Consider the following 134,666-nt stretch of genomic DNA (forward strand, 5'->3'; position numbering starts at 1 on the left):
GGCTAAGGCTAGTGGTACATGGGAAGAGCAAAGGGACCTTGCTGCTCGGTCTTCTTCAGTCCATCGGTCTAGATTAGACTTGGGTCACTTCCTCTATTCATTTCCCCAGCTGATTATCTTTCTTTCTTTCTTTCTTTCTTTCTTTTTTTTTAAAGGCTCTTTCAAAGAAGCGCTCGAGCTCAGTACAATGTTCTTGATTGCAACCAGAACTGGTTGGAAAATGCTGAACTAATTGGAAGACATTTTCTTGTTCATTCTTTCTTCAAAACATTTCCAGGGGGTTCGGTCAGTACTTGGAACTGTGAAAAAAAAAACCACCCAACACTCTGGGCTACACTGTACACCAGCAAAAGCTTTTTCCACAGTGTCAGCAGCATTTTGAAAGCCTGCAGGCTGATCTTACGGCTGCAAAATGACTTCTCTGTCTATCAAAGGCAGAGGGATGTCATGATGCCTCTTTGTGTTTTCGCCAAGACATCCCTCACACCGACATCCAGGTCATGGAGAACAGCTGCCCCCACCATCAGCACACGCTCTGAGCAGGTCCCAAAGCACTCTAAGAGCAGTTAGTATCACTCATCCTATCTGCCACGTGGGGAAACTGAGGCACGGGGTGGCAGTGGAGACCTGCCACCTCCTCAGATCCCCCACGGGGCCCTGCACACTAAAGTGCGGTGAGGTGACCTGTCTCCACGCCCACCTCTAAGCATCTGCTGGCCAGCCACGAGACCCTGACAAGCTTGGCAAGGACAGCTGCCCCTCCACCCCATCAGCTCCTCTCGAGGCTTTTACCATCCCCTTCCTCCTCACCAGCATTTTCCTCTGCAGCTCCCAGAACAATGACATGCTTCACCTCCAACAAGCAGCAGAAGGACGACTCACCTATGACACCTGGTTGCTCGGGTTTCCACGTGGCTCATTTTCATCCTTGTTGATCTAACACAAGCTAAACAGTCTCCTTCCTTCCCCGTGCATTTCTCCTCCAGGCAACCCCCCCCTTTCCTTCCCTCCCATCTCAGCCACCTTGAGCAGAAGGCCCTCTGAGGCACTAACGACTTCAAAGACACTAGGTCCAATGTGCGGCAAGTGATAAAAACCTACACAGCATGTGTTGGGCAAATTAATATCCCCTCCAGAGCCACCAGCTCCTCAGTCCCAGCAGTACTATAATGAGATGTTATGCTGAAAGGGGGGGGGAACTCCACGCAGAAGGGGAGATGTATTTAATGTATGCAAATTGACTAGCATGCAAATTGCTGCTAAGTTAAAAATAACACATTGCATGAGGAGTCCGTCTTTTAAAGCATTTGTTTATTCATTAGGGTAATATCTATTATCAGACTCCTTCCAGGGGAAGTGCTCACTTTTGGGGAAGTTTTGGGGGGGTGAGGGGCAACTGCGATTTCCCACCTATCTCAGCCACCCCACAGCAACATCAGTTTTCTTCCCCTTTGCTTCCCTTCCTTCCTTCTCACAGGCTGCAGGGATTAAAGTCACCTTTCCTCACAGGGGAGATGCTCAGAGTGAAGTCACTGATGAGCTTCAAGGACAGAAGCTGTTCCAGCCACCCAGACCAGCTCCTGCTAGCCGGAGCCTTCCCCCGGGCTGGACCAGACCTGTGCAGCATCTGTCCCAGGCTGGGCTCAGCTCAAGGTGGCCAAATTCCAACGAAGGCACAATGCCAGCCTTGGCTTCTGAGAAACCACGATGTAAGCTCCTCCTCCTCCCAGCCTGAGCTCTGCAAGGCAGCCTTTCCTCCCCATGGCCTGGCACAATTAATTAATTGGAGAGTCCTACCTTTGATGGTCCTGGTTACATCAGACAGGTCCTGGCTGGCTGGTCTCATGGGAAATCCACTGCTGATCACATCTGGCATTGCAGAGGAGCAACAGGGGGTTGAAGGGTGTCAGCGATAAGTGCAGTAAGGATGGTTGCTGGCTGTTCCACAGTGATGACTGAGGATTCAGTCCTACTGCCCAGGGAGGCACTCAGGCACTAAAAGCATTCGCTTTGTCCAGCATCCTGATGCTGGACTTTTTCTGCTGTGGGTTTAGAGAGGATCTCAGGTGGGTTCTACATCTGAAACAGTTCATCCGGCCTCATTGTAGCATGTTAACACCTTTCACCTTCAGACCTGTGATGGGGGTACAGCCATCGGGCTGAAGCATGGAGGCAGAGGGAGCCCTGGCAAGATGCAGAGCTCTTTCACACAGCTGATGGCGCAGAAGAGGACCGACAACCAGCCAGAAGCTCCAGCCATCCCCAAGCAAGAGACCCATCCAGAAACAGCTCTGCTTTAGCTGTAACAAATGGGCTGGGGGCAGAGCTGCTGCGGCTGGACCATTTCCCAGTCCCAGGAGAGCACATTCTGGGGATCCTCTTTTTGATTATTTATTATTACTAAACCAAAGACTGATGAAGCTGAAGTGTTAGTACAACCCTCCGGCACCTGCCAATAATCAGGAGATTTATTACTTCACTAGCTAGCCCTGCTCCTCTCAGAAACCTTGTTCTTCTGTCCCCTGCACAGCACGAGCTGTAAAAGTCACGTGGAGACTAAAAGGAGTCCAACCACACAATTAGCATTCCTCATTGTATTGCAGCTAGGACCCTAAATCAGCATACAAAGGGATGCTCACGCTGCTGAGAGCCGGGCTAACCCTTCAGAGAGGGAGGTTGTGCTGAGATGCTGGAGCGTCGGGGCCGGGTCCCCCCCTCCAAGCACCGTGTGCTGGGGGCAGGCTGCTGCTCCTCAGCGACTGACCTGTGCGGGGGTGGTGATGGAAATCCATCCTCTTAGCAGCCAGGGTGGATTTAAAGTGATGGGGTTAAACTGCATTAACCTCCGTGTGGACATGGTCACTCCAGATTCAAGTGGGCATCGCTCAGTTTAATGTGCACCACTTGAGTCTGACCTAATCCGCTGCCTGGGTAAATAAGCTGAGCCAAATAAAGGTTAATGACTGCGGACAAGTGTCTCCCCAGAGGAGAGCGATCCACTCAGAGCTTAGCTATCAAGTCAACAGAGATTAACAGCAGCCCACCGGCACCCTCTCTCACCCCTCTGCCTGGATGAGCTACAGTATCAGAAGAGCCCACTGAGTCCTGGGTGGGAGCAAGACACAGAGGCTCTGGGGCTGACCTGAAATTAAGGCAGGAGCAAAGATCACAAGTCAGGTCAGCAGGAACACTCAGCCCAGCCGCACAGCACTCTGCTTCCAGGAGCTCTTACCTAACCCAAGACGCTGAAGTGTGCCAGGAGCCAGGGATGGAACAGGACACAGAGAAGACGTTCCCCACATGCAGCACCATGGCAGAGCACCACGCAGGGCTGCTTCCTCCAGCTGCCAGGCTGTGGCATATCTAGCTTCAAGCGAAGGCAGCTGAAGATCAAGACTTGCCATGAAGAGGCAGGTCATGCTGCAACACCAATCTCCTTCGCCAGGCAAGGCTGAAGGAGACAGGCTCTTCAACCCTCATACAGACCTGGTGGTACAAATAGAACCATATGTCAGCTGGGATGTGGGTGATGGTAAGGCAGCATCACAGCACAGGGCCACTGGGCAGCAAAATGGGATTAAACAGATTCGTGGACTGTAGATGCAAAGAAATAAGCACCCACAAAACAGAGACTACAGGGGTGTGGCTGAGAGATACCTCTTCATACCCCTCCTCCGCTGCCTGTGCATGCCAGGCACAAGGGCGGTGGGTGGCAGGAGGGGCCAGACCCCTGAGCTCTCCACAGGGCACCTGCTGCTGATGGTGATGGAAGCTGGAGCTCAGTTAGATGAACCACTGGTCTAGCTCAGGGAGGCATTTTGGTCCCAGATGGTCCATCTTGTGGGCTGCTCCTCCCCATGCCACACCATCTCCAAGTCTCCTGGTCCCCTGGCAGGGCAGCCACAGAGTCTCTCACTTGCTGACCCAGACAATGACGGAGAACGGTGCTTACACAACAGTAGCTACTCTTTCACCTTTCCCTGAGCTTACCCAAGCAAGATGTTTCTTTCCTGTGCTCCCTGAGCCATGTCCCTCTCCTTATTCCACACCCCTTCCCACAGTTTGTGTGTCCAGCAGCGTGCCCACAGCGGTGGCTGAGAGCAGTGGCTATCACTGTCTGCGGCCGAGGGTTGAGGTACATGCATCTGCCAGGCAGTGTGTTTTTTGGAGGACAAACAGTGCCTGAACCCTGAATCCCAATGAGCTGCTGCCCTACTGCAGGGGTCATTAATGTTTTCCCAGTCCCATGTTAATAGATTATCCTTCCCAGCATGTGGGCCACCTCCCTTTCCTATTCATGATGGCCCAGCAGCTTCTGGTGAGAAAATGCAGGAGGAGGAGCACGCTGGGACATTGCATGGTGGTACACTACACCTTTGAGTTGGAGGGACCTTCCTGAGCCTAGGAGCTTCTCCGGGAGCTCCAGGAAACAGCCTAAATCCATTATGGAGCTCATCTAATCACAAAGGGAATTTAATGCAAAAAACTATTTTGCTTGCCCAACAGCTACCAGCAAGAGCTGCTGTTGACCTGTTGTGTGAAGACAGCTCGGAGCTGCCAAGCAATTTGTTTCCCTCAGTGTCCTCTATTAGCTAAGCCCTACTCTGACTCCTCGACCTAATGAGTGGCCAGCCGGCTGTCCCAGGCCAAGGACAGAGCAACCTCCCCTCTCTTAGATGGATATTCTTTCTTATTTTATTTTATTTTCCCACTCACTCTTGCCAATGATGGCAGTAGGGGCTGCAATCTTGAGACTTAAAGGTTAGAGCATGTTGGCTGGTGAATTTGAGCTGATCCCAAATTAGGTAGTGGCATCAGGAATCCCTGCTTTCTCTGCAAGGTCTGTTCTCTACTAGCATCGCTGAACAGCCTGGATACGCTCCCCACCAAACGGCACAAACTGGAATGCTTCCTAATTAACTTCACGGGAGAAGATCACAATTCCCCCCTCTCCCCAGTCCCGCGGAAGTGAGCGATGCGAAGGAAGCCGCCGTGCCAGCCTGACACTGGGGCAGGGGAGACGGGGCAGCCGTGGTGAAACACGTACTCACCAGCGTGATGATTTCGGCCTAATCACCTAGGGCAAATTAGGTGGACGTTTTCATGAGGTGGAGCATGCCCCCAGGGCCAAATAGCAGGGCCGGAAAATTAGAAGCGTCACAGCTCGAAGGACAGGGATGTGCTCTGCCAAACTCTAATTGAGGGATGCTGGGCAGCAGGCAGGATGGTCCAACAGCTGGCGGAGCAAACCCGCTCACCTCCAGGCCTGCTGTTACCTGACCCAGGTGTTTCAACAACAGCATCCTTTTCCAGACCAATTAATTCATGCCAAACACAGCAACTCTGAAGAATGGTCAAGAGGAAAGAGCCTGGCTTGTTAATGCCCATCACATAGCGCAGCCCGAAGCCTGCGCCGAGCTCTCTGCTGGCCCCACGCTGCTAGATTCAGAGAGGACGTTATTTCTGAAAGGATCTGGTACAGCCTGTGACACAAAGGTCACAGCTAAAGGAGACGCAGGGCTCCTCACAGCCGTCATTTCTCCAGCTCCTTGCTGAAGCCGTTTCATCACAGCCACTCTGGTTGCAGAAGTTGTTGCTCAGTTCATCCCCCAGCTCTCCTTCCTGCCGTCCAGACGTGGCACGCCTGCTATGATGGGGAAATCAAGGTACCACAGCAGTAATGAATTATTGCTCACAAAAAGAAGTGAATCGCGCCCCGAAGATCCAGGGTGAAGTGACCTCCATGAATATCTTCACACATGCTTCCTTTGAGGGTTCAGCCTCTAAACACCAAGGCTGCACCGTAAACCAGAGATTGATGCAGAGTGGAGCGGAGTATTCCTAGGTGACAATACAGAGGAGAACAAAGGCTACCTTGTCATGTCATCTGTTCCTTCCCCATACCTTTGTTTTATTTATCTTAGGGAAAACTTCCCGTGCCCAACTCCCAGCTTTCGACCCTGCCTTCACAAGATGCAGGAGTGCTGTAGCAGCGTCCCTCCTCTGCAGGACAACAAAGCTTCTGCAGAGCCAAGATCCCATTGGGCTTTCTGGGGCCAACACACCTTCCCTTAAACTGCTTCCAGAGGGTCTAGCCAGGCAGAGTCACTGAGGAAATCTACCCCTTAATGCCGGTCATCTGCACCCAGGGAGTCACGCCAAGGTTTGAAGACCCCCAGCACTGGCCGCTCAGCAAACCCTATCAACTCCTCTGACCCTTCGCATGGCGACAGGGAAGGTGTTTTGGGATTGATGCTGCACCCAGCTTCAAAATGCATCCAGAGGAGCAGAGCCAAGAGCAAGTGAGGAAGCAGAGCTGCGTGGTGGGGTCTCACACTGCGTCTCAGCAGGAGGCGATTTATGTAAGTCCTTCTTGGCACATCCTCTGCACCTTGCGTATGAAACACTCTGAAGGCCAGCTGAAAGCCGTTGCTATAGAATATTGTTTTCCTTTCTGAAAAACATTTTCAAGGTCTTTCCCCCCCATGCCCACAGCGCAGAGCGATCTCCCAGAAGCTGCTGGTAGATGTTCACACGCACTGCGGCGAGTGAGCCACTGCAGAGAGCCACCGCCTCACTGCAGGGGCTGCGCGAAGAGCCCACGCTAACCGTGCCTGACCGGGCAGGTCAATCAATGGGCAAGTATGTGCTGCCCAACAACTTCTTACCCGGCTTCTCATCCACGTTTCACAATCAAGCACACTGCAGAGTATCTGTTATCTAAGGTACTACAGATCTAAGGTCAAGGGAGGTGATTCTGCCCCTCTGCTCTCGTGAGACCCCACCTGCAGTGCTGCATCCAGCTCTGGGGTCCCCAGTACAGGAAAGACGTAGAGAGGCTGGAGCGAGTCCAGAGGAGGCCACGGAGATAACCGAGGGGCTGGAGCACCTCTCCTGTGAAGACAGGCTGAGAGAGTTGGGTTGGTTCAGCACCAGGAAAAGGCAAACTGCAGACAGGCTTTGGGGCAGCAGCTGGTGAGACAATACACCAAGAGCAAAGAAACACAAACAGCCCCTGTGCCCGTTCTTAAAAAATACCAAGTGCTCTGGTGGCTTTGGGTGACAGAGGAGCTCGCATGCCAATGCAGCGGGCGGTTTTGACCTGGTGACATTTCTGCAGGCCCACAACTCAATGCAGGGGCTGTCACTTTAAATTTGAATTGCCTGCTTTTTCTATCACAACAGCCTGATTTTTTTTTTCCCTCTTTTGCTTGCGAAGAATAAATATTTACAAACTTTAACTCTCGCCAACAAAGGCGTTCTGTTCCAGAATTTTCTTGGTTTGTGGGGTTTTTTTTGTTCTGTTTTTAAACAATTCCAGAAAGCGTTGCCCAACACTTTGATTTCTGTTATTAAAACAAGCGACTCAGTAAAAAGATACAGGAGCGAGGGGACAGACCACAGAAGCTCACTGTCAACGTTCAAGGGTTTTCAGCAGCGCGTTGGACAATGGCTGGGAAACGTAAAGGATAATTGCACAGTAACTCCAGACAAGGACAGGTCACCGATCTGCGGGAAACACGGTCTCTTGGGAAGCTAATGGGGGCTCGACGATTTCACACGCGCAAACGTGAGGTTGTAAAGAGATTTAAAAAAAAATAATAATAATAAAGGATTCAAGACAAACAGCCACTCGATGCAGCAGTGCTTCTCCTCCAGCCAGACGAGCTGACCCCACGCTACTCAAACATGTAGAGAGCCGCAAACAAAACCCGAGCCCAGGGAAGAAGCGAAACCAGCTCACCGTTTAACATGCATTTGTCATCCCGAAGTACTTGACAACCCACACGCATGCAACATCATCTCCAAGTGCAGTGCACTTCACCAGGATGTAGAGGAAGGTTTAGCAAGCCCCGTTCGGGGCAGTGAGCAAAGGTCAGGGTAGACATCTGACTAAACACAAGCTTCTAGCATCAGGCTGAAGCTAACCACGCTTCCTCTGCCCAGCAGAGGATAAAGGGAGCTGTATTTCACATTGCTACTGGGTGCTGGCAAGAATGTCGTGTCCAGTTTTCGTATTCACACTTACCAAAAAAAGAAGTGTCAGATATTGAGAGTTTGGATAATAGCTACAGTAATAATTTAGGGTGTGAAAAACCAGCCTTAAGGTGAGAACCTTAAGGAGCTCAGTCGATTTAGTTTCCAAAGGAGGTTAAAAAGCGACTTGACTCTGGTCCATGTGCTCCCAAACAAAACAATTTCTGATTTTTGTGGCTCGTTAACCTTGCTACCTGAAACCCAAGAGCTGGAGGCTGGACCTTGAAACATCCAAGACCAGAGCCTGGGTGGAAATTGTCACGGGTTCGTAAGGTCCGGGTGTGTTTCCAGAAGAGGTGTTCTCAACTCAATTACAAGTGGTTGTCCATGCAACCAAAATTCAGGGGTTCCATCCTGCTGCTGGAGTTACACTGAAGCCAAAGCATCTCTCCTTGACTTCCCCAAAGCCACATCTCTCATCCCAGCTCCAGAAGTGATGGTGGGCACCAGTTCAGACCCTACAACAGGTTGCACAACACAGGGTGAGAAGGTCACCCAGCCCGCAGAGCTGTGGGAGTCTCTGCTTCCCGGATGTTCATTGCAGCAACGCAAGGACATGGGCCTGGTTGAGCTGCTGTGGGACAGCAAAACGAAAGCCAGAAGGGGAGGTGATCTCCAGCACGTTTGCATTACGGTCCCTGCCAGAATGGAGCAGCCAGAGTGGGCAACCTGGCAGCTCCTGCGGACAGCGAGATGGAGAGCCCAGGCTGGGAGCAATGAGATAAAATACCGGAGATAGATGATGCATTGCATACCCAGCACACAATATATAGCTGCTTGACTCTATTAAGTAGATGGATGGCAGGGAATTTAAGAAGAGAAATAGATTTTTTTTTTTTTTTTTTTTTTTACTCAGCTAATTAGGTAAAAAGCCTTGTCTGGAAACACAGGCCCCATTGTGTCTGAAGTCTGCTGACACACAGCTCAGAGCAACATTTTTCTTCCCTGTTATTGCTCTACCTCCCAGAGCATCCCTCGCGGGCGCGGTGAGGGGGATGGTGAGCCCTGCAGCAAACCACTGGTACCCAACGAGGTGCTTAAGCAACCTGCCCAATAATGTGTGTGCACAGCGATGCGCTCATCTCCGTACGCACCCAAACATACATTACAAACACGTGACACATGTGTGCATGTGAGTATATGCAAAGCCAAGAGCCAAGCTTGTGATCGAAACCAGCTTGCTGCCTCACGTTAGCCAGCCCCTCAAATCCAAAGCAGAACAAGGGGTACCCGATGGAACAGCAAAGGTGCAGATTTGAGAGAAATAAAAGAAGAAAAATATATGGCTTGACCTGTCGGAGTCACTTCTGGAATCCACTACCCCAGGAAGTCGTGGAGACGCACACCAGTGGAACAGACATTTTAAGGGACTGGCTAATTTTATGAGCATTAATAACATTTGCAGCTATGCAAGCTAATAAAATGTTACAAGGGTAGTCAAACTTAATGCTTCGATGTGTAAGTTGATCACCTGTGAGCGCCGGGAAGGAATTTCCTCTCTGGTGCTGCTGCGCTGAGCAAGTAGCCAGCTGTGCCACGGGGACGCTTTTTTAAATAGAAATTTTTAAAAAAGTTTAAAAATCAATACTGCTGCTGCTGAAGTTTGGTTTGGTTTTTCTCCTTCTGCGGTAGCTTGCACTCACCAAAGACCCACCAAAGGTGGCTTTGTTGTCAGTTTCCCAAGATTCAATTTTGGGACAAAGTATCTGCTATAATCCAACAAAAATAAAAATAGCATCACTCCACTCTTGAAGGGCTGTTCCTACATCCTGGCAGCAGCCTTACACCACACTTAACCCATCGTTGCAGGACCATAAATCCCACCTTTACTCCTTAGAGCTGCGTTGGCCAACAAAGGGTTGGCTCTGCCACTCGCATTGCTCTTCCCCCCCCTATTTCAGAAGAACTTCAGGTCTTACCACATAAACTTGGCAGCTTTTAAGCCATCTCTACCGATTTGGAACCACACAATATGTTGTTTATGACATCGGAGAAACTACCTTGGTGTTTCCAGTGTTTGCTAGTCTTGGGAGTTAATGATCCCACGATTAATGAACTGATGGAAAACACTGTAATCTGCTGCCACGGGCTTTGCAAAAAAAAACATGACAGACTTTGGTCCTGCACCTTCCCTTCTGTTCAAGGGAACCCAGGTACAGTTCAGTCAGCTGGGGAGGAGGCTGAAGGGAGGATGGGACACAGCAGAAATGTCACAATAGTCCTTCCACTTCAAAATAACTGGTACAGGCATTTACAGATAGAGGTCCAAAGGGTTGGAGAGGAAGCATTGGGTATTTGGTGAGAAGACACAGAAGGTATGGTGATGTTAGCAAACAAGTAAGGACCTGTTCCAGGAGCCTTCCCTTTCCAAAACAAAAGGAGCTACTTATTATGGGGCGGGGGTTGGACTATGTGACCTTTAAAGGTTTCTTCCAACCTAGCACATTCTATGATTCTATGATACTGGCCAAACATCTGCATTGGGCTCTCCCCCATCTTATCATTCTCAGGCCACAGCAGGGTCTGATGTGCTCTCCTGGGAAGTACAGTCCTTGGGAACACAGGATTACAGCCCCTTGCTGTACTCCTGTCCATACATCCATGTGAAAACCCACATTTATCACCACAGTAGCCAAATACCAAGCTGTATCTTTCACTAATCCCAGAAGCCAACATCCTTTCCTCATCCTTTGTTGGAAGAGGCTACACACACTTCCCTCAGGACAGGCAAAAAAAAATGTCTCATTAGAGCTAAGAGATACCTTGCTTATCACCTGGGGTCGTCTTTATTCACAGGTTCCTCATGCGAGCAGAAGGCACCTTCCAGCCAGAACCATAAAGATCCAACAACCAACATGGCCATACGTAAGTCTTGGCCCATATTTCCTCTCCTTCCCATTTGTCCTTAGAGAACATCAGTTCAATATTCCCATGGGACAGAGGAGGCAGAGGACTCAAGGATTACATGCATCAGTCACCCTTTCATCCCCCAGCCATCATTCTCACTCTGACGATGACCTCCAGGCCACAAAACCCCGTATTTTTCTCAGTACCCAGCATCTGAGCACTACACTCGTTGCCCTCCAGAGACCCTTCCAAATTACATTCCCTCCTCAGCACCGCTTGGCCCAGAACACAATATGCCCCAAGAAAGCTGTAACTTCCCCCAGCAGGACAGCAAAGCACTTTAAATCACAACTAGAAGAGCGCTGCCATCAGAGACCAGAGCTGACACCGCATGTGATGTCACATGTGTGAACTTCAGCGTGGTGGCAACAGACATGGGCCCAGAGAGATTTTTTTAAATTATAGGCAATAAAGTATGACATCATAATGACATCATGGAAGGAGAAATTTAATCCCCTGCTCAGGGGCTATCAGTTACTGTTTTACTCCGGAGCCTGTCGTTATCTGCATGAGCAATGAGCGGAATCAATCATTTCCATGGGTCTTTATGGCCACCGTAAATTCTGAACACTTATGTCTCAGGCACCTTCCCGTACACACACAAGCCCATCTGTCGACTCCTGACACATTCCCTCTCCATCCTGGGGCTACAAAACCCACAAGCACGTTTCAGGAGTAATCACAGCAAATTAAAAATAATAATAATAATCATAATCATCATCATCATCATCACACACACACATTTGGCTTCGGGAGGTGCAGATACCTGTGAGCTCCACGTCTGCCAGCGCTGATGGGTACGCCGTGGGCTAACCCTCTGACACCTGCATGACCTTGAAAAGTCATTTCTGTTTTGACAAGCACTCCCCACACCCCTCCCCACCACAGCACATAATATATGTTAATCAAGTATTATTTCCACAGCCGTGCAAAGCGTGGGGCACAGCAGGTTGCATCAGAGGCAGAGGTGAGCGCGCGCTCTGCCAGCAAAGTTGGAATGTGCTGGGATGTTTTTAATGAGTAAAAGATCCTAATCTGGCTACTCTCACAAATGCAACCTGCCTCATGCGGTCCTACAGAGAGTTAACTCAGTCTTCATAAGGTGCCCAGCAGTGATAAGGGGTGGATCTTTCATAAGAGGACTGATATGGAAGAGGTTTCCTTGTCTCTGCCTCCTCTATTTTTAATTTATTTTACCCATTTTACCCATTGCTGTGAAAAACAAAGCAGCAACACAACCTGACAGGCATCTCCCAGAGTATCAAAGTACATCAGAGACCTCTTGACCGCCTTATTTCCAGTCATAAGCTAGGAAACTTCTCCATCGCCATGAACTGCTATTTCCAATTTCCTGACCTCTGCAGCATTAGATGAGTCCAGCCTGATCCCTACCAGACACCTTGGAAATACAGATATACCCTTTGGTTCGCTCCCGCCCAGTTGCAAGACACAACTCCCTGTACACGTTCCAACAGCAGGACTGACTCTTTTTTCATCAATCCCAACTGCACTTGTCCTGCCAAGGGCTTACAGATCCCATGCTGAAAACTCATCACATACAAACACGATCACCTTATGCAATGGGGATGATGGGGAAATGATAGCCAGCTGTGGTGGGGCCTTCTAGATATCCTTGATTTATCCTCAAAATCCCTGGCTTGGATGCTTAGTGGTGGTTCAGTTGATAGGCAGAAAACATGATATCAAGTTGTGACACACTTCTAGCTGTTTGTTCCTGTATGGAACAAACTTGCTGATGCACAATCCTTGGGGAAGGGGCAGGGGGTGGGAATAATAAATCACAGAGATAGTTGGGCACAAAATATTCAACATCTGCTGAGGGAAACCTCTATAGCAGCATTGGCTGGATCACAACTCACTTCATTTTCAAGGTGCTCCATAAGATAGTCTTTACACAATCTCGATTCATTACTTCTGCAGAAAGATCAAAGACAAACCCGGGTTTTGGAGATGAAAGAACTTTGAGAGTCACCCTCTCTCGCGGGCAATGAATAAACCCAAGAACAAAGCCACCTCGTTTGGGAAGGGCTGTTGGACCAGTCACTTTTGAGGGAATTTGGGTGAGGCTGTTGGTACCCAGGGAGGGCAAAGAGCTGCTAAAATCCATGAGAGCCCACTGCCATTCTCAGGTCTGGCAGCCATGAAAGAAGAAAGAAAAGAATAAAAAAATAAATCCCTGTAACCTTTGCGATCCGCACCTCTGATTACTTGTAGGCTTTCTGGAAGTGTGACTTCACACCAATATCCAGCTTTGAGAACGATTTTAAGAAGCCAGAGAGTTTTTTCTTAACCCATTTTCCACGCTCCTCATCAGTCACCCGCGATGAACAGATCATTTTAGGCGACGTCTGACACCACGGCCCACGTGCGACACGCACCACGCTCAATGCGGCTGACGCTGCGCAGCGTAACGCCAACTCAACTAGGAGGTATGAAAATGGGCAAGGGATGGACTCCACCACCAAAAAGCTGCTGCTGTAGTAGCAGCTCAGAGTTAAACATTCAGAGCTTACGCGACCGCGGGGCTGGCAATTACTGAATTTGTTACTGCTTCAACTATCATGACAGGCATTGAAATCAATCTCGTTTATGTGACATGCAGTCATCTAAAAATGCTTTTCTTTTTTTTCTCTTATTTTTTTCCTTTCTTCTTTTTTTTATTTTTTTTTAGAAACTCTTCTGGGATGTCAATGCACTGCACATGGCTCCATTTTAAGACCCCTCCAGACTGGAGATCAGGCAAGATATACAAGCCTTTCAGCTCGCCAAGTTTCATACTCGTTAAGATTAAGCCTGGATTCCGAACGTTTTCGATACAGCACCTCCACCAACGAGATGAAGGAAGGGCTCTTGCCATGAAAGGTTGGCTGAGCGCAGGCATCACGTGCCCGCTCAGGTGCTGCTGAAACGTTCGGCTGCGGGGCGAGCAGCTCCCTGCCCGCTGCAGTAACCACTGTGAGCGGAACATGTTGCTGTAAGACAAACCAAATTTCCTTCTCCGGCTGCAGGGATTCAAAACCACCTCTTGCATCATCCCTCAAAGGCTCAGTCCATCTCTGCTGTGCTCCAGGCACTAATTCTGCATTTCACCCTACTGCTCAGGTTCAGGATCTTTTTTTGGAGTTTCCTCACTCTTCAGGCATCCCCTCCTACCCAGCGGTACCGGCATCCCCATCCTCTCAGCACACTGACACAGCCATGCTGAACAAGGACACAGGGCAGGCTGAAGCATCTCTTAAATATTCTGGTCCAGGGATGCCAGCCCTCCCAGATGCAGCATCTGAACAATGGGCTACAGACATGAAAACGCACGAGCATCTCCCACCTCCAAGTTCAGGGCGGCTGAATTCCTTAAAGACATGGTCCTAAGGCAACGGGCTTCACCGCACCCCTTAAGGAAGGGGGAATTGCGGCAGATGCTGTAACTGGGACTCATCACATCCACCCACTGAGCAGAGAGGAAAACCACCTGTTACATTCCTCCATTTAAGTATCACGCTACGACAAATTACAGCTCAATTAGTCTCTCCTGGAATCCATCATACATCTCCATAAGAACACGGTCCCAGCTATCCACGCAAGCTGAGACAGTAAATAGAAAAGTCTAATTGGGGAAAAGAAGGGGGGGGGGGCAGGGGAGGGGGGGATTTGCTATTTCCTGATGTTAAAAATATCTGACACTTCCAGGAAATAATGGTATAAATAGAAAATGAAACCATTCCTCCTCCAAAAATATTTCATAATTACATGTCATAAAAATAATTAGGTTATGGTGAATTAGTACAAATGTTTACAACAAAATTGCCATGCAAAACATTATGGGTAATAACATGCTAATTGCTGTAGAAGCAAAAGCTGATTATGTTTCAGCAATATTAAAAGTTGCCAACTCGGCGCTTCTATCCAAGCGTCAATATCTCTCGGCGGTATCTAGGGACACAAGGAGAACTGGTGACAAGGAGAGGAGGTGGCAGGTAGGCAAGGCACCCTGCTCCACCAGGCACTTTCCTCACAGAGTGGGAAGCCCAGGGAAGCTTGCGCTGGACAATACTCACGCAGCAGGAGTGGAGGATGCCCACATCAGCCCTTGCTCGCTGGATATGGTGTGGTGAACAACAGGACAATGGGAGCACCCGGCATCGACTGTGGCATGATCACCTCTCCACCTGCTGTGGGGAGATTAACCCCCAGGCTGAGGGGCTGCCCGAGCAGGTCAGAAGTAGCTGAGGTAGCTGCTGCAGAGCTGGCTCTGATCCAGACCAGCACAGTCACTCCTGCGGTTTGTTAGCTTTGAGCCGGTAGATGCCATCTGAGCATCTGCTCTGCTCCATGCAGACATCTCTGCCCACAGGCAGGCAGCCAGCCTGTCGGTAGCATGGCAGCAGAGCCAGCTTCCTAAAACCCTGCAAGCCTGGGCAGCACCATGCCATGGTTGACTTGTCACGGCACGGTGCTGGTCCTGAGGTACAGGGTGCATTAGTCTCTACACCACCTTCTCCAGCATGTCACGCTTTGCCAAGTACGTGTTCAAACTGTCCAACGCGTCCCAGCTCTCCCCATCGTGTCAGGCTTGCTCCCAACAGCCACCACAGGCAGAAGCCAAGAGGTTGACTGCTCCTTCTCTTCCAGCACTCATGCAATGGCTACATCAGAGCGCTGCACAGATGTTCTCCTGGACGGTCTGGAGCCCACACCTCCAACCATCTTCTCAGCTTCCTGAGGCTTTTTGGGGTGGATTCCCAAGAAGTCCTGAAAGAATCAGGGTCTATCTAGAGCAGGCACGATGCTTTCTCACCAGACATGGCTGACTGCCACTGACAAGGAGGACAAGGTAAAGCTTGGACATGTTAGCTCAAGGTGTGAATTTAAAGTGGATTGTTTCAAAGTTCACAGTTCCCTGCAGGATGCCCTCATTTAGAGCTGAAGTGACATTAAGTGGGTTTACAGAACTCATTTCCAAAGCAAATCACAATAAACATTTGAATGGGGGTGTTCAGAATCGAAATTTGACACAGTTTAACTAATCCTCTTTAAGAACAAATGTGGTTTAAACCCTCTAAGTGCCCTAATTCCTGCAGGGCAAGTGCCCAGTTTCACCTCTGAAAACTTCATCACCTTTGTCCCTTTGGGGTTTTTTTTTGCTTAGGTTGGAAATAAAAGGCTTTCCAAAAGGCAGAAAATCCCCATCTCCCTCTTACCAAGGCAATTCTTAGACCCTTACAGATGACTTGAGTCAATCATCCCAAGAGCAGGCAAAGCCCATCCCTTCCCAGGGGCTGCGGACCAGCCTGACACCTGCCCCAAACCCTCCACATCCCCTCAGACTGCAGCGATGCTCCTTGCACTGAGGCTGCTCGAGCACCTCCTCGTCCCAGCCTCCTGAGTTTGCAAATACTGAAAGAAAGCCGCCGTGGAAATCGTTATTTCTTTTTCCTCCTTTTCTTTTTTCTTTCCTATAAACAAAGCATCGTTTGAGATGTTAATTCCCGCGCTGGCTAATGAGAGGCTTTGCTGTGAATAGATGCCACAAACGCCTCAAAGCCCGGCCTCTCCCTCCTGCTCGGCTCCGCGGTGTTGGAAGCGGCGTTTCGCGGCGCTGGAGCCCTACCATCTGCCGTACCCCCCTTCATTATGCACCGAGTCACACCGGGCAGCTCCCGGCAGAAAGCAAAGACGGAGGTAAACCAGTATTTGAAAACAAAGGAGGGCTCTCTCCATCCTAATTAGCGGCAGGTTGCAGAGTGCAGCGGCGGAAGGCGAAGGTCACTTCCCACAAGGCTCCGCTCAGGATGCCAAAACACCCACTTAATTCAAGCGGCTCAGCGGGCAGAGTCAGACCGGAGCAATTACGCTCCCTGGATTTCCCTAAGGAAGGTTTTAACAATGCAACTCTCAGGGAAAGGGGAAAAAAAAATAAAGAGAAAGGAAAGAAAAAGAAGGGGGAAAAAAAAAAAGAAGAAGAGATGACTGCGGGAGCTCTTTCTTCTGCCACCTCGGCGCTGGGGGAAGCGCAGTCTACCCTGCCACTGACTCCGGGAACGGCGCTCTCTTTGTGCCTCTGCACTGGGAGGGGTCCTTCTTTTTGTTGGTGGTGTTGGTTTTAAGTCCCTTAAGAAATGAATGAGAGCAAGTTTTAACATTAAAAACAAAATAACCAACCCAAAAAAAAACCCCAACCAATTAAAACAAGGATCAAAAAAGCCCACAGACGTGAAGACCCTTTGGGTCGAGTGCCCTCTAAGCACTCCAGGTTGCCTTCCAGATGCCTCCAGTGGGAATTAACCTTTAAAGGTTTTTCTGGGAGCCTTTCTGGGAGACACAGCTCCTCCACCAGCATCCTCTGCCCAGCTCAGCCCCAGATATCAGCTGTTCTGGTAAATGATTCACTGCACCCTGGCCACCTCTTCCAAAAGGTCAAATCATCACTTTTAACCTTGGCTGATAATTCCTCCTTGCACACGCCATGGGTGATGGATGGTCACCCACACCTGCCCTCCTCCTCCTGCCTCTCACAGGTCCATGATGCAGCCACTCTCCTTTCAGAATGGCTTTTGGGAGGGATGGGGGAAGACTCCTTCAGGTTCCTATGGAGCACACCTGGAAAACATCCCTGCCCCAGAACAGGGAAGTCATGGTAATTTTCAGTGGAAAGGAAGCCAGAGATCTTTTATCGTTACCCCCAATAGCCAAGAGATGCTGACTCTGTCTAGATCCCTCCTCAAAGGTCTCAGATACAAAATGTTGCCTGGACCTCTCCTCCCTGGTTTTCCTAACAGCAGCTGATCACCACCACAGACTGTCCAGGACCCAGTCCAACCCCTTCCTGGATAGGAAACCAGTTCAGGTAGCAGCTCTGCAGGACACAGAGCAGCCATTGGCTTAGCATGCTTTTCTTTACATCATTCACAAAACACTTCTCAGAAGACAACCTGCAGCTCTCTCCCTCAGACACGCTGCTCAGCAAACCATCTCCCAGCACCAAGGAGCCCAACAGACCTGCTGCTTTCCAAGCCCAAGTCCAGCTTTTGTGTGTCATGGCTTTGCCCACTGTTTCCAGCAGACACAGCTGCACGTTTGCCTTGGTACAGAGCGGGTGGCAGTTCGCCACCATCAAGCAATCGACATTCATGACTACCAAAACCACAGCAAGACCACCCAGTGCTTAGCTGTTTGCCTCTGCTCAGGCTTGATGGGGCTCTGAGCGACCTGATGTCCCTGCTCACTACCAGGGGGTTGGACTAGATGGCCTCTAAAGGTCCCTTCCAACTTAATGCATCCTGTGAATCTGTGAAAAATCACACAAACGCAGCGATTCCCCAGCAATTCAATCAAGTTTCTCCTGACCTTGTTGCTTGCCGAGCCAGAGCAAAGAGCTGTTTACCTTTCCTCTCCTCCTACTCTGCATCTCCAAAGCCTCTGTTCGATGTTTCAGCTGCTCCTTTTTCCTGAGCAGGGTGATTCTTCGCATGTTTTGTTCACAGTCCCACGCACTGGTGGGAGATGGATCACTCATGAGACAAGGAGCTTCTCTGCTCACCAAACTGAAGCATCTGCCAAGCTCAATGGCCAGTCCCAGCTCCACTCATGCTGCTCTTTACACCTACCAGGCTTCAGGAGAGCGTGACAATGGAGCAGCGCAGTCCAGCTCCCCACCTCTGCACACAACCGGAGCCAGGGAAGGTCCCCACTGAACGTCTTCTGAGGGCAGAGGGTACTGGCAGGGTGCAAGACAAGAGCCAGAGCATCCCCGTGCTGTGACGCTGAGCCAGCACCACAGCTCCCACGCTCCTGCTCCACAGGCGATGCAAACAACCATAACAACAGAGAGGAGGCTGGAGAGAAATGGGGGTTGGTCTCTTTGCCCAAGTGACGGGTGATAGGACAAGGGGAAATGGCCTCAAGCTGCACCAGGGCAGGGTCAGATCAGATGTGAGAGAAAAGTTCTTCCCTGAAAGAGTTGTCAGGGCCTGGCACAGGCTGCCCAGGGAGGGGGCTGAGTCCCCACCCCTGGGTGTGTTTAACAGACGGGGAGATGAGGTGCTCAGGGATCTGGGTCAGCACAGGACAGGAACAGTTGAACTCAATGATCTCAAAGGTCTTTTCCAACTTGGTGATTCTGTGAACCAGGAACAGCAACCTGCACTCCCTATGGAAAACACTCTACCTGCCATTTCCAGACCCCTGGGTTCGATACCCACTGACCAATGGGACACTCCACCCTTCCCCTCTGCCCAATCCCCCTTTCCCCCCGCAGCAATTAAACCTTCGCCACCTTGGCTGGGCAAGATAAACGGTGTTTATTGGGCTTGCTTTCCTGCATGCCAAACATAAAGCAGAGGGCCAATCGATACGGCTGCCTCACCTGATGGTTTTATTTCTCTTATTCCCCCGCCCCCGCTTTTAATTTTGCTGTGTACCAGGGTCTCAGTGGGCCTTGCACCGTGGTGATAAACCAGCAGATCCTCATTAACCCGTGGCCCGTGGGCAAGAGCAAGAATTCGCCTTTTCTCTCTCACTCTCTCTCTCTCTCTTTTTATATAAAAACTCTCCCTCTATCAATATTTGATGAGGGCAATTTCAAAGACTTGTTTAGTATGATCTCCGCATAAGGAGTCCTTCGGAGTGTTTATCACGTTCGAGGTATAATTACATTCAAATCCTGAGACACAGTTGCCAGGGTTACAGCTGCTGGTGGTTCCTCCAGCTTTTGTGTATCTGGAGGTTCTCACCGCCCCCCACACACACCCCACGCTCTCTGCTCCTTTTGCTGCTGGGCTAGGAGAGGAGGATGATGGGCGGGTGATGGACCAGCAGTGGCCAACGTGGGTCACACTGGGAATCTGCCAGCCTGAAGGAGAAATCAGGACCACCATGCAGGACATGTGGAGTACGGGACATTGAGGCCGTCCTAGGCTGGTCAGGGATGGGATGGAGGCAGAGCTGGGTAGAGGGTTGAACATTGTTGACAACAGCTTTTAGTAAGAATCTCACCGGCTGTAGGAGCTCCATGGAAGGAGACATGGCAACATCTTTCCTTCATCCCTTGAATCCCAAGTCAAAGTGAAACCTAAAGAGTGAAGATGAACTGCCAGGGATAGAGGGCTGCGTAATCCCAAGGAAGAGGTCCAGGAGAAGCAGGCACTGCTGCCACATCAATGTGGGACCTCCTCACACTCTCTGCCTTCCCCCCATGAGGAACAGGACAACCACATAGCCCTGCCACCAGCTCCTCCGCTCTCCCCAGGCCAGGAGAAGCCTCCCGAGAGGCCCCCGATGCCCAAGGACACCAGCTCTGGGTGCACCAAGAGGAGGATGCAAACTCCATCAGACATGTTCTCGCAGGCGTTCCTGGCATTAGGAATGGGAGCAGCCAGAAGTCGGGGCAGGGAGCAGTCCTGGCACTGCTCTTCTCTGACAGTGTGGACCTATGGAGATGTCCCCACAACCCAACTGTGCCAGAGGGTTTTAGCAAGCCAGAAAGATAAATTGAGACCTGAGCATTTCCATCACAACACCACATCCTCATCCTACCGTGCCAGCTACTTGGAGATCTGTAGGTCAACAGCAGCGCTTAAGAAGGCGTTAACAGTCATCATGAAATGGGCAACCCAAGGAAGAGCTGTCCATCTGTCTGTTCTGCCCCGAGCTGCGTGGCTGAAGAGGCTTCCCAGCCATTCTTACCTCCCTGTGCAGGTCTCAAGGGAGGCAGAGACGCAGCCAGTACCTTGCATTTCCTGGACAGCGTCAGAAAACACTGTTGTGCCTGTACAGTGAGGAACTGGAATTGAATCGCCTTTGTTCTAGTTCCAATTTTAAATACTATGAACCTGCGTACAATAGGCAGCGTTATCGCTAATCCCCACAGCTGAGCCCGAAATAAGCTTACAAACCGTGTGGCAGGCACCGTGGGAAGGACAATTACTCTAACAAAGGGTGGAGAAGGAGGAAGAAGGGGGGTGGAGAACAGCCATGAGCTCCTTGGGTTATATGGAGGCTGAATGCGATTGTTGTGGATTCACAATAAGGAAGTAAATAAATAATTAAAACCCCCTCCACCCAACCCCAACCCAACAACCCCAAACAACCCGACAACCGCAGCAGGGCAGCCTGCTAAAATATTTACAAATATTTCAAGAACAGAAAAGAGCTGGCTGCCAGAGTTAATAGGCTGCAAACCAAATTCAGGAGGAAGCTGTTGCTTGGCTCTGGTCAGTCCTGAGGCACCAGCAAAGGTGATGGTCAGCATCCTGCAGGCCAAGACACCACCAGCACTCCTTGCTGGTCTGCTTGGCCCAGGCTCCTTCAGCCACCACTGTAATTATTAAAATAGCATCCTATGATCCTGCACCAGGTGTGCAGCAAGCTCCCCAGCTCTGGGCACTAGCACACAGTATTTGCTTTAATATATGATGTGTATTTTATGTGTTATTTTACTGTGTTGATGCCAGGGTGCAAAGGAGAAACCCCCCCTGAAAGGCACTCTCCGGAATATAGCTGAGTGCTCTATGTCACCTGTGAGCTCAGAGTCGGCACGGTCTTTGTTCCTCACTGAAAGCTTTCACATCAAGGACAAGCAGGCGGGAAGCTGCCAGCCATGGTGGCTGTCATCCCTGCCAGGCATGGAGAAGGGACCAGCACGAGGGTCTGCACCGAGGGGAAAGCAAAATGGGAACGCCTTGTTATCTCCCTGAAGGCACAAACTGGACCACTGCTGGGTGATGGTAGCCAAAACCAACAGCAACCACAGAGAACAGATAGAAGATGGATGTGCCCTCACAGCCCAGAAGGCCCATGGCATCCTGGGCTGCATCACCAGGAGTGTGGCCGGCAGATTCTGTGATTCTGCCCGCCCTGCTCTGCTCTTGTGAAACCCCACCTGAAGTGCTGGGTCCAGCTCTGGAGCCCTCAGCACAAGGACACGGACCTGTTGGAGTGGGTCCAGAGAAGGCCACAAGGATGATCCGAGGGCTAGAGCACCTCTCCTTCAAAGACAGGCTGGGAGAGCTGGGCTGGTTCAGCCTGGAAAAGAGAAGGCTCCGAGGAGACCGCAGAGCCCCTTTCAGTACCCGAAGGGACCTACAGGAAAGCTGGGAAGGGCTGTCTGTAAGGGAATGGAGCAGTAGGATGAGGGGTGATGGTTTTAAACTAGAGCAGAACAGGTTTAGATGAGACATGAGGAAGAAGTTCTTCACTCTGAGGGTGGTGGATCCCTGGCACAGCTTGCCCAGAGAGGTGGTAGAGGCCCCATCCCTGGAGACATTCAAGGTCAGGATTAATGGGGCTCTGAGTGACCTGGTCTAGTGAAGATGTCCCTGCTCACTGGAGAGGTTGGGACTAGATGATCTCTGAAGGTCTCTTCCCATCTAACAAATCCTATGAGTCTGTGATTCTATGAAAAACAGAGAGGAAGAGGAGCTGCAAGATAGTTTGCACATGAGATGTGAGAAGTGGATGCAGCACCCCTACCTGGGCCCATCTGAGAGGAAAGCAAGGGTAAAAAAACAGATCAGAAAGCCTGGAGCACAGTGCCTAGGCTGGAGGCTGCACAGGAGACCAGCTCTCACAGGGCCGCAGCAGCAAGGGATGGTGTGGGTGTGGGTATGGGGGGCACCTTGCCCAAAATGCACATTACCACCCCCAAAGAAGAGGACTGGCTGGAGATCTGACCCTCAGTGTCATCAAATATCAGGGAGGGAGGATGAGGACGTTGGCATGAAGGTCCAGAGTGGGGTGAAGTGCCCTGCTCTGTGGCCTCACCTCAGAGCGCAGCGGTGCGAGGGATGCTGCTTATCAGGGGCAGGAGACGGGAATGAGATGACCACCGAGCATGTCTGAGCGCTCAGATTACACACAGGGCTTGTAAGGGACAGGATCTGACATTTAATGCCTCTGTTCACGAGGCGCTCGACATTCGCAAGGCTGTGCTCGACATTCCCCGCCTGTGCTCCCGGGAAGGTGAAAACAGCCTGGCTTCACCCGCGCGCTTCCTGGGGCCCTGGGAAGCATGTGTCTCCCATGAGCACCCACTGCATCCCTAAAACAGGCTGTCCCGGATCCTGGGAACAGGGCACCTTCTCCCCTCATGCCTTAGCCTTCCTCCCTGGGTGATGGATCGGCTGCCCTGCTTGTAGGCTGCGCGGGACATCCTGCACTCGTGGAGCACACTCCTCAGGACACCCCGCGTTTGTGGAGCACACTCCTCAGGACACCCTGTGCTCGTGGAGCACACTCCTCAGGACACCCCACACTCATGGAGCACACTCCTCAGGACACCCCACACTCGTGGAGCACACTCCTCAGGACACCCCGCGCTTGTGGAGCACACTCCTCAGGACACCCACACTCGTGGAGCACACTCCTCAGGACACCCCGCGCTTGTGGAGCACGCTCCTCAGGACACCCTGTGCTCGTGGAGCACACTCCTCAGGACACCCTGTGCTCGTGGAGCACACTCCTCCGGACACCCCATGCTCGTGAAGCACACTCCTTAGGACACACCCCCCACTTGTGGAGGACACTCCTCAGGACACCCCGCACTCGTGGAGCACACTCCTCAGGACACCCCGCACTCGTGGAGCACACTCCTCAGGACACCCCGCGCTTGTGGAGCACGCTCCGCAGGACACACCCCACACAGCCCGTGAGGAGCCAGGTTTGATCTTACCGGGGGGCTCTGAGGAGCCTCTGTGAGGAAGATGAAGCTCAGCGCTCGTGCCTCTCCCATGAAGCCACCTGGTGCAACGGACTGGTTGAAAAACCTTTTTAAAAGGCACCTCACCCAGCAGCAGCTCCCAAAGGGAAGTGGCAGTGGGAGATGGAAGCAATTCATAGTTAGTGTCTCAGGTAAGCCTGTGCACCGGAGAAGCTGGAGCTCTGGAGCAAGGTGTAACGCAGGACTCACCTTGGAGTGGTGCAGTGGCCACCACTGGTGCAAGCCCCTTGGTCCCCAGCAAAGGAGATCTGGATGCTGGGGGTGCTCAGCCTGTCTGATCCCCAGCTGGAAAGCCAAGATGAGCATGGTGAGCCAAACAACCCCTGAGCTGGAAGAAAGAAGGTGGAGAGAGGCCACCTGCCAGGTAGGTTTGGTGTGACCATTGCCAACGCTCAGCCTCCCCATCCATCTGATCCCACGTGTTCCTATGGGATTTCCATCCCCAGCAGCCCCTGCCCCACGAGCCAGCTCATCCTTCCCTATCCCTTCCTCCCACTGCAGCCCCAAGTCCCACCTTGGTCTCCAGAGGTTCTGCTGACACAGTGTGCCCAACAGTCGCAGGCTATACCGGGCAGGTCCTGGCAAGGCTGGGCTCATCAAGGCTGACAACAAGTCTAATTAGCGTTGGCACATCATATTATCCACGCCACAAGTGAACAAAAACATAATGTTACCGCTCTGGTCAGCAAGGGGGGTGTGGGGGGAACACAGCAGAGGAGAGAAAAGATCCCAGGGTCTCTGGAGCACAGCAGACATCCCCGCTCTCTAGCCCATCCATCCAGCTCTATATCTTCTCTTAATTACATTAAAATAACACCCTTCCACCTCAGGGTTTGGGGTTTTTTTTATTATTATTATTATTAGAAATGAACAGATTTAAAGCTTTTCCCCTCAAATTATGGTTCACCTGAGTAGATAATTAAGAGACTATAAAGGAGATACATTTTTATGTGTAATTACGCCCACTTCTGCCGCTCTATCGGGGTTTCAAAAAATATTTGCAAAACAGCTCCCAAGTTTTATTGTGTCAGCGCAGTAATTGCTGCTTGTCACGGCCATCCGGGCGGGCGCCGGGGCTCTGCCAGAGCAGCAGCTCCCAGGCAGCTCTGCTGGGAGAGGGAGGGTGGGTGCTGGAGCTACAGAGCATCGTGGGCGCGCTGCTGGCACAACCACCGTGCACGGTGTGACACTGAGACAGCGTGGCTGGGGTATGGCCCAGAGATCCCCTGCATCCCGGGCTGCCTGGAGCTCCTTCACAAAGGAGGAGAGTTGGGAATGGAGGGAAGGGTGCTCAGACCTTCTCTCCCTGAGTAATGTGAGGTCTCTTCTCCTTCCCTCCCTCCTTCCCTCCCTCCCCACAAAGAGGTCACCTCTCCTCCATGCACTGCTGGCTGGGTGCTCCTGCTTTCATTTAACTGACTGAAGGCCCAGCACAGAATTACAGGACGGGTTTGGGTGGGAAGGGACCTCCAAAAGCCATCTAAATCCAACCCCCCACCATGAGCAGAGACATCTCCAACCAGACCAAGTTGCCCAAAGCTCCGTTCAACCTGACCTTGAACGTCTCCAGGGTTGAGGCATCTACCACCTCTCAGGACAACCTGTGCCAGGCTCTCACCACCCTCAGCATTAAATTTTCTTCCTTATATCAAGGCTGAATCTCCCTTCTTTTAGTTTAAGGCTGCAACCCTTTGACCTATCACAATGGGCCCTTCCAAAGTCTCAGCCATAGCAGTGTGGGACCCAGCTGCCACCTCCCTGGGGGGCTCATACCCCTCCAAGCACATGGGCAAAAGGGACAAGCTGCCTGCCACGTGCAGGAGGCTCCTGTGGAGAAGCTGAACCTGTCCCCACACGCAGCCACAGAGGTGCTTTCACAATCCCAATGAAACCAGGCTGGACACCGGCACTCACTGCTCCTTGGGATGCTTCCTCCACATCAGGAATGCAGCGCTACCCACCTCTTGCAGAGAAGAAGGGTCACAGCTTCTGGCACCTTGGTCCAGAGGCCACAACTTCCTCCTGGCATCATCCAGCACCCTGCAGCACTAATTAGTTTGGGCTCAGAGGTGACCTTGCCCCTTGCTTTGGCTTATTAGTGCTGCTCCAAGGGGAATTCAGCACTCTCAGCCCTGAGCAGCAGTCACATAGACACGGAATGCAGGAGCAAAAGAGGGTCCCCTGGGAGGATGGATGAGGAGGAACCATCAAGGGTCTCCTGGGAGGACAGATGAAGAGGGACCATCAGCACAGGGTCCCAGCCCCAGGATGGGCATCATCCTGCTGAGCATTCACAGCCAGTGCAGGGTGAGCTCAATGCGCCAGGTGCCAAATGCAGTGGGTTCATGGCAAACATGCCTATGTGGCTTTGAAGTCCCCGAATCTGTGCTCGAACTTGCTGTGTATAAAGAAGATATAATACCCCTTCTCCCTCGTAAGGGCACTGGGAAATAAATTCATTAGTGTTTATAAAGAACCAAGAAACTCTGATTAGAGCACCATGGAAAAAGCCCACAAGGGAAATGAATAATTCGGAGCGTTGGGCTGGGAAGGCAGCTGGTAAATAATGCATGGGCTGCACATGGCACCTGAAGATAAAAGGCTGGGGAGAGCTCCAGGGATGGCAAAGCACCCTCTTGGCTGGGGGACTGAACACCCAACTCTCAGTACTGGGATCTGAGGGGTCTTGAGCCCGGCAGCACGGATATTTTGGGCGTTTGGAGAGCTTCAGTGTGGTCAGATGGATGGGTAGAGGGCAACAGGCTGTGCCTGATGCACCTCAGAGCAGAAAGCATCCCCTGCACTCCAGCAGGGTGCGGGAGGCTGGTCCCCCAAGGAAGCACCCCATGTCCTCTCCATCGCTGGTGGAGGGATGGAGGACCCCAGTTCACAGCAGGGGAGCCACTCAAGGCTGCTTTCCCTCCCGCCCGCACCGTGAGGTGCGACCTCTGCCCAGTTAGCTCTGAGAGTACGTTACCAGGAGTAAAAAGCCTGGAGACATCACCTTTCAGGTGTTGCAGGTCACAAGAGTCGCTATGGATTTGCTCATTCCTTGCTCATTGCACCCTGAGGATGCGGCAGGCGATGCGGTGGAGACGCAGACGTGTCCTCACACCAGAGGGTGAGCAGAAGCCATTGAGTCAAGGGGGCTCCTCAACCAGCTCGGAAAGAGTTTCGATGCCCAGGGCTGGTGGTGGCTTTGGGGGCAGCCCCATCAGCTTAATTGAGGTGGTAACCAGCTAAAAGCCATTAAGCAGGGTAAATCCTGCCCCGTCCTGAGCAGCTTGGGGTGCAGGGAGGATACAAGCTGTGTGTGTGCGCTGTGGTGGGGTGACCTGATACACAACATGCCTGGGGACAGGAGGTGGCTTTCGTGAGACCACCCTGCTAAAACTCCCACAGGGGCCCGGAGCAGATTTCAGCACAGCAGCAGCCTCCGCCCCGCTCCATCCCAGCCCTCCTGGCCCCATCCCAGCCCCTCCAGCACCACTGTGGCCTGCCTGGCTCATCCTCCAGGAAAATCCCAGCACTTTTAATAGGAGACGAGGCATCTCCAATAATTCCAGCAGATGCTGCCATTTAACGGGGCTTGGCACGTAACTTTATAATCGGACCATATTGCTCCAATTACAATTTAGCCTGGAGTCCTCTCGGGCTCCTCTTGCCTTTGTCTTTGATTGCCAAGTGTGGGAGGGAAGGAGAGAGGGATGGGAGCAGCGTGTCTCCCACCTCCCTCCCCTCCACTTGCCACATCCCTTCACGCAGCCAACCCTTTCCCAGCCTTCCCTGGGGGCCGTGTTTGCCAGGAGCATCCTACCCCCCCCCCACCAAGACCCCACGGGTGACCCCCAACCCCACAAAGAATCGTACCTCCTGGGGAGACGGCCTGCTGTGCTCCTCCTCCCGGCTCCTGGATCCACAGTGGAGTAAAGCCATAGATAGTTACTCTGCAGGCAGCGACCGCGTTAGGCTGGCATCAGGCTGGTGTGCCAGGGTATCAGGGTACCAAGATTCTCCATGTTTCCTGCTCTGAGGTACTCTCCATCCCGGCTGTGGCAGCCACCTGTACCTGCGTTCAAAGCTCAGGAAAAGTCTTCCAGATGCTGGGTGGCCTTGGAAAAGGACACCTCGTTCCAGTGGGGATGCTGGCTGAGGGTCACCCCCAATAAAGACCCAATGCTGGGGCCACAGCCTGTGGCCATACTAACCCACGCCAGTGAGGTGAGCTTCCATTGGGAACAGGGGGCTGCCCAACGAGGGTAGTATGCGCCCCAAGCCCTGCTGAGTGGGTTGGGGCTCGACCTGTGTAAGGGATACCCCCTCTCCACACAGCCCCAACCCCAGGGGGGTCCAGGAACCTGAACACCCATGTAAACCACCCCAGTAGCCCATTAAATCAAGCACCTACTAGCTTAGGTGAGCACAAACAACTTCAGCATGACTTCCCTGAGCGATCGCACACCAGGACTTCCAAACCTACTTCACAGCAGGGTGGGGAGGTGGAAATCCACACAACCCCAGCAATCACACCAAGAGAAGTCCTTTCTCCTGGCTTTTTGCAGCAGGCGACCTCCAACGGGGATCACTGAGGATTAAGCTGCTTCGTTCCCAAACTGGAGAGCCAAATTGGACAGACACAGAAAGCCGAGGTAAATCAAGGCACGCTGGAGCCAGCTCCCCAGATGAATATTCACCTCAAATATCCACCCTGAGGAGGAAGCAGTGGCTGAAAGGCGGCCCGGGAAGGGGATGGAGAGGGAGCAGGCTTATTTCATCGCTTTTATTGAGTGCAATTTCCTCTTTAGTACAATATTCTCTGAAAGTTACTGTTACAAACTCCAACAATTTCAACACAATCAACAAATTGGGGAAGGGGCGGCTGGGGGTGGAGGGGAGGGGCGGTGGGGAGGGAAGGGAAAAAAAAATTACAAGGGGTGAAAATCTTTTACAGACATCTCACTGGTTATGTACAGGACAGGGTACGGCCGGCACGGGGCTCGGGGCAAGGGGACGGACACGGGGCTCCCGGGGTGCTGCAGAGACCTCCTGGCTCATCATCTTGTGGGCGGCGGGGGGAGCGGTCCCTGGGGACCAGTGTCAAGCCCCTCTCTGGCTGCGACGCTGGATGCAACGCCCCTGCAAGGGAAAGGAGAAGGGGGTGAGAAGCAGCATGTTTCACGTTGGGAGGTGCTGCACCCTCCCCAGAAAAAAGCAGGGTGCTCCTTATACTGAGACACCCCCCCCACATCCCTGCAGGAGGAGAAGGGAGATAAAAAAAGAAAAAAAGAGGGGAACCCCCCCAGCCCCCCAGCGATTAATTAACCCGCTGTCAGTAAAATGCTGCTTTCACTGAATGCTCTCAATCTTTCCTCAGGGAAAAGAAGAAGGGGGGAAGTAACACATTTCTTTGCAAGGTCGAGACGCTGCGCCCAGCGGAGGCCACGACTTGATTCTGGGGACAGGAGGGTTACCATGTGTCCCTCCCCCAGCAGTGAAGATGCTTCCCTCCCGCCCCCATCCCACCGCAACACAAACACCCTCAGGCTGAAAGCAGGAGCAACCCCCCCATGGCACCATCGAATCCTTTTCCCACCCTAACAGAAAAGCTGCTTCTGGGTGGGGGGAATCCCAAAGGTCCCCGGACCCAAGGAGCAGCCCCGTGGGCACCTCCTTTCCACCCTGCGACCACGAGCCCCGTTATGTAGCAGCTTTGGAGAGGCAAAGGTGCTTCAAATTGGAGCCTCAGAAACATGGACACAGTAAATAACAAAGCAGTTGACCACTGTGTCCCTTTGCTGGGCCACCAGCACTCGCCGGTGTAATTACTGCCAGGCATCTCCATGCCTCTCCAAACATAGCAATCCTTTCAAAAACCAGCTCCAGCTGCTCCTGACATTTCACTCCTATTAAAATTCATCTATATAAAGATATAAAAAACATTTTTTCTTTTTCTTTTCAGCAAGCCCAGGTAGCAATGGAACTTTTATCTGGTAATTTGGAGTTTGGCAGGAAAAAGGAACATGGGAGGGGAAGAGAAATTGAGATGATCTCAAAAAAACCCTCAACAACCCCAGAACAACCCAACCCCAAAGCAGAAGTCACGCTGTGGGTTTCCTCCTCACCAGGGTCTGTTTTCGGTGGTGATTCGGTCCCAGGGCTCCCATTCCCATTAATGGGAGAGGAACAGCTGAACAGCTGGTAAAAACATGACCTTGGGAATACAAACAAAAGGTGGCAGACACCAGGTGCAGCAGATGATGCCCAACAGGCTGCTGAGCTGGGTGGGCCCCCAGGGACAGGTGTAGATCAGGGCGGTTGCACCCAAGTCAGTGGATGCAGACTCGGAACGACGAAAGCTGAAGCTGAGAGCCATGAATCCAGCCCCAGGCGCTGCTCTTGGCTCCACCACTGCCTCCTCCCTGTGGCCTTTCCCACCTCATTTAGCTGCAGCTACCCAGCCTGCTCAGCCTCCATCCCAGCAAAAGTGATGCAGAAGCAGCCAGGGATGATAGGACCAATCCTAAAGGATCGGATCCCAAAGGACCTGAGGTCATGAACCGCTGGCAGAGGACAAGGAGTGGGCAGCATGGTTGAGCATCCACCCCATACTGAATCACCCTCCTCCCTGTAGTACATCCTCCTCCCCGTGCCCCAGTGTGGCAGCCCTGGCAGAGTGGCACAGAGAGCATTCCTCTCAGCTGGCGAGGGTCAGTGTGACGCACATGACACTGGAACGGGCTCATCTGGGAGATGAGAAGGGGGAAGGTGGTATCAGCATCAGTGTGGCCAGCACGACTGGTACACGGACAGCGTGCTGGGTGATCTCCCATTCGGTGAGCATGGGAACGATACAGCTGGGGCAGCATGGAAAATACTCTGAACCACCAAAGGATGGATCCAGAACCAGCTGCTATTCCTGATCAGAAGTGGAGAAGGGATGGAGGGATGCACAGAGCTGCCCCCAGCAATGGGAGCACCCCAAAGCCATCGCTGGATTACTAACACACACACCCCATGCCGCCCCCTGGCAAGAACCAGCCCTTCAAACAAATCTTTGGCAAAGGGGAGCTGAAGCCAAGCAATGGATCCAGCCCAAGGTGCTGCTCCTGGCTCTACCACCGCCTTTTCCCCCACAGCCTTTCCCACCTCATTTAGCTGCAGCCACCCAGCTCGCTTGGCAGCAGTCGGGGAAGGCTGCAGGGTTTCTTCCCTCTGTCCTGGCAAAAATGACACGGGAGCAGCTGGGGATGATTCAGAGCCCAAGAACCAGCCCTTCACCCAACCCTTTGGCAGAGGGGAGCCTCACCTCACCGCCATTTCCCCACAACATTGGGGCAGGAGCCTCCCTGCACCTCTCCATCCCCATCCAGGGTCCATGCACAACACCACTAACCCCAGCCAAAAAACCGCTCCCAGACCGCCGGCAGTCTCGGGCTGCAGACACCTCCCCAGAGTAATTCTGCTGAGGGAATCTGAAAAGAGTTCAGCCAGGGCATGGAGGGGAAAAGTGAGCCAATGAAAGGACAGGCACACGTTTCACCCTGCCTGGTCCTGGAAACTCCTGTAAGGCTTCATCCTGTGTTCCCAGTGCAAGGCTCCAGCCCGTGTTCCCAACGCAAGGCTCACCAGGCTCCTTAGGCACCACCTGGCATGGTCTGCACCTCCTGCTGTCAGTCCTGCTCAGTGCTAATTAGAATTGATAATTGCACTGACGGTGACCATAATTTCCCTGCCCTCTCTCCCCACCTCCACGCAAGGGTCCAATTGCCTAATGAGACTCCTGAGGATAACAGAGAGAGGGGAACGGGTTCTCCTCCCGCACCACGTCAGCTCCTGGGCAACGTGCGGCGATGGGCGAGTGGAGAAGGGAAAGCCACAGCCCAGGCTGACAGACAGGGAAAGCCACATAGCTGTGTTTACTCCAGGACACAGAGAAAAGTTCATTCCAATTAATTTTTTTAAGTGGATAGGCGTTAATCCCCCGAATTCTCATCTAGAATTAACACAGTCTTAAAAGAGATTTTTGCCTAATCCCCTTCCAGGCTGCCCCGAAAGGGTGCATCTGTTTTGGGAATGAGGGGAGTTCAGCTAATCTGCTTAAAATTCGGGCGGCTGGTTTGTTTGGGTTAACCTCCTCTGATGTTTCCCTTCAGAGGAAGGCCAGGAGGCCCCAACACCATCCCGCCTCTGCCACTGCTGGGGCCGCTCCATCCATGGTCACCTCACCTAGCCACAGCACAGGTTTCTCCTCCGCTTGGTTGGACCCAGCAAAGTCCCTAAAACAGCCCCTGCAGCAGAGCCCCATGGTGGGGGACAGACAGTCAGGGGCTTCTCAGCCTTTTGAAATGCCAATGGCCAGAGAGGGAAGAGGAGCAGAAGCGGTGGAGATGCTCAGGCACAGATGGGGAGGGGGCAGGCAGTGTGGCCCAGGCTGGAGGAATGTGCAGATGCTGCTGCACAGAGGACAGCCAAAGCCCTACAGCCCTGGCACACCATCCCCAAAGTGCCAGCAGCTCTGACAACCCAGAAAGACCCACGAGGTGAAGGTCAGGCGCACTCCCCTCCCCAGCACCCACGCGCATCTCCGATGTGAACCAAGAGACAGACTTAACGCTAAGGATGCTTACGTGCCTGGTCCTGTCCCACATCTTCTCCCACCCCAGGCAGCAGAGGAGGTTCTCTCCTGACCACAGCAGCCATGGCTGCTCTTCTTTCCACATCAAGCTCTGGGACGGCATCAAAACTGGGAGAGTGAAACTTGACAGCATCTCTTATACTGCCAGGAGCCAGGGTCCCATCCAAATCTTTACAGATCCCTTCCAACTCAACCAATCCTATGAAGAACAGGTACAGTGCAGAAACCACTGACCGGGTGAAACACCTCGCCACAGGAGTGCGTTGGCATGGACTTCACCTCTCCTCTGTCACTGCTCAGGAAGTCTCTGGCTCTTCCGAAATTGAGAGGAACCTCATGGGGAACTGCCAGCAAAGGTCTCCTTTCAGCCCTTGGACACTAATTCAGACAGCACCCAAGCAGTAAGTAGACCAGCATCTATCCCAGCAGGACCTTATGCACAGGAGAGACTGCAGCAGCGTTAGCTACCCCCCCTGCCATGGCTCCTGGAGCAGCAGGGATGTTTCGGGAGCCAGAGAAACACAGTGCCTGGATGGGTACACAGGGTGGACATGAAGTCCTGTCCCCAGCTGCTCACCTTTCCACCTGCTGTTTAACAAGGACGGGTAGCTTTGGAGCTACAGCATGGCTCAGAGCTTGGAATCTGCCGCGGATGGTCTGTAAATCCATTCCTCATCTCTGAAACCCATCGATCCTTTGTTTTTTTACGTCAAATTCAGTGTTTAAAGAGTAATGACTTCCAAGCGAACACAGAGCAGCTCAAACACAGCAGCAGGTTTTATGGATCAGAGGCAAAAGCCTTAATTCAGCCCCTAATGAAGGCAGACACAGCCCTCCCTATCACAAAACCACGGCGTGCTTGTGGTGCCACAAAACAAACCCCACCCAACAAACCCTTCAGAGGTGATGGCCAACGATTTAGGCCAGGCCATAGGGATGCTCCCCTGGGGATATCCTCAGGATGCAGGCAACTCGATTGACAAGACCTCTGCAACCCAACCCTGAAATAACCCTTTCCCTCCCTCTAAAATCAAACACCCTAGCAGAGCAGCATCCTCCAGATGGGCCAGTTGGGATGATGCCATCACCCCGCGGAGAAGCAGAGAGAAGAAGGGACGCTGGGACCCACGCATGGGGAGCTTCCGGGGCAGAGGTGATGGGAAGGGGGCCGAGGGACCTGGTTTTCCCCCCAAGGAGAGGAGCTTTACCAGCACCAAACGCTGACAGGCTCAGAAATAACGGCCCGAGCTCGCTCTTAGTTAAGAGCCGGCTGCCTGCTGTTTCCCATCGCAAGTCCCGCTCCGACACGCAGCAACAGTTAAAATTAAATATACATAAGTGCTTTCAAAGAACTGTTAATTTGAAGGTCATTAAATGGCATAAAATACATCCCTCCTCCTTTTCCCCCTCTCTCTAGAAAGCGGCACGCGGCGATGCTATTAATACGCGCTCCTCTCCCGCGCTGAAACGCTCGCTCACGCCTGGGATGCGCGAGCGGCTGAGCTCACCTTGGCTCGCAGCAGCACGGCACCTCGGTGTAATTACTGCTATTGAGAAGCCCGCCGCCTCCTCCATCACGCACCAGGGAAGGGGAAACGATGTGGCTGATATTGCTGGCACAGGAATTATATTGGGGGTTTTTTTGGGGGGTGGGAGAGAAACATGCTGGGGCTGGCACCAGAGGATGGAGAGGGCACCGCGCTGGCATAGCCTGATGCGGATGGGAGCATTTGGACCAGCGATTCTCAGGCTGAACCCTTGGGCCAAGCGCTGAGCAAGGCTTTTTGGAGCTAAAAGAAATACAGTACCGCTACACGTGGAGACAAAACCAATGAGAACACACCAACCCCCCCCTAAAAACAGGCGCAAAAAGGGCTGCAGCTTCTGCAGTTGCCATAGAAATGTTGGGAAAGAGCTGAGACCTGCAAAGCGCCTCTGTGAAGGGACAGGATCGGGCCCAAAGCAGCCCCGACAGGCACTGCTGTGGTCATACATCATCTCTTGAGGGGACTTACCACCACGACCTTCTGCTGGTCTCCCTGCAGATGAGCTTAGGATGGCACATGAAGGTTCTCTGGGGCTGAGACCAGTCTGGAAGGCATCATGTCTGGGGATGCTGCTGTCAGCATCCTCACCCAGCCCACGAAGCACTGGGGCAGCCCTCAACTCCCAGCACAGCTCTGTTTTCCTTGTTTTCCAGCAAAAGGAAGAACAGGAGAGTGCCAGGCGGAGTGCAATGGGTGCAATGAAGGTTTGGAAGACATCCCACAAACGTTGAGAGGCCTGCAGTTCCCCTGTGTGGGGAAAGCACTGATACTCAGTCCGCGGGTGTTCGGCAGCACAGGCAAGTCAAGGGCTGGGGAAGGTGATGAGCACCATCCACGCCGGGAGATATTCCAGACCTGTCTGGATGCCTCCCTGCGAGACCTGTCCTAGGAACTCTGCTTTGGCAGGGGGTTTGGACTCGATGAGCTCTGAAGGTCCCTTCTAACCCCTACGATTCTGTGAAACCAAACTGAGATGTAAAGCAGGAATCAGCACCCCCAAAAGCACCCAGTTTATCCACCCCAGGGGTGCTTAGCCTGCTGGGTTAGATGGGCAGGACCGGGTGCTTTGTATTAAGGTTTAATATCAAACATGGGCTGCGGTGCTGGTGCATCATCCCTCCAGCCCCAGGCACCGAGCGGGGCGGATGCTGAGTGGGGATGCAGGACCAGCTGCCTCGCAGGTGCTCACACGGCCGGGCGACACGCGGCAGGGGAGTCATCAAGGTGGAGTTTTGATATTTAGCCTATGTCGCTGTCATTCGCTTCTTTAAATGCCTTTAGCTTCCTTCTAATAAAAGAGAAATCATAAAAAAAAAAGAGCCCCACAAAGGATCCTTCACCGTCAGTGAATATCAATGCGGCGAGGCGGCGTATTAGTATGCGCGGTGCCCGCTCCATCTGCATGTTGTATTCTGTGTGACAACATCCCGGAATACAGATTTGGGCCGCGAGGATCCCGAGAGGTATTAGTGATCGCCTGGCAGACAGGGCGAGGAGCAGTCCCTGCTGTTGTAAACAAGGGGTGTTTTTCTCTGCCTCTTTCTCCGGGGGGGAGTTGAGAGATTTGAAACAAGCTCATCCCTGAATCGCATTAGCTCCTCTTCTTCCACAGAGCAGTGGGGTCATCTTCCTCAGATGATTCCAGAAAGAATTGGAGGTGTAAAGAGCAACCCACCACCAGGATCCCTTCATCAGCTGGCAGTGCTAGCCCCCATCCTCCCAAAATGAACATGGGACACACGAACTTTCCCCCTCAGCCAGGGAGCACCCCGATAGCCCCAGCACAAGGGAGAAAACCCACATCCAGGATGGACATGGGCAGCGGAGGATGAGCTTGTCCCCTCCTACTTGGTGGCACATGAATCCAGGGAGGCATCTCCACAATGCAGATGGATGTGGGACAGCCCCACAGGCATGGATGGGACACCTGACATCCCCGTGGGGGCTGGATGGGATGCCCAACAGCCACCCAGGGGCCGGATGGAGCACCCAATGGCCCTGCAGATGCAGGATGGGACTCCCGACAGCTCTGTATGGATGCCCAACAGCCCCGCAGGCACAGAAAGCCCAAGCAACCTGGAAGGTTTCTCATACACCACCACCAGCCACCACATAACATCAGGAACCATCAAGCCCTGGAGGCCTGGCTGGGCAGCCCGCCCGCATGGGTGCTCCCCCTGCCACCCGGCGCAGGCAAGAGCACCGTGATGGATCGTTACGACTCGCACGCAGTCACCTAAGTAAAAGCCTTATTAAGAGTTCATTCGTTTTATAAACTCCGGGCGCGATCCGCAGAGGCAAGTCAGATTGCCCAGTCTTACAATATCCTGGGTAAACACTGACACACGTCTTGTAATTTTAACGAGATCAATTGGCAAAGGAGACAAACGGTGGAACAAAAAAGAAATAATCAAATTAAGCCCGGGGAAACGTTCACCAGGAGAGGCTTTAAAAGGGAGTGAGTAGAGATGTACAGAGAAGGATGGATGGATGGACAGGAGAAGCACGCGAGACAGACCTACCTTTGAACCCATGAAACCTAAGTCTGTAATTCAATATCAAAATCCTTAGGTCCACATGATGAGGGGCAGGGGAAAAAGTCCTCCACTTTTCCGTGCGTTGCCAAGGGTCTGGAGGTCTCAGCAGTCTGTTTCCCAGAGCATCTCCCCTCTTTCTCCAGCAGTCTCCAACCCAGTCACAACCAGGCAACAGCTCCTCTGGTCCCCATCCTGTCCCACCCCCGCCGCACCGGCTGGCCCGTGGCATCCTCCTCCCCGCTTGCTGAGTGCTTGCTTCACTGTCCTGCTACCTCCCACTACCAGGGGGGCTGCGGAACAATCCCCAGGCCCCCTTGGCGCCGGGAACCAGCCGGTTGCTGGTTGCAGGGCTGGCGGTGGTTTGCGGTTACGGACAAGCAGTGAGTCCACGGTAGGTTGACGACATACACAGGCGCACGAGCGCGCACACACACACACATGGGAACACCTCTTTTCCTTCCATTTTCCAGGATGGAATTATTATTAATTTTTTTTTTAAAATCCTTTTTTTTTTTTTCCTTTTTGCAAAAAAAATGCAAGCAAGAGAGAAAAAAAAAACAACCCAAGGTTTTCTATTGAAGGTACATCTCTTCTTCAATATGAAGACATTAACTGGATTGAGTCGGATCCCCCAGCGAAGTCCTTTGGTAGTTGCCGGAGCGGCATCCGGGTAGGACGGCAGGGAGCTACGGAGACGTCTGAGGACACTTCCACCTGGTCCATGAGCAGAGAGGGGTGAGCAGGAAGGGCTAGGATGGACAGGGAGGGTGAAAAGAAGAAAAGAAAGGCAAGGTGGTTTCTCCAGAGGGGATGCTCCATCCATCTCGAGCCTCTCCCTCCTCCCCGCAACAGCCCTGTCCTCCTCCTCAGTTTCAACCACTGCTCACTGGTGGTGGGATTGGAGCCTGGTCTCTCGGGTTTGGGTTTGCTTCCCCAATGCACATTGGTTTTGTCTTCATCGGGTTTTGTGTTTGCCTCTTCTTTTTTTTTTTTTTCTTTTTTCCATTTTGTTGTTTAACTATAGGCTTTGTACATATTTATAGGTATTTATACACCGTTCCCCATGACATCGGTAAGTGTGCTTCTGGTGGCGAGGAACGCAAGTCACCGGGTCGAGAATGTCCTTCGTCTGCGGTCGCAGTCCCCAGGCAGCAGCGGCACCTCTCCCAACGCTGCCCTGCGGCGCCCGTCAGTTCCTCCCCTCCCACCATGCCCTCCCCATCCCTTCCCCGTTGAACAAGGGACGTCATGCCATCGAGGTCGGAGACTGACTCATCTGTACTCGCATGGACTGGACGCTGTTCAGGATCTTCTTCTGGTGCCCAGCCAACGTCACCCCTATTCTCAGGAGGTCTCTGGAAGACAGACAGACAGATGGAGGAGTATCAATAGGGAGCCTAGGGCTGGTGGCTTTGGTTAGCTGTCCCTATGCAAGCCCAGGGATGGAAGCTCAGCTGCTCTGTGGCAGAACAACACATACGGCCCGAGTGCAGCCCTGCGAGCATCGCTGGGGCTCGAGGTGGCACCAAGAGCAGGGGGGTACCCACACACCAACCCCAACCTTCCCACCTCCCCATGATACCGAGCCTTTCATGGGAAGCAGCCAACTCACTCGGACGTCATCTGGGCAACGAGCTGCAGGGAGGTGAAGCCAGCGGTCAGGAAGCTGTCCCGGTACTGGCTCATCTTCACGGCGCTCAGCCAGTCATCTACTGAGGTAAAGGCAGTGAAGTCGGGGATGGAGCGGTCGAGGAGGGGCTGAGAAGGCCTGCAACAGGACACAGCGATGGGGACGAGCCCAGCTGATGCACAAGCCCAGCCGATGTGCGGCAGCATTTCCCAATGCATCCCCCTTGCCATGCCCTCGTGCTCCCGCCGGCACTACCCAGCTGCCGGCACATGCCTGAGACAAGGAAAGTCCATACAATGGGAATACTGCTCTGACTAGCAGCACTCCGCAGCCCACGCGCTGCAATCCAGCTGCAGGAGCCACAGGGACGTGAGAGCCGCAGCAGACTCCGTGCCCGTATGGTCGCGGGCCATAAAGAATCAATAACAAAGAATTATTACTGCTGCTCGACTGAAAACTACGTGTTCTGTGTCTGACTGCCAGGCAGAGCAGAGACAGACACCCCTTTTTCCCCAACCCCTCCACCTCGCCTGGTGAACAACTGATGAATTCTCATCCTTCCCCCTGGCAGCAGGAGCCGCTCGGGAAGCCGTGTGCCGCAGCGGGGCACGAGACGCGTCCCGCGCCGCGGCCAGGGGACTCACACAGCGGTGATGGTAGCCACAGTTTTGAGGCTTGCCGGGTTGCGGATCATTTTATCGAGGGTGTTGACGATCTCGGTGAAGCGCGGGCGGGTGTTGCGGTCCTTCTGCCAGCAATCCAGCATCAGCTGGTGCAGGGCGGCGGGACAGTCCATGGGCGGCGGGAGCCGGTAATCCTGCTCGATGGCGTTGATGACCTGCAGGACAGCGAGGGAGAAAGCGCCGTGTGAGGATGATGGACTCGGGAGGTCTCACAGAGGCCCCCACTGCTCCTTTTCCTTTCTCTTCTCTCCTCTCCCAGAGCCGAGCTGCCTGTGCGGGCAGAGGTGCTGGAGGCAGCGCTTGCCGCAGGCAGGGAAGGCGGCTGCCAGCCCCTTTGATCATCAGCAAAGGGAGCAGGAGGAGACGCTCCTGGCTCCGACGGAGCCGGGGCTCTCGAAGGTTAATCTCCGCTCTGATGCTCCGCGCGCCGCAGTTCCTCCCGGCAGAGTGCTGCCACTCATTATCTCGGCAGATCGCATCGGAGTGCAGCAGTCCAACTACCGACGCTCTTTCCCTGCTCGTAAACCTTCTGAACATTTTCAAAGGCCCTGCAGCTTCCTGAAGTCCAATTACCAGCCCACCGGCTTTTCTTCCCAATTTTCCCTCCTTGCATCCTCTCGCTCAACAACCCGTTTCATCTCAAACCCAGCGCAGCCGTGGCTCCAGAAAGAAGCAGATAGCTGTTCAGGCAGGGCTTTCCTTTGGGAACGAGCCCCCACACACACTCACCCCAAGCAGGGCATGTGATCCCCAGTACTTACATCTTGGTTGGACATGTCCCAGTAGGGCCTCTCCCCAAACGACATCACCTCCCACATGACAATGCCGTAGCTCCAGACGTCGCTGGCCGAGGTGAACTTGCGGTAGGCAATGGCCTCCGGTGCCGTCCACCGGACAGGGATCTTCCCCCCCTGTGGAAAAAGGGAGAGCAGCTGAGGAACAGCTCCCCTGGCAAAGCCCGGGCACCCACGAGCCAGGCTCGGAGCCATCCCCACACACTCCCAGTTGTCGGTCCCCGGGGTGAGCAGGTGGGCAGTACACGATGGGATGAGGAGGCAGGAGCCGAAAACACCTCTGTGAAGTTATCATGTACCTACACAAAAAGGTTTGGCTAAACTAACCCAAAGGGTTTATCCCGCTCAGGTGTCACCCCTGAGTAACATCTCCCCTTCTCTGGCTGCTCTGCAGGACCTGGCACAGTGGTGGCCCATTCCTGGGGAGACTGACAAGGAACCGCAGGTATCCTGGTCCCTTGGTTTGACAAGGAAACTAGGTCTGACCTCAGAGCATCCTCTACAGCATCACCTGGGCTCCCACAGCCGCAGGAACATCCTTCCAGCCTTACCTTTGGGGCAGGGAGCAAAAAGGAAAGCCCACTGAAGCCCCGAAGAAGGCTGGGAAAGATCTGAAGTGGGGAAGCACCTTGGGCAGAGCACCCTAATTTTCCCTCAAAAGCTCAAACCCCCTCTGCACCTCAAGCCCCACCATCACGCGGGACAGCCCTGCCGCTACCCATGCGGGAAGGACTGGAGGGGTCAGGGATCCTGTGCAGGGGCAGCACACGCAGAGGGATCCCTCCGGGAAAAGCACCACTGAATTAACAGCCAGAAAAATTCCCAGGAGCTGAGGGATGAAGGCAAGCCAGGGAAAGGTATGGAATTTTCTCAGAGCACTGGAAACCATTTAGGACACTTGTTTTCCATAGTTGTCTTGAGGAAGCATCAGCTGCTCTCGAAGGATGAATGGGGAGGGGAGGAAATAACCCCATGAAATAAATTTGATTGGAATAACTATGAAGGGAGGAATTAAGTGCTAGATTGTTTTTCCTGCCTTTTCCCCAGAGCTACAAACCTGCTGTGGGAGGCTGAGTGATGCCATGGCAGGCACAGCATCACTTCCCAGCTGCTGGGGAGATCCATTATGGCCTAAATTAAATCACAACACAGATGAGCTAATCTCTTTTCTCTCTAAAGGTGGGGAAAGGCTACTTTGTGCCTCATCCCAGGAGCTCCTGCCAGGGTCTTTGAATGAAATAAAATAAACGAGGGGCCTCTGTTTCTGAGGCTGCTGCCTCAGAGGAGGTCACCATACTGCTCACCCCCTTCTCCTCAGTCCATCCTTACCACCCCTACACACCTCGCGAGCGTGCCAGCAGAAGGATGGCCATGGTGGGGAGCTGGGGGGTCCCCCAGGGCAGCACAGAGCAAAGGGAGAGCAGGGCTGCTATCACCTACGAGTGAGTTAATTCAGGCTGAGAAGGGTGGCTGGGGAACAGCAGAGCTCCCATCAGGCTCGTGTCTCTAATTAATACCGGGAACATGTTTCCACCAGAGAAAGACAAACCAGCCCCGGAGTGCTGGGGAGTTAAAAATGCCGTCAGGAGATGCCGTAGTCTCCCTGCCTCCTCTTCCTGGCCCCTTCAGGGACTCATCCACATACCTTCTCTCCACAGAGGAGAGGGCAGGGGCTTATCTGGCAACTGCTGAGGGTAGAAAAGTGCTTGGGGAATGAGTGAGGCAGAATCTTCACACAGGAGCAGAAGAGAGAGGAGAGAAAAAGAGGATGATGGGTAAGGAATCACAGCCAGGGTCTCCGGGCCACAAGCCTCCATGGTGTGAACCCTCCTGAGATGCTCCCACCCACTGCAGAAGCTCCAGGCATACGTTCAGCACCCTTCTCCCAGGATGCCAGGCAGGCCTGGGGGATGCTGAGCGAGGCAAAGCATTGGGAGGGGTACGTACCAAGGAGCTGGTGTAGGTGGGGTCAGATGTATCGTCCTGCAAGTAGCGCGAGAGGCCAAAGTCTGACACTTTGCACACCAAGTTGCTGTTGACCAGGATGTTCCTGGCAGCCAGATCTCGGTGCACGTAATTCATCTCTGCGAGGTACTTCATCCCAGCAGCGATTCCTCTGAGCATCCCCACCAGCTGGATCACCGTGAACTGCCCATCGTTTTGCTGCGATCAGAAAGAGCAGACCATGCTGTGGGACCGGAGCTGCTCACCCCCAGCCTTGGGAGGATGCTGCACCTCCCCAGAAAGACTCTCCAGCTGCCATGCCCCGCCTGATAAAAGCTGAGGTACACCAGCACCAGCACACATGCTGTTTGGGGGGTCTATAGCACGCTGCAACCGGTTCCCCAGCTAAGGAAACAGACTGGGATGCCACCACCTATTCCTGAGTCCCACACAGCCTGGCCTTACCCTCAAAAAGGAGTCCAGGGCCCCGTTCTCCATGAACTCGGTGATGATCATGACCGGTCGGCTTTTGGTCACTACCCCTTCCAGCCGAATGATGTTGGGGTGGTCAAACTGCCCCATGATGCTGGCCTCGCTCAGGAAATCCCGGCGCTGCTTCTCGGAGTAGCCAGCTTTGAGTGTTTTGATGGCCACGTAGATCTCCCGCTTGCCAGGCAGCTTCAGCCGTCCTTTATACACTTCTCCAAACTCCCCTGCAAGTGCAGAAGCATCCACTACCACCTCCTCCTCCACACAAGCCAGCACAAAGATCATCAATACCTTGGGCTGCTTGGTCTACAAACCAACCGGCTGAGAAACGTCGGCCAGTTACCCCTTTGCCGGTGCTCCCCTCTATGAACCTGCTCACCTATCCTCTCTAAAAAGGGGCAACGTCTGCTGCTGAGGATGTGTTTGGGGTTATAACCTTCCCCAGGCTGATGGGGCAGAGGTTGGGGCCACTCTTGCACACCCCTGTAAGGATTTGCAGAGCAAGAGCAGGGACATTTAAAGGCTGCCTCAAAGACAAGGCGTCGGCATCGATAATCTTGGTTCCCTACTTGCACATCGCTCATCTTGGAATGGAAAATAATTGGGCTTTTTTCCTTGCTGCCCTCTGGTTTGACATGGAGAGAGAGCATCCTCTCCTCTCCAGCAGGAGAGCTTTTCCTTCTCCACAGCACAGCTTTGCCAGCGGAGGGATCCCATTTAAGCCAGGCTCACAGCTGCTTCACCTTGATGAGCAGCAAAGGGCAGCAGATACATCGCTGAACATGACCCCGACGGAACCAGCCCACCGCTTCCGTGCGGCTTCCCCCTCCCTAGTTTCCCACTTTCCCTGCTACAACTGTGAAATGGAGAGTTTAAAACGGCAATTAAAGCAGTGCAGATGACACACAGACACATGCACGTGTGTGTACATATACATATGGATGGGAATATGGCACGGACCGGAGCAGGCTCGGGCTTTTTCTTGCCAACTCATGGAAAAGCCAACTAGGAAATACCAAGAGGCCCCCCCAGCCACCCAGAAAATATGTTCATGGAGCCTTTCCCACCTCAGAGGAGCTTTCAGAGCGGAAACCGGCCTCATGCCCTCCCTAACCCATCAGAACCCCAGGAAAGCATGATGTCTTGAGTATTCCTTGAGGGTGAGGGACCACATTAGCACCCCAGCAAACTGGTCCTGATGGGCATGTGGCCGAGAGGGAAGGGAGGGATGGGTAGCAGGGGATGCCAAGACCTACCTGCTCCAATGACCTCTTCGATCTTCACGAAGGATACATCAATCTCCTTGGCGAACTCTCGGACCGCCTCATTGGGGTCCTCATAAGTGAAGGGGTCAATGTAGATCTTCATCCCTGGAGACCCTGGTTGTGGGAAATATGGGAGCAGCAGCAGGAGGGAGAGAAAACCAAGAGCAGTTGTGTCATGGCCAAGAACTGGAGATCTCCACGTCCTCACGCTCTCCAGACATTTGTTAAGAGAGCAGCTATCACCGTGCTTACCCATGCTACCTCCCCACAGACCCTCATCATCCTCTTTGGTCCCCCTTGCTTCACCAACCCTCCTCTGCATTCTCTCCCTCCCTGCCCTCTGCTCCTCCTCCATTACCCTTCCTCATCCTCGCTCAGCAAACAAGGAACAGTTACAGACCTGCCCTTCAACTGGGGCTTTACAAGGCTCCGTGTGTTAACGAAGAAATCTTTATTTACCCAAAAAGCCCTTGGATAGTTTTGTAGCCACTATTAAAAGGACAGAGCAGGGCAATTATAATCAAACCACCTGCCTGGAGCCACAGAATCCAGTTCTGCTGGCCTCCACGGCGAGCGTGCTGACCCTTGCACGGGGGCAATGCACTGCACAGGGTCTGGCCACGCCACAGCCTGAACCACAAGCAGGGTCTTGCCCTTTTTAAATGGGGAAAAGCCAAAACAGGCCTCCAAACTCCCCAAATGGGGCTTGTAGACATTCCTCACCCAACATGGGGACTGGAGATAGAGCAGCAGCCCCCTCAAGGTCATCTCTGGAGGAGACCAGGATGGACATTGCTGCCTGGTCATCCTCCTCCCTGAGGTACCGTGGCATCACAGTGATTAACAGCCTTTGATTACGCTTATTAAGGCCCTTGCTAAAGGCCATGATGCTGTTGCACCCCAAAAGGCTTTGTAGAGCTGATGTGCAGACGGATGCACGGACTGCAGCATCGCCTCTGCTCAGCTTCGCGCTGGGAATCTCAATCGGCTCCCGACTGCGTTGCGAGTTTGCCAGTGGTAATTCGGGAGGAGGCCGGGAAGCCTCACACCGCAGGGCACCACTGGTGCACAACAGCCACCAAGGGAGGAGACAAAACCAGGCACTGGTGCAAGAGAGCCACTCGCTGGGTCCCTGGGACTCAGGAGGGACCAGGAAGGAGCATCCCCATATCCCCAAAAAGGGCTTTTGGGGCAAAAGCTCTGCGCCTCAGAGGAGGGCGGAGAAGGCTGCGATGAAGCCATCTGTGCATCTCCCAGTTCATAAATCCCTTTACGGCTCTGTCTCATACACTTTAACTGCCCCATAAATTTCTTTACAAGAGCAGCTGATGCTCCAGCCAGGATTACAAAGGGATTTACAGGATCGTAACCGAGACCGACTCACTGATCAAAATATTGAAGAAATAAAGGAGACAATAATGCCCAAGTTTCCTGCCCACCATCAATACAGGCGGGTTGTCAAACACCCTGATGTGCCCCCTGGGGTCTGCCTCCAGCTTGGCAAAAACCAGGTTCAGCTCCTGTGCTTCCCACCCCACCCAAAAGAGTGGGATTAGGGCACCTAAACCCATCCCTCACCTCTGCAAACCTCAGCTGCTGGGTCATCACCGTGTAGCCAAAAACTGGGTGAAACACCCGGTACTGGTGAGCAGCATCAGAGGGAACCCCTGCTGAGCCCACCTGCCAGGAGAGCTTTGTGCTGGGGCCGTTTACCACTACTGCAGAGGCTGGCAAATGATTTATCACACTTAGAAAGTCAACGTGCTCTGCGCTGCGACCCCAACTTCACTGTCATGTCCCTCCTGACATCGTTTCTCCCTCAGGAATAAACATCCTCAGGACAGACTAAAAGCCCTCGCCTGCAGAAGCGGTGCTGATTCAACAGGGCTTTCCCTATTTCCCCCAGCGAAGCAGCAGCAGAGAGATGGCATCAAGAAATGACAACGCGACAGATCCCCCATCTCACCCCAAAAGCCACCCAGGGAAATCCCTGCCAGCAGCTGGCAATCCCAGGAGGGCCGGTGGAGCCGCTCCGGGGAGGCTGTAATGGCCGTGCCGCTAAAGACGCGGGTGATTCGTTCCGGCCGACGCGCTCGTTACTCCATTAGTCGCTCGCCACAAATTTCCAACCGGTTTTGCTCCAGCATCTGCAACATCCAAGCGCCTGGGGGTTCACTAACCTTGAAAGGGCTTTGCTGTGCGTTGGGGAGCGCTGGCACCCCGGGATTTGGGCACCCACCCTCCTCTTTGCCCAGCTTAGAAAACTAGAGACACCCCGTTTCTTTGCTTTTCTCACCCCAGTTTGAGCAATGGGGGTTTTGGGGTGCTGGGGATGCGCATGGGGTGGGAAATGTTTCAGAATGGGGAAAACAGAGAGGGTGTGGGGGTGTGGGAAGAGCCCACCTGCAGCCAGACGCAGGTTTAGCCATCAGGCATCCAAATAAATCTTCCCTCAGCACCCGCAGTGCGGGAACACCAAGAGAAGAGGGAGGAGAAGCAGAGGTCTGTCATGTCTAAACATCACCTGGTGATGTTTGGAGAACAGCACATCAGTTGCTGGGAGGTTTACGGCCCCCCACAGCCCCCACCACAGTATCAGGAGGGATTGGAGGGAAGCTGAGAGGACATGAGAGGTCTAGAGTGCTGCTGCTGGCTCTCTCCCGGCTCCCTTGAAACTCTTTCCGTCCCCACCAGCCCTCCTGTTGCTCCCTGCCACGCAGGCTGCTCCATCTCCATCCCTCTGCTCAGCCATCTTTCACCCAGCCCTGCATCCCACCACCACCCCTTGTCCCCAGGCAGCCTGCCCAGGACCCAGGGATGGTTTCTTCCTGCAAAGCAGCAACTCCCACTCTGGACTTGTCTCTATGAGAGTGTAAATGGGGTTTAGGCCTCAGGGGAACGGGGCACAGCCCATGTGGCCACCAAACAGCAACTCCTCACCCCCCAAAACTGTTGCTTTCCTGCTTCAGCATCATTTCCAGTGATCACAACAGCCTGCTGGCTGCTTTACTGGGAGCTGTGGGGGCACCTGAGCACACGTGAGACACAGCAGATATCTCCAGTTTATTCTGGTGTGCAACCCCACCAACTGCGAAGGTCTCTTAGGAAGAGATCCTTCAAGTTCAGGCTTTCCTAGCTATTTGCCAAGGGGATCAGCAGCCCAATGCCAGCTCACATCCCTCCCGCAGCAGGATGCAGGGCAAGCATCAGCCAGATGGCCACAATGACAGCCACGCTCCCAAAATCCAGTGCCCCGTTAGTGGTAAGAGCAGCCTAGCACCAGTCCTGGCCCAGGCTGAGCCTGTGGCAGAAGATCAGGAGCACATCCCCCCTCCACACACTGTCCCTCTCCTCCCCCTCCTCCTCTGGGAGTCTTCACATCAACCCTATCCCCATCCCCCCTGCCCCTTACATCCCCCCAGATCCATCCCACCCCAACGGGTTGTTCTTCTTTTGCCACCCACATTGCTGCACCACTGCAAAACCCCCCAGACACCCCAACACATGGCTGGGACATCTCCACTCCCACCCTATGGTCCTTTCCACCTGCCCCATGGGGCTTTCCCCACCCGTCCCCACACATCCAAAGGTGTGCATGCTCCAGGTTTAGGAGGGTTCCCCGCCCGCTCACCTCGCCCGGTGCTGTAGTGCTGTAACTTATCGCTGTACACGGCCTCCTTGCTGTAGGCACGCTTCCTGGGAGAAGAGGGAGAAAACAGCCAGGCTTGAGGAACTGGTGGCTGGAAATGGCCCCAAACCGCTTCCCTGCCAGCAACAACTTCCCTCCTACCCCAAATCTCTCCCAGCTTCATCTTACCGCCTCTACCTCCCAGGGATGCAGCACTGACAGGGACCCACCTGCTGCACACGATGGAAATGGCCACCAGTGAGACGATGAAGACCACCCCGGCCGCTGCCGACCCCGCTATCAAAGGCAGCTGCTCTCTCAGCTCTGACTTGTAGTCATCTGCAAGAGAAGAGGGAGAGGGTGACTCCTCCCTTGCACGCTGACAGAGCAAGAGCAGCTTCCTGGGAAGGGGTCCCTGGGAAGGCATCCTCTCTGGTTCCAAAGATACCGCTCCCATGGGAGGGTGGTGGGACAAGGGGGATCCAGGAGGGAATGCTGGTGGAGGCAGGTGATGGCCCAGCTTCCTGAAGAGATGAAGCTCACCAGGCAGCTCTGGCTCTGCCTCTGGAGTTTCCCTTCCACAATAAATGGAAGCGGGATGGCTGGTTTGACTGAGTTTACCACAGGGTCTCACAGACACAACATTACTCCAAGCTGCAGGAAAGGCAGAGGAGAAAAGACCCCCATAACAGCCAAGCTGGCTGGGGAAGGCTGCACACCAGGGGTTCATCCGTATTAGACACCGGAGAGTCCCCTCCATGCAACGATTAACCTTGAGAGGTCCAGGAGAACTGGAGCACCTCCATGCAGGTCTGCTTGGAGGTTCTGACATCTCAACAGATGGCGGGAGACAAGGCCTTTTGCAGACCCCCAAACCCCCCCAGCCCCTCAGCCACTGCATCCTCTGATGGCAGGCTGGGGTGAAAGCCAAGGTGGCACAGGGAAGAGCTGACATGCCCAGAGCAACCCCAAGAAAGCCACCTCCATGTGTCTCCCCTTCTGTTTTCCCTTCCCCTGCCCTGTCCCATCGCCAGGATGGGAGCCCACGGCCGTGTGGGTGGATGGTACTGGGCAGACCCCACACTCCCAGGAGCTCCAGCCCTCCAGAAACACATCCCTCTCTAGTCATCCCCAGCACGCCATGCCTGACTGTGCCAGCAGCCACAAAAGCAAGGGAGAAATCCAAAATTCACTCCAAAAGAAGGCACTGAGCAGCCTTTCATCAGCACTGTTCCACCCCATGGTTAATTGGTGGCAATTAATCGCTTGCACGATGCTTCGATCCCGAGAAATTCTCATCTAACGATCAATTATTATTTCATACTCCACACTGGCCATTCTGACTACATTTTAATTATTTGCTTATTGGAGGCAGGATTTTTGTTCTTGCTTCTCTAATCCTGAATATTCAAGGCACTGGGCTGGGGGGTGGTCATCAGCTCCTTCCCTTTGATCACCCTGTGTGATTTCCCCTTCCTGCCACAGCTGGTGCTCAACATGAGTGCAACCTGGTTTTAGGGAAGATGGAAAGTTTTAGGGAAGACACCCTTCCCCCCTGCTAAGCAGAGGAACCGTGCTGGCAAAGGCAAGGAAGGGGCTTCTTGCAGGGACCTCATCTCCTCCAGTGTCTGCAGGGGTAGGAGGATGGTGAAAGGAGCCCTGCATCATTCACCGACTTCTTGATCTGCCCCAAAGCTGGAATTAATGGAAAACCCTCCCACAAGTTCTCAGTCTCTAAAGGGATCTAGTGTTTGTGGGTACAGGGAAGGGCTGAGGCCAGAAGAATGACAGCACAGCTCCGCTGAGGAGGCCAGAAGCAGCCATGAAGATCATGAGCTGGCCCTTTCCCTTCGACACACCACCTTGGGGCAGAGAACCCAAGCTCAGAGGTGGGTCTGACACCTCCAGCTTTGCCCTGACACCTCAGATGTGGCTGTGTGTGCACCCTCTGCATGCCATGACGGACCCACAGCCGGTGGCAGGGGGGCTCTGCCACCATGGTTGGAGGCAGGAAAGATGAAACCACAGCTAAATAGCAGGGGAGAAGGCAGAGCTGTGAGATTTAAAGCAGATTACTCCTCCACCTGGCGATTAATAAGACATTGCTGTAAATCACCTGGCTTTCGCCACGCTGCCCGCTGGGAGAGAGCTTTACAGAGACAAGTTCCTTTAATCCAATTAGAGCCCAAAGTTGTGGCTGAAAAGACAACCATCCGCTCCATCTCCCTGTGTGTCCCCCCCCTGCACTCACCGTCCGTCAGCGTCTGGAAGCACATCTTCCCGCTGTACTTGCCGTAGCCGGCCACGGTGCGGGCTCGCACCTGCACCACGTACACCATGCCGGGCCGCAGCCCCTCGATCCTGGCCGTGTTGGTCTGGCTGCGGGCCATGGAGGAGTTGTACTCGTTGTGGTCCTGCAGGCACAGCCATCAGAAGACAATCAGTGGAAAGAGGGGACGGCAGCGGGGACAACGTGCTCTGCACACTACCCATCCCTGTTGATCGCAGAATCCCAGACTGTCAGGAGTTGGAAGGGACCTCAAAAGCTCATCTAGTCCAACCCCCTGCCAGAGCAGCATCACTCAGACTAAATCCCACAGGAACACGTCCAGGCAGGTTTGGATGTCTCCAGAGAAGGAGACTCCCCAGCCTCTCTGGGCAGCCTGGCCCAGGGCTCCAGCACTCTCACAGGGAAAAAGTTCCCCCTGACATTCCCACGGAACTTCCTCTGCTCCAGATTCACCCACTGCCCCTTGTCCTGTCACTGCCATCACTGAGCAGAGCCTGGCTCCATCCTCCTGACTCTCACCCTTTACATATCTATAAACATTAATGAGGCCACCCCTTTGTTTCCTCCAAGCTAAAGAGGCCCAGCTCCCTCAGCCTCTCCTCATAAGGAAGGTGTTCCACTCCCTTCATCACCTTGGTGTCCCTGCAATGCGCTCTTTCAAGGAGCCCTATGTCCTTCTTGAGCTGAGGGGCCCAGAACTGGACACAATATTCCAGGTGTGGTCTCACCAGGGCAGAGCAGATAGGGAGAAGGACCTCTCTTGACCTATTAACCACCCCCTTTCTAATACACCCCAGGATGCTGTTGGCCTTCTTAGTCATGAGGACACATTGCTGGTCATGGTCATGCTGCTATCCCCCAGCACCCCCAGGTCCCCCTCACCTATGCTGCTCTCCAACATGCCAGTCCCCAACCTATACTAGTACCTGGGGTAAACTGCTGGCAGGGATGGGGTTTATTTGTAGGGGGATAAAGCAGTGGCCACAGTTCTGCTCCAGGAGAACAAGCACTGGAGCCTGGGCAAGGCAGTTCTGCCCCACCTGGTTGCCCCAAGTATCCTACCAAAACCAGACCCACGAGCTCTGCCAGGCCTCCGAGGAGCTAGGGAGGTCCCTGCAGCACGTGCCTCTAGGGCAGCCCACCACGGTCCCACCGGAGCGGAGAACATGGACTAGTGGGGGGAAACAATAAGAGCAGCCAGACCAAAACCACTCCTGAGCTGAACCCGTTCCTCCTCTGTGAAGCACGACATCTCTGCCATTTCCAAAATGCCATGCAGCAAGAGAAACACCACAACATGCCCCACAAGACCCTGCTCGAGCTGGTCCAAGGACAAGTTGCCTCTGCTAAGAGCCCCAGCCCAGCAGTCCCTACTCTTCTGGCCGCAGAGCTTCGGGCTAACCCCCGTGGAAGCCCCATCTGTCTCAAATCTCAGTTTCTGCAAGGGCCCCTGGTGATTTGCTGTAAAGGGGCCACTGGTGAGATCATCTAATGATTCGCAAATTAGAGGAATTCATTAAGGCTGGCAAGGCACAGGAGGGATGGAACAGCTTGGGCTCAGCACGGTTCACTGCAGGGGTCAAGAGCGTGTCCCCTGCGGGGAAGGACGGCTGCCAGTGAAAGGATGGCAGGAGGCAGTGACCCAGGACAGGGACAACCCTAGGAACCTTCACTGGGCCTCACTGTGCCCCCTGCTGACCCTTACAGACACCAGAGCCAAGGCAGCACTGGGGACAGACATGCTGGAGGAAATTCTGGTGAAGAACTGCCATCTGCAGCCACAACATCTCCCCCCTTCCTCTGATACACATCATTCCCACTCTTTGGAACCAGCATGGGCGACCTGGTACCCACCCCACCACTCGAACCCTTCCCAGCAAAGAGCCTGAGAGCTCATCAATGTTTCCCTCCCCCGCAGCTTCCAGCAAGCTCAGGACCTCAGAAACCCCCCTGGCAGCTCAGTATGAAGCTCCACGTGTCCCCAAGCCCACCCTCCATCCCAAGGTTTCCACTCAAACTTACGGCTGCTGGCCTGGAGCCCACGGTGCTGCTGACGTCGGGCGTGCAGATGCGGCTCAGCTTCTCATAGTACCGGATCTCGTAGTCCAGGATGATGCCGTTGGGCTGCTCGGGCTGAGGCCAGGAGAGCGTGATGCTCCTCATCGTGGCACTTACCTGGTGCATGATGGGGACAGTGGAGGGTGCTGCCAAGGAAACAGGAGGGAGGGAAAATTAATGGAGACAGGTAGGAGAGACAGCCCTGGGGAACAGGAAAGCCCCCTAGGCATATAGAGCATCCCGAGTTCCCCATGCCTGCAGCTCTTCAGCCCGCTCTGAGACAAGCTCAGGCATTAGCAGTGGGAAGAGCGGCATCTCAGCAGCTTCTGTGGAAGCTGAGCAGTGAGCTGGCAAGGGAATTTTGGTATTTAAACCAACTACAGTTTTTAATTGGGAGCTTGGAAATCCTCGGTGTTCCTTCTCCCTGGGACTGTTTGCTCCAAGGATGGCTCCCACAGCAGGGTGAAGAGACAGCAAAGTTCTCCCCAGTGGGGACAAACCAAGACTCAGACATGGTCTCCAACTTTGCTCAGCATCTTTTGCTGTAACAGCCTCTCCGCAGGAGCCAGTGCCACAACTACAACCCCATGTGCTGTCAGTAACAGGGTGTAGAAGCAAAAATCTGCCCACCCTGAGGACAGCAATGGGAAGGCAGGGCAGGGACAGCCCAACAAGGGGACTGCAGGGTGCTGAGCCTCTAGCATGGTTTCAGCTCAGACCTGGTCTGGAGGAGCTGCTGGATCCGCTCTTTGGGCTCCCTGGGGATGCTCATCCTCAGCACCCAGAAGTGCTTCTCCCAGGAGTTTTATTCCTGAAGCTCAAACTCTTGTAAAACAGCCTCAAAGCACCCTGTAGCAACAAGGGAGCCACAGGAGCCCTGAGGATCCAGTCACAGCATCCCCAGAAAAAGCAGTATCACAGACTCACCAGGTTGGAAAAGACCTTTAAGATCATTGAGTCCAACCATCCCTGTCCTGTGCTGACCCAGATCCCTGAGCACCTCATCTCCCCGTCTGTTAAACACACCCAGGGGTGGGGACTCAGCCCCCTCCCTGGGCAGCCTGTGCCAGGCCCTGACAACTCCTGCAGGGAAGAACTTTTCCCTCACATCTGAGCTGACCCTGCCCTGGCACAGCTTGAGGCCATTTCCCCTTGTTCCATCTCCTGTCCCCTGGCTGAAGAGACCATCGCCCACCTCTCTGCACCCTCCTGTCAGATCAGTGGAGGCGGTGATAAGATGCAAAGCCAAAGGGACTTCAGAGGGGCAGCACCAATCCTGAGGCATTCCTTCAGAGCATTTCCAGGTTCTAATGCAGCCTTTTGGAGGCAAACAGGGAGCACTGGGGTATGGACAGACAGACCTAGGGGTCTTGGCTGCTCAGCTCCCACCCTGGGGCTACCTGGGAGCAAAAAAACACCCCAAAACAACCGCAAAAGGAATGGAGACCAGAGGCTCAGGAGAAAGCAAGGCCAGCCAGGCACAAGCCTGTATACCCCAGAGCTGGGAGACTAAAATATTTACACCAGGTCTCTGTCTCCTGCTCTTCTGTGGGAGCAGGTCAGCAAAGGCTGCCTGTGTTACACTCTGGCACAAACCCCTCTCTCTGCCCAAAGCAGTTGGGTTTCCACCCCTTCTGCTTCCAGAGTCCTCCCTCTCCCACCACATACCCCATCCTGCCGGCATCCTGGCTTGGCCCAGAGCTGCTTGTTCAGCTCCAGATGCCTGACGGGGAAGGGGGAGGGAAAGGGGCAGGGGTGCCTGGTGAAGGGGCTGGGAGGAAGATGATGGGAGAGGGATGTGCCAGAGGAGACAGTCTGAACTCAGTCTTGGGATGTTGCTTCCCTTGCATCCCAGTTTCAAGGCTGAGGTCACCCCATCTCCCTGGGAAAAGGAGGAAGGGTGATGCCATTTCATCCCCACACGATAGAAAGCAGTACCCCTCCTCAGCCCCATCCCTCCCGTAACCCAGCTCTCACTTCACCTGGGACACAGGCACCTCTTCCCCATCCCAGAAGCAGCCCAGAGCTTCTTCCTTAACTCCGAGCTTGCAGCTCATAGTGCAGGGCTTCCAACCCCAGAATCAACAATGCCATCCCAGCACTCACCAGCCTGGTTGGTGGTGATGTTGACGGAGACGTGCTGCGGCGGGAAGGGGCTCTTGTTGGACACGCCGTTGACAGCCTGGATCTCGAAGGTGTACGGTGTGTGTGCCCACAGGCTGCTGATGAAGACCCGGGTCTCCGTCAGCCCCAGCTGCCTGGGGACAAAGTCCACGTTGTCGTCGCAGCGGGAGCAGGTGCGTCGGTCCGGCTGGCACTTCTTGCAGACGATGTTATAGGTGACATCGTCCCGACCGCCCGTCTCGCGCGGCGGGTGCCACTCCAGGATGATGGACGTCTCGTTGACAATGGAGATGACGTTGCGGGGGCCGGATGGGACACCTGCAAGAAAGGGGAGCCCTTGAGATGGGTCCTTGCCCAAAAGGTTACATTCAGCCCTAACCAGGGGTCAGTGGGAGCCTCAGGAGGCTCCAGCATGGAGGAGGACACCCCATGGCTCCATCTGTCCATCTACCTCCTGACTCAGAAGTGACTTGGTCTCTGTGGCTTTGCCCTATTCATGGTCAGGCTTTCCCCACCGGCAATACTGGCCAGAGAGAGGGGTTTCAGGGTTGGGGATGAGGATTCTCGTGCCACAAACCCACTTGGTCCCCAGAAATCGGCCCCACACAGAGCGCATGTAGATCCATCTGCCACCAGGGATCCGTTTTAACCATTGGGAGATGCTGGAATAGCTCTGGTGCTCACGTGGAGAAGTGCCTCAGATTATCACAGCAAGAGAAAGGCCACTTTGCTGGCACAGCAGAGAAACGGATGAAGAGGCAGATACAGAACACGGCTGTTAACGGCTCGATACCATCTCAAGTCGGGTATTTAACAGCACAGAGAGAGCTGTCCTCTCCGCTCTCCTCCGCGCCCGGCACCACTTGCTGCCTCACAAGCTGCTGGGATGTTGGCTGAGAGATGAAAACCACATTGATCAAACCCACTGGGAGCCATCACAGCTGCTTCAGAGGGCAGGAATTGAGCAGGGCTCCCACTGCACACAGTGCCGGAACAGGGCCAGAGTCGTCAAGGAGTGATTCAGGGAGAATCCAGGTGGGAGAGCATCTTCGAGGCACAACCACAGGGGAAAGGTTTAGGGCTAAGCCAGGGTGGTTTCACAGCCAGAACCACAATATCCGCCTGCTGGGTTCCTTGAAATTAAGAGAGCCATTAATTCCTCATACTGGCAGGGCTCAGCACTGCGCTCCCAAGAGAGAAAAAGGACTTTGCCACGATGAGGGGAAGCAATAAAAATGATGGAGGACTTGACCTGAGAGGAAAGGTTAAAACACACTCTGTCTTGGGAAAAAACATCCTGGGGGAGCCCTCCACGGGAGTGTGCTGGGGAACACCAGCAGCAGCTGCAGATCAGTTAGCACCGGGAACGGCCGAGGATGGGATGGGATAGGATGGGCAGAGGTGGCTTCATCAGCCAAGGGGTGACATGGCTTGTGGGATGGAGATGTCATTCTGCATGAAGGACCTCTGCATTTTGCTAAAATGCCTAGAAAAATGACAGCCTTTAAAAAGGACAATTAAAGGAAAAGGGATTCTGCTCCCTTTAATTCTTTTCCCCTTTAGCAGAGTGAATGCACCTGGTGGGGAGTGGTGGCCAGAGTGGCATCCTCACTGGAAAGGGCTTGCATGGACTCGAGGCACCATAAAGGTCCCGTGTGGGTTCCCCCAAAATCCCATTCACACCTAGGGTAGGTGTCAAAGGGGGGTTTCCTGGAGGGGCAGTAGGGAACCTGGCAGGAGCAGAGGGGGAAAAACAAATTCCACAGGTGAACTCGCCCAGGGGATACCCAAAAACCTGCCCAAAATCCTGCAACTTGGGGACCTCAATCCACCCCCTTCCTCCCACCTTAAACAGAAAATAACTTTTCAAGCTTTTTTTCTCCTCTAAAAACAGGGAGAAAAACACCTTTCTTCCCCAGCCCTGAGGCAAACCACCTTTCCCAAAAATTCCAGCTCTAACTGTAGCTCCTCCCCTGCCCTGCCAGGGGTATGGGGCAGGAGCCACACTGGCGGGCATCACCCTGGGGATGGGCTCTGGTCCTGGGCAGTGCCTGCAGCTCCACACTGTTATTTACCCCTCTGCCATGAAGAATCTTCATCAGTGAACAGCTGGCACCTCGAATTAGAGCCTTGTAAAATTAAGTGTTGACAAGGAGAAATAAAAATCATCAAAGGGCTTTTTTATATACTGTATTCCTCTAGCACAGCAATACTGTACATCAGCTGCATAACGAGATGTAATAAGGACATATAGATTTATCTGCTCGTGCTACCTGCTATTTCCGCTCTGACAGCTCAAGAGATCCAGCAAAACCTCCAAATCCTTCCCTCCTTTCCCACACGTGCTTTGGGCACTGCTGGGCCCAAAAGTCCAGAGCATCCTTGCACTAAAGCTCCACGATGGGCTGATTCGAAGGGCAGGGGTGGATTTTTAGGGGGGGGAAGCTGAAGCTGAGACTCATGTTAACGGTGGGATGAAGTGGGCAGCAGCTCTTGCTTTCTCCCTGGGCTCTTTTGTGCTGCCATCCCAGGAGGCTCGTGCAGAGAGCCGAGCAGCAGTGCATCACACGTGGCACCACGCAAGGCTTAATGCCCTGTTTTCCCCTCTAAAAATCCATTCCAGCTGCAAAGGAGACAGCAACAGTGGGCAACTTTAAATTCTGATTTATCCTGGGGACTGTCTCCCTGTCACTGCCGCCACTGCCAGGGTGAAGTATAAATCCAACTGGCTGCTGGAGAGGTGGGTCATGGGGCCATCCTACTGCTCATCGATTGGTGAGTGCCACAGGGGTGTCCCAGGAAACCAGAGCAAAGGGTGATGAGACATCACCTGCCTACATCAATGTGGCAGCAAAGAAATGCCTGCAGGTGCTGGGAGCATTTCCACAGCACATGGAGGAGGCGTAGTGCCATTTGGAGAGGGACGGGTGTCCAATGTGGGTACCCCCAGCCCTCCCCAAAGCTAAACCCTTGTGGTAGGTTCACCCCAGCTGGCTGTCAGACACCCACCTGGATGCTCTTCTCATCTCCTCAGCAGTGGGACAGGGGGAGAAAATAAGATTCAAAAGCCAGTGGGGTGAGACTGTGTTCCTGCTGCTTCCCCCACAGCAGAGGGGAGTGAGAAGCACAGACTCACCAGATTGGAAAAGACCTTTAAGACCACTGAGTCCAACCATTCCTGTCCTGTGTTGGCCCAGATCCCTGAGCACCTCATCTTCCCACCTGTTAAACACACCCAGGGGTGGGGACTCAGCCCCCTCCCTGGGCAGCCTGTGCCAGCTCTTGCAGGGAAGAACTTTTCCCTCATATCTGACCTGACCCTGCCCTGACACAGCTTGAGGCCATTTCCCCTTGTCCCATCTCCTGTCCCCTGGCTGAAGAGACCATCGCCCACCTCTCTGCACCCTCCTGTCAGGTCAGTGGAGGTGGGGAGAAGGTCTCCTCTCAGCCTCCTCTTCTCCAGGCTGAACACACCCAGCTCCCTCAGCTGCTCCTCAGAGGATTTGCCCTCCAGCCCCTTCCCCAGCCTGGTTGCCCTTCTCTGGACTCACTCCAGGACCTCGATGTCCTTCTTATGGTGAGGAGCCCAGAACTGGACCCAGCACTCGAGGTGCAGCCTCACCAGTGCCCAGTACAGGGGCACAATCACCTCTCCAGACCTACTGTCCACGCTGGGTCTGACACAAGCCAGGATGCTGTTTGCCTTCCTGGCCACCCGGGCACACTGCTGGCCTGTGTTCAGTTGGCAAAACCTGCAGCCTGCCCCCCCCAATCCCCAACACTGGTACTCACTGGTGCAGGCAGCTGCCGGTGGGTCGAAATCCGCCCGGTAGTAGCCGTTGCGGCACGTGCAGACCGGTGAGGCCTCGGCGGTGGAGCGGCTGTTGGAGGGGCACGGTGTGCAGACCCCTGCCCCCTGGCTGGCCTTGAACGTCCCCGCTGGGCAGGCTGCAAGAGACAGGAGAGGGAAACAGTTGGATGCTGAACCATCCTGGAGTGAAAGGGTCCTGTCCTGAAATAGGGCAGGGAAAAGAGGGAAGAGGGGGAGGAAGGAAAGGAGAAAGAGAAGTGGGGGAGGAAGGGAAGGAGAAGTGAAGGAGGAAGGGAAGAGGAGCTTCACACCTCTACTAGAGCTAAGCAGGTTGGCACCTCCCTGTGAAGCCATGGTAGCTGTAATTTACCATGCTGGCCAAGAATTATTTCTGGAGCCACCAGGAACAGGCTGAAATCACCCAGCAGTGATCCAGCACCTGGGCAGGCAGCATAAGGGGTCACAGTGCTGCTTTGGTCCCCACTGTTTATACTCAGGCAGGGGGACAAGGGCTGCAGGAACTCCTTCCCCAGCAGGACCCCTGGGGACACAGACACGCAGGGGCAGGACTCATTCCCCTTCTAATCTGGAACACCCCTTCCTGCCACCCCAAAGCATGGCTCTTGCATCTCTTTTTTCCATGCAAAACTTAAATATTTAATTACAAACTTGACGTGATGCCCAGGACAGTGTTTTAAGGGGTCCAACCTCCTGGGGCTGGGTCTAAAAACCCTTCTGGCCCTCAGCCTCCAAGTTCATTCAGGCAGGCCACAGCAACTAGTTCCTAAAGATGATGACGCTCCAGTTATCGTCATGTGAAGGCTTTGATCCGTGATGGACGCTGCCTTCATTAATCAAGCATCTCAGTGCTCTGCAGTTAGTGGGTGAGGATGGAATGATGGGGACGTGGTCCCTCCTCCATGGCCCGCCCCACCCCACCCATCCTCACCAGCCCATGAATGGACACTCATCCACCCTTGATGTCCTACACAATCCTCAGGCGAGCACTTGGCTCCTACCAAAAGCCAAGGCTGTGGAAAGGAGCACCGATGTTTTGGCTCGTGTACCTGAGGACCAGACCTCCTCACCATGCAGCTGGGGAGTGGGGCGATGGGGACAGTCCCTGGCCCCACACATAGAGTGGTCCCAGCTCTGCCCCCACGATGCTGCCCCCCCCCTGAGGCACAGCCCTGGGGAGAAACACCCCCAGCGTCTCATAAACACGGCGCTGATTGAGATAATGGAAAGTGCCTCTTAGCCCCTGCCTGCTGCATCAGGATATGAGGCATCTCTGAGCAGCCACGAAGAGGAAATTAATAGGAGCAAGCAGGAGTAACCACTTTGATGCAATTTCCTTGGGAGATAGTGGACCATCTAATCTTTATTGGAGCCCTTTAACCTGTCATTCAAAACTCATGAAGGCCTCTTGCTCACGGTGTCTTTCCAGATATTAAAAGATGATAAAAAAGGATAAATCAAAACAATATTTTACAATTTCATTATGCAGGGGATTTCCACACACCCTCCCTCCCCCCGTGCACAACAATGAGCCATCTCCTTCCAACGGCACCGACAGCCAAGTGGGGACACGGCCTCCCCGAGGGAACAGTTACCACCTCTCACTGCCCTTCCTCCTCCCCACCTCAGGAGGACCTCAGGGTCCTCCGCACCCCACATGTACAGCCTCAGGTAACCCACCCCCTCATGCAGACAGACAGCTAGACACATGGGGTTACCACATCTTCAGGACATCGGGTAGGCCCACCAGGGCTTGAGGGAGAACTTCAGGATGCCAGAGCAGAAGGCAAGCAGACACAACCCCTTCCCTGAGCCACACATGCAGCCCCGCACCCTGTGGCAACACAAGGAAGCACCGAGTTACACTGGACCCACCTGCAGACAACCAAAGCATTGAGGTGGATCTCCATTTCTCCCCATCTCCCTTCCCACCAGCATCTTCCCACAGCCTCCCAAGCAGCATCATGCTCCCACCACCAAGTGTAGGCATCAATGGGACCAACAATGGGTGACTGGTGGGCTCCGGAGCTGGAGGACAGGTTCAGAAACATGCTGGACTCTTTGGAGGAGCAGGAAGGAGAGGACAGGGCACTAGGAACAGCTGCCCAGATCCTGCTAGAAGGGGATGGGAGAGGGAGAGAGAGGGGGAGGGAGGGAAGGAAGGAGGAGGACGATGCACAGAGCTATGCACACGCCTGCTTTAAGCGTCGGGGCAAGTTGGTGGGTCAGCTGAAGGGGTTTGTTAATGTTTAATTACGATTAATCCAAGTGATGCTTTGTCAAAACACCTGAACAAAGTGTGCTCTGCAACCCTGTGTCCTCGGGTTCCTTTTATCACTTATCCGTAAATTCCTGTAATCCGCAGGCATGCGGCTCTTAATTGTTACCACCACCAATTAGCTTTGCTCTCCCGTAATTACACTGCGCTTGCCTAAAGCCTCCTGCAGTTTCAGGGGATGCTGATGCCTTTCTCCACCCTCCCTCCCCACCACCAAGCTGCTGCTGTCTTTATCTCTCCTCTTCTAAGGGGAAACGAGCCTCCCATGAAAGATGACATCCCCCACCAAGTCCCTACAATGTCATGGGGGGGAGTTTGGAGAGATCCACAACCCTTCAGAGGGTCAACACACATGGAAGGCTGGGATAGAGGACTCAAGCCTGGAAGGGACCGAGGAATCGCCCTACCCAAGCCAAGTGCAATCTTCACTGTGATTTTAGGGTACCCACAAGAGTCTCCCAGGGCTGGCAAGGTCCAGGTCCACACCAGCACCTCATCCAGGCATGGGACGAGGCTCTGCCTCAGCTCTCCCTGCAGAAACGGGCTCCTTCTGCATCTCTTCAGCCCAAAGAATTAATTGATCGTTGACTACGTGGGCTGGGTAAGATTAATGATGTGCTTAATTATCCATTTCCTCATGCTTAAGCACTAGGGGTGCATTTGTTTGTAAACGATGAGGCACAAAACCCAGCTCAAAGCCTTCAGCACTTGCAGGGGGCTGCATAGCACAGCGCTGAACCCCCCCCCAGGACCCAAAACATCATTCCACCTGCATGCTGGGGATGCTGTGCACCCTGGGCAGTAAGAGCAAGTCCCCCTTCTCTGGGCTGGCATTTGGGGTAGGGGGGAGCAGCGCTGTGCAGCTCCTTAATTCCCATCTTCTTGCAGCACAATGTCACTGCTAGAGGTTTGGGGAGAGTAGGTGTTGGGGAGGAAGGCTTCCGCATGTGTCCATATCCCTGATGGGACAAAACACTCATCGAGAGCACCCCGGCATCCCTGTCACCCTCCTCACTCCACAGCTCAGCTCACACAGGATGGGATCACAAATCACAGGGGTTGGAAGGGACCTCCAGAGCCCATCGGGTCCAACCCCCTGCCAAAGCAGCTCCCCAGCTCATATTGCACAGGTTGGTGTCCAGACAGGGCTGGAATATCTCCAGAAAAGGAGACTCCACACCCCCTGGGCAGCCTGTCCCAGGACTCCCTCACCCTCACTAGGTAAAACTTCTTCCACATGTTGGTGTGGAACTTCCTATGCTCCAACTTGCAGCCATTGCCCCTTGTCCTGTCCCCACAGAGCACTGAAAAGGGGCTGCCCATTTCCCCCTGCATACCACCCTTCAGATATTGATAAACATTAATAAGGTCCCCTCTTAGTCTTCTTTTCTCCAGGCAGAACAGCCCCAGCTCACTCAGCCTTTCCTCACAGGGGAGATGCTCCAGGCCCTTCATCATCTCTGTAGCCTCCTCTGGACTCTCTCCAGGAGATCCCTGAGCTTTTTATCCCAGGGAGCCCAGAACTGGACACAACACTCCAGGTGGGGCCTGACCAGGAGGATCACCTCTTTCGACCTGCTGGCCACACTCCTCCTGATGCCCCCCAGGATCCCATTGTCTCAGCCCTAGGGCACACTGCTGGCTCATGGCCACCCTGTCATCAACCAGGACCCCCAGGTCCTTCTCCACAGAGCTCTTCTCCAGCAGGTCACCCCCAGCCTGTGCCAATTCAAGCGGTGAATGCATTAGCGCATCTAATTAGAGGGCTGGAGCAGCTCCCCTACGGAGAGAGGCTGAGGGAGCTGGGCTTGTTCAGCCTGGAGAAGAGAAGGCTGCAGGGGGACCTCATTGCAGCCTTCCAGTCCCTGAAGGGAGCAGAGAAACAGGAGGGGAGTCAGCTTGTTAAAGGGTAGATAATGGCAGGACAAGGGGGATGGAGTGAAGCTGAAGGAGGGGGGGTTTTGAAGTAGATATTAGGGGGAAGTTTTTTTACAGCGACAGTGGTGAGGGGCTGGAACAGGCTGCCCAGAGAGGGAGTGGATGCCCCGTCCCTGGAGCTGTTCAAGGCCAGGTTGGATGGGGCCCTGGGCAACCTCCAGGCCTGGAGGTTGGTGGCCCTGCCTGTGGCAGGGTGGTTGGAACTCTGTGATCCTTGGGGTCCCTTCCAATCCAGACCAGTCTGTGATTCTATGATCAGGAACAGGATGCAGTAGCATCACGAGGTGCTGGAAACCCACCAGTCCCAACAGCGTGAATCCCACGCCCTCATGGGGAAAGAGCTGGAGGTCAGCAGGATCTCTGCTCATCCAGCTCCACTCCAGGCCAAAGCAAACTGCCGTCACCAGAGGAGATGCTCTGCGGACAGGGTGCGTGCGCAGGGGCATCCCAGCCTTCCATGTTTCAAACGGAATCCTCTTGGTTAGAGCCTGGAACTTGCACTTTTTAATTACTCTCTCAGGGAAGCTTTAGTCAAAAAAACCCTTGGAATAGAGAAAGAAAAAGAAAGGCAGGAGACACCTCCTCTACATTAGCGTGCTTGAAAGCTCCCCCGGGACACGCGGCAGCATTTTTCCTGAGTGGGTTTTAAAATAGGAGCTTCTGCAAAGCATGGCAGGCTCCAGCCTGCAGCTCCCCCCAGCAGAACCCTGCTGCAGCTCCTGTCACTGAGACTGCACTGTCCCATGGGTCCCCTGCCCCTAATCATAGAATGGTCTGAGTTGGAAGGGACCCCAAGGATCATTCTGGATGAATCCCTGTACTGCAGCCTCTGTGTGCAGGCTGGGAAGCCCTCCTAGATGCCCTGTGCTGAGACACACCACCCAGGGAAACAGACAGTGCCATGCTGCCCTCCATGAGGCATCTGCAAATTAATTCAGAGATGCTCCTGCACTCGGAGTACCACCGTGTACCCACAGCACACATCCCACCTGCCCACCCTGAAGGGAGGCAGGGATCAGAGACAACCCTGGAACACCCCAGCAGTCACTAAATCTCCTCCTCTACACCTGGTCCCTTGGGGCAGGACAATGGGGAAACACCAAAGTCCAAGCATCCCCAGTCCTGAAGCATCCTCAGACAGACTGACAGACATTTGCTCCTCCAGGGATGGAACTCAGCACAAGTCCCCAGTACCATCAGCATCTCCAGCACTCCACAGACAGGTCACCTTGGCAGAGCCTTGAAACATGTGAGTGATAAAACCTCATTTTGGTGCAAAAGCCATCATTTTTGCAGCCAAACACACCAGTTCTCACCCGTTTCACATCACCCAGAGCCGCGCTTGCCCAACCTAATTACAAAGCAGCACCTTCCTCGTCGCATCGCGCCTCCCTGTTCCAGCACGGGGTGGGCAGAACCTCATGAGATAAACATGAGCTTCCCAGCATCTGGGCTTGTATCCCGCGGGCGACGGGCTCCATCCCTCCCCGATGCACAGAGGGAAGAGGCGCCGGCTCCTCGTGACGCAGGCGGTTAATTAAACCAGCCCTTCACCTCCAGAGGAATAGGCTTAGATCCGCCTTGGGACACATGTAAATTAAAGTCAGCGGCTTCCGAGCCCAGCCCGCCATGGTTTATTCATGGAGGAAGAGTAAAATTCAAGGGGATTTTGTTTTTTCCTTCTTTTCTTTGGCTCTTCTCATTTTTTTGGGGCTCTTTTTCTCATGGAGGAATCGAAGCAGGAAGGCACAGGGCAGGACTTCAAAAGGCTTGCGGGGTAGGTACCCACAGCGTAGCAAATTAGAGGCAACAGGGTATGGGTGCATCCCAAAAATTCCACCCCGCATCACCCAAGGCTTTGCTCCTCCACGGGGCAGAGCGGTGGGACCATGATTCACACCCCAGAAACACCAGCCCCAGAAGATGCTTAGCTCCCTGCGTTCACCCCTCAGTGCTCACGTGAGCCATTGAGTAGCCGGACGGGTGGCTCAAGCTGCCACAAGAGCTCAGAGCAGTTCTTCCCCCCAGTCAGAGGCTGTAGTTAGAAATCCCCTTCCCACACCCTGAAAACGATGTAGAGCCTTCACAGGGCTTTCAGGAACCCCCAAATATCACTCCAGCCCCTCTTCCAACCAGGAAACTGAGGCAGCATCACTGCCGGGCTCCCCAAAGCAACAACCCCTCTTGGCTGGGAAGCAAACACCTCCCAGGCCTAATACGAGCTAATTAAGCACCTTTTCCTCCTTTGCCAGCTCACACCACACAGTATCCCTCTATCTAGAGAGCATCAAGTGCTTATTAATTACGTCTGAAGTGGTTCCTCGTTAGTGCTGACGCCGCCAAGGATGAGTCACCCTGGGATGGGGTTGGGGGAGAGCTTCAGCTGCAGGGCCAGGCTTGGGCTGCTGCCATGGGGATGCCAGCATGGGCAAGGATGTGCAGAGTCATGGTTTCCAGGGGGACATCATGGTTTGGGTTGCACTGGGGAAGTGGGATGCCCCATTGTGGAGGGGGACACACCTCCCACCCCCCCCCATCTTGGCAGAGATGAGCCTCAGGCATGGTGGTTTGGTGTGGACTTCTGGAGGACCATGCCCAGGGATGGATTTGGCAAGGGGGAGGGAAGACATCCCGACCAAGACGCAACTGCTCTCCCACATCACCCACCCCAAGAGCCCCATGCATGGAATTAATTAGAAAAGTAATTACAGAGCCTCCCCTATGAATATTTATAGCAGAACAAGCCATAATTACTATTCCTCAGAGGAAAGGCGCCTTCCTACCCAGCCACGGAGCAGAGGGGGGAAGCGTGGCACTGAGCAGGGGACCAGAGGCAGCGCCTGCTCCTGCCCACATGCGGCTCTGACACCCAGGAAACCACCTCCATCACCCCACACAGCCCTTCTCCTCCCTGGGGTGGGGTTTTCAGCAGCCAGCCCTGTTCCTGCAGTTGAGTGGGATTTGTTAGTTCTCTACATGAGCATCACTTACCTCGTGGAGGATTTGTCCCTCTCCCAACATCTCCTTTCCAAGCCAAAACAGGTGAAGAGCAGCTGCTGCAGTGATGTGCCCTGCTCCTGCCAAGCAGCTCTTACCAGCCCTCATCTCCTGGAGCCAGAAACCACCTAAAAATCAAGTTCTGAAGGTTCTACCCATCTCCCTTCTGCTTCTTTATTTCTCCCTATCCACAGGTCCCCCTTCTCTCCTCTGTTCCCAGTCCAAACCACTCACTTCAAGCCCTTTCCCCCAGGAAGCTGCTAGCTGAGCACCCACCTGACTGCTGCCACCCCAGCTTTCCACACCCCCCCCCCCCCAGCATAACAGCATGTGGAACCATGGAAGCTGTGAGTTGCCCTCCATACTCCCCTCACTCTGTACTGAGCTGAGCTTAAAAACTCTTCCCCATCCTGGCTCCAGCTGGCAGGAGAGCCCAGCCCAGGAGAATCCCAGCCAAACACCACATTCACTACAAAAGAAATAACCTTGAGGGGGAGGACAACCCTTTCTCACAGCACTTGGGCTCCACTGGAGTTAGAAACAGGGAGGAAGGAAAGATGAAAAGCCACAGACAGCCTCCTCGTACAACACACAAGCACAGTGCCAGGGCCTGAGAGGGGACCATGAGGAAGACAAAGCTGTTGGAATCCCTTCTATGTCCCTCACCCATTGATGTTCTCCTGCAGCATCGTGCCAACCGATGCAAAATTTGGCTGGGGACAGATTTCCACCCTGTCCTCCCCACCTGAGGCCATCTTGCAAGAGATGCTCAGTCCCCAAGGGCTTGTGGGACAAGAGCAAAGGGAAGAAGTGGAGAAGACATTCATACCACAGTGGATGTTTTGGAGACCCCACGTGCAAGGTAACGCAACTCAGCTCCAATACAACCACCATCAGGTCACTGCTGGTTGCAAGCATTGCTGGACAGAACAGGGAGCATCTCAAAGCCACTGCCACACTGTGGTAGGAAGGTGGAAAGCTGTGGGAGCTCATCTTCCACAGCTTGCTGACAAGGCAGAGCTGGTGCAGATAGGGTTCCAACCGCTCAGTGTGGAAACCAGTAGCAAGTGGTGCCCATCAACAATGCACACTGGGACCAGTACTATTCGATACCTTTAGATTAGATATTAGGAAAAATTTCTTCACTGGACAAATGGTCAGGCATTGGAACAGGCTGCCCAGAGAGGTGGTGGAGTTACCACCCCCAGAGGTGTTCAGAACACATGTAGATGTGGCAGTCTGAGACATGATTAAGTAGACATGGTGGTGCTGGGTTGACAGTTGGACTTCACAGTCTCAGAAGACTCTTCCAACCCTGAAGATTCTGTGATCTTCACCAACAGACACTGGGACTGAGGGTACCCACAGCAAGTCTGCAGATGACAAGGAGGTTGGACAGGGTGATCTCTGAAGGCCCTCCCAGGCAAACCCCCCTATGATTCCATAGCTCCTGCCCCTGCTGCAGCAGGGAGGCAAGCGCCCTGCCCAAGAGCTCCTAGCCAGGGAAAGGACCTCCTGAACATGCTGGCACTGCCTGCACTGGTGCCACCACCGCAGACAGGAGAGATGCGTGGAGGTGCAGGGTGGGACAGCACCCACTAACCCCACCTCTGAGCACAGCCAGCTCCTCTGCAGTGACATCCCCACCCACATCCCACCCCTGCGGTAGCAACAAGCAGCCTCCTCCATCCTCAACACCTGTTACACACAAGTCAAAGCCACTGGAGACTGGGGGGAGGTTTGCTGTAAGGGGGCAGCTCTAGAACTTTCCTTAGCTGTGAAATGGAACTTGCACCTTGGGCTCCCTATGAATAAGCTGTTTTAAGCAATAATATGGGATTAAGGGCTCAGAAGTGGCTCGGATGAGGAGGCAGGAGGTCTGGGATAGCTTCACCCCATCACCACCATCCCACCAAGAGCACTGAACCCGCTCACCCTGTATGCTGAAAGAGATGCCCAAGGCAGGGCTGGGAGATTCAGGTTTAGCCAGGTGACCACGGTCCCCAGCAGCACTCAGACAGCCAGAGAACCTTTTTGCTGTGCCCAGGACCATTTCAAGCTGCACATTCCCAGTTTCAGCAAAGGAGGAAAACCCACAAGCGCCAAAGGGATCCCTGCTCCTGAGGAGCACAGCCCGGCTGCCTCTGGGCACCAACTCATCCCAAAGCTACATCCAGGGCAGGTTTACCAAGCGATTGGTTTTCAGCACCCCAGTGACATCATGCCTGGAGGTGGCTAGGTAATAAACCAGATCAAAATGAGTCGATATAGAGTCTCACCTCACAGGCAATCGACTCCCCGGGCTGCTGACCCCGTGGAGGGATGCTGGTCGAGCTAGAACAGAAATTCCATCTCCAATTCCCCTCACACATGGGTTCCCCAGAGTGCCTCTGCTCCTACGGACAAGTTTCAGACACCAGAAAGCAGACATAAGGTCGGAGGCTCTGCCTCCAGCACAGCACACAGCCCCGTGCCCTCAGCTTTGCAACCCTCACCCCGAAAAGCAAGGGGAGGCTCTGCCCACATGGACTGAAGCATCGACCCACAGAGGTCCCAGGCAGCAGTGAGACAAGGGTGGCATTAGCCCAGGCATCACTCCCTGCTCACTGGGAGGGAGGTCAGCGATGACCACACAGGATGTGGCCACACCAGGAGCACTGAGGTGACCAGCTCCTACCCTAACAGCACGGCACTCTCCTTCCCAAAGCACATTTCCTTACAGTAAATCTCACACAAGCAATGCAGTTCCACCCCACACCACAGATTATGTGCTCCATCACTGCTTGCTGGGCAAGGGTCCCTTGGAAGCCCTGGGGAGGGGAACATCAATTTCCCCACCCACCATGGGTTTATCCCCTGGGAGCCCTGGGAAGGGGTACATCATTTCCCCCCTCCCCCTGCCCCAGGTTTGTTCCCTAGGAGCCCCAGGAAGGGGAACATCAATTCCCCCACCCCCCACCTCACCATGGGTTTGTACCCTGGGAATCCCGGGAAGGGGAACATCAATTCCCACCCCCACATGGGTTTGTTCCCTGGAAGCCCCAGGAAGGGGAACATCAATTCCCCCCTCACCTGGGTTTGTGCATCCTAATTGGAGGTGCCCGTGCCTCCACATTTAGTCTGGCTTGGTGCTCTGACAGCCCCAGCGTGGATGATTCTGTGGCCGCCAGCCTGCCGCGCCGGCTGAAGACGGATGGGTTTTCCCATGGCTCCCAGACCTTCCTCCCAAGCCCTGCTTAAGTGGTGAGCGGTGCTTTGATTTAATCACCACACTCCCGCTCCCCACACACCCTCCCAGAGAGACAGGAGGACACCGGGCGTGACAAACGACCGCTTTTAACACACTGGGAGCGGAGACCCACAGCTCCACCGCTCCATTCATCACCCGCCCGGCGCTGAGACCCAGGGAGCAGACACAGGGCTTTGGAGAGGATGGAAAATTAAAAGCTGGGTAATCTGTGCTGATTAGATTTCTTCTCCCCTCATCCCAGTGGGTTCCATCCTTACTCTGCCCAGACCCACGGTGCTCTGGATACCAACGCCAGAGGAAAGCGGCAGGAAGACTCAAATCCACCTCACCCATGGCTTTTTTCAAGGCTTGGCATTCACACCAGCCTGTAAAACCTTGTCAGTGAAGGCTCATTTCACCAAGGCAAAGGTTGGGGGGAGACCTGCAAAGCCCGACTGCAACCCCAGGGAACAGCTCCCAGAGGAGGCTCCTGCATGGGGAAGGGCTGAGGAGAGATTTTATAGCCAAGGAGGGGGGATTTCTCGGGTTTTTTTTAAAATTATTATTAGCCAGGTAAGGTTAAAAAAGCCACTTGTATTATCAGCCAGCTGGGGTTAAAAAAAAAATTAGAAAACCCTTTTTATTATTATAATTATTATTATTGAGTCAGCCAGGAGGGATGCTGGCTCCCAAAGTACCTACCATGGGCTGTATGGCCCTAAACATGGATGAAACCCCCATCCCTCACAAGCAAAGAGCAGCAAACCAGGGCCAGCCCAAGCCACAGGCCAACGGGCCCGCTCGTGACTTCAAAAAAAGACCCCACAAAATAAGAGGAAAAAGTTCTAGGAAGGCTCCAAATCTCCCCAGGCTGAGTCACGGGGTTTGCCAGGTGCTGGCCCTTTGCAAACAAGGGTGGGAACACAATGCGGGCACCGGACACGGGCCGGATCCGGCGCTTCCTCGCGGCTCTCCCATTGTCCGGAGAACAATCCCCACTCGGGCCGGGGAGCAAAGGGCTTCGGACACCACGGCGGCGGGGCGGGAGCCGGGTCTCTCCGGGGCTGATGTAAGCGGATGAGGTTTGAAGAGCCACCACAGCCCCCCCTACCCCCCCAAGCACAGGGCTCTGCATCCCGCTCTCCCCCAAAAAGACACTGTCCCAAGCGCCTCAGCCCCTGCAGAAAGCTTCCTAATCAGACCACGAACACCCCCAGGGTGGGGGAAGCAGATTGATGCCACTGTTTAGAAACAGGCTCATGAAAAGACCCTTAGGGGGGCAGGGGAAATGATTAAGAATCAATATAACAATCAAAAGATCTCAGTACAGGGGAAGGGAGATATAAACAGCTCACAGTACAATTGGGGGGGGAGGGGAAATTATATGCAGAAAAATAAAGCTGTAGGTCAGCGCTCAGGGACTGTTCCCTCATCCCTCTGTGGCCAGGAACTGGGACTGGCCAGGGCAGCCCAGCCCTGCGATGCCCCCCAGACCCCTGCTTGCCCCTTCCCTGGGGCATTTTCCAGGTTTATTCCTTCATTTCACCTCTGGAGGGGTCTGGGTGGTAGGGACAAGCCCAGACCCCACTCAGGATTTGGGGGACAGAGCCCCTCTAGCAGCAGCAGCCGGCGCACACGGTCCATCCGTGGGAGGGAAAAGGACCCGAATCCACCAGAGGAACATTTTGGCTAATAATGTCTAATTAAGACTTCCATTAAAACCCATCATGCTCATTAGAAAAGAAAAATATATATATTAACAAGGCTTTCCTGGACATTTTCCTTGGAAAATTATTACAGGGGTTAATGGATGACTTCATTAAGGCATCATTTAAGGAGGGAAATAAAAGAAAAAGCAGACTTTTTTGTCTTGTTTCCCTCTTTCTTTGGGAGGTAGGATGGTGCAAACGTGTCTCCTCCGGTAAAGATGGGCTGGCTGTTCCACCCAGCGGTGGAACCGGGGAGATGATGGCTGCCAGGAGAAGGCAAAGCCCCGGAACAAAGGGGAGCATCCCTCCAGCCCTGCCGGTATCGCATCACCTCCATTCCCTGGGGAATTCGGGACTAGCAGGGAGAGGTGCTGCAGCTTCTCCCTAGACACAGCCTGGTCCGGGAGAGGGAGGGAGCAGGGAGCTTAGTATGGTGCAGAAATGTTAAAATAATAATAATACTAAGAAATAAAAGAGGAAAAAGCCCGTTTTGGTGCCAGGCAGACATCCAGTGGGTGTGTCACCCCCATGTCCAGACAGAGATGGGAAGGTTTGAAACAAACCTCCCTCCTGGGCCCCAGGAAAGAGCTTGGAAAAGTCATTAATACTGATTAATTTTTTTCAGAAGCCCAATTATTTATCACAAGCAAGGGTCTCCACAGGCAGCCCAGCCCTCAATGCACCTACCCTGCTCCGGGATGCTTCCATCGGGGACTCATCCCCCACCCTGAGCACCCCACTGCCAGTCCCCCTCAGCGGGACCCAGCCAGCCATGGGGAGAGGGATGTGCTTCCCACAAGCTGGGCCAGCCCAGCTCTGCAAAACCAAACCCTGGGGAAGGCGGGGCAGGGGGAGATAGGCAGGGCCAGGCTGCCACAAGCACCCTCTTTATAACCCCTCTGCTTTCCCCTCTCCTGTTTTTAAGGAAAACGTGGTTAATTCATGGGCCAGGTCAGGAGATGCTGGGGTCAGTGCAGTGGTTGAACAGAAGATGCATCCTGGGGCAGGGAAGTACACAGCTTAGCAGCTTTTTGGGGGGGAAGAAAGCACCCCACCCCACCAAAAAAAATAAAAGGAAAAGGCCTTTCTGCAGCCCCTGCAATGCTTGGTGACCTGGCCCCAAGCATCCAGGATCGATGCTCACTGAGGGTCGCGTGTCCCCACGATGCAGCACACAGCCTCCCTTGCTGCATCACCCATGGACAACACTGACATCACCTTCAGCACCCAAGAAAACCTTCCCTGGGCACCCCAATGCAGCATAGGGGCACTGGGCTGGACCACAGTGTAGGGCAATGACAGGGAAGGGCACAGCCAGAGAGCCCAAAGAGATCCCCACACATCCCCTGTCCCATTTCCAGCAAAAGCAACAGCTTGATGGGGAAAGCAGGACCTTTCCCTTGCTTTGTTGGGTTTTTGGGGTGGGGTTTTTTTCAAGTGTTAGCAAATTAGCCTGCTACTAATTGCAAAATGTTTGTAATTATTATTAAAAAAATTAGAGAAAAAAAAATTCACTTTATAAATCTCACCCTGTGCCATCACATCCAGCCTCCTGTGATGGATAAATAAACTCAGCAATTATCAGCAGGGCTGCTCAGCAGGAGTGCAGGCTGATGGGGGACCAGCGGGAGACCACTCCTCCCTTGGCATTCAACTGGTAGGACACCACCCCCCCCCCACCCAGCCCCCCCATCACTGCCCCTTTCCCAAATCCAGCCTTCCACACACAAAGCAGGAGGAAAGGACAAACAGAGACAGAACCTGAAGGGATGAAGCCGACTAAACCAAACCCTCCCACAGCTTTGGCAAAGGTTTGACACAGCCCAGCAGCTCAAGAAGGGCTGGGGTGGGTGAGGGGATGGACACTACCCAAACTCGGATGGGGTAGGGGACCGGCTGGCTGGTGGAAAGCCAGGGGTGCCCAGGAGCAAGGATGCTGGAGGAGCAGGCTCTGCGTGCAGCCCCCGCCTCGCAGCCTGGCTTTGTTCTTATTTCACGGTGGGGGTTTTATTTCCCCGCTGCTGGCTCGGGCTTCCAGCCCTCCCCAGCAAGCAGGACGGGTCATTATCCTGATCCACAGCAGCTCAGAGGCTCCCAGCCACGCTAAGCCAGGAGGGGAGAAATCAAAAGCCAGCCAAGCCCGGGAAGCAGCAGGACGGTGCTCTCAGCCCCTCTCCCCACGTTTATAAATGCAAAGTTGAAATTCAGCACGAAGCTCATTGAGATCCAGACTTTTCCCTTCCTTTGGCGGTTTCTCTGTGCAACTGAGTTGCTGCCTGGTACCAGGAAGGTCAGAGAGGAACTCAGAGTGATTTGAACAGACAAAACCACGCTGCCCCATCCTCCAAGCTGAAAGGGTTAAACCCTGCCATCGTTAGGTTTCAGAGTGAAACACCAGCAGTGAAAGGGGTTTATCACCAGGAGGCCAAGCAAACTCCACCCAGGATGCACATCCAAGGTCTTGAATGATTTCCCCCAGCCTCCTGGTGATCCCCACGCCCGCTTCTCCTCCCACCTCCTCCCCAGCGTGATGATGCATTGCACCTTGACCGCGTGAGGAAGCCCATAAAGCAAGGCTGAGGGACAGGGCAGAGCAAGACGAATGGATTTAATATCAACCCAAACAGAGCTGCGATTGCACCCAATGAATTATTCATTCTGGCTTCACTAACAGCTTCCATTTCACACTGACCTGCAGCCCTCACAGGCAGGAGGTGCCGAGGAGGACAGGGGTAGGCAGTCCCATCAGGCACCGGCGTGGCATCGCCTGGCTGAGAGCCAGCCAGGACCTCTGCAGCACCAAACCCCAACCAGGCAGAGATGGAAACAAGCAACTGGGGCAAATGGGTAACAAGAACCACCCTCCCTTTCCACTCCCATCCTTGCATTGTGCCGATAATGACCCCCCCATCACTCTGGCCCTAGAACACAACAACCAGCTCCTCAGGCCTTGAAGCCCATCCCCGATGAAGACCGTGCTCTGCCTGTCCCTCTCACTAAGTGCTGATAAAAGCTGGTATTAATGAATCCCTCAGCGGAGCCCAGCTCTGCTGTCAGCACGAAACCACTCCAGTCTAATAGCCCCCATGATAGGCATGGCCTGTATCCCAGGGGTGGGAGGGATGAGACACAGACGGGGGAAGCTCAACAATTCAACCCTATTTTTTCCCCTCCACCGCCAAGGAATTCAACCCGTTTTTCTCAGCCTTAAAATACTGAGGGATTAATTTTATTCCCCCCACCCTTTCTTCGGTGACAATTCCCCCAGGCTCGTTAAGTGGCTCATCTCAGGTTGACAAAAGCTTCGAGGTGATGGCAGGAGCGCGCATGCCTCCCAGGAGCAGGGGAGGGGTGTGATCCTGGCAGCATCCCTGCAAGGAGAACCCCAACCAGGAAACACAACCCCTTTGAGAGCACCAAGGCAATTAGAAAACACACAAATTAGGATTCCTAAATGTTGTAGCGTGCCACCTCCTGCCCACTGACCTTTGGGAAGGGCAGCAGCACAGCCAGATCTTCCCAAAGGTCTCCAGGGTCCCTGGGGATACAAGGAGAAGCTTGACGACCACAAGATGCACATGGGCTACCAAGAAGCCAGAGTCCAACTCAAGGTCTGACTGTCGCTCAGACACAGTTAATTTTCTAGCAGTCCTCACGCAAAGCCCTGGCTCAGGCTTTTAAGACCGGTTTTAGGAGCAGGGGCACAGCTGGGGACAGGTCCTTGTGGCTTAGAAAGCTCAGCAAATTCCCAGTGCACAGGGACCTGCTCATGCAGCTTTGATGGCACGAACACATCGTGACCAGTATGGGGTTTGCATGGGGAAAGGAAACAACAGGTGGCCACAGAGGTGGGGCTTACACCCACCCTTTGCTCCCGTGCCTCAGGTCCCACTACTCTCCATCCCCTTCCCTGCCCCAAACTATGAGCAGTGGGTAGGTGCAACATGCTCCTCTCCCAGGGGGTTAGAAGCACTCAAGACCCCAACCTCCTCTCCCTCATAGGAGCAAAACCACAACTGCAGAACTCAAAGGGATCCACCAGCAGCACTGCACAGTGTGAAAGCAAGGCATGGACTTTGCAGCTGTGGGAGCCCCGGCAGGAGAAGACATCACCATCCCCACCTTGGCCAGGCAGGAATGTGGTTTTTCCACAGTGAAAACCAACCTAAGTTACCAGGTCTAAAGCAAACGTACAAACTTCCCCATAGTTTTCATTCCAGCTTTGCCACATATCCAGAGTTACAGGTGGAGAAGGAACACCGTGGTGGCCAACCCAAGGAGCATCACAGTCAAGCCTGCTGCTGTACGAGCTGCCACTCACACCAAAAGAGGTCCAAGTCAGACCACCTCTCCCCATTACACCCCAAAAAGTCACTTCTTAAAGAACTTTGACACCTGCTTTGACCTCCTCCACCTTCCCAATCCTTCCTTGACCTGATGGTGCCCATCTAGAAACTGCTTGAAAGCACTAATGAAACAGGGTTAGCTTCTCACTGAAAAAAACCCTTCTCGTCTCCCCTCCCTTCCAAAACCACCACCTTAATTTGGGAGAGGAGAAGGAAAGGGCAGCTAACAAAAAAAATAATCCTCCACCAGTATTTGGGAACCGGTGATGCCAACAGCGAGAGGAGATGAAAAGCAGCGAGTAGAATTTCCATATTTATAACCCTGTGCTGCGGAGGACTCCAGCAGGCAGCAGCGTGCTGGCAGCATGGCTGGGGGAGCCCAAAAAACCCCAGCAAAAAATTCCAATTAATGCTGAGAATCAGAGAGGCTTCGCTGCAGCCGGGCCCGACAGCGACTGCCCGGCTCCTACGGCTTTGCCAGGGAAATAACAAGGCAGATGAAAGCGGCTCAGCCGGCGAGCGTCGGCTCGCACGGCACTTTGAAGGCAGCAGATCACAGGAGGAGGCTGCCAGCAGGCTCGTGGTGGCTGATGCAGCAGCACCGGGCTGCTCACTGAGTTGGGATGCAGGTTGGGACACACCACGAAGCCGTGGGTTTGACCAGGGTGAGCAGTGCTCCTGCATCCCTGCCACGTTGCTGGCGTAAAACCACTTCAGGGCAGGTAAACGGCACAGAGCCAGAAGAGCTTGTCTGGGTATGAACACATCATTAAGCAAAGCTTAAAACCAGTTAAGAGGGCCTCGTTAGCCAGGCTCATCCTTACCTTTGCAGGCCACATTGTTCTCCGGCTCATAACCAGCTCTGCACGTACAGCGGCCGATGGGGACCATCCACTCCCCGTCCCCGTTGCAGTAGAGTTTGATGGGAACGTCCACCTCCTCGGCGTTGGGGATGCAGGTGCCGCGGGCAGTCACTAGCGAGGTGCTCTCCGCTCCCGTCATTGTCTCCGGGAAGATGGCAAAATTCTGTACCACACTAGGGCACTTCTTGAAGAAGACCCTGACAGACAGCAGAGACATACAAGCCCCATAGTCCTGGAAAGCCAGGTAAAAGCCATTGCGGGTCAGGGGCCCAAAACTTCTCACTTCTGTGTTCACCTTCATCAACCTGCCACCAAAGTCAACCTGAGAGAAGCTCTCGTCAGCAGCAATGGTGTCCACTTTGAGGTAGGGTGCCTCTGTCCAGAAGGCGGACTTCTTGGTGGCAATGACAGAGTCTGTCTCGTAGTAGTAGAGGTTGAAGGTCTCCTTGCAGGAGCCGGGGACGTTGGGGAGGCTGCTGCAGTCCCGCACAGTGAAGCGCATCTCGGTGTAGATGCGGTGGGCTCCGCGCCGGTTGATGAAGGTGGTGAGGAGCCAGTTGTTCTGGTTGGGCTCGAAGACGTTGCACACCTGGTACGTACGGATGGTGTTGAGGTTTTCGTCGTAGCCACTGACTTCTTCCCACTGCAGAACGGAGAAGGGAGAAGCAATGACAGAGAAGGCAAAGGCACCAGTGGTGGGCACTGAGCCACAGGTGTCCCCCCACACAGAGGGGACCAGGAACACTGTCACGCAACGTGATGCACATGCAGAAACACCACCCATGCCAGCACCAGAAGCATTCCTCACCCTCTTGCCCCTGCATGCCTCTCCCCATTGCTCCCTGCCGATGCCAAAGCATCTCTTCCAGGCAGGAAACCGCTTTAGCTGCCCTGAGAAGATGTAAAAACAGGAAGAAAGATGGTCCAGGCACCCAGAGGTGGGAGGGAAAGCAAAGCAGCACAGAAGGTTATGGTTTTATTAAAGCCTGTGGGCTGGAGAGCAAGCCTGACCCCAGGTTCTCAGCACAACGGGATCATTTCCCCTGGCAAAGAAAACTAAATCAACCATTACCACTGTGCAGAGGGAGAATATAGATTCACAATTCGATTTATAGAAGGGCATTAATATAATCCAGGCTACAATTTCAATTAAGGGACAGCGGCAAACTGTGAATAGTCTATGATGGCATTTGAGTCCTACAGACAGATTTACAACCTCATAATCCATTCATTTAAACTAATCCATGTTTACAGTCTCCTCATAACAGCATTATTCATACAGCAATCTTTAAGCAGCACTCGGAATATCTATGCATAATTTCCAGGAGCGATGCTCGAGCGGCGCTCACGCGTGTCTCCGCTGCCGTGGGGGCAGGTGGGTGATGCCAACCTGCCCCAGCGCATCGAGACTTCCCTGAGAGCAGCCCTGATGCCATATGAATTTTGCCCTCTTCCATTGAACAGCCACATTCCACGCCCGATCCCTGAGCTTCCCCCCTGTCAACCACAGCCCTGATGTAAAAAAAACCCCACCCCAACAAACCAAAACCTACAGGTTTGTATCTGGTTTTCCAAGCAGGGGCCTCTACACGCTGCCAACAAGCACAGCAGGACACTTGCTTCCGAGTCCACCTACTCAGCTCTGCTAAATTTAAGCGAGGATCAGAGCTCAGGGCTGTGTGCTGTTGGGAAGCAGTGTTTTACTGAGCCAGCAATAAAGCCTCACGCATCCAGCTGAGCGCTTTCCCTTCACATCCCACGCTGCAAAAGCACCACAACAAGCCCTCTTTACCCCTGGACCAGATGTGCAAATTCAATGCCCTTTCAGCACCAGGCACCTTTTCACGTGAGGAAGCTGCAGGGTCCCCCCTGACCCAGGGGGCTGGTGTTGTTTCCTGTTCCCACCTGGGCTTTTTCAAGCCCCATCATCCCACTAAGACCAGATGCCGAGCTCTCTCACTGGTATAACGCTGGCCCCGCTGCCCTTGCCGCAGGAATCCTGCCCTCCATCCCTTCCACGGGCTGTACAGCCTACAACACAGGGAACGATGTGAAACATCACTTGGAAAATCCTCATGAGGGTTTGGGGGCTGGATTCAGGTAAGCCCTTGGGTTTGAGCACTCCTGCAACTGAAGAGCAGCAGGTCCCTGTGGCTGAGAGCCCCACAGTGCCCGTGGCTACTGACATTGATGCCCTGACAGGAGCAAATGCATCATTTTGATGAGATCCCACTAAATTCACAGGAAGACCAAGATTAAGACAATGTCCTTCTCCATCTCCACCAAGACTTAAAGCATGGCCAGTGGGGACAGCCAGAGGAAAGCCCACATCCCACCAGAGTCAGTCCCCAGGGACCACCATCCCGGCGCCTGGCTGCCACCTTTGCCCTGGCACTGACATCCACAGTCTCCCACCAAGTCCCAGAGTGAATGGCTACTCTCTCCAGCCCCATGAGAGACAAGGAGAGCTTGGGAGACAGAGCAGGAGCTCTTCTCCTGTCCTCCTCCTGCCCCAAGGAGCAGGAAGGTCCCGTTTATAGGCGGCTGCTGCTCTCCTCCCTCTTGTTTCATTGCTTCCCTCTCTGGTTCCTCTCTTCTCTGCTTGTTCCTATGATGCTATGGCTTGGTGCTATGCCCCAAAGCAAGGGGGTGGAGGAAGGCAGGGCAGAGGGGAAGCTTTGGGTTCCTTACCTTGGTTTTCAGCAGTCTGGGCTGAAAAAGGAATAGCCCAGCTGTAGGGTAGCTGCTTTTGGGAACTGAAGACTCAAACCAAGAAAAGACCAGCTACATTTGGGGTCTTTGTTGACTCCAACACAAGCAGAAATCCCTACACCTACCTTAGCATCTCTATGCCAGGCTGCTTGGATGCGTCATGGTCTGCAAACCCCCACCCCCAGCACCCCTGCTCTGGCCAGGCATCACTCAAACATCGTCTCCCAGCACCAGGCAAGCCACAAACCAGCCCAAATCTGTCCTCAGACTTGTGAGCTTTTGAACAGGACAAACCTCAAAACCCTGAGCTGTAACCAGGCAGCTCAAAGCCGACTGGATGCCTGGAGTGAGAGGAAGACATCACTCATTTTCAACTGGTGTCCAGCCTACAGCACAACACCCACGGGGGTTCACTCCAGGACTTTGAAGGTGGTCCGTACCCTCCCAAAGCACCCAACGCTACTGAGAAAAGCCCAGATCATGAGCAAGGGGACTTCACAAGGGGAGTCACGCTCTCCAACACATGCTATGGACCAACTGTGTCTTAAAATAAAGGGCCCAGTATTTTAAAATACATTGTAAAAGATCTAATATAGGATCCAGTAAAGGAGAAGGGTCACCAGTGACTCTGAGAGGAGCAAGGCTCGTGCTGATCACCACACAGCTGGATCAGGGCAGCCCGTGACGCGAGGCAGAGCCAGGGATCAGGTGCTGGGATGCAGGAACCTGGGCTGGGGAGAGGCTCCACTCTGCAGAGGGTGAGATGGCCCTGCCTTAGGACACCAGCTCCCCACCTGCCTCGCACGGGCTTTCAGTGACAGCAGCTGCAGGCAGCTATTTATATCCCATCTCCATCACCTGCACGCAGCCCTCCCCCCCTGCATTTTGCCAGCAATTTATCCAGGTCCAGATGTTTTTCCCCAAAGCCCCACATTTCAAGGGCCTCTGATGTGTCCAGAGAGAGTTCCATGCCCACTGCACGTGTGATTGAGCTTTGGTGATGCTGTGCAACCTTGGTTCTTCTGAGGACCCGGACAAGCCTGCCTCATCCTAACAAAAGGTGCGGGCTGGCATCCTTTTCCCTGTGGTCCCACATCCCAGAGGCCCCAGGGACCACCCCCACTGCCATACCCATCCTTGCCCAACCAGCTGCCTGTCCCACCGTGATGCCTTGTCCATCAACTCGCATCCCCTCCCGCAGCTCCTCTCTCCCACCCCAGCTCCATCTCTCTCTTTCCCTGCCAGGGGAATGTGAGTCAGGTTATTTTATGCTTCCATTCCTCAAAGGCTCGTATTATATAAAAAAGAAGTTTTAAGTGCCTCAGGGTGTTTTGTTCCTCATTACTTCATAAAAGTGACATTAATAGCCAGGGAAGAGCACTGCCGAGTGCAATTACGGATGATGTTCCAGGTATGAAAGCTGTTTTGAGCCTGCTAATGTTTCCTAATTACAAGTCTTTTGGCACAGGGAGAGGGAAGGCGCAAGCGGGGGAATGGAAAGCGGTGACGGGGCCGGACCCTTCACCTGGGAGGAGGAAAGAGCACGGGGATGGAGAAAAGCTCCACCCTCACTAAGACCTCGGGACCCATTGAGGGGAAGGGTTGCTCAACCCTGGATCAGCCACCAATGGGAACTGCTGCTACTGCCACCGCTGCCCCAGCTCCCCACCAGCCTTCCAAGGGAAGTAGTTTGAAGCCCACAAGATCATGTAAGGAACAGCTGGGCAAGGGGCACTTACCCCTGAAGGAGGGTTGGCGGTCCAGCCCAGCTCGGCCGTCGCCGTCCGCGTATCCATCAACGTTTCTGAGGAAACACAAGAAGAGGAAAGCAAACCAGTTACTCCCAAAGGTTTTCATGACATTAATAGCACAGAGATACAGGGAAACAGCCCAGTTGCTTTTGTGGGGCGTGCATCCGACCCTTGGAGCTGCCTGGGAATAGAACAGCGGGTGCCCTAATGCCTGGGATGAGCTCATGATAGCAAACTGGGCACGACCTGAAGCCAGCCCATGCTGCTGTCACTGACTCTCCCAAGCCCAGCAAAGGAAAAGTGGTGTTACTGGCTAAAAAGTAATTAGAAAAATTAAAAATACAATACATAGTATCACAGAGTTGTAGGGGTTGGAAGGGATTCCAGAGATCATTAGGTCCAAACCCTTTGCCAAAGCAGGATCCCTAGGACAGGTGTCACAGGTCAGTGTCCAAATGGGTCTGGAATCTCTCCAGAGAAGGAGACTCCACACCCCCTGGGCAGCCTGTCCCAGGGCTCCCTCACCCTCACTGAGAAGTTCTTCCCAGATTGGTGCAGAACTCCCTGTGCTCCAACTTGAGGCCATCGTCCCCTGTCCTGTCCCCACAGACACTGAGAAGAGGCTGGTCATTTCCCCGTGTCCCACCCTTCAGCTATTGATAACCATTGATCAGGTTCCCTCTCAGGCTTCTTTTCTCCAGGCTGAACAGCCCCAGCTCACTCAGCCTTTCCTCATAGGGGAGATGCTCCAGGCCCTTCATCATCTCTGTAGCCTCCTCTGGACTCTCTCCAGGAGATCCCTGGCTTTTTTATCCCAGGGAGCCCAGAACTGGGCACAACGCTCCAGGTGGGGCCTGACTAGGGCAGAGCAGAGGCTGCTGTGCTTGGCATGGTCATACAAAACCCTGCCTACACCCGAGCTGCAAGGCTGCACAGACCTCCTGGGCACAGCGAGAGGCACAGCCCTCCCTCTCCCTCCAGCACCTCCACAGGGGCCTTTTGGCAGGTCCCATTCGACCTGCTCACAGCCACTTGCTTCACTCCCAGGGCCTGGCATCCCACTCCACACTCCAGGCCTGGCCAGTGTCATACATGGATATTATTTATCAGGATGATTCCAAAGCCATGAATAGGAAATCACACTGTTGGAGCGACATTCCCCTGCCTGGGGGGGGCTTTCAATGGAGGATTTGGGGGGGGGAATATTCAAAAGCCACGAGAAAGCCGATGTTTCCCTGCTTGCATTCTTTAAAAAAGAAACAAAACACCCAAACCACAACAGCAAACCACAACAAGAATAACAGCAAGAGCAACAACGTATAGAAACAGATGGGAAAACCCCTCCAGGTTGTATTTATTTGTTTGCAGGGAGCAGACATGCAGATTCATTTCCTCAACTCTTCTGTCTCGCCCAAACAGGAGGAGGAGGGGACATGCCGATGGTGGCTGGCACCACCGAGCATCCCCATGTCCTTCCCCCTTCCCTTGGAGGTCCCAGGTACTCACGCCAGCCTCTCAGCGCCAGGAAAACCAAGGTCAGGAAATCAGGCAGGGAATGGGAATGGCTGCCAGACCACTGCTTTTAATCTCTCCACGCCTGCTCCAGCAATCACCAACGGGAAGCGAGTCTCCTATCCATCTTCCCACCCCTCCCCTTCACCGACTGCCCTGGGATGGGAAGCCGGAGGAGCGTGACCAGGAACTCTCCACCCTGTCACCAGCGATAAACTTTCCCTGCTCTTGAAATCCTGGTCGGAGCTGCTGCCTCCCCGGCCTGGCTCCAGGAGAGGTCAGTAGGGCCACAGATGCAGGGAGAGCAAGACAACCCCCTTCGAGATGGAGCGAGAGGCGCTTGGAGAGCTCGTGAAGGCTCCACACCCTTAACAGGTCCTGGGATGCTGTGGGATTGCTCCAAAGCCCACAGCCCCAGCGCTCAGGGCAGTGCCAGCCCAGTCCTGCTCACAGTGCCCCTGGAGGGGTGAGGTTTCACCCCCAGCCCATGCAGGAAACAAACATGTGGCAGCCTTCACACCATTGCTAAGTGCCCCATAGTACCGTCACAGTCCCTGTCTGTTTGGCAGAAGTCAGCTAAAAACAACCCATCCCCATCCAGGTCCTGCTCCCAGCACCCCCAAGCCTTTCTTCCCTCCCCTCATTAAGCAGTCATTAATCCCTTGTAATGAGGACACAGGCAAGCCCAGGTGCAAACTGATGCGAAGGTGGAAGTGAAGGGTTGTGGAAACACCTCCCAGTCCGCCCTCCTGGAGGGGCTGCTCCGAGAGCCCCCAAAATCCTTGCTGCTTCTCCCCAGAGCACACGGCACATCCTTACACCATGCAAGAGAAACTGAGGCAGCAGAGCCTTTGCCTAGGGTGCAGGGTGTGTGGTGGGGCTGGGACGTGGCCTTGGTGCATCCACCCACCGCATTCGATACGGATGTGCTCCCAGGAACAGGATTCTTCCAGGAGTCTGGTCAGAAAGGGCTGTCACTCAGTCATCTCCCTCCCTGCGCTTACAGCTTCCTTCCCCTAGTGCTTGCTTTGGGTTTGGGTTTTTAGTTGGTTGGTCAGATTTGGGGTTTTGGCTTTTGTTTGTTGGTCCACCCCTTCCTTCCTGCTGTTCCCAACCCCTGAAAAGGCTCCACACTTTGCAAACAGAGCTTGACGGCTGCGGCAACTCCGGCACGGCATGGCACCCAGCTCCCCAAGCAGGAGGCTTCCAAATAACGAACTAACTGAAGAAATAAATTAATAAACTGGAAAGAACCACTAAAAAAAGCTGTCAGCACACAGGATACCCGAGTCCTGACCGGCCCGTGTGGTCTCTGGCCGGGGAAGGTCACGCTCGCAGCGTTTCCGCTGCAGATGTGTAACAGGCACTTGGATGGCTCCGTGTTTTCTACAGGAATTTGCAAAGCAAAGGAAAAAGAGGACTGAGAGCCACCACCATGAGCCTGACCCTCTAGAGACCATCTCCCACCCCCGCTCCAAAGGATGCTGCCAGATACAAGGGGATCCAGAAGCTGGCAAAACAGTTTGGGGGTTTGGGGAGGGGGGGGTCTTAATAATTGGTAATTTTAAAATGGGTTAAATCTCCCCTTTCAGCCCAGATTCCTGCTGAACTCCCCTAAACCCCATGCCCACAAAGGCATTGGCACCAGGATTCGGCTGAGCTGCCCCCTGCTATTCCCTCTTGGAAGGGAAGAATCCCTCACGGATTTTGCTCCATTTTCTGGGATTCATGAGGGCCACTGTGACCCCAGGGGAAACTCCACAGGGATGTTTGTGGCTGTGTTGCTCAGGGCTAAGGCTGCCGAGCATCCTCCTGCAGCAAGGGGGGGGTGAGGCATCTGTGCCTCTTGCCCCAAGTCCCTGCAGAGAAAGAGGGGATGAGATGGGGCTCCCAGCACTCAGGTCTCCATCTCCAGGCTGGGGACACACACACACAACACACACACACACACACACACACACAGGGATCTTCGATCCCAGCTATCCATCACTTGGGAGCAAGCAAAGGAGCATGGGCAGTAAAACCCTTTTGCTCTGCTACCAATAGGATGACCAGGCACCCATGCCCAAGCACCATGAGTAAAGGAAAAGTCACACAGACACCTCACACCTCTCCTCCCACCTGCCTCATCCTGCAAGGACCAGTCCTCTTAATTTGGCCCTGGATATTAACTAACCCCCTTCCCGGGGGTGTCAACACACAGGTAACATGATCTCCCTGCACCTCCTACATGTAGTGCAGGATCATGAGCCGTGTCCACCAACACCAGCCCATCCCTGCACCTCCAGTGGGGCTCGGTGCCCAAGAGGATACAGGGCAAGACAGTGCCCTCCCCTTGCCCACACCAAGGCCCTATTCTCCAGTGACTCCTACCACACCTCATCAGCTGCACAAGGACACACCAGATGCCATGGGGATGCTCTGCCCCGGATGGAGCTCAATGCACTCACTGGAGAAGTTTTCAGGACCCGAGCATCCAAGGGAGGCTGTAATGGCTGGAGCCCTCGTTAGGGAGGAGATGAGCTCGGCTACGGAGAGCTCCGAGAGTGAAGAATCTTCAGCTGTATACAGTAGATTTTCTTTAATGGACACATTACTTTAAACTAAGCCTTCACCATCTGTTCCAGTCCCTAATTATCAATACAAAAACAAACGTCTACTCACAATTACACTCGTAACGAGTAAAGATGCCAGCAATTAGAATGCACCAGCATCCTCACTGCCGAGCAGCGCATCCATCTGTGATGGCACTCGATCCAGGCAGGGAGGACTCACTGCCATCCCAGCCTCCCCACACCCTCCTGGGCAAATGGGCATGAGCCACAGCCAGAGCTGATGCCCATGGTGGAATAAGCCCCAGCTCAGGGGAGCAAGCATCATTCAAGTGGCAGGTGGGGAGGGAAACAAGGTATTTAGGATGAGAGTAACCAGGCAGGGAGCATGACAGGGCAGGATGTACCACTGGAGCCTTCACACTGGCAGACACCGGCTCGCCAGCCTCTGTCCCCGACAGGATTTAAGCTGCTTCCAGAAAAGCCCTCCTGAATTTCTCCTTTGGTTTGGGTACTTATTTCCCAAAATCCCCAGCCCAAAAGCCGTATTTCAGCCCTCCCCAGCATGACTTCTCCCCAGCGAGGAGCTGGGGACTGGCTACAGGCAGAGAGAGAGATGAAGGGCAGCCCAACATCACCAAGAAACATCCCAGTCAAGAAGGCCATGAAGAAACTTCTACGAGTGCCCTGCTCCTCAGGAGATGCCTCAGGGACACGGTCCCTCTCCTGGAGCAAAAAGCAGCAGCTCTCACTCCTGCAAGAAGGTAACTGCAGGAACCAGCCTCAGGCACTCAATGCAAATGCCTGGACACATGCAGCGAGGCACAGGCACGGCTGAGGCAACCAAGAGATAAAAAAGAGATAGAAATTAAGTAAAATAAGGAGAGAGGAGGCTTGGTAACAACAGATGGGTAGAGGGAGATCTGGAAAGGATGCCAGTTGCTGGAAATAAGCCTTCCCCCGCCCCATCCCCAAGACACATGGGTGCGTGCCCATAGTTGAACCTTTGGGAGGGGAGATGGGGGGGTCCGTCGAGCGAGGGGCAAGGTGTGCAGGGCTTGGGTCTGGGGGAAGCTGAGCATGGCATCTCCTGAGACTCATCCCCAACGTGCGCTCGCAGAGTGCAGAGCAAGCCCCAGCCAGTGACGACGGGGTCAGTGCACGGTCCAGGGCATGTCCCTGGGGCAGTCCCAGCCCCGTAGCCTGACTCGCTCAAGAGGAACAGCAGCAAGGCTTCCCCTCCTCCACCCCCTACCCCAAATGCCACATTTCCCCTTCGACTTCACGCTCATAACCACCAAGGTTCCTTGCTAAACCCCTCCCCACCCCCTACCCGTTCTCTCCCAAGCATTTGAGCAAAGCCAGCCCAAGGCAAGCGCACAGCTTGGGAAGCTTCTGTCCAAGTTTGGTGACATTACCAGAGAGAGGGAACAATAGAGAAGCCGAGCCAAGGCGCATTATTGCAACCACTAGTGCTAAATAACATTAACACTATGATGCCACGAGCTCTGCCTTCCCCCAGCTGCCACGGCTTCAAGAGGAGCCCTGATTGCATCACCGCTTTCACCGCCGCACTCACGCTTCACCTCTCCATGTCAAAGGAAAGCAAGTCCCAGAGGTGCTGGGGGAACCATCTGAATTTAATCCTCACCCTTCCCCGTAGACAGCCAGAGCTCAAGCCCCCAACACTCAGCTGCCCACATCATTACCGGTTGCTCTTCGTGGCCACAGCACCCAACAAACACCGCCCCCATTTGCCTGCACAAGGCTTCAACAAATCCCAAACTTCAGAATAAGCTGGGACTCAGTCCCTTCTGCAGGAGGACTCCCTGTCTGGTTCCTGCTCCTAACTGGGAGAGAGTACCATTGAGAAGGAGCCAGCAGCTGCGCGGCGTCGACGCCGTGATGTCAGCACCGTGACACCTCGTTGCATTACGGCGTCGGAGAGGCAGGCAGGGTGAGAGTGGGATCACCCTCTCTCCCCCTCAACGAGTGGTGCTGCTCCTCTTAACTGTTTCCTAAGAGCATCGACTTCGGAAAGAGCCGCTCACGGTACCTACACGCTTTCAATCAAAAATATTACAGCAACAACTAATTACGTCCCATCATTCCCATGGCTCTCTGCCTTTAATGGTGCATTTTGCTGCTACAGAACGACAGTGAAACTGCTCTGGAAGTGCATAACAAGCTCTCCCCATCAATCTCCCGCGGGTTTGTTATGAAGGATTATGCACCCACTAACAAACCCAGTCGGGAAGGGAAAGGATGCGCTAAACACCAACAGACCGCGTCGGCGCACGACGTTTTCTGCCTGTATTTTAACAGGGAGCCGGGGATGCTCTGAGAGCTGGGCGAGTGTCTCCAGGGAGAGAAGCAGCCACGGCATGGCCATGCTACCCACAGCCACCAGCCAGCGCAAGAAAGCCCAATAAACCCCAACCAACCCCCCAAGTTGGGGATGGAAAAAGGAGGAAAGAATTCCTCTCCCAGCTGAGGACGAGCGTGCTGTGTCAATTTGTGAGGGGATGCATTAAGCCGCGGCCGCTCAGCACAGCCCCGGCCCTCCTCCGGGATCTCCTGTCAATGGCATGGATTGCAGCGCGCAATGAAGATGCATCGCAGCGGGGCTGGCGGCGGCTTAATGAAGCTCAGATTTGGGGGTGTTTGCTCAGCAACTATGTAACAACTTTATCAATAAACCCCGCTGCCTGCTGTGACCGCGGGACGAAGCGCTCTAATTACAGGCGGCAAGCGCTATCCAGAGCGGGATAGATTGATATATGCTGGTTGATGGGAATGAGAGCACCCCATGATGTGACCTGCTTGCACCTTCAGGAGCGTACACACAGCCAACCCAGAGCATCAGGCAAGAGAAAAGCATAGACAGAAAAACCCACCCCTCTATCGAGCCCCACAGGCTATGAGAAACCAAGTTCAGGGGGTGATGTCAAGTTTGGCCTGTAAGGACCAAGTCCTGCTTTCCAACACTCACTCCAGACCACGCAGGGGACCCAGCCCCAGCATCTCCCCCCTTGGTTTTCACACCCTGAAAGGGCTTGACCCAGCACTGGTACGTGGTGTTGGACAAGCTCAGCCGGAGCCCAGCAATCCATTTATCATAATCCTACCGAGGAGAGATCCAGTAAATCAAAGCGACAACCTGCCTGCAAACAAATTACATGGGAGAAGGGTGAGAGGACTGGAGGAGAAAAGAGAGAGAACTGCAGAGGGAGAGATAAGAGGGAAGGAAGTGACAGAGAATTACCAAAAAAAGCAGCATTACAAAAAAGGGAGGAAAAAAAAAAGGCAAAGGGGACCAAATAGGAAGATAAAAGAGAAAGAGAGGGCTTCCAATACCCCTCATTTTCCAAATTGTAAATCTATCTTAGAAAATTTGGGAACAAGTTTTAATCCACAGAGCTCAAGGCAGACATTGGAGACAATGGGATACCTTCAGGATGTGATGTTTTGGGGTATCCCAGCTTTTTCCAGATACAAGGAGCTTGCTTGCTCCCAATGCGACAAAGGCAGCTCCGATGCCATCCAGAAAATCCACACATCCCAGGGGCAAAGCTCATGCTCCACACATAGGTATTTATGGATGGGCGCTGATGTGTCTGGCAACCCGGGGCAAGCAGCACTGAGGGCTGAGAGAGCATGTTAGTGAACCACAGAGACAGACCCAGCTGTCCCAAAAAGCCAGCTCCTCCTCCATGCCACCAGTGATCACAGACTCACAGAATCATAGGAGTTGTAAGGGGCCTCAAGAGCTCAGCAGGTCCAACCCCCCTACCAAAGCAGGGTCCCTAGGACAGGTCACACAGGTCGACGTCCAGATGGGTCTTGAATGGACAATGATCCAGGATCCAGGGCTGTAAGATGACAAGGCCAGGAGGATGCTTCCATCTTCCAGGAGAAGGCTTTCCAGAACAAACATCACTATGCACTTGACCCCCCATCTTTTCTTTCTTGAGGCTGGGCTGCCAACAGCCATCACTGAGCACCGCAGCCTGCCCCAGAAATCACTGCAAGTCAAAGCTGGGCAGGTGACGTTGAGCAGGAACTTCATCATCGCAGGGAGGGCAGATGCTTTCCCAGGAACCCTGCCCACCAAAGGGCTTGTGAGGCTGCCCAGAAGCAGCAGCACCCTCCAACTCAAGGTCCAGCTCTGTAGTGCGAATGAGGAGTTGTTTAGGTTGGGGAAGGACAAGCAGCTCCTCTTCACCACCCAGGGCAGATGAAGGTCAGGAGCACGAGGACACACCACACCTTGTCAGGTGGCTTTGTCATGAGTTGGGCACAGCAGCCTCACACCACTGGACTTACAGGGAAACCAACTGGCTTTGGCAACCATCTCCCCAGTCAAGTGAGCCAGGAGGATCCAGAACACCAAACCCACCGTACATCCCAGTGGGAGCACAGTGCCTTAAGGGATGGCAAGGACAAATGAAGAATCAAGGAGTGATGTTGACAACCTTGTAGGTCCTGCTACTTCTCTGTAGCTCCACAGCCACGTACCAGCATTGGCTGCGTGTGGTGCACCCGTACCAGGCTGAACAGAAGCAGGTAACCTCACCCAGGAGGAGGACGTTCTCCTAGGAGCTCTTTCTCTTAGGAAAGAAGGACCTGAGCTTCATCACACTGTTAGAAAGCAAGGAGCCCCAAAAGAGTGGGGGGAAATAAAGAAAGAGTGGGGTTTGTATCTCCCAGGCTGAGCTCAGCGGAACTGGGCTCCCGGACAACTGGGATTCCCTCAGGAATGACAGCCCCTGAATACAGAACTGGCCGACTGAGAAGAGAGAGCAGCCAAACGACGACAGCACCCGCGATCCTGCGCACTAGGGTGGGTGAGAAGGATGCACAGGCTTCACTCCTGGATAGGCACAGGACATCAGTTTCCCCCATGCAGCTTACAGCTGCAAAGTCACACCGGCCTTTGAGGCACAGCATGCTTTGCTGACCATGGGATGCCAGCCCCGTTCCCCACCCCTTTCCCTGCAGCTGGATTTTGTTTGGTTTAATGGTTTCTCCTTCCCAGCTGGATTTCGTTTGCCTTACTCCAGGACAAGCACTGCCTGGGAGGAAAGCTTTCAAAAATCAAAACATTTATCCTGCATTTCCCTACCCACCATGGCTGCTTTAGGGATTCAGGATGAGTCACTGGTTTGGGCCGCGTTCTCCAGAACAGCTTCAAGCTGGCTGCAGGAACACACATCTCCTGGAGCCCTGAAGCTAACACACCAGCCGCGCTGTCAAAGAGCCCGCGCCACACGCCCGGCATCGTCCGGCTCCTATTTACTAGATCTCATTTTAAAATGTCAAAGGGATTCAGCATGAGCTGTGAACATGACAGGCGGCTCAGACAACAAGCAGGCACCAGCCAGGGTCTCAGGGTTAGAGAGCAGAATCTCCTCACCCATGCACACCCCCTCCCCAGTACTGCCAAGTGCTCGGTGCTCCCCCCCCCACCGCCAGACACCAAAATTTGAGGGAAAAGCTTCCCTTTTCCACTCTAAAACACCTCCCAGAGCACTGACAGCCAAAGCCAGGCTCCTGGGGAAAGCCAAAAAGCAATTCCCCACTGCTGAAACCAGAGGCTTGCACAGAAAAGCCCTGCTTGAGCAACACGCCAGTGCGGGGCGAGCTGCCCAGCACAGCCCCAGCACAAAACCACCACAGCCAGACTGATCTGTTGGGTTGGTTTTTAAATGCAGCATCCAACGTGCTCTAAAAGCCTCCAGGGAGGCTGGTCTTAAATGGCCAGGGGTAAATGAGAACTGAGAAACAGCACTGCTGGTCCGAGGATGCATCCCAAAGATCCCCCACTCGTGTGTGGGGGCTCTCAGCAGGGAGAAGAGGCGAAAGGAGAGGGGAGCAAGAGCAAAACCACACAGGGATGCTCTGCCCGCAGCTGGGAGCGATGAGCTCCACCCCATCCCCCCCGAGCACCAGCAGCAAAGGGAAGAAGTGGAAATGTTGAACCTCAAACAGAAGCAGCTGCAAAAAGCTCGTCGGCAAGCGGCTCCCCGCACCGCCTTCCCGCCGGCCGCTGTGCCGAGCATCGTCTCTCTGGTTCTGGCACCATATGGAGTCAGCTCGCGAGTGCAAACGAGGCAAAGGGAAATAAATCTGTGCCGCCACGGCGGCGCGCGGGGCACCCGGGATGGGGGAAGGCTCTGCCCATGTCCCCGGGGATGCCTTGGCAGTGAGCTGCAGTGCCTGCCCAGCCCTCCCCACTGCAAGGCTGCACGATGGGAAAAGGGACCGGGGAAAAAGGGACCAGGTCTCGTGTGAAGGGTAGAGCGCCCTGTGGGGGGTTTGTCTTGCCCTGGCCCCACATCCAAAGGCAGTTTCCCAAAATGCCCTGCACGCCCAGCCCACAGCTCTCCCAGCTTTGCCTGGCACTTGGCTGTGTTTTCCCCCTCTCTGCTTTCAGATTTGGTGGAAACAACTGGTGGCTGGGATGGCTGGGACCTGCACCGACCCTGCTCCCTCTCCTGAAAACCCAACTCTCAATCTGAGCCACCTTTACCCCCTTACAGCTGCTCCCCTGAGTAAACCACAAAGCGTGGCCACCAAGATTCCCAAGCTCCCTACACACAGGGGGCTGTACCGGCTCCAACAGGCCAGTGCTGTGATGCTAAACCTCAACATACCAGTAGCTACCAGCTGCTGCCCCCGCTTCCCCACCTCGCAGGGCTGGTGGTTGCCCCTTCAGACAACACCCTTCAAGAGTGGAGGGGCTTCGGGACCCCTCATACCAATGTTTTGGCAAGCCAGGGTTCGCCTCCTCAGCTTGTGCCTGTGTGGATGCAGCAGCATCCTCTGTCCCCTTGCACCAGGAAAAGAGGGGACAGACAGGAGCTGCTCTGACTTGACCTTAAATCACAAGGCCTCACTCAGGATCATGCTGTTCCCGCAGGTCGCAGCGACGAGGTGAGCTGCCAAGCGGCGCTGGGAGGCGAGGAAGAGGAGGAAGAGGAGGCAGCAGAGGAGGATGCTGGCAGGAGGTCCCCCTTGGCAGCCAGCCTGCCCAGCACACCCCTGCCTCCAGCCCCAGTACGGGTGCAAGCTGGGAAGAGGCTCTAAGCATGAGGACAAACATCTGTGCGCTGGGAGCGATGCCAAGGCAGGTCCCGGGGATTGGTTCCCCCCCACCCCTTCTCTCCAGGACAGCTTCCTTCCCGAGCGCACGGGGACAGCTGACCTAACACACAGGTGACATCCCACCCAACTTCTGCATGGGGATGCAGGGAGGTAAGGAAAAAGTCCACCAGAGCCAGCTCCAGCAGCCTGCCAGTCTGGCCACTGACTGAGCCCAGTGGGGAGGGGGAGAGGGGGCCACAGCCCACCCTGGGCTCAGGACAGTCCTGGTGTGACCATCATGGCTCCGTTTCGCTCAGCACCAGCTCAAGTGGCATCAGTTGATGATAAAGTTGCCCCTAAGTTCATCTCCATACCCACATCTCCTGGTGACACTGACCCTTCCTCCCTGCTTGTGGTTTCCCTGCTGGAACAAGCCCCTGGATTTGCACCTCACACTCCGGGTCTCACGAGTGTTCAGCATCGCCCCTGCAAAGGAGCTGCCACATCCTCACAAACTCTGTCACATGGGCCACACAGGAGCAGTTTTGAATGGCAGGCAAGTAGGGAGAACGTACCCACAGCTTGTCAGGGTACCAGGAGCTCCTCACCCTTCCCCTCCACAGCTTTCAGGTGGCTGGCTCACATCTTTGTCCCCATGTTCCCCTCACGGAACGCAAGCTCAGATAACAGCAAGAAGGTGCAACACACGTGCAAGGTGAGTTGGTTGCATGTGAGAAGAGGGCAGGAACAACCACAGATCAACCTCAATGGTCTTTCTGCAGTGAAGGATGTCCATCCCTGCAGAGAATCTCCTCCAGAAGGGATGGCACAAACTCCCCTCCCCAGATTTAAACACTTAAGGGAGGGAAAGAGGAAAAGCTGGGCACTGTGGCAGCAAGATGATCTCCAAGCCTTCTCCAGCCCAGATCCTAGTCAGCACCGCATTTGGCTCCTCAGAGAGCCGCTTCTCCAAGGTTACTCTGGATTAACCCAGAGCAGAAGTTCCACCAGTGGCACACAACAAATCAAAAGCCAGATCCCTGCGAGGACCTTTCAGTCCCTGGTGACACAGAGGCATCATTTGCCTGTCACATTGCTTTTCCAACGAGACAAATGCTCAGAAAGCAAGAAAGGGAGCAACCACAGCTGCCAGGATCTTCTTGTGTCCACAAAGACAGGTCTCCTATTGACAAGGGAGTGGAAGGGCTACCAGCTTCCAGATGGTCAGTGGGATCCCTGCGTGGGACAGGGACCTGCCCACTACAAAAGGCCAAACCAGCAAGCAGGGAGGGAGCTGCTCACCCATCGCCACGTAGTATCCCAGCACAGCAGCACAGCTCCCAAGGGAAAGTTGCTCCTTCACCATGTGATGGTTCAGAGGGTGCAAAGGTTTGGGCTTTCTAAAGTACACAACACCTATGTAGACCCTTAAGCACAGTTATGGAGAAGACATGCTCCTCTCACTGCAGAAACACAGAGCATTGGGAGTTGGAAGGGACCTCAAAAGCTCACCTAGTCCCACCCCCTGCCAGAGCAGCATCACCCAGACTAAATCCCACAAACACATCCAGGTGGGTTTGGATGTCCCCAGAGAGGGAGACTCCCCAGCCTCTCTGGGCAGCCTGGCCCAGGGCTCCAGCACCCTCACAGGGGAAAAGTTCCTCCTGACATTCCCATGGAATTTCCTCTGCTCCAGCTACCCCTTATCACTGCCACCACTGAGCAGAGTCCAGCTCCATCCTCCTGACTCTCACCCCTCACATATTGATAAACATTAATAAGGTCACCCCTCAGTCTCCTCCAGGCTAAAGAGGCCCAGCTCCCTCAGCCTCTCATCATAAGGTAGGGGTTCCACTCCCTTCATCACCTTGGCAGCCCTGTGCTGGGCTGGGCTCTTCCAAGGAGTTCTGTGTCCTTCTTGAGCTGAGGGGCCCAGAACTGGACACAATATTCCAGGTGTGGTCTCATGCCCTCTTCAAAGTCATCACTCATGCTTGGCTCACTCTCTCCATCACAACTTCCCAGGAAAACACCCCTCACTGCCCCCAGGACCACGGCAGGAGGGGCACACCCCCCCTGGGGACACAGAACAAGGTGACCCCAGGAGACATGTGCACACCAGGACACCCACCCCTACCAGGAAGGGCATCCCAGATAGTTCCACAGGCTTCACCCAGCACTCCCAGCATCCCACCCCACCACCCTGAGCCCCCACAGCCTCCCTCCCCTCGCCCAGGGCGCTTGCACACGTGTTCACACACACCGGCACGGAGCAGGGAGGGGGGGGGGGGGGGGGAAGCAGCGTTGCAGAAATAACACAGGCACACAAACAAAAGGGCCCAAGCCATTAATCTGGGTGAACCAGAGGAAATGAAATCATTATGTCTGCAGCTACAACATCCCGAAGAACAAATTTCCTGCCTGGATAATAAATGGATTCTTTTGTTTCACGTTGGCCCCCCAAAACCACGTGACTGTCTTGGCCTATTCCTCATCCAAAACATCTTGCTGTATAAATACCCAGACAGGCTCGAGTTTCAGCTGCTAAAAATATGTTTTAATTATAATAGTATATAATAATAACAACAACAACAGCAAAAATCCAGCCCTGCAGGCTCCCTTTGCCTCCTAAGCCACCTCTGAAGGCTTTCCAGGCAAACAAAACAGACAGAAGTCACCAATCCCAGAATCACCAGATTGGAAAAGACCTTTAAGATCATCAAGTCCAACCATTCCTGTCCTAAGCTAAACCATATCCCTGAGCATCTCATCTCCCTGCCTGTTAAACACACCCAGGGGCGAGGACTCAGCCCCCTCCCTGGGCAGCCTGTGTCAAGCCCTGACAACTCTTTCAGTAAAAAAACTTTTAATATCTAATCTAAACCTGCCCTGGTGCAGCTTCTTGACACCTCCCTTTGTCCCATCTCCTGTCCCCTGGCTGAAGAGACCATCACCCACCTCTCTGCACCCTCCTGGCAGGTCAGTGGAGGTGGGGAGAAGGTGTCCCCTCAGCCTCCTCTTCTCCAGGCTGAACACCCCCAGTTCCCTCAGCCGCTCCTCATGGGATTTGCCCTCCAGCCCCTTCCCCAGCCTGGTTGCCCTTCTCTGGGCTCACTCCAGGACCTGGATGTCCTTCTTATGGAGAGGAGCCCAGAACTGGACCCAGCACTCGAGGTGCAGCCTCACCAGTGCCCAGTACAGGGGCACAATCACCTCCCTAGACTTACCTGCCACACTGTTTTTGATACAAGCCAAGATGCCATTGGCCTTCCTGGCTGCCTGGGCACACTGCTGGCCCATGTTCAGCCTGCAGTCACCCAACACCCCCAGGTCCTTCTCTGCCTGACAGGTATCCAGCCAGCCTCCCCCAAGCCTGCAGCACTGCCGAGGTTGTTCAGTTAGAGCAGAGCAGCACAAATGAGCTCAGAGACAGGCCCAGGCACCCTGGGTTGATGCTCACAGCAAATATCCCCTGCCAGAAGGAGAAGGGATGGATGCACAAACGTTTTAAGCACACAGAAGTACCCTTTAAGTATCTCCCAGCAGCGGACCGGACCGAAGCCACAAGGCACACTGAGGACGGCTCCTCAGGGCCACAGAGGTTTCTTCTGGTGGCTTTCCAGTGCCTCACTAGGGCTTTGGTTTTGCTTGTTAGGTGGATGGGGAACACAAGTCCTGGCGTCCCCTAGCTTGCTGTGGGGGTGTGTCAGCTGCTGGAACAGCTCTGGGGGTCTCAAGGGACACAGACCTCCAAAGGCTGTGTGAATTATTGGTTTCAATCATTCCTTTCATCGGCAACTCCAGCGGATCACCCGGTTCGAGCTGCTTTTGCACCTAACCATGTATTTTAATGGCCTCAAGTTGGAACACAGGGAGTTCCACACCAATATGCAGAAGAACTTCTTCCCAGTGAGGGTGAGGGAGCCCTGGGACAGGCTGCCCAGGGGGTGTGGAGTCTCCTTCTCTGGAGAGATTCCAGACCCGTCTGGATGCCAACCTGTGTGACCTGTCCTAGGGACCCTGCTTCAGCAGAGTTGGACTTGATGAGCTCTGGACGTCCCTTCCAACCCAGGTTGTCTGACTCTGATCTGGCCCCCCAGCCCAGCTTCTTGCTGCTCCTCTCCCCAGCAAACACTGCAACCAGTTTCAAAACCAGGCGCAGTTTGAATCCGAACGTCAAAGCACCTCGGTGCAAACAAGTCTATAAATGGTTTGGATGTTAGAGAAGAGGCTTCCACAGATGAAGGGGAGCTCAACAACCTACAGGCAAGAGCTTCAGCCCCATCCTGCTCCAAGCAAAAAGTCTCCTTGATGCAGCCCAGGAGAAAACCAGACCTTTTCGGTTCCTTCCTCCTGCACCACAGCATCGTCCCAGGTGGGCAGAGCACAGCAAGGAGCCTTCTGCTAAATGTCAAAACCACCCAGACTTTTCCCAGAAAGGCAATTTTGAGGTTCTCCAGAACAGCAAAGGGGGCTGACAAAAGCAGCCCGCAAGGCAGCCATGGAAAGCCCTGCTCTGAGCCTACCACCCCATGCTCAGCCACAGCTCCTACTGACTCAGGGCTACACTTGGTCCACATCACCCAGAGCATCCCAGGAGCAAAACCTCTCCTGTTCAACCCCAAAGGCAGAGGAAAACCCTCCTTTGGAAAGCTGGCTTGGCGCATTGCGCCAGAAGAACTTTAATTTCTTTTTCCTTTGTGGGTATTCCTTTAATTTCCATTATATTTTGGATGCTGGGGAAAGCAGCCAAGCATAGCTGCTGCCTCCTTTCAATCGCTTATCGTGGCTGTTTCTTCAAGGAAGGGGAAAGGGAAAGAAAAAAAAAAAAGAAAGTCCTTGGAAACTAAATATTTACACACCCACGTACACTAATCCCAGCAGATCCCAGGGTGGGAAGCCTATTTAAAAAAAACATCCCTAATTACTTTCCCATTTTAAAGGGAATAAGCTGGTGACTCGCTGGAACACCAGCCTGGAGTTACCATGTATTTTTCTGAAGAGGAACAATCTGCTGGCCAAGGTACAGGCAGCACAGGGGGGCTGACAAATCATTTCATACCCTTCCCCTTCCATACAGCTGCTGACAGCACCAAGGAGCCAGAGTCTGGGTGGGGGTGGTCAGGAAATGCCACCCTCGGGAGACCACAAAGCCAGCTCAGGCAGCGGTGCAGCATTGTAGGGGTTGGAAGGGACCTCCAGAGCTCATCAGGTCCAATCCTCCTGCCAAAGCAGCTCCCTAGGACAGGTCACAGGTCCGTGTCCAGAAAGGGCTGGAATATCTCCAGAGAAGGAGACTCCACACCCCCTGGGCAGCCTGTCCCAGGGCTCCCTCACCGGGAAGAAGCTCTTCCACATATTGGTGTGGAACTCCCTGTGCTCCAGCTTGAGGCCATCTCCCCTTCTCCTGTCCCCACAGAGACTGAGAAGAGCCTGGCCATTTCCCCCCATGTCCCACACTTCACATATTGGCAACCATTGATCAGATCCCCTCTCAATCTTCTCTCCAGGCTGAACAGCCCCAGCTCACTCAGCCTGTCATCACCGGGGAGATGCTCCAGGCCCTTAACCATCTTTGTGGCCCTCAGCTGGACTCTTCCCAGGAGATCCCTGTCTTTTTTCTACTGGGGAGCCCAGAGCTCCAAGGAAACCTTCTTGATGGGAAAGCAGAGCCACAGAGCCCCAACACCTCAAAAAGCCATCAGTCACCTCGTAACCATACCCTGGCAAGCACCCACCTCCCTCCCACCAGCGCAAAGCACTCGTTTACCAGGCACATCCTTCCAGTTGCCTTTTTGCAGACGTATTAGAAAACTTATCACTCCCTCACCCCACAGCAAGGCAGTTTCTGCTGGAAAACAATCTAAATAATCCAGGTCAGGGAATATAAGTGAGGATTTCCAAGGTCCCTCCCTGACACAGCAAAGCAAACAGCAGCTATTTGCTAATTGGCAGCCGCCGCGCCGCTCAAGGAAAGGGGCTGAAGTCTTCAGGATCAGAGGAAGCTTGATGAGGAGACTCACCCAGCAGATCATTTAGAAAGATAAAGCCCACGTTCGCTCCGCTGCAGCCAGCTATTAAAAGTGGAGACTGTTATTTCAGGTAATAAAGAGCAAGACCTGAGGACCGGCCTGGGAATTCAAATTTACAACTTGTATCAAATCCATACGCTGTAAAACTTCACCTAGTTTATAAGTTTCTCGCCAACTTCATAAACCATGTTTTATTATTATTGTTTTCTGACTCTCCTGCCTTCATAAACCTCCTCTCCCAGCCTGTGTGGGTGTTGCATTATAAACATTTGCACTTTGATTCATTCAAGACTGAAGAAAGCTTTCAAGGTAACCTATTAGGGATACTTTCAAGGTTTCAAAGACAGCCCAGTTTTCCCTGAACATCACAAAGCTTTAAAGAAATAAGAACCCTGCCTTGTCACAAACCACCTCCAGAAAAAAAGAAGTTAAATAATAACCTGCTGGGAAGGTGACTCAAGAGACTGTGGAGTTTTGCTCCAGTCTGGTGGGATCCTGGGTGGGAAAACACAGGGGTTTCGGGGCAGGGGGTAAGGCAGGCACCCACCCATCGCTCCCCAAACCCCCTCAGCAGGGAGCCCTGGGGATGCAGGTCACAGAATCACAGGGGTTGGAAGGGACCTTGAGAGCCCATCAGGTCAAACCCCCTGCCAAAGCAGCTCCCTAAGACAGGTCACACAGGTTGGTGTCCAGACAGGTCTGGAATCTCTCCAGAGAAGGAGACTCCACACCCCCTGGGCAGCCTGTCCCAGGGCTCCCTCACACTCACTGGGAAGACGTTCTTCCCCATGTTGGTGCAGAACTTCCTCTGCTCCAACTTGCAGCCATTGCCCCTTGTCCTGTCCCCACAGAGCACTGAAAAGGGGCTGGCCATTTCCCCCTGAATTCCATCCTTAAGATATTTAGAAACATTAATTGGGTCCCCCCTTAGTCTTCTTCTTTCCAGGCTGAACAGCCCCAGCTCACTCAGCCTTTCCTCACAGGGGAGATGCTCCAGGCCCTTCATCATCTCTGTAGCCTCCTATGGACTCTCTCCAGGAGATCCCTGGCTTTTTTATCCCAGGGAGTCCAGAACTGGACACAAAACTCCAGGTGGGGCCCAACCAGGGCAGAGTAGAGGGGGAGGATCCCCTCCTTTGACCTGCTGGCCACACTCCTCCTGATGCCCCCAGGATCCCATTGGCTCTCTCAGCCCCCAGGGCACACTGCTGGCTCATGGCCACCCTGTCACCCACCAGGACCCCCAGGTCCTTCTCCACAGAACTTCTTGGAGCAATCGGACACTTTTCTGCCAAGTCAAGGACCAGCTGGGGGTTTCCCTGGCTCCAGCAAGCCGCAGGGAGCAAAGCCAAGCCCCGGCACTCAGCGGCAGATCCAGAGGGTGCCCTAAGCAGCATCCTTCTCAAAGCAGCCCATTTTCTCCAGCCTCGGCCACAGCCCAATTCAAGGTAATGAGCATCTTTTTATAGCCTGGGGCCGGCTTTCCAGCGAGCCTTTCAGCGCGGCCGCCTCCCGCCTGCGCGCAGTGCTGCCAGCCACTGCGGTAATCACACGCGCACGGCACGAGGAGGGGTAATAAGAGCCAATTTTTTAGAAAGATACTGAATACAACCAGCTCACGACCTCACAGCTCCCCCCCCCCAGCCTTCTCCCAACCTCCTCTCCTGTACAAGGTCAGCTTTGGCATCCATGGATCGGGGAGAGGGCCAGAGCACGGGGCGGTAGCGGGGGTCCTACCCAAGCTGGCTCTAACAGAAAAAAGCACTGGTGCCTGTAGCTCCTGCACAGTTGATGCTTTTCTCCATTGTGCTGAGCAGGAACAAGGTTACCCAGCACAATGCATTCCTTGAGCCAGGCCTCCCTCCCCGAAACTGAGCATGGAGCTGAGCCCTCTAAGTGTTATTATACCACAAATCACTGCTCTACAGCTCAGGACCTGGTCCCCACGACATTGTTATACGTGCCAAGAGCCTGACAAGCTCAAATGACTTAGACCCTCCCCAGCAATTTCATCTTAAGGGGTGAAGCACAGAGCAAAGGAGACGCATCTCCGTGAGCTTCACCCACTGGGTGAGGCTTCTGGACAGCTTCGGGCCCCGTGGGGTGGTGAGCAGCTCTGGGCATCTTGGGCTTTGCCCACTAGCCAGGTGGTGCCCATAATTTCCAGGATAAAGGATGCAGAGACCCAAGATTACAGCTCTCAAAGTAACCACGGGCAGAGGCACAGGGACAGAGGGGCCACGTGGCAAGAAGACACCAACAGAGACACATTGCTGGCACCACAGGTACACAGAGACATAGGGTGACTGCAGAGGTCCTCAGCTAGCAGAAAACACTGCAAGAAGCACTTCTGTCAATACACCAGTGGTCTTGAAATGCCAAGTTCTCTTCTTTTTCAAGCAGATTTGTTTCAAGTGAAAAGCAGAGCTGATGCCTCATGGAGCTCTCCAAGCATCCCGCTCCCGTTCTGTCCCTATGCACCCATCTCAGTCCTTGGACAGTGGGAAATCCACCCGATGCCATCTGCTTTGTAAGAAGGTAAAAGTGAAGTGCCCAACCTATTTCTTGGGGTCACCCCAGCCCATCCCAAGTACAGGAGGGCAGGGGGCTGCCCAGCAGGACCAGAGCAGGCACCCCCTTCCTCCAGCAATCCCCGTTCCCCTCCTGCTTCCCAGGGCCAGTGTTGCCTTTTTAACTCTTCTGCTGGGTTCCTGGTTTTCCCAGGGAAGATGTAATTCACACCCCTTCGCCTCTTCCGTGGTGATTTAATGTCTTTTGAGCAAAAAGCAATTATCCTCATATCAACAGGACCCTAGTGAGGATGATAATGAGTCGGCTCCGACCCCGCAGCTAAGGAAGCGGTTAAAGCAAGTGGAGGTCTCCAGTAATCAAAGGCCTGTCCCCAGCCCCTGATTGCCAGAAAAAGGCATGAAAAAAACCTCCATAAAACTTCAATCATCACCATTCCTTGCTCCATCTCTCCCTGGGAAGTGGATATTTTAGCACTAGGAGAAAGGGGACCAATGCCAACCCCGGGTCCTTCCTGCTTTGCTGTCCGGGTGTTGCTTACCAGCTCACCGACAGCAGGGAGAGGGCACCTAATGGGTGTGTGTGTTATATCTGCCCTGTAAACAAAGAAAATAAGGCAAGGGAAGCAGAGACTGGGATGTGCAACAGGTCTTGTGCTTTGCAGGGCTGCAGAGGCTCCAGGGCAGAGCCAGGAGTGAGGAGCAGCCAGTGCTGCCTGGGTACCAGAACAGTGGGATGTGCTGCTCTTCCCCCTCAAAGAAATTAAATATATCTAGTTGGGGAAAGAACAAAACCCAGCCGTGCTCAAAGCAACCCAAGGCAATGCTTGGTGGAGTTAAATAATCCAAAATCTGGTGCCTGGCAGCTGCTGGGATACGACATGCAGGGTACCAGAGCGTTGGAGAGGTGAGCAGGACAGCAAGGAAGACTCGAGGGAAGAAGATATCCAGAAGTCACAACCAAACCTCCACTACCTCAGACAGGAGGTAACACCGATAAGCAAAGACTTCCACAGCCTCTCCCCTACTCCCAGCCACCACGTTTACTTGCTGCAGAGCAAATTAAAGCTTAATCAGCTTCAAACCCCAGTAACGCTGCCTGGAAGCCTCCCCGGATACACCACAGTAACAAGCGCCTACCGGAGGCTTTGCTAATCCCTAATTACTTGGCATGGCTATTTCCAAATTAAAAAAGAAGAAACAAGCCAACCCATACCAAAATAAATTTCATACTGTAAGAGAAATCCAAGATAAACTTCATACTGTATTTTTTTAAGTCCTCCCACCCCCATCTGCAGAGACCTTGATGGGACTCCACCTTCTCGTTAAGGGGCAAAACGAGCTAAAACCCACAGTTCTCAGCCCTGTCCTCCACCTCCCACCCACCCTAGAGGGGATGGCAGGGAGATGCAGGCCATGAGGATGCTCAGGGGGTGGGGGCTGCAGGGAACAGCTGCCCTGGGGCTCCTCTCCTTCCCCCTGGGAACATCCCACCCAAACCTGGCATTAGGTTGGAAGGAGGAGTGAGGCTGAAGGAAAGTTGTCTTCCTCGGCCAGGGGGCTGGGCACAGAGCCCCTTCCCCTTTGAACCATTGCCTCTGTGATTTCTCACAGTGGGGCTCCCAGCAGGAACTTATTAAAGCCAGACCAAAGCACGTAGGCTTTAATAGTAATTAGGTCACCCTGGGTTGTGGGCTTAGCAGGAAAAACTATAATTATTTAGAAACATCAAGTTGAAATGCCAAAGAGTCTTAATGGAGCCGAGCTAATTAACCAATTTTGACTGAATAACTGATTAGTTTAAAAAAAAAAAGAGAGAGGGAGAAAAAGAAAAATCAATGATCACAGACAACAACATTTTCTTTTAACAGGTTGTTTTCTTGCAGCAATTCTCAACTGCACAAAAAGAGACCAACAACCCCCGCTAACCAAATATTATCGTAATTAAATATTCAACAGAAAGCCTCTTCAATTATTCAAAAGACTGATAACACTTGTTTATAATTGGGGTGGTGGAAGAGGTTTCCAGAAGCAGGGATTCTGCACATCATCAGGCTCCAGCCACGGATGCAAAACCACGTGGGTGGATGGGTGGTGGGACCGGCTCATGGAACAAGCTCTGGCATGGCTCTGGTCACCACTCACATCCCTACTGCACAAACCCAACTCAGAGGAGACAACAGGATGCTTTCCAGTCCAGACATGAGAAGATGGACCGTGTGGCCCACAGGCTTTTGGGATATTTGCTGCCAGGGTGAAAATTTAGGGGACTAAAAGCCAGTTTCCAGGTTTTGCACCTTTTTCCAACAGTGACTTGATTCCCCAGGCAGACAACTTGGAGGAAAAGCAGACCCCTAAGTGCATCATTATAATTCACTAAGCTGCATTACCATAGGAAATTACAAATTAGCTTTTCAGCAAAGGACAGGGGGATATTTAGATTGGCTATAGAGGAGCTACAGAGCCTCTCGGGTCATTTATCCGAGCTCTCGCAGCTCCAACTTCCAGGGAAATGAAACAACAATAAATATCAAGCAGGGAAAGTTAATCTCCACTGAAGGTGCTTTAATAATTCAAAAGTTATGATAAATAAATAAATGAACCAACGAAGCAGAGACCCTCTTACTCCTACAGATGCACATCCCATTTTCCTCACAGTTTCTCGCGACAGAACTTTGGAGAGAATGGATGTTGGGCCAACCCCCTCCCCTCAAGCCCCCCAATATTTCCTGCACAAGAGGGAGCCCAGCCATGGCTGCCTCTTACAGGGAAAGCTGATTTGGGTGAGTTTGCTCTAGTTGCCCCGTGGCAAAGGCCATGTGGCCTCTGCTTGGGGCCTGCCCCGTGCACTCCCAAGCAGCCTCTCAAACCACTCGCTTTTGAGAAGAAAAAAAAAGGGGGGGAGGGTTAGCCCCTGTAAGCTGGATCGTGCACTAAGCAGCTCTGTCCCACAGACAAAGTCCCAAGGCCTCTGACACCACCCCAGCCTTTCTTTGAGCGTTTCTGCTCCTGAACCATCCCTCTATGGAGGGGGAAAACGGGGAGGGGGGCGGCAGGGCAGTGCTGAGGGCTCCCTGCAGAAGCCCCCTGTCTTCAACACATGGATGACAGCACATACAAACATCTTATCATAGAACCACACAGCGCTCTGTGTTGGAAAGGACCTCAAAGATTTTTTAGTCCCACCCCCCTGCCATGGGCAGGGACACCCTCACCAGCCCAGGCTGCCCAAAGCCCCATCTAACTTGGCCTTGGACACCTCCAGGGATGGGGCTCCCACAGCCTCTCTGGGCACCCTGTGCCAGGGCCTCACCACCCTCAGAGTGAAGAATCCCTTCCTCACGTCTCCCCTAACCCTGCCCTCTCCCAGCTCGAAGCCATCGCCCCTTGGCCTGTCCCTGCACTCCCTGGGGAACAGGCCCTCTCCCCCTTTCCTGTGGGACCCCTTTAAGTGCTGGTAGCCGCCATCAGGTGTCCCTAGAGCCTTCTCTTCTCCAGGCTGAACCAGCCCAACTCTCTCAGCCTGTCTTCATAGGAGAGATGCTCCAGCCACTCAATCATCTACGTGGTCTTCTGGATTCATTTGCCATCCCAGCGCTCCGCAAAGTACTCTGGGTCACCTGAATTCCCATCACATGGGTTATCTACACCACTTCCATCACACCAGCACCAGCAACTTCCTTAAGTGACACACACCTCACCTTCCTAACACAGCAACCAAGGTGGCTCTGCCTCTCCAAAGTGCCACCCAGAAGCCACCCAAGCTTAACATTCACCTTGCACAAGCGTTCACACGTGCAACACTAGATGCCACCTCTTCCATCAGCCTCACCCACAGCAGCCCAGCGCTGCGGGGAGGACCAGCACCTCCCAGACTTCACTGACCCGATTAGGATCAAGTGGCCTATTGCCCAAAGTAGCATTTTCCTCCTTCACACCAAATCTGTGCATTTCTTTAGCCTGAAGAACTCAGCTCTGCTAGAAGCACCGCGGCCCAGAGCCAAGCCCAGTCGAGCTACTCCAAACCTCAGTATGTTCTTCTGATATTTAAGACCAGAGAAAGGTTTTTGCTCCATCCTGTTGTATCAGGACCTGCACCTGGGATGGGGAAGGGGCCACCTCACAACCCCCCCACACCACCAGCAGCTCATGCCACAGCAGACAGGCTCACAAAACACACAGCAGCACCCCCACCTTCCACAGGGAGACGGTGAGCAGGAAAATAAATCAATTTCTCAGACCCCACCATCCCCACAGCTCCTTCAGGGCCCTGATTTGCATTAACTGCCCCAGACCATCTTCAGCATCAAATAAATACTAACACAGACAGCCCAACACGCTGGCTTTCCATTTCCAGCCCCGCTCCTCCGATCTCTCCATCATCACTGGCGCTCGTTTCCATCTCTAATCGGCTCCCCGAGCCAAGCCGCCAGAGCACTGTAAGTTATCCAACTTCGGGCTGTGCTACGTTCAGAGAAAGTGAAATTCAAGGCTTTAATTAAAGGCAAAACCCACATAAATAAAGGCCTTCAGCTAAAAGGAAAGAGACCAAGGTGAAATTCAGGTGCAGGTGATGGGCTCGAGCCAGACCGCCGACAATTCAGGGATGGCCGTACCACAGCCATCTCCACCACGAGTTTATCCGAGCTTATGCATCCCAGGGTCCAAAGGAAAAAAAGAAAATATCCCCTTTTTTTCAGGTTTTCCAGCACTTTGTCACACTGCATGGCACAAGCCACCGAGGTCACCTGCAGCTTTGTGTCAGAGGGACCTTTGGAGACACCGGGACGCTGCCTTTCCTTCACATTCATTTCCCAGCCCGAAGCACGGGGGAAACGGGAAGGGAGGAGGAAGACTGAGGCAAAGGCATCATGAGTCAGTGATACCAGCAATTAGTCAAAGAAAAAAAAAAGGCAACACAGGCATCTGCAGTCTCAGGCCCCTTTTCCATGACTTGACAAAATGCTTTTCTTTCAGGCTGTCAAGATCCAGGCTCGCTCATCGCACCAAGAATAAGGTTTCTCCCCCCTCAGGGTTGGAAAGTGAAGGGATGGCTGGATACTAGCACTTGCAAATCCCCATGCAGGCTACTAGTGCTGTCAAATTCTCTGGTGAAAGGCTTATTTCTAGCTTCTCCTGGAAAGCTGCCCTGCTCTGGGCAAAGCTGCTCAGCCCCAAAGGTGAAAGCCTGTGGGGTGATGGCACCAGCCAGCCCTCAGCCGGCTCCACGCAGGCACTGGCAGAAGCAGAGGAAGCCCAAAGGATGCCTGCAACAGATGCGTGCGTCCCGAGCCAAAACGGGAGGAGAGAGGGCACCCGAGGAGCAAGGAGCAGGAGCCAGGGACGTCACTCCCAAACCAAAACCCCCATCCCCGGGGATGCAAAGCTAAGCTGGAGCAGGGCTCTCCACCTCCCTCCCCAGGCTTCGCTTCCCATAGCGCTGCGAGCAGCAATGCCGGAGAGGGAGAGAAAAGCCTGGCTTGTAAGAGAGCAGGCACGAGGCAGGGAGATGATGGATAGGTAAAGCAGGTAGGCAGATTAAATACCTGCACCGGAACGGGTATGAGCCCCCATCTGACCCACCAACACCTCGAACCCTGACAGCTCCCCAAATTAAAGCATCTAACACTGGCCCCTTAGCAGCCTCTCTACGCTAAACGTGATTACATTTGGTTCAGCTGACACGAGAGCGAGCACAGGAGCGGCTCCTGAGCGATCGCAGGGTGTGGGAGAGACAAGAGTACTCGTTCCCAGCATCTTGCACCCCTCGTCCTCCTCACAAGACACAGAATATTTAAAAATTGACTATAAATATCCAGGCATCCGGCAGAAAAGGGTCAGCCAAGCCAGAGGATTTGGTAAAGACCAAGTCATGGGAAGAAAACTCGGGTAAGCGACGCTGCTGCCTCCAGGTTCACGTGCTGCAGGCAGTGAGATAGCAAGGTTTTACAGGGGAGAAAGAAATATTTGCAGGCAGCCCAGGGCCCTGACCCTGGCTGCATCCTCAGACCCCCAAAGATCTCCCCCTCCCCTCACCATCCCAGAGGAAAGAAGAGACTTCTTGTCTAGATGGCTTATTTGGGATGCAGGGAGCCAGCCCTCCTCTCTCCACTGCTCCTGTGGCAGAGCCAGGCTCCGGCCGTGGCTTTGCCTTGCTGCCGGCAAAACCAGACTCACAGTGGCTCTGGGGAAAAGCCAGACCCAGGAGTAGGTCAGGCTCCAGGAGATGCTTCAGCTTGGCTAGAGAAACCCCCACTTCAGCCCAGCAAAACCAACCTCTGCACCGGGAGGATCCGTGAGGTTTGAATAAGCTCCACGGAGAGGTGTTTTCTCTACACAACCACACCAGGAGACCGTCGCCTTAACTCCAAGTCAGATTCATTGGCTCCAATTCAAGTTCCCTGCCCAAAATCTTCCCTGAAATCCAAGAGCTCTCCTAGGATACTACTTTACCATCCAAGTAATTCCCTCAGCAGAGCAGAGTAGAAATAACACCGCTCTTCAACAGGTCCGGTCCCGGGCAGGGATGCTCCACCAGCCCGGAGCCTGCTCCGGGGATGCTCAGGGAAAGCAAGACCCCGAGCGACACAGGGCCACGACACCCGGGTAGGGGACCGAGCCAAAGTCTCCCAAGCCAGCCACGATTTGGGCACTGCCTCAAGCAGCTGATGCCGCAAACACCGGCCAGCCAAGCGCTGCTCACGGGTCTTCACGTGCGACCGAGCAAACCCACGCCTGCTCCGCATCGCGCGCCGGCACGGCAGCGGCGTTCCGACCTCGAGTTATTCCCGCGGAGGTGCAACGAGGGAGGAAGCCCGAGAAATGAGAAATAAGAAAAGCAAGCACGCAAACACCCGAGTCGGGTTTCCATCGGAAAGCGGATGCCGCAGCAGGTCGGCCTGTGAGGGGAAGAGCCAACACCGCTCCCACCCCGCGATGGACACCACCGGGGCAGCGGTCCAGCTCCGGCACCTTCCATCTCAGCCAAAACCGTGCTCACACCCGCTAAACCTGCCCAAGCCCCGCGCCGGCCCGCAGCTCAGTTGACCCCCCAGCATCATCTCTCCGCATCCTTGCTGCCAGCGAGCGAGGGGCGGCTGGGCGAGCCCTGCCCTCCGTGTTATCTAGCGGGGAGGGGGGGGTGGGGGCGGGTGGGGTGTAGGGGTGAGGGAGACAGCGGCCAAACAAAGCGGGGCTGGGGGGGGGAAGCCCTACTTCGGAGAGCCGCAGGGCAGCCACCGACTGCCGCGGCGGGCCCTGCCAGGCCCACCGCTCAGACGCAGGGTCCCGGAGAGATGGGGAAAGAGACCTCGGGCCCACCGGAGCTTCGCCGCGGCCACGCAACCCCCTCACCTCCCCACACCCCCCACCCCCCATCCCCGCGGCACCTGGCCCAGCGCGACCCGAGGGACGGCAGCTCGGACCCAGCCCCCACCAAGCCCCTTACCGAGACCACCCCCGGCCGTTCTCCCGCAGCCCGGGGTGGGGGGGAGCGGGTGGAACCAGCCTCGCGGGTCTCCCCCCTCCCGGGCTGCGGGAGGACGGCCGGGGATGCTCCACGCCGGGAGCCAGCCGGTTCCCCCTTGGTGTACGCCGCGGGGAAAGGCTCGCAGCCCACGCACGCCGCGGCTGGGCTCAGGGACTCCGGGCTCCGCATCCCACCGCGTCCCCCGCCCGTGCCTCACCTTCCACGGCGGCCGCGGCAGCGGCCAGGCAGAGCAGCACCACCAGATCCGCGGCCATCGCCTCCCCGAGCCCCGCAGGCTTCAGCCGCTTCCCGCGGGCGGCCGTGAGCGGGCATGGGGGTACGTCCGCGGGTCGGGACGGGGCAGGGCGGGTCGAGGGACACGGGAGAGGGAAGGGGGGGGGGAACAGGGACCGCGCCGCCTCCCCGCGCCGCCCGGGTCACATCGCCGCCGCGAGTGGGGCGCGCGGCCACGCCGCCGCCGGCCCCCGCCGCCGCCCGGCCACGCCCCCGACACCGCCCCGCCAATCCCCGCGGCGCGGCCACGCCCCCGGCCCGCCCCCGCCTTGCCGCGCGGGCGGCCGTCCGAAGGGGCACGGCGCCCCCTGGCGGCCCGCCACTGACAACGACACGCACCCCCCCCTCCTCACACACACCTTCACTCCCCCCCCCCTCCCCTCCCCGCCCCGCTTTCCATCAGCGGGACCCCCGACGGGGCGGACACCGAGCCCGCACCGCGGGGCCGCGGCTGGCTGCGGGGAGGGGACACACAAACAGGGCTGGCTCGGCGGCACCACCTCCCGTTCTACCGCAAGGCAGCCTCCACCCCCCCCCCCCTCCACGGCCTCCCCTCAGGTCGCCCGAGGGGACGCTGCGGGAGTCGGGGGGGGGGGCTCGTCGCCCCCGCCCTCCCCCGGCGTTCGCAGGGCAGCGTCCCGGGGGAAGGGTGCAGGGGAGCAGCAGACTGATCCCCCCCACTCCTGCTCGGGAGGCACCCGGGCAGCCCCCCGAGCTCCCATCCCTGCGGCCACCCATCACCCAGAGCCGTGTCCTCCCGCCCTGGGCAGCGCGGGGGGCGCCGGGCGGGCTCCCTGCAGCCAGCGCAACGCGGGGCGGGGAGGCGGGAAACACACAACCAGCGAAGGCTTGGAAGGCGGGAAGGTCGGCTGCCTGCAGCCAGGCCCCGTGTCCCCCACAGCGGTGGGACCAGTGACCCCACAGCTGTACAGAGCACTGGAAAAGCCTCGGCATTCCTTGGGAAGAGAGCATGAAAGACACTCAGCAGTGCCACAGGCCCAAGAGTTTTCCTTCCTTGAGCCGCTCCCGTTCAGCTGAGCGAGGAACAGCAGAGGAGAGGGGGGGGAAAAAATTGCCAAGAACATTCTGGCTAAGTTTTAAGGAAATTTGCTTTCACCGTGACAGCCCTTCTTCATTTCCTTCCCATGAATATCTCAGCAATCCAGTTTACTCACTTGGAGGATCACAGAAAGAAAACTGTGAAGTAAATGTCAGTATTATTTGCATCTTTATCCAGTCTGCCACAAAAGCAACACCATGTTATTTATCTGATCTAGCACAACTCGGTAACAGCTCAAGTATAGAATATTCATGATGTGCAAAGCAAAGGGGGGAAAAAAAAAAATGTTAATCATTTGAAAATACAAGAGGCAAAGAGCTGAGCCTGTGAATTACCCAGAGAACCGCCTCAGTTGGTTGCTTGGGGTTTTGGTGGGTTTTCCCCCCCCCCCCCCCCAAAAATAGTTATCAACCAGAAAACTTGCATTCTGAAACTAACATTTGACCAAAAAAATCCACCAGCCTGACAATTCCTGAGGGGATTATATATAAAATAACACATCGATAGACTTCTGATTTCCTTTCAGGCGGCCGGAGACTCGGCTGCGCTGGGTCAAAGCCAGCTGTGTTTGTTCAGAACGCTTGCTGTGCCGTCAGCCTCGCGCCGAGGCTCCGAATGCCAACACTTCGCTTCTGGAGGAAGCGGCTCAGGAAAACCCCTCGTCACCATGTCGCCCGTCCAGGGGGTGGACACAGGAAGGCTGCTGCAGGGAAGCTCGCTTGGCCACCTCATGGGATCATGGCCACCAGCCACTCCAGAGGATTCAGAGACCATACCCAGTAGCGTCCCCTTAGAGGGCACACCAAGGACATTAAAGCTGGCTTGGGGGGGTGTTGGCACATTTTATCCCATTTCCCCTGCGAGCCAGACATGTGTGGGAGGCTTCTCCTGCAGCACCCCATCCACTCCCTGGTCCCCATCCTAGGGCCAGAAAGCCACCAGCAAGGTCCCACCTTGCTTCTCCCCCACATCCCAGAGCTGCCACCAGCCTCCAGCTGAGCAAAAGGCCCCAAATCCCATGGAGTAGCAGCAGCACACCCCAGCTCTCTGCAAACACCCTGCCGAAGGTAAAGTCACCCCTCCAGGCCATGAGTAACCCCCCAGTCCTGCTCACCCAAACCACACAGGAAAGACATGGGGCAAAACCTCATGAAGGGCATGAACAGCCTCTGGGAAGGCTTTTGGCAGCCCTGTGCCCGGTGAGCACGGCCAGTCCCTCTGCTCCCGCGGTGCGTAGCCGGCAGCGCATTGAGATGGCGGCATTCTGCTGCCAGAATTAGCTCTGTCTTAATTAACAGCTTTCCCTTTGTTCTCTGATGATGCTTCAGGCAACGCCAAACCCTTTCTGGAGGATGAAGATCTGGGATCCCAGCAAAAGAAAACATCAAGAGCTATCATATGCCATGGCACAGCTCTCCTCCTCTGAAATCCCTCAAAAACGCTTTTGGGACCTGAGATGCCACAGGCTGGCACTGGCTGTGAAGCCACCAGCAGAATCACAAAGACAAATCCCACCTGACTGTCCCTGATGCAAGCGCACTGCAAGGGGGGCTCTGGAGGGGGTCACGTCAACTCTTTTGAGCAGCAAAGCAGCAAGCTCAATCCCTGGGAGCCCAATGCCTCTGGCAACATTAGATACATCACCATCAGAGGGTGGTCAAGGCTCCTGCCTTGCACCGGAGCTACAGCCTGGCCCAGACCAGAAGGTCCCCAGCAAGCCACTTGCTAACACAGGGGCTACTCAGAGCCATGTAAAGGCTGAAGAAGCCACCTCCTGAGACGCAGGGGGCACAGGAGCCTCCCCTCTCCAGAATATGCACAGGCACTAAAGCAGCTGTGACAGTCCCGGTTTGTTTTTTAAGCCAAGGCCTGTGGGGAGGGCAGGAAGATTTCTGCACAGCGCCGAAGCCATCCTCAGCAGTGCTCTCACATCCCTACTCCTGCCAAAGCAGCACAGGCTGCTCCCAGCAGCTTGCCCGTGCATTAATTGCAGAGGAAAAAGCATGCACCTACAGTGTCCTCCCAGAAGGCAAAGCCCAAGGAGCTGATAAACCCCTCTCACTGATAAGGAAAAAGCAGCCTCCTTCCATTTCCCAGCACTTCAGAGTCGCCTGGTGTGCCACAACACATGAGCTGGGCCAGGCAGGTAAGCATGGCTGATGCTGGGGAGCAGCACCCAGCCCCCACAGCACCCTCTGTGTGGTCAGACCCCCTCCTCACCAGCCCAAATAAACATAATATGATGTAATAACGTTAATTAGCACCAGCAAACACTCTGTGTATTCAGGGCACAACTCTGTCACTTGGCACAGCGTGGTCCAAGGGATTCACTGTACTCCTGGGGGAATGATCTGAGGGACTTAAAATACCATGAGGAAACTAAAAGGAGGGACAGAAGTTCTTCTCTGCATGGAGAATCCAGGCATCTTATCAGAGCAGAAGCTGGAGGAAGGACGGCTCCTTTGTCACACGAACAATTTGAGGGCTAAATTGAAGCAAGATGCGACAGAAAAGTAGGTGAGATGAAGGTTAATTTGGCAACCGGAGTGAGAAGAGAGGGAGCTGGGCTACCGAAGAGTCTATTAATTCCCTGGGCAAGACGAGAGCTGCAGTCAGAGCCGGGACTCGGAGTAACTCCCCACACAGCAGCGCAAGATAAATTGCGAGTTCTTCTGGTGGAATATTCTGTTTATTAAGTACAGAAATAGGAGACAGCCAAGTGCCAAGTGCCGCGAGCCTCTCAGCGCCTGAGAACATATTAATCACTACAGATGATTGAACAAAGGACGAGCGCGGTACTAAGACCGGCTCCGGTGCCACGCCGGGCGTCACGCAACACCACGGACCCGCAGCTTTCTCCATCGGCCACGGAGGCAGGGAAGGCGCCTGCTCCTCCAGGGATGGACAGCAGGACAGCCTTTCTCTGCAGGATAAGGTAAAGATCAGCGAGTTCTCCTCTCCGGAGCAAAGAAATGAATCTCCATCCCATAAACCCTGCCATTTCTGCTTCCCCTTGAATCGTGTTTTGCAGGGCGGCTGCGGGATGACACCGGCACGGATCAAGCACATTACTTGCTCTGTGTTTTCCCCCCTTTTTTTGCCAGTCATCCCAGGTGGAAGGATCCCTTTGTTCCCTTTGAAGGCAGAGGATTAACAAAGGATAACACGAAGGAGACAAACAAAAAACTCCTTTGTCTGAGGATGGATGACTTCTTTTTATCTGTTTCTAATCTGGTTTCAACTTTCATTTCTTTAGGGCCACACCAAAAACCAAAATATATCTGAAGATTAAATTTTATGCCAAGGCAAGCTATACTAAGTGACAGAAACTCTCCGTCTCAGGGTCTGCGTTGGCTCTGTGAAGTCAGAGCATTCCCAGTGAAGAAAGCAAAATACAGACAGGCAAGCGCTTTCAATGGAGATTTAAAATAAAAACCTCCTCTCATGTTCTGAATGCAAAAAGCTACAGGAAAATATGTCTCTCCTCCAAGGAAATTTCATTATCTTGAAGCAAAATGCAATTTATCTTTGGAAGCTTTTTTTTTTTAAAAAACAAAAAAGGCAAGTAGGGAGGGGAACCAGCCACCAGAGTTTCACTTTATCACAGCGTTGGGCTTGTCGCAGCGTTTCTACTTCTGGATGCGAACAAGATGGGAAGTTTTTAAGGCACAAGTCTACCCAAGGAAGCAGGGAGGGGGGGGAAATGGTCCAGTCCAGCCCTTCCCATATCTGCTGCTTCAGGGTCCCGTTCAGACTGCTTTTCCTCCTCTGAAATGGCCCACTGGAGAGCTCAAGGCTGGTTTGGATTGGCTTCCTGGCTCGTGCACAGCAAAGTTCCCATTTTTCCTCCTCCACTGTGATGAATTTCCAATTGTCACCTTGATCAATGGGCCCATGAACACTATCATAAGGGTAATATGAGTTTTATTTTCCCCTTCCCTTCCCTATCACTCACAGGGTAATTACACGGATGATCGCGCTCAAGGGCAGGAACTCACGTCCTGCACCCTTGCACAGAGCACGACACACGGCGCCTGGTACCGCTGCCTTCACCAGGGCAAAGCATGAGTTCTACCCCCCCCACCACAGGTAAAGGGAACAAGACCAGGAATAGCCAAACCTACAAGCCCACACTCGGGGGGGGCGAAGGCCAGAAGGACCCACCATGCCCCCCAAGCTCACCACATCAACACTAAACCTCACACAGCAGGGCTTGCCTCAGTCACTCATCCGTTCACAAGTGAAACCTGTGTCTCAGTCTTTGCAAAGCTCTCCCTTCCAGGTAGGTGCTGCCCTACCCCAGCAGCACCTGTGGGCCCTTCCAAAAATGGGGATGATTGGCACCACAGCATCAGCTGACAATGTTCAGGCTGCCCTACTCACAGCCCTGCCTGGGGGCTCCAGCTGCTGAGCCCAGGAGCTGCCACAACCCGGCTCCTGTGGCTGATGGGACATAACCCTGCTAGCAACCCCATCCATCCTTAGCTCCACTTCCATGAGGAGGGGAGGAAAACCTCACCTCCTTACTCTGAGAGGACACTCATCTTGGCAGGACAAGGGGGGTGGATTAAAGCTGAAGGAAGGAAGGTTTAAATTATGTATTAGGGGGAAGTCTTAACAGAGAGAGTGGTGAGGGGCTGGAACAGGCTGCCCAGAGAGGGGGTGGGTGCCCCATCCCTGGCGGTGTTCAAGGCCAGGTTGGATGGGGCCCTGGGCAACCTTGTGTAGCTCCAGGCCTGGAGGTTGGTGGCCCTGCCTCTGGCAGAGGGTTGGAACTCTCTGATCCTTGGGGTCCCTTCCAACTCAGACCAGTCTATGATCTTCAAGGGACCCAACAACTGCACAGATCTCTGCTCCCATCCCTCCCCACCGCAGCTCATCGTGCCCAGGCGCCTCACACAGCCGCGCTGGAGCACCATCCTTCAGAAGCAAGTAGCTGGGAGAGGAGCGAGGCAGTCGAGCCTTCCTCAGCCTTGATTGGCAAGAGACATCAAGAACCCTGCGAGGGGGGATTTGAGGAAGTTTTGCATTTCAAACAGGGCAGGCAGGCGGAGCTTTACCCGGAGCAAAGAGGGAAGCGGCGAGGCTGCCGTTTCATCGGTTAACATCTGGCAGCTGCAAAGCTCCGAGATAATTCTGCCTCCGTCCTCCAGAGAGTTCGGATCTGGGAGGGATGCCAGAGACGTGGCAACTGGAGGGGGGGGATGTGGGTGTGTGAAATTCCTTCACAGAATCCAAAACAGGCAGTCAAACGTCACAATATTCTTCCTCCCTTTAAATAAGTGACTCTTCCATGCTGATTGAGCCTCTGGAAATGTGTGGTTTTTTTCCCCTAAGTGGAAGGGGGAGGGGAGTGGGGAGGGAGATACAGATGGGGGAAGGGGAAACACATACACACACCAGCTTTTTTTGGTCAAAATCACAGCTTTTTGATCAAAAGCTGCAAAGACTTCTGATCCAAATCTGCAAAGAAAGCTTTTAACTGTTACCTGTGTTTCTATTAGAAGGAAAAAAACCCAACCCCACAATAACAAGGAAACCAAGTGGGTTCCATTTCCTGATACCAGGGTTCTGTCACAGAAATCCAGGAGAAAAACCTGGTTTGGGATAAAGAAAAGCAGATCCTGCTCCCACCTTTCAGCCAAAACCTGAAGCTTATTCAGGGCAATCCTAAAAACCAACCACTACATGCTCTAACAGTCCATCAGACCATCACCTGCCACCACATCACATCTTGATGGGCAAAAGGATCATCTCCAGCTGAGCAGCATCCCACACCCTCTCTGCAGCTCTGCACTCAAGAGGCAATGGGACAAGGATGGGCTCCACCAGGGAGGGGGAACAGATTGCATTGAGGAAGCCTGAGCACACAAACTACCCCTCCACAGGCACTTCTGCAGCTCACCAGGTTCACCCCAGACCCCTGCCCAGGTCGCACATCCCCAGTTCAAGTGCATGAGTGCTGGGGAGAGGCAGCCCAGCAGCTCCATCCCACAGAGGCCACTGTTTGCAGTGGTTCTCAAAACACTCTGTCCTTGAGCACAGGCTACTGGGAAGGTCCATCCCCACACCCCGAGATCCCCAAAAAGCAGCTGCCACCCCCAGCCACAGCTGGGTCTGTGGAGACCCCTCAGAGCAGAGATGCAGCTTCTCACTGGGTGACACCTCTTGGGGCCAGCACCCCAAATCCCTTCTACCCGTGAGGGTGACTGAGGTTTTCTCCCACCAACCTCTGGAGGTCAGCAACCGGCAGCGCTGGGGCTCTGCCTTAGCTGCTGCCATTACAAACAGCCCAGGAAAGCACTCGGTGGGAGGAAGGACACAGCACTCGGGGCACAAGATGCTCCCTCCACACCGCATGTGACCTCCAATACTTACAGGGGCCAAGCACACATCCCCCTGCACCCGCTCTCCTTCCCCTTGGGGCTGCAGGACCTTCCTCATTAACAGGAAATTACTAATTCCTCAGCCTGCTCTGCTCACTTAGCAGCTACAGGTCTCATGTGCCGATTCAAGACCCATTTCTGGGAGCAGGACCGAGTCTGCAGCTCACTCTGCCAGCCTCCAATGTCATTTTCCTGTTGCACATCTGAAGGACACTACAGCAACCCCCTTCCAGCTAAATCATCACTGGATTTACAGAGGTGAGGAGTGGCTGGCGATGTAAAGAAATAACCCAAACCCTCTCAGTAAATTTATTACATAGAATGTGACATGGCCCTGCATAAATCTTGGTGTTCCTGGTAAATACAAAGATTTCCAGCAAATGAAAGACACCAGCAAGAGCACACAGGCAGGTAAACTGGAGGGCTGCCTGGTATGGGGCAGGGGTGGGCAGGACACAGACTGCATCCAGACCTGTTAGAAACCCCCAGCAGAACCCACTGTGCTGAGTGGGAAAGGGAAAACACCTCCCTCACCCACACTGGAAATACTGAAAAAGGGAAGCAGGAGAAATCCTCCTGCTTTCCCCAGTCACACAGGGAAAGGGAGCAGCTCTGCCCAGCCACGGCCACCATCCCCTCCCAGGCACATGCCACCTCAGCCAGCATCCTCCAGCCCCATGGCTCTGCTGTGTGCCAGAAGGGAAATAATAACCAGAAAGAAGGACTCCCCACCCAGGTGGGGCTGCAGCAGGGCATCAAGGCTCCCAGCTGGGCTATAACCTGCTCTCTGCTAGCTAGAAACAAATTTTCCTGCCCTCTGGAAAAGGGCTTTTGCCAATGGATTTCATCCAGCTCTTGAAAAAGCAGGAGTCTTGATTTTGGGTAAGGACCCTTTATCTCATTGCTGTTGGATGACGTTTTCAGGGGTGTTCTCAAAGCTCTCAGCTCACAGCAGAAGCACAAACAAGAGGACTGGTCCACATGCAATCACTCCCCAAAAAGAGTGGGAGCAGATAAAAGCTGATGAGCCTGGAACTGGGGTGATCAAAGAGGAGGAACAGAGGACACTTGGAAGAGGAAAGCCCACTGCTCCCCCCACTCCCTATCCAGGGAGGGCTACAACACCCCAAAAGCACAGAGGGCACAGGCTCCTCCTTGCAAGCAAGGGGTTGCAAAGACTTTCCAGGTTCAAACTGGTCCCATACCACAGCCTCCCACCCAGATCAGTCACGTTATCTCAGCCTCAGAGTCTCAAGGCAGATACTTCTGTCCAGCCACTACTCCAGCAGAAGGAACAAGCAGCCCTGACTTTGCCAGAGAGAAAATAAAGCACTTTGCCCACCCACAGGGGTCCACCCTGCCCACCTTAGCACTGCCCCTCTGCAGCACCCAGTACAGGACCTCCATCCACAGCAGCACACCAGCCCTGCCCTGGCTTTGCTGGGAAATGACAAAGAAACCTAACACAGCACCCAAGGGGAGAGAGCAGGCACAACAGCTCCCCTGTGACCTGCTCCCTACAAGGGATGCCACTGGGGGACAGGCTCCCACTGCTCCCCCCAGGCATTCCCCACACAGCAAAAGCCCCACATCACGCAACAGTGCGGCCTTATTGGACACCCAGACCTCCCAAATCAAAGGCAGCTACACAAAACACTCACCTTTGCAGATACTGGGCTCCTGTGTACCACCCCCACTGGCTCTCTGGAGCTTCTCACAACCCTGAGCACCACAGCAGCAAGGAAAAGCCTCCTGCAGCCCACCTGGGTCCTATTTATACCTGGCCCATCCCAGCTGCAACTCATTCCTCCCTAACAGGACTCCTGCAGCTGTGGAGAGCCCAGCTGGGGTGCACAGCATCACAGACCATTAGGAGTTGGAAGGGACCTTGAAAGCCCATCTAGCCCAACCCCCTGCCAGAGCAGCATCACCCAGACTAAATCCCACAGGAACATGTCCAGGCAGGTCTGGATGTCTCCAGAGAAGGAGACTCCCCAGCCTCTCTGGGCAGCCTGGCCCAGGGCTCCAGCACCCTCACAGGGAAAAAGTTCCTCCTGACATTCCTATGGAACTTCCTCTGCTCCAGCTTCACCCACTGCCCCTTGTCCTGTCGCTGCCATCCCTGAGCAGAGTCTGGCTCCATCCTCCTGACTGTCACCCTTTACATATCTATAAACATTAACAAGGTCACCCCTCAGTCTCCTCCAAGCTGAAGAGGCCCAGCTCCCTCAGCCTCTCCTCATAAGGAAGGTGTTCCACTCCCTTCATCACCTTGGTGTCCCTGCACTGGGCTCTTCCAAGGAGTTCTCTGTCCTTCTTGAGCTGAGGGGCCCAGAACTGGACACACTATTCCAGGTGCAGTCTCACCAGTTGCAGACCCCCATCCCTCCGCATCACCCCGCTTTCAGCTCTCCCTCACCAGGGGACAGTCCCCCGGCTGCGAAGGAGCTCCCAGGCTGCGCAAGCAGGAGGAGATGTTTGAAGTGCACCAGGAAGGGAGATTCTACCAGGCTGCAAGGGCACGACATGCTCCCAAGCCAAACCTCTCCATGCCACACACGGGGCTGCCACCAGCACCATCACTGCTCCCATCCATCGGCATCTCCTTAAAACCCTGCGCTCACCCACAGCATCGCTCCCACTGTCTCTCCGGGAGCCTCAAGCATCTCCCAACGCCACCACGTGACGCCCCCTTCCTCTCCCTGCCCTTTCATTTCTCTCATCAAAGTTTCTTTTCATCTCCCACCTCCTCACTTCAGAGGCTGCTTGCAGAGCTGTGCCGGCGTGGTGTCCTCCCAGGGGGAGCCAACGTCAGCACCAGAGCAGCTCGAAGCCCACCCGAGCCCCATGATCACCCCACAAAACAGAGCTATAACAGTCCCTGTGTCAATCAGAGACACATCCACCTGTAGAAAGGACAACATAAAATACAAACCGCTTTAGCCTGGGCTCAACACGTAATGTTTAACCTGTGAGAGCCTGCACACCCCCAGACACATTGGGGTCAGGCCAGCACAGTGCAGAGCAGCTATCGTAAACACCAAAGGCAGAGCCAGGGATGGAGATCTGCCAGGCAGATACAGCTGGAGGTGCAGGGGTTATCTCCAGATTACAGGCGTGATGCTCCCACTGTCAGGGTGTGGAGACAGCACGACATGAGAGTGGGACCCGGGAGAGGGAGGAGAGATAACAGCTTGAGCGAGGCGATGCTTTTCAGCCCCTTGGGCAGCAATGAAACTACCCCTTCGTTTCACATTACCTGGGTTTGTGCTGCTTCTCTGGGTTTTTTTTTTCCTTTTTTTCCGAAGGTCAGAACATCTCCACAGGTTTGTGTGTCTGAAGCGAAACGCCGAGCCCCCTCCTGAGCTCGATCTGCCACATCCTCACTGTAGGCAACCGGCAACTGGGAACACACCGAAACCAAAGCAGATGAAGGAGGTGAGATGTGCTGGCTGGGAAGCGCAGGAAGAGGAGGGGTGCTGCGCAGAGACGTCCCTCTTTTCAGCCCCCACGATTGGTTGTAAACCACCATCATTGAGTAGTTTGTTATTATTATTAATCAAACCCCAAACCTTTACTGCCCCTCACCAGCAGCAAGCTGGGCCAGCGCGTACCAGGGCACGGGGATGGGCACAACACCACTGCCAGGCCGAGGCTCAGGCCTAGCACAGACCAGCCCTAACTGTACCTCCAATTTTACAAACCTCAGGAGCGTGTGTACAAAACAACCTTATTTCTTCTCCCTTTTAATAAATCAACAGGTTGAGACCCACAACAGACAGCCTCAGCTGTGAGCCGCTGATTTTTATATGATACATTACGCCCGGGTACGCCGATGCAATGAGTGGAACGTACCAATTTGGGTAATTGGTGAGGGCCTGAGAGCGTGTGCGCGCCGCTGCTCGGCTTGCCTGCGACTGTATGGATATTTACAGCACCAGCTTGTTTGCATTTCTGATGATGCACAACGCCGAGGAGGTAATCAGCTCCTCGGGTGCACGCAATCAGCTCTGCGGTGTTCCCTGCCCTGGTGTGGGTGAAGCCGCTCACGCTGTCGTTTTTAAACCCAAAAAACACCATTAAACTGTTAAAACAGAGTGGGGGGAAGGCTGGTTCCAAGAGCTGGCACTGTAGCTAGCACATGCTCCCTCCGGCCAGGATGACAGCCCGGTGCTGTGCCACGGGGAGATGGCTGTGGGGAAAAGCACCGCTGGCCCGTGGGGCTGACCGCCGGCTGCGATGGGACAGCACTAAGGCTTTGAGGGGGGTGCAGGTTTAAGCCGGAGTGTTGGCTCAACTCTTCTCGCTGGATGTTAGCGTTCCCGTCCCCCCACCTCAAACCCACTTGAGTAATCAACTGCAAAGCTAACAACTCGGGCCCCAAATCAGCAAAGTACTTGAGCACATGCTGAAGTCCCATTGAAAGAAATTAGAGCTCCGAGGGGAGGGGGCTTTGCCTGAAAAAGTGGCGAGAAAGCGGCTCCAAATCGGTGTGATATTTTATGGAAGCAATCCAGAGCTGCTCGCAGAGCCCATGGAGCGTGGAAAGCGTGTTTCCCTGCCTGAAGTGTGGAAAACACTAAGCCTTAGTCCTGGCTTTATTGTGTTGACAGCCAAACCTGAATGGGCTTCAGTCCTGGAACTTGCAGGGAGCACCTATGTCCTGCATACCCTGTGTCCACGCCGTGAGAGCATCTCCCGGGTGCCCTGAGACAGTGGCTCAGGCAGGATGAAGGGCACAGCATCAACAGCGGGACCAGCATGCCCAGCATCTCTGCAGGGTGCCAGGCTCCAGCACTGGGAGCTGTGGGCAGTCCTGCTCCCTGGTATAAGATACCCACAGCGCTGAGTAGCAGGCAGGCTCTGTCACATCCCAGGGGACCCCAAAATGAGACCTCTCCTTGCCAGCAACACCCCCACACACCTTTTCCAAGGAGGGCTGCGTGGGCAGGAGCCTGCACATTCCCGCTGCCGTCCGGCAGCCACGCTCCCGCCCCAACGGGCCCCCTCGCCAGCGGCTTCGCAGAAACCCAGCGTCTCAGCCCCCCCAGCCACCTCCCAGTCACGCTCCACAGTGATGGGAAGAGCAAAGATCGAGTTTCCCTGTGCACAGGAGAACAGGAATAGCGTTTGCTCCAGCCAAGGACGACACCTCGCCCTGGCAGGTTGCGCAGGTAACCACCCGGCGCAGCTCAAACCTGGTCGAAACTTGCCTTAAGCACAGGATACCCCAGCCCCACACATATATATCCATACAGCTACGTATCACCAATCAACCTGATCAAAGGAGATGGTTTTCCTGGAAGTTTTCCAGAATCTGGATATATTTATTACCGCGAATGACTCGGGTCACAGCCCTGACTTGCGCGAACTGGCACGGCCCTGCTGAAATCAATTCCCCCAGGCCAGCTCCGTGCTATCTGAGGAGACAGCCCAGGATCCCCGGACTGGTTTTACAGTCTGGCGATCATCTGCTTCATGCCCATTTCAGGGCCTCTTGCTGAAGCTGGTCTTTGTAAAGAAATTCAACCTGGAGGTGTGGATTCGGGCCAAACCAAAGCTTAAACAGAGCTTGGAGAGGGGAGGAAAGAGCTGGCCACTCACTAGCCCTCTGCTAGGGCCAAATCCTGAGCATCCCTCAGCTCTCGTGAGCCTGTTCAGCTCAGAGGCACGGGGTAGCAGGATGGCTTTTGGGAGCATGAACAAGGACTGAGCTGCTTGCTGCACAGGCTGAGTAGCAGGACTCAGGGGCTCAGAGCATGGCACAAGGGCTGCTCCGCACCCCAGGACAGCCCCCACGCCATCACAGGGCTCTACCCACCGACGAAAAGCAATGCACAGCCCCGTTCCCTCAGCTGACCTGCCTGGAACCACCCTAAGCCACACAAAAGCCTGCACATTTAGTTAACATTTTTTAAGAGGCCCAATTCCTTTAGGTTTCAGCCCATCTTGGTTTTCTCTGTGGCATCCAGAGTGAAAGGCGCACGCCATGAGCAGAGCACAACAGCCTGGCTTGTAACTGTGACGCTGCCGTCTCAGGAAGGATTTGCTTTCCTCAGGTCTCCCAGCACCTTGGAGATTCCTCCTCAGTTTCCTGGAGATCCCAGGGGTCCGACATGTCCCCTTAAATCCCTTCTAAAGGCACACCCAGCCCGGCGACCGAGCATGGGCCCAGCCTGAGATGCGGTGGACTAAGAGTCGTTCCCACAGGGGTGAAATCGGGGGGTGGGGGAGAAAACCCCCTTCATTAGAAGGGCCTCTTGCAGAAAGTCAAATGCAAAGTCACAACAGACATCTTCTGCAGAGGCAACTGCAGCCGGCGGGTGCAAGAGAAGGCCGTGCCCAGCCTCCGCAGTGGGACCGAACCAGTTCACGTGTTAATCCCAGTGTGAGCAACCAGAGCTGGCACCAGCCGGGGCCAGTTCTCTGACTTCAGCACTTGGCAGGGAGGGACAGATGGACAAAAAATACGCAGCGCAGGCACTGCCTGCCCGAAGCCATGGGTTGTTCCCCATCAGCCAACAGGGCCAGGCAGAGAAATAAATACAGAGAACGCCTTGAATTCGGAGGAGCCATCCCTGCACGGCCATGGGGCTCGGCAGTACCTCTGCCTCAGCTTCACAGTGCCTGCAGCATGTCCTATGGCGCAGCTGAGGACAGGGAGATGGCTCCCAACCCCTCCAGCTCCAAGCTATGTCTCCAAGCTCAGTGCTATTTCAACGTTTGCTATTTCTGCCAAAAAAAAGCTCCACAACCCCGAACCTAACCCTAATCCCGAGGCCAGAGAGAGAGAAGTGCAGGCAAGGAAGGGATTTTGGCAGGGAAACACGATGCTCTGAAGGGGTCAGATTCTAGCGGACGGTAGCCTGATGCTCCCATGGGACAGGCGGTGCCATCCCTGCTGACAGCCGAAGACCCGAGCAGCCAACCCCACAGATGCTTTTGGAAATGGTACCTCTACGTACACAACATCACGCTGCTGTGGCAGGGCTGGCACCCAGAGAGCCTCAAGGCAGCATGGAGAGGGAGGAAGGGGTGTGAGGCAGCATGCAGGGCTAAATAAGGCTGCAGAGGTAAGGGCAGGCACCTCTTAAACAGCCCAAGTTTCATTCTAACAGCTACCACGGTGGGGAGAACCTCCCTGATGGCAAAGGCACTGGGGAGAACCTTCCTGATGGCAAAGGCACTGGGGAGAACCTTCCTGATGGCAAAGGTCTAAGCATGTTCTTTCTTCTTCCCAAAGGGAGGTTTTGCAGCTGGCCTCCCTGAGGGAATGAAGCATGTCCACATCCATCCTCCCCCCACTGCCCCCACAGCACCCCCACCCCTACCCCCCCAATTTTAGAACCTGTCAGTTAATTTTAGCCAGGTCGCAGGGAGGGATGTCTCCAGGGACTTTTGCTCCTACGCTTTCTAGGAAGCAGAGACAGCTGTGTCCTGGACAGCCCCACTAATGAACCCCATGGAGATGCTGCCTGTGGGGGGGTCTGATACCCCGGGACACAAAATCCACCTGCCCTTTGGCTAGTAGGCACCCAGCACTTTGTTGGGTGACTGCTGACTGACCATGAGTAAGAAGTGTGCCTGGGTGGCCAGGAAGGCCAATGGCATCCTGGCTGGTGTCAGACCCAGCGTGGCCAGCAGGCCTGGAGAGGGGATTGGGCTACGCACTGCCTGCCAGCCCTGCTCAGCTGGGGCTGCTCCTGCCTCTACTTCCTGATGGCCAGGAGATTAATTTGGTTTTCAGTCCTACAGGTGCTCCCAGAGCAGCAGGTCTGGGGTGTTTGCCTGGAGCACCCTGGTGATAAAGCTCGGAGTGCTTGCAGCATCCTGCACAGCCATGGGTGCCACCACCGCAGACCTGCTTTCCCTTTGGCTTCCATCTCTCCGGGCCAGCTGGGAAGCAGCAGGAAACTTGTCCCAGCCTGTTCCCTCTCTGTGCTCCATGGCATTTCCTGACGGGTTCATGGAGGTGCTCAGAAAGCACCCACCTCAGGAATTCTGTGGCTTTGTACCACTCCCAGCCAGGGAAAGGGACCCACCACCATGACTCGGGCACTCAGGAACACCACCAGCCCCAGCAGGACTGCTGACTTCACCTCATTCCCTCCTTTTGCCACAGCTCAGCTGCTTTACTCCAAGGAAAGTGAAGCTGTGACCTGGTTCCTGGAGTCCCTAGGAAGTCTTGCTTGCATCCTTGCCTGCCCAGGAAACAACAGAAGGTTCTGTGCTGCTGGGGCAAGGTGGGACTGATGAACCCCCCGGGGCTCCTCGCGGGAGGGACCGATGCCTTTGCTGGTTTTTAGAAAACAGCACAGTATGCAGCGTGCTGCTCCCCAGAGAGGTAGGGCAGGTGCACTGGGATGGGAGGTGTGCTGGTGGAAGTTGGGAGCACTGGGATGGGCACTGCCAAGTTTTTTTTGGGGGGGGGGGGGTCTGTGTCAAAGGCCTTGCAGAAATCCAGAGAGATGACATCCATAGCCTTTCCCTTGTCTCCTGATGCAGTTACTCCAATCAAATGACTGCACATCCCAGGGCCCTCTGACCCAGTGCTGACATGAGCTACCTTAAGAAAACCTTCTCAGTTTGACAGTGGCTCAGGATTCATTCTAAACCAATAGATTTTATACACAGGCGTTATGTGTTTATATAAACCTGACCTTTCAAGAGCTGCCCTGTGCACCTGCTGAGCAGGAAATGCTTCAGCCAACAGCTTGGAGATGGCCCGTGGGTAAAATTCATGGTTGGGGAAGGAAGAGAAGAAGCAGGCTCAGAAAAATCAAGTACTGAAAAGTGCTCCACACCCGGGTTCATAAGATGCTTCAAGCCCAGACCTCGGTCCTTGCTCTCTGAGACACAGGCTGGTGCTCAGATGACCTCTGAGGTGTGCTGAGATCTCTGGGGAGAAGCAGCTCAATGTGAAACGGTGACATCAGCTGCCAAAATCCCCCAAAAACTCAATGCTTTTCGGGCTGGTCAGCAAACAGCAGAAACGTTACAGGAATTAGAGGGGTGGAGGGGGGGGAAAACCTCAAACCTCGTTTCCTGCTTTCTACTGGGCCTCATCTAAAAGACCTTTCCAGGAGGTAACCTGATAACTCTGTCATCAAACCTCAGCTAAAGCCGATCAGAAAATACTTGGGGTCTTCAGGTCACGGCTGATAAGTGATGGCAGCGAGTCTCCCAACGCAGGGCTCGGGGTATTAACATTTAAAAAATCACGAGACCCTCAAATATCACGACGCTAAGTCTCATGACCTTTAAGTCAACTAGATTCAGGTTTCTCTTTTCTTTGACTCTCGCTGGGCTTTTGAGGTGGAAATAAAAGACCTTGTTATGTAGAGGGAATGTCGCAGGGAGTCACCATCACCTGTTTCTCCTCACGTTCACATTTCTGGTCCCCTAAATTCAGTTATTGTACTGTTAAATGGTTCTCTTGGATGTTGGCACATTGCAGGAGTCCTTGGGTTTAAGCCAATTTGTGAAAGACTTTGGAGCTCGGGTGGAAGGAATGTCCCTTTGAGGCAGAAGCAGAACAAGCATTAAGCAGGTCCTGAGGTTTGTCTAAGTTGGCTCACAAAAGACAAATCTCTTTCCACAGAGCTAGGAGCAGCCTTACACATCTTCCAAGGTCCAAGGGAAGGACTAAGATGCAAAGGCAGAAAATGAGAAAACTCCCTGATACCGAGCTCCCAAAGCACAGCACTGCACCACGGCCCTGGGCACGCAGTGCCTGAGCAGTCCTGACTCAACACTGATGCCATGTTTCTGCCCTCCTTAACCCATTCCATGAAAGCTCCAACCTGAGGCAGCAGAGAGCGAGCGCATCAGGCTGCGTTCCTGTCCTTGGCTGAAGTCAAGCCACAGACCCGGTGTCTGTTGCGCGCTCTGCAGCACTAAGCGAAGGCCCTTTGCTGCTTCTCCTCTGCAGTTTAGGGAAAAGTCCTGTTTCTGGACGAGGCGCTTCCCTCTCCCTCCCAATAGAGGGAAGACAAGCTCTCCTCCTGCCCTGCCCCATCTTTCTCGTCATCACACCCTGGTTCCTGACTTTACCTGCTTCCTCTCCCCTCCCCATGATCCCGGGTTGTCCCCTGGACAGGGACCCTCCCAGCACCCACCCCCGGCTTGCAAATGAGCACAGCAAAGCACCACGTCCTGCTGCCCACGTTTGCCAGCCCTGACCTCCTGCCTGGCTGGTCACTGCCCTACGAACCTCTTGGCTACTTCACAGCGCACCAAGGCTGGATGTGGCCAACGGCACCAGGAGGCTGGTAGCCAGCTCAGCGTGTCCCCGCACAGCCCAGCGATGCCCATCCAGCACGCTCTACTTGTATACACCGATAAATATACACGAGGCAGAGCTGAAAAGACAGAGTCAGCTCCTCTCGAAGTCCTTCGGCTCCTGTTACCGCCAGATCCCCGGTGCTCAGCGGCACGCACGCTCTTTATAGCAGCCGTCAGCCTGGCACGGCGCAGAGCAGATGGTCAAAACGACTTGGCCCAAGGCCGCTGTCAGCCCCCGGCTCCTCGCCTCACACGACGTTCGCCGTGCCACCTGGGCCTCCTGCGTGCCTGGGCAGGGACACCGCGCGACTGGGGGAGCAGCCGGAGCAGTTGTTGGTGCGGCAGGGGTTAACGCTGAGCAGTGTGTCACGTCCCTCCCCCAAAAAGTAAATAAATCACATGGTGCCCTGACATCTCCACCTGCCAGGGATGATACTGATGCTACTTGACCATGAGCGATGGGTTTGGGGTAGCTACGGGCAGAAGTCGACAGGGAGGGATGCCCCGGGTGAAGCTGAACGGCAGAGGGATTGCAGGACCTCAGGGAGATGCTCCCAAGTCATGTTTTCACCCAGTAATTCCCTCCTCTTGCTGGTGGTGAAGTGGCTTTGTCCTGCTGCTGTGAGGCTCAGAGGTCCCAGAAAGCACCCACTGCCACTATCTGCCCCTAAGACAAGAGCACAAGGGGCAAAAAAAATGGCAGAGCAAGGCCCACGGGCAGGGCTGCAGGAAGAGGAGGGACAGAGGTAGCAGTAATGGGGGCAGAACGTGCATTATACCCCCAAACGGGCAAAGAGCCATCGGGAGCCTGGGCATGGCCATGAGCCATCCTTCCCTAGGGGCTGGGGATGCTGCAGGGAGCCTGGGCAGGAGGGAAGCCAGGGGCAGGGCTCAGCTACATTCAGTGCTCAGGTGTTTCCCACCAATCAGGGGCTTTGCACCATGACCAGTGAACTGTTTGGGGTGCTCTGCCTGGTTATTAGTGCCAAGAGAAAAGCTGCTCGACCCGATGCGTGCCCCCCCATCCCCCTAGGAGGGCTTTGGGATGCAAGGGTCAGGGACCTACCCCACCATTAACACGGCGGTGAGCACGTGAGAGCCTCGGCTCTCGCCTGGAGGAGCCCCGCTCAGCGAGCTGCCGGGCTGTCCACGTCCATAAAGAGGAGAGGCGGCCGCGCTCCAACTTCCTGGCGCTCGGGGAATCTTCCCGGGTCGCGTTACATTCATGTGTCCTTGGCTCGTCTCTGTACAGTTGAAAAACACTGTAAGGGGAGCCAGTTAATTGAGACAGCCTGTCTTGTGGGGCAAAACCCAGGGCAACTGTTCCTTCCCCTTATGCTTAATTGCAGAGCTGTGGCTCTACCCAAACCAGCCCGAGATGCTGCCCGGCTTGCCATAGCCTGCCCGTCGGGATTAGAGGGGCCAGGCTGCCCACCGAAGCTCCGCATCGCTCCTGGGCTGCACGAGGAGCAGCCAGCGCCCCATCAAATGAGCTGGAATCAGGGTGGTGTTAATGGTGATGGCTGGATGCTACCCCAGAGGCGAGAGGGAAGCGGAGGGAGGATGAGGATGGGGGGGAGGCACTGTTATTGCAATGACAGTATAGACTGAGCTGGCGATGCACCTCACGACCCGTGCTGCAGTTAGCGTACAGCAGCGAGAGGCTCCCAGCGCGCAGGGGGATGTTCCTAGGCACTGCCACAATACAAATAAATAACGATCATAATACTCAGGGCGGGGGGGGGGGGTGCAGGGGGTGCCTGTCATCTGACCCAGCGCCCATGGAAAGAGCGATGCCCGCGATCGCCGCCAGCGATTCGAAGCCACTGACATTTGGCTGCCGCGGTTGTTTGGTGGGGGAGCGGCCGTGGGCAGCTCGGGAGTGGGTCTGCTGGAGGTGAGGTGCGTGCCAGCACCACTCCAGCCTTCACTGGTGTAAACCAGGCCCAAGCGGAGGAGCTCAGAGCACACCACACACAGCCCTCAGGTGCGACACCCCGAGCCCTTCCCTTACCCTTTTCTTAGGGATGCTTGCTTAAGGAGTACAGCAAGAGCAATGGTGCCGCTTTGTCTCTTCAAGCAAGGGGTTTTCCCTCGATGAACAGGGACCCATCCTCACTTCCTCACCTCTGTAGGGGTGGCCACAGTGGCTGGGTGTTCTTTTTGTTTTAATAACCCTAAAGAAGACAGGGACACAAATCAGGAGAGCAAGCCATGCCCTCAGCCCAATGGCACCAGCACCTAATGCAGCGCCAAGCCGTGGGGTAGGGAGAAGGCAGGAGATGTTCCCCAGGAAGTGCAGGGACAGGCCAAGGGGCGATGGCTTCGAGCTGGGAGAGGGCAGGGTTAGGGGAGACATGAGGAAGGGATTCTTTACTCTGAGGGTGGTGAGGCCCTGGCACAGGGTGCCCAGAGAGGCTGTGGGAGCCCCATCCCTGGAGGGATGCCCGAAGCAGGGCATGTTTGCACGGTTTGGTCAGCGCAGGATACTGCCATACCTCCCTGCCTTCCCACTTCAGGGGGCTTGAGAAAAGGAACACAGCTTTTGCTGACCTTACCAACCACAGGGGTACAGTCCAAGGGAGCTATAGCATGGAGCAACACACAAATTACCTGTGTTGCCTCCCTGGTTCCCTAATCCCCAGGGAAATAATAAGGAATGACTACAGAAGGGGGTTGATCTGGAAGTGATGCCGCAGCACCAGACTTCTCTCGTTTGCACTGAAGTGACTGATGTTCCTTCCTACGGCATGTGGCTGCACCAAACCCAAGCCCAGCTTCTCCTGCCATTAATCGTGGTATCTGTGCTTGGCTGGGTTAGGAGGGAAAGGAGAGCAGCTGGAAGCCACAGCTCATCTTGGAAAGAACCAAATTACGGGCTTGGCTGGGCACAGCGGGTGTTTCATAACTCCAGTAAACCTGGGACTTCTCTGGGCCATCGGAAGGAGCTGGAGGGAGCGAGGAGGAAAGCAGAGCATCATTCCTGGGGTAACGGTCCATGAATACTTCTCCTCCCCTGAAGCTCAGGCTTAGCAGGAGCTGAGCCCATCACGTTTCCAACGGGGAAGCCGAGCGAACCGCACTGTCCTTGCAACTGCCTCAATGACACGAATAATGTGGTGCAGAGCTGAGGGGGACAAATGGTAAATCTCCAGCTAAGAACGATGATAATGAAAGCAGGGAAGTGAAAATTCATTATCCAAGCCAGCCCGGGAGTGATTCTGAGGGATGCTCTGGGGCTTTCTGAGCTGCTTTAACCCTTCAGGTCTGGCTCTGATACTGGGGCTGACGTGCTGTGCAACTGTGCTCGTGGGGAGATGGGAGCAGTGACTGGGTGAGACAACCAGCCTGGCTCCAGAGGTGAGCTCCCTCCTGAGCAGGGGTCTTCCCTCACTCCTTTTTGGTCTCCAGGAGCAGAGTAGGCAGGTTACAGTGCTGCCAATGTTACTTAGGATGCCCTGGCACCCTGCCAGGTATCGGAAAAGTTAGAGATGCCCATCAGGCATCTCCATGGCAACCCTGGGATGCTCATTGCAGCCGGGTGCAGCACCCCATGCTGGAGCAGCAGACTGCCAGGTTCATCTTCCACAGCCTTTTGGAAGGGCAGTGCGGACCAAGGGGGTGTCTGGTTCCTCTTGATGCCCTTCCAGGCTGCCGGGGAGGCAGCACGCCTGAGGGCTTCGACCTGGGGAACTGGCCAACCGTCTCTTCCAAGGTGGTAGCAAAGTACCCAGCAAAGATTAAACCTTTGGTCAGTGCAAAGATGCTTTGGTGTTCTCCCATGGCCAGGGAGTGCGGCAGCGAGGGCAGGCGGACTGTACCTGGCCTGCCATGGCCACCATCCCCACCATGGAGAGCCTCCAGCTCCTTCCAGAGCATCCCAGTGCCTCGAGTTCAGGAGAAATGACCCCAGTGCAAACTCTTCTATGACCTCACCTCCCAAGGACTGTTGGGGTTCTTTCAGCTCTAGCTCCAGGTGAGTGGAGCTGGGGAGTGCCTGGCAGCAGACAGAGTTCCTAAGGGACAGCCACTCCCTGCTTCCCAAAGGAAGGGTTGGGGGTGTAGTCTCTGCCTCCCTGGGGCCACTCCAGAGGGTTGGTCACTGCCATGCCTGCTTTCCTGAGCTGCATGGGGATTTTCTCCAAACTTGCTTTCTATCTGTGCTTGTCATTGCACTTGAAACAACCAGGTTGATGGGGCAGAGGAGCAAACACATGGTGTCTGCTGGGGAAACAGGAAGGGCTTCGCTCATCACTACACCAGAGAGATGTGGATAGATGCAGAAGTTGATGTTAGACCTTCTGCATCTCCCAGGAAGCAATATGCTGCTTGTTTAATTAGAGAGGTCAAGGCTCCCCACTGAGTAAACCAGGAATAGCCTTACAGGGGAAAAACCCAAACCTGCCTGGGTACTCTGGAGTATTCAAGGGAAGAACAGCTACCAAAGCTCCTCCAGACTGGCACAGCCCCAGAGCCAGGGCCTGATGAGACAGACTGTCTGCTCAGTGGAAGACCCCCCCCACTTGGTATTTACTACAGCTGTGAGCAGACAGTGCGTGTTTTCCCACATACCCCCACACACACCCTCCCCTACCTGTTGCTCAGGACGTGGGAGCCACACTGCCCGTCTCCAATGTGCTTTGCGCGGTACCGTAACCCAGCGTGGCCACGGGATGGGAAGCAGGTAACGATGGAGCACATCACCCAAGTGCACAGCTAAGGGGCAAGCCAGGTTAGTGGGACACCTCAACCAATGATCCACAAAGCCTCTGCAGGGTATTCAAAGGCCAACACAGAGTGGCCCTGGAAATGCTGAATGAGCCCTGTCAAGCACTGGTCAGGAGATGATGGAACCTCTCCCTGGGACTGGCGGCAGACAGGAGAGCTCAGGGAAGGGAGTCCATTGCTCTTGCCCTCATCACCTTCCAAGAATGAGTTACTGAGAGATGATGAAAGGATTAACACCTTAATGAGCGCACACAGCCCAGCCAGAACTGCTCTCCTCGTCTAGAAAGGCCAGTGACACAACAGAGGCCAAGCAGCACGCTGAAGGTCAACAGATCCATGCTCTGACCAACATGACAGCACAGTTCTCCTGTCTGGAAACCTTTGGCAGTGAATATCCTGCCAACAGCCCCCTCCCCACTCCAGCAGCACCGTCTGGCCACCATCATGCGAGGGGAAGGGCAGCACCCTGCCAGAGCCACCCAACGGACACCCTCACGCAGGGCACCAATGTTGGTATTTCTCCTTCTTAAGAAGCCTTAGCAAACCACATGCTGAACCTTCAGTGGCAGAAAGCTCATTCTTCAAGGAAGAAGGAGCAGTGATCACCACAGCCATGTCGTTTCTCACAGAAAACAAAGAGGGAAAGCTGCTGAAACCCACAGAAACATTCACAGCCCTCACTCTGAGCACAGGGACCCAACACCTCTATTCCCTGAGCCACGCCTCGCTCCTCACCCAGCTCCATCCTCAATATACAGCTGCTTCCAGCATCCCTGTGGGGACGAGCGCTGTGCTGCAGCGATAGCCAGGGTCTGACCGGGCTTTTAGGGACCAACAACCCCACCAGAGATGCACTACCTCCAGCCAGAAGCTCTCTGGCAGAGACAGCAATATCCCCAAGGTGGAGAGACTCCAGCAAGGAGCTGGGTAGACTTCAACCCCAAAACACACCCCCCCCCCACCTCATTTCTCCCTGGGCTGGGGGGGTCGTGGCATTCAATTCAGTCCTGTACCAGCCCTCACTGTCGCTCTGCCATCTAAATACATCCTGACCCATCCTCTCAGGACCACCACAGTCATCAATTAACTACCCAGCCGTGTGGATACCAGGAAACTGAATACAGGGGTTTATAGCTCAGTGGAAAGTTCTGCTGCTGTCTTAAATCATAAAGCTCAGCTGCTGATGCAGCAGAAGCTGCAGACCGAACAGAGCATCCCAGCAATCTGGGGCTTGGAAGCTGCTGGGAGGAGAACAAGCTTTGCAGCTCTGCTGGAGGAAGGAAGAAAGGACCAGCAGACCAGAAGAGCGGATTAAAACCCATCAGAGTGTGATTGTCATGTGTTATACACCACTGGCACGTCCCGGGCACTCCAAAGTTAACTTCCAACTGGGAGAGAGGATGGTAGCTGAGATGTGATGTCTACACATGCCAAGCAATGCCCCAGGAAAGAAAAAAAACCCACACAGAAAAAACCCAACACCACCACTCCAAATATCCACGTGCACAGACAATAACGAGCGCGAAACGAGCTGTTTGGAGTCAGCAGACAGAGCCTGGGAGTGGGTAGTTCTGTGGAAGTATCCCCTCCATGGTGGGAAAATGGAGCAAAGATTATGGTGGGACCAGGGATGGACACAGAGCAGGAGACAGAAATCAACAGCATGCCCACACGCAGCTCCCCCATCCCAAAAGGGGGACAGGAGAGCTCCCAGGGGTACGGAGAAGGAGCAGCAATGGGGAACAAGCTCCTGTGCAGCCTGGAGGTGATGGCTGCTAATGCCTCCATGGAGGTAGAACCTGGGGTATTATTTGTCATGGGGCAAGAACCAGGAAGGCAAGACCTTGAAAGGCACGAGCAGCAGCTAATTGCCAAAGGTGTCACCAAGGGTATGTCTGTTCCAGGCTAAATGAAAGGGGCTGGGATTCATCTTTACATGATCCTGGTGTTGCCTCCAGGCTTCCCCTCCAGGCTCCGTGCTGCCAGAGTGTAACCATCTCCCTAGGGCGGGCAGGTCAGGAGAATGTGCCCAGTGTCTCTGCACCAAAGAGAAATGCATCCCTAGCACTTTTCCAGGTGCAGGCACCTCCAACAGTCTTGGAAATGCATTTGGATACCCTCAGCCAGAGCCCCAGGAGGCCCAAGGTCTCCAGCAGCCACCCTCAGGCACAGCATCTTCCCACCACACCTTCTGCTGGAGCCTTTACAGACCACAACGAAGGCAAACCACCTGCAGAAGAGTTAAAAACGCTTTCTCAGGGAACACAGGCTGCAATTTTCCCTTCTACCCAATGGGATTCAAATAACCTAATTCCTGCTCTACATTTGCACGGTCTCTCTCTCCCCCCTGGATCACCCCTGGAGAAATGACAGCCATGTGGTAAATACGTGTAATCATGGCACTCTGATAGCTTCTCTTGTTCTCTGGCCATTAATTCATCTCCCTGGGACTTAGGTGAACGTTTTAAATCCTGCAGCAAATTCCAAGAGCTGCCTTTTATTTTAAAATCAACACAGCAATAAAGGGCTTTCTTCTTCCCCTCTTCAAAATGTTCAATTTTTTTGTAAGCTTCAAAAATACCCTGGCACAAAGACAGGTGTTGCTGGTCATGACCTCTTAGGCCAACAACAGGTTTCTGATTTGTGAGGCTTCAAAAAACACCCCCCCACACCTCTCAAACAAGGAGGGCTTGCTGCTGTGGGGTGGGGTGGAGGGCAGCACCCACCTCAAGTAAAGCCTTAGTCTTGGCACCACTGTAAAGGCATGGCTGGGAACCTCCCCATTCCTCCCTCAAGGTAACCTTTTTGTTGGGGGGAAAAAACCCTATTCAAATCCCAGAAAAAGGAGGAAAAAATCACAGCATCAAAGAATCACCAGGTTGGAAAAGACCTTTAAGATCATCAAGTCCAGTCATTCCTGTCCTAAGCTAAACCATATCCCTGAGCACCTCATCTACACACCCAGGGAAGGTGACTCAGCCTCCTCCTCTTTCAGGGAAGAACTTTTCCCTCACATCTGACCTGACCCTGCCCTGGCACAGCTTGAGGCCACTTCCCCTTGTCCCATCTCCTGTCCCCTGGCTGAAGAGACCATCGCCCACCTCTCTGCACCCTCCTGTCAGGTAGTTGTAAGCAGTGATAAAGTCTCCCCTGTAAAATGAAGAGCTCTCCAAAACCAACTACCTGCTCCCTGATGATCAGTGTTTCTAGGAGAGCAGAACCTTCCTGCAGATGCTGGGAGCTCGTCTTGGCTGAACAAGGCAGAGGCAGTCAGAGGAAAGGTGGCAGAGTGATGCTCATCCTGCAGCGGTGCTCAGCCTGCAGCGGTGCTCAGCCTGCGGGCAGCAGGGTCAGGAGCTTCAGCTCGCTGGTAGGAGAAAGAAAATAAAGCTCTTGGTAATTTGTTTTACAGCCTGTCAGGAAGGAGGAATGAGGTTAAGAGGAGACCTGGAGGAGGAGGAGGAGGAGGAAGCCGGAGCAAGGATGGCCAGGATGTGCAGGGGCATCACTGTGGATGGAAAGCAGTAGCAGAGCTAAGTGGGTGGGTGAGAAGATGCACTGGGCAGAGCAGAGTTGGGTGCAGGACCTGGATGACCCCAAAATCATTGAATCACAGACTGCGTTGGGTTGAGAGAGACCTTTTAGAGGCCATCTAGTGCAACCCCCTGGGGTGAGCAAGGACACCTTCACTAAATCAGGTTGCTCAGAGCCCCATCAAGCCTGGCCTTGAATGTCTCCAGGGATAGGGCCTCCACCACCTCTCTGGGCAATCACCCTCAGAGCGAAGAACTTTTTCCTAATACCCAACCTAAATCTGCCCTTTTCCAGTTTAAAACCCTCACCCCTCATCCTATCACTCCCTGCCCTCGGCAACAGCTCTTTCTCAGCTTTCCTGCAGGCACCTTTCAGGGACTGGAAGGGGCTATAAGGTCCTCCCCTGGAGCCTTCTCTTCTCCAGGCTGAACCAGCCCAACTCTCTCAGCCTGGCTTTGCAGGAGAGGTCCTCCAGCCCTTGGATCATTTTTGTGGCTCCTCTGGACCCGCTCCAACAGGTCCGTGTCCTTCTTGTGCTGAGGGCTCCAGAGCTGGACCCAGCACTGCAGGTGAGGTCTCCCCAGAGCAGAGCAGAGGGGGACAATCCCCTCTCTCGATCTGCTGGCCACACTCCTGGTGATGCAGCCCAGGATGTATCAGGAATCAGAATTGAGTGCAGGACCTGGGTGACCCCAGAATCATGACTCAGCTGGAATGATGGAGGTCAGTTCTGGAGGTCAGGCTGTCCCACCAAGGAACATAAGGGAGAAGGGACCCACAGGAATGAGGGCTGCACCTCAGATGAGGGGCCATGGCAGTGGGGAGGAAAGGGTGCTCCTCAGCAGGGGTGCAGGCAGGAGCGGGCAGGAGCGGCAGGGCTCGGTGACAGGTGAGAGGGGGGTGCTAAAGGCCAACAGGCAGATGGTGAAACTGTGATTAGAAAGTCACCCCAGCCATAAATCTCAGGGACCTGAACCGGAGACGGGCAAGCCCCAGATGGCTTGGAAAGGCTGCCTGGCAGAGCCCAGCGCGTCTCCGCGGGCATCTGGCCCTCCTCCTCCTCAAGTTCAACCACTGCCAGCTACCTCCTTACAGCCTCAGCAGAACCAGGGACCCCTGAGCCTAAAACTGCTCCAGTGTGTGAGCTGAAGAGCAAACCCACTGCCTGGAGCCCAAACGACAATGGTACCCATCCCCAGCACAGGACTGGCCCCATGTTTCTGAGGGTTACATGAAATGACCCATCCCCAACGCCCTCCTCTCTGCAGGGCTGCTGCTGTGGGCACACTTCAGGGGGGTCAAGCAGGGTGCAGGTCCATGCAGAGGTGCACCAGCAAAGCTGGATGGAGGAAGGGTCCCTGCAGCCCTGCATGGTATTTCTGGATATGCAGAGGATCTGCTCAGGGCTGGATTTGCAGGCGAGGACAGGGACGGATCGGCTGTCCGTGCTTTGGAAGGGGCTCAGGAACAAGGGGCAGGAGAGACTGGGAGGGAGCAGGATTTATATAGAGACCCATGGGGAAAACCGTGTCTCTGAACATGAGTAACCTAACACCAGGCAATACTACCAGCTCCTGCCTGTGGATCTGGGAGAACAGCTTCACCAGCCCAAGGTGCCCAGTGCACCCTCACACTCCTGCCCAAAAAGCGCTCATGACACCCACAAACAGGCACCTTGCCCACGCAGAGCTCCCGAACCTCCCTCCTGCTTCCTCCATCCCCCCCGCCCCGCACTGTGCCAGCCGGTGCCTCCCGTGCCCCAGCAGCCCTTCGCAACGCTGCCGGAGAGTCCTTCAGCTCACAGGTGCTATGGCTCCCCCGGGACCACCGGCCAAGGCTGGCAGCATGGGCTGGAGGGGGGCCAGCTGTAAAATTAGAAAGTGCCTCCCTGCCAGCCCGTTCTGCGAGCCGCAGGGGCCAGCCAAGTCCAGTTGCTAACCCACACTGTAACCCTTCTTCTCAGTTTTGTAGGCTGGGAGAGCTTTGGGAAAGCCAGGAATTGGCATGGCTTTCCTTTATGGTGAACAGCCTGCAGCTACCAGGCTTGCAGGCTGGTGGGACAGAGGGGAGTTCATTCTTTTGGGGCAACCTAGCTGGCACCCCACGAGACCCGTTGCTACGCCCCTTCACACGCCGAGCAGCTCTGCCCAGAGTGATGCTCCCTGCTGCAGACGGCTGCTCGTGCCCCCATCGTGCCCCTTTCTCCCCGCCGCAGCCGCTGCCCCCCTCGCCCCAGCTCCTGTGGTGGT

At 54.4% G+C, this 134,666-nt stretch overlaps 1 protein-coding gene across 1 annotated transcript; it reads right to left on the reverse strand.

Annotated features, from left to right (window-relative positions):
- Positions 1-28,443: 28,443 nt before the first annotated feature.
- On the reverse strand, positions 28,444-106,406 carry EPHB1 (EPH receptor B1; the record flags this gene model as incomplete). Its single annotated transcript, XM_084267392.1, is given in 18 exon segments — positions 28,444-28,774; positions 28,776-28,813; positions 37,669-37,751; positions 38,009-38,164; positions 38,671-38,864; positions 39,471-39,620; positions 41,451-41,666; positions 41,913-42,160; positions 43,193-43,315; positions 46,833-46,897; positions 47,060-47,168; positions 49,081-49,243; positions 51,142-51,323; positions 53,284-53,619; positions 57,094-57,249; positions 74,452-75,133; positions 78,942-79,006; positions 106,349-106,406. Coding segments are annotated over 18 exon segments (3,165 nt in total). The 3' UTR covers positions 28,444-28,633.
- Positions 106,407-134,666: the final 28,260 nt, after the last annotated feature.

This window comes from Gallinula chloropus (genome assembly GCF_964237585.1).
Source record: "Gallinula chloropus genome assembly, chromosome: 8".
NCBI classification, from domain to species: Eukaryota; Metazoa; Chordata; class Aves; order Gruiformes; family Rallidae; genus Gallinula; species Gallinula chloropus.